At 48.9% G+C, this 128,188-nt stretch overlaps 2 protein-coding genes and 1 long non-coding RNA gene across 7 annotated transcripts; 2 read left to right on the top strand and 1 right to left on the bottom strand.

The window, feature by feature from the left end:
- The first annotated feature begins 6,550 nt into the window (after window positions 1–6,550).
- On the top strand, window positions 6,551–61,644 carry NUTF2 (nuclear transport factor 2). 4 transcript variants are annotated; one of them, XM_054048764.1, is made up of 5 exons: window positions 6,654–6,721; window positions 37,135–37,259; window positions 44,933–45,004; window positions 51,210–51,308; window positions 61,108–61,644. In XM_054048764.1, the coding sequence occupies exons 2-5, from the start codon at window positions 37,161–37,163 to the stop codon at window positions 61,219–61,221; spliced, it is 384 nt and encodes a 127-aa protein (XP_053904739.1). In that variant the 5' UTR covers window positions 6,654–6,721; window positions 37,135–37,160; the 3' UTR covers window positions 61,222–61,644. The 4 variants fall into 4 exon arrangements, with proteins under 4 accessions (XP_053904738.1, XP_053904739.1, XP_053904740.1 ...); XM_054048765.1 differs by lacking the exon at window positions 6,654–6,721 and adding an exon at window positions 6,795–7,028; XM_054048766.1 differs by lacking the exon at window positions 6,654–6,721 and adding an exon at window positions 10,108–10,194.
- A 104-nt stretch (window positions 61,645–61,748) lies between these two features.
- LOC128848692 (uncharacterized) lies at window positions 61,749–70,273 on the bottom strand. Of its 2 annotated transcripts, none has more exons than XR_008447099.1 (3): window positions 70,198–70,273; window positions 67,715–68,816; window positions 61,749–66,758 (listed from the first exon to the last, which is right to left on the bottom strand). It is a non-coding gene; the product is annotated as an uncharacterized LOC128848692 (long non-coding RNA). The 2 variants fall into 2 exon arrangements; XR_008447100.1 differs by having other exon boundaries at window positions 70,182–70,248.
- A 101-nt stretch (window positions 70,274–70,374) lies between these two features.
- EDC4 (enhancer of mRNA decapping 4) lies at window positions 70,375–125,475 on the top strand. The gene is made up of 29 exons (XM_054049088.1): window positions 70,375–70,477; window positions 76,031–76,187; window positions 77,395–77,506; window positions 78,351–78,450; window positions 79,587–79,776; window positions 81,093–81,240; window positions 86,543–86,647; window positions 94,885–94,994; window positions 95,641–95,724; window positions 96,277–96,372; window positions 97,338–97,440; window positions 99,485–99,665; window positions 100,155–100,227; window positions 100,848–100,939; window positions 101,580–101,776; window positions 104,509–104,597; window positions 105,940–106,087; window positions 107,150–107,613; window positions 109,246–109,347; window positions 110,177–110,329; window positions 111,855–111,891; window positions 113,265–113,445; window positions 116,687–116,842; window positions 118,020–118,135; window positions 119,756–119,921; window positions 120,898–121,084; window positions 121,956–122,175; window positions 122,902–123,065; window positions 124,520–125,475. The coding sequence occupies exons 1-29, from the start codon at window positions 70,402–70,404 to the stop codon at window positions 124,710–124,712; spliced, it is 4,200 nt and encodes a 1,399-aa protein (XP_053905063.1). The 5' UTR covers window positions 70,375–70,401; the 3' UTR covers window positions 124,713–125,475.
- Window positions 125,476–128,188: the final 2,713 nt, after the last annotated feature.

Genomic DNA, 128,188 nt, shown 5'->3' with positions numbered 1-128,188 from the left:
GCGGTTGCAGGAACAAACCATCCCGATGTGTAGAAAGAATAATAAATATGGCAGGCGACCAGCTTGGCTTAACAGTGAAATCCTTGCTGATCTTAAACACAAAAAAGAAGCTTACAAGAAATGGAAGATTGGACAAATGACCAGGGAGGAGTACAAAAATATTGCTCAGGCATGCATGAGTTAAATCAGGAAGGCCAAATCACACTTGGAGTTGCAGCTAGCAAGGGAAGTTAAGAGTAACAAGAAGGGTTTCTTCAGGTATGTTAGCAACAAGAGGAAGCTCAAGGAAAGTGTGGGCCCCTTACTGAATGAGGGAGGCAACCTAGTGACAGAGGATGTGGAAAAAGCTAATGTACTCAGTGCTTTTTTTCCCTCTGTCTTCACAAACAAGGTCAGCTCCCAGACTACTGCACTGGGCAGCACAGCATGGGGAGGAGGTGACAAGCCCTCTGTGGAGAAAGAAGTGGTTCAGGACTATTTAGAAAAGCTGGACGAACACAAGTCCATGGGGTCGGATGCGCTGCATCCAAGGGTGCTAAAGGAGTTGGCGGATGTGATTGCAAAGCCATTGGCCATTATCTTTGAAAACTCATGGCGATCGGGCAAGCTCCTGGATGACTGGAAAAAGGCTAATGTAGTGCCTGTCTTTAAAAAAGGGAAGAAGGAGGATCCGGGGAACTACAGGCCAGTCAGCCTCACCTCAGTCCCTGGAAAAATCATGCAGCAGGTCCTCAAGGAATCAATTATGAAGCACTTAGAGGAGAGGAAAGTGATCAGGAACAGTCAGCATGGATTCAACCAAGGGGAAGTCATGCCTGACTAATCTAATTGCCTTCTATGACGAGATAACTGGCTCTGTGGATGAGGGGAAAGCAGTGGTCGTGTTATTCCTTGACTTTAGCAAAGCTTTTGATACGGTCTCTGTCAGGGTTCCTTCCCCACTCTGTACTCTAGGGTACAGATGTGGGGACCCGCATGAAAGCCCCCTAAGCTTATTTCTACCAGCTTAGGTTAAAACCTGGTACGCTGCCACCACCAAGTGATTTAACAAGAAACAGGGAAAGGACCACTTGGAGTTCCTCTTCCCCCAAAATATCCCCCCAAGCCCTTACACCCCCTTTCCTGGGGAGGCTTGAGAATAATATCCTAACCAATTGGTTACAAAGTGATCAAAGACCCAAACCTCTGGGTCTTTGGACAATGGAAAAAATCAGGTTCTTAAAAGAAGGATTTTATTAAAAAGAAAATGTAAAAATTATCTCTGTAAAATCAGGATGGAAAATAACTTTACAGGGTAATCAGATTCAAAGAGCCCAGAGGAACCCCTCTAGCCTAAGTTTCAAAGTTACAACAAAACAGGGATAAACTTCCCTCTAGCAAAGGTAAAATTCACAAATTGAGAAAACAAAGATAAACTAATACGCCTTGCCTGGCTGTTACTTACAAGTTTGAAATATAAGAGACTTGTTCAGAAAGATTTGGGGAGAGCATGGGTTGATGTCCGGTCCCTCTTAGTCCCAAGAGCAAACACCACCAAAACAAAGAGCACAAACAAAAGCCTTTCTCCCCCACCAAGATTTGGAAGTATCTTGTCCCCTTATTGATCCTTTGGGTCAGGTGTCAGCCAGGTTACCTGAGCTTCTTAACCCTTTACAGGTAAAAGGATTTTGGTGCCTCTGGCCAGGAGGGATTTTATAGTAGTGTACACAGGAGGATTGTTATCCTTCCCTTTATATTCTTGCGGCAAGTTAAAGAAGTATGGGCTGGATAAATGGACTATAAACTGGCTAGATCGTCGGGCTCAAGAGGTAGTGATCAATGGCTCCATGTCTAGTTGGCAGCTGGTATCAAGCCGAGTGCCCCAAGGGTCGGTCCCGGGGCCAGTTTTGTTCAATATCTTCATTAATGATCTGGAGGATGGCGTGGACTGCACCCTCAGCAAGTTTGCAGATGACACTAAACTGGGAGGAGTGGTAGATACGCTGGAGGGTAGGGATAGGATATAGAGGGACCTAGACAGATTAGAGGAATTGGGCCAAAAGAAATCTGATGAGCTTCAACAAGGACAAATGCAGAGTCCTTCACTTAGGATGGAAGAATTGCATGCACTGCTACAGAATAGGGACTGAGTGGCTAGGCAGAAGTTCTGCAGAAAAGGACCTGGGGTTACAGTGGACGAGAAGCTGGATATGAATTGACAGTGTGCCCTTGTTGCCAAGAAGGCTAATGGCATTTGGGGCTGTATAAGTAAGAGAATTGCCAGCAGATCAAGGGATGTGATCATTCCCCTCTATTTGACATTGGTGAGGCCTCATCTGGAGTAATGTGTCCAGTTTTGGGCCCCATACTACAAGAAGGATGTGGAAAAATTGGAGAGAGTCCAGCAGAAGGCAACAAAAATGATTAGGGGGCTGGAGCACATGATTTATGAGGAGAGGCTGAGGGAACTGGGATTGTTTAGTCTGCAGAAGAGAAGAGTGAGGGGGGATTTGATAGCTGCTTTCAACTGCCTGAAGGGGGGTTCCAAAGAGGATGGAGCTCAGCTGTTCTCAGTGGTGGCAGATGACAGAACAAGGACTAATGGTCTCAAGCTGCAGTGGGGGAGCTTTAGGTTGGATATTAGGAAAAAAATTTTCACTAGGAGGGTGGTGAAGCACTGGAATGGGTTCCCTAGGGAGGTGGTGGAATCGCCTTCCTTAGAGATTTTTAAGGTCAGGCTTGACAAAGCCCTGGCTGGGATGATTTAGTTGGGGATTGGTTCTGCTTTGAGCAGGGGGTGGGACTAGATGACCTCCTGAGGTCCCTTCCAACCCTGATATTCTATTATTCTATGTAAGTGCTCATTGCCATCTCCCTCCTACCTATCAGTGACCCTTCCCCATCTCATTCCCACTCAATGGGCTGAACCAAACTCTTTGGTCTATCCCTACCATTGGGAGACAATGTCTGAATAGTCTCACCAGAAGCAAAACATCCCCACAATGCAACTCTCTCCTCTCTCCACAAACCACCCAGCATCCACCCCCTCACATAATCATTACTCTTCCCTTCCCCACAAAATCTTCACACAAAACAGCTCCTGGAGCGCCGCTCCTCTCCTCTCCACAGCAGCCTGGTCTGTCTTTCCCCCTGAAAGCTCTGCCCTCCGTGGAGTGGAAGGCAGCTGTGGCTTCTGCCCAGTCAGTCCTAGGGAGAGAGAGCCCTAGCCCTGATATACAGCCTCTGCAGTTAGAGCTGGTAGAGAAAAGATTCTCTTGCTTGCTGTTGATAGTTGTGCTTCCTTCCTTCCCTGCAGCAGTAGGTGCAAGGCACAGAACACAGCTCAGTTGGGCAGCCAGAAAGCTAGACGTGGCAGGAGAGCTGGAGAGGGAACATTAGAATGGCCAGATCAATGGTCCATCTAGCCTAGGATTCTGTACTCCAAGAGTGGCCAATGCCAGGTGCTACAGAGGTAATGAACAGAACAGGCAATCATTAAGTGATCCATCACCTGTCATCCAGTCCCAGCATATGGCATTCAGAGATTTAGGGACACCCAGAGCATGGGGTTGTGTCTGTGACTATCTTGGTTAACAGCCATTGATAGACCTATTCTCCGTGAACTTATCTAATTTTTTTCAACCCCGTTATAGTTTTGTCTTCACAACATCCCTTGAAAACAAGTTCCACAGGTTGACTGTGAAGAAGAAAGATTGACTCCATCTAAAAACCAGTGACTTGGCAGATCTGTGGGGAAAGCCCAGGGAGAGAGAGCACAGAGCCCCCTTTCATCCGAAGAATGGGCCTGTGGCCCAGCCAGAGGGAGAGAAACAAGAAACAATTGGCTGCCCAAGTCACTGCTCATCTAGGCTCCCAGCCCAAGGATGGCATCAGCCACCTGCAGTCACCAGCTCTAAGCTGTGAGAAGTCAAGGGATTGTCAGGGGATGCAATTACATTTTCAGGGGGAAAGAGCCCCACTAATAAGCCAGGGAATTTACTGAGGGAAGGTCCCTGCTGCATTCAATACTGCACTGTGGCTCCATTCCTTTCCTCTCTCCCACCCCAGCAGTGCCCTAGCTTCCTCAGCAGTCCTGCCTCTGCCCAGCCAACTGCTTTGGGAGGCAGAACTCATGAGCCTGAAAGAAAATAAAAAGTCTCATCCCAGTTGCTGCCACTGTGACCGGAGTCAGGTAGAAGCCTCCTGGGACTACCTGTGAAGAGCTGGGAATCTTCAGGGCTTAAACGATGGTTTCATAGCCCTAATGCTGCCTGGAGGTTGGGAGAGCTCTGACCACTCCTTGCGTGAGATGATCAACTGTCCAAGATAGTGCCTGGATTATTTCTCAAAACCCTGAACCTCACAGCTCTAAATACCTGTTTCTGCATTTCTAGATCATTATAAACCCTGCTTATAAATCCTCTCTGTTCTGTGTCATTAGTGGTTGTCCGCCATTTTACTGAATTGTGCACATGCTTCCAGTGGAGTTGTGTAGGTTCATACTTCCCCTGCCCCCCTTTAGGATTCTTCTCCTTTGGGGCTTGATTATTTGCAAGAGGCCTGCCTCGCCTCTTCCAGTCTCATTGTTTCTTCACTTGCCATTCCCAGGGAGTATTTCTTTTTCAGATTTTTCAATATAACTCTTGTTTTGAAAGTTAGGCGAGCTTTATGGGGAAACCACATCTGTTCATTTTTCAGATGGATTTAATAACTTTACCCAGTTCCTTCATTTGACTCACTCATGGCCGAGAAGTCTAGAAACATCAGACTATGTTCTTGTATGGAAATTTGTATTCTCTCACCTTTTTCATGATTACCCCTTTCTGTTGAAATAGCATCACTGCACTATTATGTCTCCAGGACAGCTTCCCACTGCAGGAGGGGAGAAAAGGGGTCAGTAGGCCACTGCAGCTTTTGCTAAGTTTAAATTTAGCAAGTCCTTAAGAATACACTGGAGCAATAAAACAAGTCTTCTCCTTTCCACACTTTCTGAGGATCCCTTTGATTTTAATATTCTTCATCTGCACCCTGTTTCCCACTTTTCTAACCTCTTGCTTCACTCACAACTGCAGATGGACCATTGTCTCCACTTTCTCATGACTCCCACATCAGAAGTCCTTCTCATCAAAATCAGCTACCTCTTCTTTTTCTTAATAGCCAGGCATTTAGTAAGAAAGTCAGTTCCCATTGCTTTGAATTCTTGAAAAAGTCCCTTTGTTTAACAGATTGGTTGGCATATCCTTTTCTTTTTCTGCCTTTCTAAGATTAGGCACCATTAGGTCTTCCCCTGCTGGTTGGGGTGAATTTTCTTGGCAAAATAGCTATCCAGTCTTTAAAAAGCAACAGAGGGTCCTGTGGCACCTTTAAGACTAACAGAAGTATTGGGAGCATAAGCTTTCGTGGATAAGAACCTCACTTCTTCAGATGCAAGGAAGAAGTGAGGTTCTTACCCACGAAAGCTTATGCTCCCAATACTTCTGTTAGTCTTAAAGGTGCCACAGGACCCTCTGTTGCTTTTTACAGATTCAGACTAACACGGCTACCCCTCTGATACTATCCAGTCTTTGCCTCCATTTAGGGGTGGCCATTAGGTAACCAATTGACTAGTTTCTTTGGGGTGCATGGCTTTTAGGAGGCACAGAACACCTATATCACCAGCCCCCCTGTAGTAGCTGATGTCACTTCCCCCTGGAAAAACAACAAGGAGTCTGGTGGCACCTTAAAGACTAACAGATTTATTTAGGCATCAGCTTTCGTGGGTAAAAATCTCACTTCTTCCGATGCATAGAGTGAAAGTTACAGAGGCAGGCATGGAGAGCAGGGAGTTACTTCACAAGTGGCGAACCAGTGTTGACAAGGCCAATTCAATCAGGGTGGATGTAGTCCACTCCCAATAATAGATGAGGAGGTGTCAATTCCAGGAGAGGAAAAGCTGCTTCTGTAATGAGCCAGCCACTCCCAGTCCCTATTCAAGCCCAGATTAATGGTGTTGAATTGGCAAATGAAGTTTAGTTCGGCTGTTCCCCCTGGAAGAAGATGGGGTTTAAGGGGAGAGCTGAGGACCCATTCGAGGCTGCGTGGTCCAAAGGAAAGGCAGCACGAGGGAAGGGGTGACGCCAAGAATAAAGAGACACAATAAGAGCGCGGGCGGGCAGGGGCAGGGAGACCTCGCTGAGGAGGGGGCGTTTACACGGGTTTCGAAGCAGAGGCTGAGCTTGGTGCCGGTGCCGGTGCCGGGTGCACACGCCCCGGGGGCTGAGGGACCGGGATCGGAGCTGCGGTGCGGAGAACAGCCCCGGGACGAGACGCTAACCCCGCGCTGTCCCCAGGCGGCTGCCAGGGCCGGGCCCCGCCACACGCCACCCGCGGGAAAACCGCCGCTGCCGGGCTACGCCAAGTCCCGCCAAGCGCCGAGGGCGGAGCTTTGAGGGAAAGGAAACCAACACCGCCGCGCTCCGCCGCTATCCCACAATGCTCTGCGGCTAAAGGGCGCCGACCGCAGACTGCTGTTTCGTTGCTTTTCATTCAAGCTGGGAGTCAGTGGGCGGCAGCGGCGCGTGGCACGCCGGGCATGGTAGTCCGCGCGCTCCCCGCCGGCGCTGTTTGTTGGCTGTGGCAGGACTCGCTTTCCCGGCGTGCCGCGGGGTGGTGGGCGTGTCCGGGAGGGGCGGGGATCGCGGGGGAAGGCGGCTCAGTGGGTTCAGGCCGCGCTCGGTGCCGCCGCCATCGTGGGAGCCGCGCGGTGAGTAGGCGGGCTGGGCTGGGCAGGGGGTGCGGAGCCGGCCCGGGCAGCATCGCGATGCGGCGAGGGGGCTGCTGCGCGGGCCTTGGCGCGGCCCGCTGGTGGGAGCGGGAGCGGGAGCCGGCGGTTCTCTGCCGCCCGCCCGCTGCGCCCTGACAGGAGGGGCGGGGGCTCCCGGGCAGCGCGGTGCTGCCCTGCTCGGGCCGGGCCCCCGTAGCGCGGCGGGAGGCTGCCTGGGCGCTGCCAGCCGCCCCGTAGCCACTTGGGGGGCGAGCCCGGGTGTGGAGCGGCAGAGCTGCTAAGTGCGGTATGTAACCTGCGGCCGAAATCCGCCTCTGCACGGGGCGGGAGGGCAGCTGATGGACGCCCACTTTTAAAAAGGGTCCATAGGCGATCCTGGCAATTACAGGCCGGTAAGGCTGCGGGACCAGGCAATCAGCTACATACAGGAACAGGATTTCTTTGGGAGGAGTCAAGATGGCTTTTGTGAAGGGAAATTGTGCTTCGCCAATCTATTGCAATTCTTTGCGGGGTCAACACATGTGGACAAGGGGGATCCAGTGGATATAGCCTAGTTGGCATTTTATAAAGCCTTTGATGAGGTCCCTCACCAAAGATTCTTCAGCAATGTAAGCAGTCCTGGGATAAGAGAGACGGTCCTCTCAGGAATCAGTAACTCCTAAAAAGACAAGGGGGGAAAAAAGTTAAGAATAGATGGTCAGTTTTCACAGTGGAGAGAAGTAAATAGCGGGGTATCCCAAGGCTGTGTACTGGTAGCAGTGCTGTTCAACATATTTATAAATGCTTTGGAAAAAGGAGTAAATAGTGAAGTTTGTGGACAATGCAAAATTAGGTCCAAAGCGGACTGTGAAGAGTTACAAAGGGAACTCACAAAACTGGGTCACTGGGCAAGAAAACAGGAGATGAAATTCAGTGTTGATAAATGCAAAGTAATGCACATTGGGAAACATAAACCCAACTATACATATAAAATGATATAAAGTTAGCTTTTATCACTCAAGAAAGACATCCTGGAATCATCGTGGATAGTTTTCTGAAAACATCTGTTCAATGTGCAGCAGCAGTCAAAAAAACAAAAACCTAACAATATTAAGAACTATTAGGCTAGGGATCAATAAGAAGACAGAAAATATCATAATGCCACTAGCTAAACCCATGATATGACCACACCTTGAATACTGTGTGCAGTTCTGGTCACCCCATCTCAAAAAGATATATTAGAATTGGAAATAGTAAGAGCAAATGATTAGGGGTATGGAACAGCTTCGACATGAAGAGTCTGTTCAGCTTGGAAGAGAGATGACTGAGGGGGTTTGATAAAGGACTATACAATCATGACTACTGTGGAGAAAGTGAATATAGAAGTATTATTTACCTTTTCATATCATACAAGATCCAGGGGTCATCCAATTAAATGAATAGACATCATGTTCAAAACAAACATAAGGAAGTACTTTTTCACACAATGCATAGTCAACCTGTGAAACTTGTTGCCAGGGGATGTTGTGAACACCAAAAATAACTGGGTTCAGAAAAGAATTAACTAAGCTCATGGGGGATAGGTCTGTCAATGGCTATTAGCCAAGATGCTCTGGATATCCCTAAAGCTCTGACTGGTAGAAGCTGGGGTTGGGTAACGGGTTGTCACTTGATAAACTGCCCTGTTCTGTTCATTCCCTCTGAAGCATCAGGTACTGGCCACGGTCCGAAGATGGGCTACTAGGCTAGATGGACCATTGGTTTGCCCCATTATGGTTATTTTTATGTTCTTAAAATAATAACCCCTTTTGCTAGTGTCTGAACAGATACCACATCCCGACCTTCGCTGTCTGTCTCTGAAGGACTTGTTGGTGAAATTTGTCTGACTACTTTTTAAAAAGCAATGTTTGTTCTGATAGGCTGTCATAATCTTTTAAAAAACCTGTCACCTTAAAGCCCCTTACCTAGTTTTCTCACTAGCTCTTCCACACAATTCAGCTCTAGCCACTAGCCTTCCAGGTAACTAGGAAAATGTATCTCAAAAATAATCATACGAAACGGGGCCGTTTCAGAATTTAAAAACTTTACGTGACTTTAAAATCTTATTTCAAAACATAAATCAAATTCTGTTACAGCTATTGTTATTTGTACAGTCTTCCTATTGGAAAGCATTATATTGAGATCTCTGGAATCCTTTCCATCTAGAGATGCTTGCTGCTTTAACTGTAGTCTGTCCTGTCCTTGTAATCACTAAGCTGTACGTATAGTTCTTCAGAGAGCTGCTGTTTGGAACCACAATAATTCATTATCCCTCTTGAACTGCCTTTATAATAATTGTCTCCAGTATTCCCAGTGTATTGCATTCCATTTTTGTCTGTATCTGAAAGGTGGTGCATAGTGTTGGAAGTGAGGAAATCCTGAGTTTAATTCCATCAGTGTCACTGACTTGTAAGATCTTGGGCAAGTAACTTTCTGTATTTCTTTTTTTCCCATGTGTAAGATGGGAACAATGTTTGCATTACATTAGGGGAGGGCAAACTACAGCCAGCGGGCTGAATCTGGCCCATCAGGGCTTTCAATCTGGCCCGTGGGATTGCCAGCCCCGTGGCACAGTGGGGCTAAGGCAGGCTCCCTGCCTGCCCACGCCGCTCCCGGAAGTGGCCGGCACCACGTCCCTTTGGCCACGGGGGGCAGGGCGGGGCGGCAGTGGGCTCTGTGCCCTGGCCTCGCCTGCAGCTATTGCCCCCCGCAGCTCCCATTGGCTGGGAACCGCAGCCAATGGGAGCTTCAGGGGTGGTACCCACAGGCAAGAGCAGCGTGCGGCAGTGCTGCCTACCCCATTCCGCCCCCTGGCACCCCTGCTGGACATGCTGGCCACTTCTGGGAGCGGCGTGTGGCCAGGGCAGGCAGGGAGCCTGCCTTAGCCCTGCTGTGTGCCGCTGCCACCCCGGAGCTGCTCGAAGTAAGTGGCACCGGGCTAGAGCCTGAATCCTTGCCCTGAGCCCCCTCCTGCACCCCAACACCCTGCCCCAGCCCTACATTCATGGCCCTGCATACAATTTCCCCACCCAGATGTGGCCCTCGGGCCAAAAAGTTTGCCCACTCCTGCACTACATCTATGTTGTGAGGATATGGGTATAGTGTTTTGCAAATGTCAAGTACTAAGTGCTATCAGAACTGTAAATTGAATGTACACACTTTTTTGAATAGTCTCTACTTGGATGCTTATCTCAAGTTACCCATATTATGTGATCAGAAGCCATCTATTGTTTGTTCTGTTGAAAAACAAAATAAGAACCTGAAATTCAGAACGCCTCACCTACAGCTTGTCAGAAGGCCACTAACACTTAATAAAAGGGGCAAACTTCAAGACTAGTATAAGAGCAAGTGCTGGTGGACAAGAGGACTCTACAGATTCTAGCTCGGAGAGCACTCAGCACTCAATGTGAATACCAACTCCCCAAACCAAGGAGGTAAATGCTGGTTCCTTGTTTTATTCTCTTTCATAGCCATATTCTCCTCTGTTTCACAGATGAATGATTCAAATGTTATCATGGCAGATGGCTATTCATATCTTACGATGTAAGTGTGCATTAAGCTGAGAGCTGTCTCTGGACTGGAGATGAAACAAACACTTTAGGAGGAGATTGTAACTGTAACCTCGTTCATGAATGCAAGGCTACCTCCCAGCTGCCCATAGCAACAGAACCTTTTGTCTTTTTAGGATTAGATGAGAGCCAGCATCCATGGCCTAGAAAGTGAGTTGTTGGGCTTTCTACTTTACTGTATCCCTGACTGGGACCATTCCTGTCTGACAGGTTATGATACAAAGACCAACAAATTTTCGAGTTGACTGAGTTTATTTATAAATTGTCAGGAGAAACATTTTCAGAAGTAGCTTACCAGCTCTTGGTAGAACTGCCTTTTTTAAAACAAGTTTTTCCTTGCACTCTTTTGGAAGTTTAATCTGGATTGGTGTCTTATGCAATGGTAAGAACTGAATTGTGAAAAGATATTTAATATTTTCAAACATATTGGTAATATCCAAATATTGCATCAGTGTATCAGATCCACTGTACCTAACCAGATTTAACTGAGTCAGTTTTCCCTATTTGTATACAGATTGCTTTATGGATTACTAGATTCAATAGTAATAAAATTCAATAGAAATAAAATATTAATTGGACCACCACATGTTAGTGCACCACACCAGGGTTTCTCAAACAGGGGTCGCAGCTTGTGTAGGGAAAGCCCCTGGCGGGCCGGGCCGGTTTGTTTACCTGCCCCATCCACAGGTCCGGCTGATCGCGGCTCCCACTGGCCGCGGATCGCTGCTCTGGGCCAACGGGAGCTGCTGCAAGCGGTGCGAGGGACTTACTGGCTGCCGCTTGCAGTAGCCTCCATTGGCGCGGAGCAGCGATCCGCGGCTAGTGGGAGCCGCGATCGGCCGGACCTGCGGATGGGGCAGGTAAACAAACCGGCCCGGCCCGCCAGGGGCTTTCCCTACACAAGCGGCGACCCCTGTTTGAGAAACCCTGCACTACATGTTTGTGTTTCAGAGCAGAAACTGATACTTTAATCACACAGAGATCTCTATCTCCTCTTAAAAAGAGAAACTGCTGAAAAAAGCCCATATAAAGGTCCATAAGTGGTAAAAGTCTAAACTATTTCTTGCTCGTTGGTAGTCTGAGAGAACTGTCATCCATTGCCAGAAGCTTGGAGTAGACGACGGGATGGATCATTCGATTGCCTGTTCTGTTCGTTCCCTCTGAAGCACTTGGCATTGGCCGCTGTCAGCAGACAAGATACGGGGCTAGATGGACCATTGGTCTGAGCCAGTGTGGCTGTTCTTTTGTTCTTAGTAAATCAAGGTTTCTTACCATTTTCCATAATGGTTGGATTACTGGAGCAGATTAAAATATGTAGTCTAGCTAGAGCATGAAGAAAAATCTGCAGGTTACTTGCAGAAAAATACAAGAAAGTAAAGTTATAAACTGTACTTAAGGTTGTGGCTTTCATCCATATACAGGATGCTTTCTCAAACCAATACACATGCTGAAAACAAAATACAGGCACATGTGGGAGCGATTTCAGTGCACTTACAACTCTTCTCTATGAATATATAATTAGTGTTTGTTTTTTAAATGATTAAATCCAGTAGGTCCTATTTGATGTTTATTTCTAATGAGACAAACCATGCTTCATCAGACTAATTTTGATATTTGAAGTGTGATAAATTTTACTTTATACTGTTTTTTCTATAGTGTATTGTTCTCACTTCAAGACTGCATACAATTTTATCAGTTACACGTGAACCCTGCTTATTTGTCGTTTAGTTAACTCAGTGGTCCCCAAAGTGTGGGACGTTCCCCTCCCAGGGGGCACGGGGGAATGTTCGGAGGGGGCACGGTGGAGCCTGACTGGCTCTAGTCCCAGCTTCTCCGGCATTCCCAGTTCTGCCCTCAGCTCCGCCTTCAACCCGAGCTCCTCTGCTGAACCAACTGCTGTAATGGAGGGGGGTGCGGACAGATTCCATTACTGGTAAGGGGGGCACAACAGGAAAAGTTTGGGCAGCACTGGTCTAACTGCTTATCACTTTAATTTCTCTCCCAGTTCTACTTTCTTTTCAGTTACTTATGAATTTGATATTGTTTTCCTTCTGCGCTACTCAGCAATGCTACCTTCTGCTCCCTCCCTATCTCCCCCCCCCCCCCCCCCCCATATGATCATATGATCTGGTAGGTCTGGTCTAAACTTAAAAAAAATTTACTGGCATAACTTTTAGTAAGCTGTGAGTTGTGTTTTTTGTTGTTGAGATAGTTATGCCAGTAAATGCCCTAATGTAGACGCAGTTATACCGGTATAGCTTATTTTGTTTTGCCAAACTAGAATAAGCTATATTGGTATAACTATATCCACCCTGGGGACTACACTAGCCCAGTTAAAGCGGCAAATCTTAAGTGTAGATAAGACCTAAGGTTCCTGTTACTTTACGTGTGTGCATCATGGAGCCCTGTGCCTCTCATTGGCTATCTGGTTTGTGTCACAGGAAAAAGGCAAAAGGAGCTGAGCATTGGGAGCCAGGGGAGTGGAGAATAAGAGAATTGGGGACAAAAATGGCAAGAGCCTCATATTTGGGGAGTTCAGAGCAAGGCAAAATTTGGCATTTTTAGACTTCAGGTATTGTTGCAATATTTGCGTAGTCCAGTTACTGCTACCCTGTTTTACCAGAGGTCCTGTACCCATGGAGATTGGAGTAATTTAGCTGAGGCTGGATGAATGGCTGTATCATGGACAGAAATAACCGCTTCAGGTCTTCTTGAACTAGGGCCAAATGTGTATTTTCTGACTGACAGATCGTGCGCACACACTTGCGTTTGCTTCGTTTCTAGTGTGATCTGAGAAGGAAGCTGCTTGCCCTGATACAAGTAGCGAACTTCAATATCTGTTGCTATCTTTTGTAAACAATTGCAAAAAAATGTAGGGTAAGAGCAATGTATTTGCATGTTCTCAAATGGAGCAGAAATTCTCTTAACCTATTCTGATGATCTGGTCTGACCTCCTGCATAACTTTGGCTGTAGTATTTTACCCAGTCACTCCTGCATCAAACCCATAATGTATAGCTGAATTCTCTGCGATATCCGTGTGGATTTGTGGGATATAGATCATATTAGATTGGAATATCCCGTTGGAACAAAACAATTACATATATGGTAAGAAATAGAGAGAGTGGTTGCAGAACTGCTACTTGAAAGTTAAATATATCACTACAACAACCTGCTCCTTCTGGGATAGTATGTACCTTGGATTCCTCCAGTTCTGGGACGAGTTACTTTCCAGCAGCAATTCCTTGTGTTCTTTTTGTATAGACTTACTTAGTCTTATAAATTAGGAGCATAAAAGGAATTTGACGTATTGGAGTTAAGGGGGTGGAGGTGAGGAAAGGCGATGATTCTCCGTATCATTGATGGAAGTAAACTTGGTATAGTTAAGATGGTTAGTCTTGGGATGTGGAATTCATTTCTCACCTGACTCCCAGTTAATATTCCTTAGTATACACTCCTAAAAGGATGAACACTTTGAATGTTCTATTAAATCTGTTCACTTCCTTGGAAAAACACAAGTGATAAAAATAAGGTTAACATTTGCAGTCCTCTGCTGGAATGTGTTGTGTTTTCTGTGATTCTGCTAGTAGGTTCCTTTGGTAGTGTAATGGTTTGTAGTGCAGGCTTTTACTAGGACTTGGCAGTATGTATTACCACATTTGACATGTTTGCTAAACGACTTTGCTAAGAGCATTGTGAGTGTGATTTTTGTTTTCAGCTGTTTTAAGCCCTCAAATACTGCAGTTGAACAGGCAGTTGAAGTAACTGCATGCAAATTGGGCAAACGAAAAAAATTGCATACTTCTGCACTTAAATTTCTGAAATGTGGGACTGTTGTGTGTAAAATAAAAATTGTGCAATTTTATAAGCAAAGGATAGTGGAAGAGAGAGCGTTAGTTAGGTGCCATGAGGAAGGCTTCAGTGATGGCAAAGCATGTATACCGTTAAGCTTGCGATCTCTGGAGAAAGTACTGTGGTGCTGGTGTGAAAGTGATGGGTTTATAACACAATATATGTATATTATGGTAATACCCAGAGGTCTGAATTATTATCCGGGTCCTGTTGTACTAGGTATTGCACAAAAACATATGAAGACAGGATTCAATGGCTGCAAACCAAAATGAAGTTACTAAGTCAATTTCTCCGCCTAGTAGCTTTGACAGTGTTCAGTTAAATAGTAGTATCTCCACAACTAGATAATAGGATAAGTTTACATGTGACTTTTTTTTTAATAATGCTAAACTTGAGCTGCAGTTCCCAGTGTCGAGAATTTGGTGTTTAGGCAGTTTTCCTTTTTAACATCTTTTGTAGTAGCCATCAAGACTGTACAACTATGAAGAAAATTCTTGTTTTTAGGAAAATTTAAATGAATAGTGACTGATTTTATTTACACATTGCTGAGCCTCGAAAGGATAAAAGTAATCCTCACCCGATAATAAGCCTAGCTGGCTGTTTAGTAATGATTTTTTTTTTTGCGGGGGGGGGGGGGGGGAAGCTAGGAGAAGGACATGAAGACCGAGGGCGGGACCTGATAAATCTTCAAATATGTTAAGGGCTTTTCTCCATGTCCACTGAAGAAAAGTCTCTACATGTACTCAGTTTACACCTTTAAGTATAAGAATTAATTACATATCCATCTTAGCTTCCATAGTTACAGATGTTAATAACTAGTTTTCCAATCATCTTTTTGACTATCATACTACTTGTCTTGACAACCTTCTGCAAGAGTGAATTGCACAGACTGATTACAAATACCTAGGCTTTGCAGAATTCAATCTTTATATTTTTAGAATTTTGACAGCTAAGATCAATGCTCATTTTTAAGCGTTTTTTGTATTTATCGAGTTACATTTTCACATTGTGGGAAATGGGGATGTCAGACAATAATAATGTGACAAACATTGAGGTTCAAAAAGTTAAAGCTTTATAATTGTTAAAACACAAATTGCCAACATTCCAGGTAAATATCTTTAAATCAAACTCTTAAGTTCTCAAGCAACACTTTTCTTATTCCGCCCATCTGAAAATTTCTAGTAGTAGTGATGGAAATATTTTTGTCGGTTTGTGTGTGAAATTGATATTTACTTGCTTTACCAATATAAATCTAATCCTTCCAAGCCTACATACACCATATTAAGTATCTTTTGGGGATCTAAACGTGTTATCTCTTAGTTTGTCTGTGCTGGATGTGGCCCGCGGGCCGTAGTTTGCCCACCCCTGATCTCAGAAGACTTCCTCTATGCCGGTATCAAGACTGCAGTTAGCAGCTCCTATCTATATTGTCTTCTAATGCATGTGGCTTACTGGCAGCCACGTATCTGCCAGTAGTCTGTAAGCAAAAAATGTCACCTACTGATTTCTGTATCAAGCCCACTAACGTGTGGTTGACCTTGAGCGTATTTTTTTCGAAAGAGACATCAGTCTCTGTTTAAAGACTACAAGTGAGAGAGAATCCACCATGTCCATAGGTCAGTTATTTCAGTGGTTCCTTACCCTCCCTATTAAAATATTCATCCAATTTTTATTCTGTATTTGTCTAGCTTCAGCTTTCAGCCACTGCATTTCATTGTCTTTGCTGGAGTAAAGAACCCTAAAGTATCAGAAATCTTCTCCCTGTGTACTTTTAGACTATGATCAAATCGTCTCTTAACCTTCTCCTGGACAAACTAAATAGATGGCACATCTAAAGTTTCTTGCTATAAGGTAGGTTTTCTGGACCTCAGATAATTCTTGTACCTCTCTTCTGAACCCTTTCTAATTTTTCATTCAATTCGTTTTTTGGCTTCCCCTAACCAAGTGCTTAATTCTCTTTCCTCCCAATGCTGCCATTTTACATCCTGCCCCCAACTGAGCATTTCATTCTCACTGCTCCCATACAACAGATCTCAGCATTTAATTTTCTACATCTTAACTTTCAGAAGGCTTTTCCCACTTACTCCTGCAGCAGTGTGTGTGTGTGTGGATAGATAGATAAGATATAGGATAGGGGGTATGTATTGGTGGGTTTTTGTTCCTGCACCTTGCTCTTCAGGCCAAGGGTTGGGGTTGGAACCTGTGGGAACTGCCTTTTTTCTTTCCTCCCCACCACAGGCTTGGGAATCAGAGCAGGATCACCCTGCATTCCTGCCAGCTACAGCACACCTAAACAATCCTGTTCAGCAACTGTGATTGGTCGCCCTTCTTGAGGAGACAGGGGAATGGGGAAAAAGGAACCAATCAAAGGGGGTTTCCTTCTAGAATATGGGTTTTCCCAGGCCCATAGAAAGGCCTGAAACGGCAGAGGTGGTATACCTGCAGCTAACCCTTAGAACTTCCAGGACGTTATTTTTGTTGGAATGCTGTGCTGCTAAGGTTGAAGTTAGTATTATTTTTATTTAAGTAATTTTGTTAATAAGTATGTGTGCATAATGGAAAGTTCCTCCGTTCTTAAAGAATGTTTGCTTTGGGGCAAGATATAGAAAACCTAAAATAGTCCTTTCCTAGTTGCAGTGTTTTCATCTGCGGTTACTCTGGCTTGTCTTAAATCAGTTCAGTGAATAGAACTCTGTGTAGCTTGCTGAGGAAAATGGTGCTGCCTAATTTTCTAGGAATTACCTCTCTCAATTCTTCACTTGCTGTTACTCCTAATAAGCAGGTTTGTAGTAGTGACTTAGGCCTGGTCCACACTAAGCCCCCAGTTCGAACTAAGATACGCAACTTCAGCTATGTGAATAACGTAGCTGAAGTCGAAATACCTTAGTTCGAACTTAAAAGTACTTACCGCGGGTCCACACGCGGCAGGCAGGCTCCCCCGTCGACTCCGCCTACTCCTCTCGCAGAGCAGGATTACCGGCGTCGACGGCGAGCGCTTCCGGGATCAATTTATCACGTCTAGACAAGACGCGATAAATCGATCCCAGAAGATCGATTGCTGGCCGCCGAACCAGCGGGTAAGAATAGACGTACCCTTAGAATGCAGTGGCCAGAGTATCCCATTTTAGGCTGTCTATTTCCTCTTCACTGGCCTCCTCAATCAAAGGATTGACTAAAATTTTGCTCTGACATGTATGACTTCATGTGGCTTTGGTGACTGAATTTGATGATTCTGCACTGGGCAAGTTTTGCAGTTGACTATCCCTGGATTCCATCTGAATGGTCAACTCTAAAGCTCTTTCAGGGTCTGGTATTCATTACCAATTGAAGTTCAGTACTTCCACGTTGTTTATATTTAAATGCTAGCTTTGCTTAGCATTTCAGACAATACTGTAGGGTTTTTATTGCTGAAGAGCTACTCTCGCATACTCTAAAAAGCTAAAAATAACCGTTAAATATTCTGAGGTTCTCTACATTTCCTGCAGGAAAGAGACTGTAGAGCAGAGGTTCCCAAAGTGGGCGATACCGCCCCCTGGGGGGCGCTGGAACGATCCAGGGGGGCAGTAGTAGCCTCGGGTGCAATTGGGGGGCGTTGAATAAAAATAAGGGGGCGGTGGAAGCATAAAGAAAGAATATAAGAAAATTTTGAAAAACCGTTCGTACGTGTTTCATCTGTTGTGTAACATAGAGTTAAAGTTGTAGTGATTACTTTATTTTCCAAATAAATTCACAAATTATAACCGATCAGGTGTCAAGTCCGCCAACAACTCTTAACAAGCAAGTGTTGGCAGGCGAGCGTGTCGCGCATTGTCGGGAAGTCCAGCATGCATCGGCAGGAATATGTGCGTGTAATGACTTGTTTACAATACGATACTATAAATAGGCGACATGTATGAAATCTAATTTAGATTGTTTCTTAATTGTGTAAAAAGCAGTTAACAATAGTGCAATAAGTATTTAAAATTTTTTATTCATATTCAATACCTTCGATCTTTACGGATTACGGATCACATACAAAGCAAATTGTATTATTGTTGTTTCAATAAAACAGCAATTTACATGTGAGTATTTTTATACATTTTCTTACATATCTACCGTACGTTTCTGTGTCTCTAGTGCTTACTAATAATAAAATCGTAGCAGGCTTGTGTCAGTACAGTACTATTTGAAGTGTACAGTCAATATATGTGTCATATTTTTTATTACAATATTAACGAAAACGGGAATGAAATCGTAAAAAAACTTAACTATTAACATTTATTTATATCTATCGAATCATCTGTGTTGGTAAATAAGGCGTGTGTTAATAAGGAACAATTATTTAAATAAGGGCAAACTAAATTAAAACTATTAACTGATTTTTAATTGCATATTGATTATTTTTTAATTAATTATTTCTTGATAAATTTAGTTTGATATTTGACAATTTAATATCAAATACATATATCTAATGCTGAGCAAAGAACAAAACCCAGTTTATTAGTTTCATTAGTATTTTAGTTTGGTTGTCTTTTGCCATCTTACGCAAAAACCACTGTATACCTGATGTCGTGGGCGATATTCTAATAACACATCTTTCTTTACTATATTGTAGGACGTAGGTAGAAATATAGATACATAAAAGAACACAAATTTGTCACTGCATCTTTCTGTTTGTTCGCTTAAAGAAGGTAGATTTCCAGGGGGGCGCTGAGTAATTTTTTTTCTGAAAAGGGGGCGGTAGGCCAAATAAGTTTGGGAACCTCTGCTGTAGAGTCTGGATTTGGGTGTGCTTCAGTATGCAGGTGAAACAGTGTTACTGGTCAGAATGTAAAAACTAGTCTCTCCCCAAACCCCAAAGATTCCCCCTTATGCTAACTCTTAAACTCTTGCAGGCTCTGGAATTACCCATATGTAAGAGAATGTTTATCTGTTTCTTCCCCAAACCCGAAGAAGAGCTCTGTGTAGCTTGAAAGCTTGTACCTTCCACCATCAGAAGTTTAGTCCAATAAAAGATATTACCTCACACGCTTTGTCTTTTTCCCAAGTGACAAGTCTGAGTACAATGTTAGTCACACTGCATGAGCAGAAAGAAGGGCTCCGTGTATATAATGTAACATGCTGGTTGCTAGGACCAATGTATGGTACATGAGACTAGCTGTGTCACTCAAGTCTGGGGGATTTACCAGAGGAGAGACTGCTGCATGATTCTTTGTTTGTTACAAGAGGCAGTGTGACTGAAAAGCTGTTCCTTGGGCCCTCTATCTGAAACCTTCTAGAATAGGAGCTACTGCTCTCTTAAGAGCTCAGGGTAATGTCTTTATTCGTACTGACCCTTTCTTTGCTGTAAGCTACCACTTAGCTTCAGGAAGAGAACCTACCACAGCTAGCCTGACATCCTAGAAATGTAATTTCTAGGTTCTGTCCAGCAGGAGAACAGTTAACACCCCGCCTGCCTGTGCTGTTGTAAGCAGAGACTTGTAGAGCTGGCATGTCCTTCTCAAAGAATGCTCTGCTGGCAGCTGCTGCTTTCATACATGGCTGGGGCTCCAGCTAGCGCACTGCAGACTGCTTTGTGGCCGTTTGAAATGGAGAAGGCGGGCTCTCAGGCAGGGAGTCCCCAAGCCAGGTAGACTTCTATAGGTTATATCCAAAACCTCTAACTTCACTCAGAAGCTAAACGGATAACTGGTCCCAGAGCACTGCTGCTTTGCTCCCAGTGAGAGACGGTTTACAAGTGGGCTGCTGTATTTTTCACTGCCTGCAGTTTCTGGCTAGAGTAAAGGGGTAGCCCTGTGCAGATGACACTATCGCAGGGGTAGGCAACCTATGGCACACGTGCTGAAGGCGGGGCATGAGCTGATTTTCAGTGGCGCTCACACTGCCCGGGTCAGCCACCGGTCCGGGGGGCTCTGCATTTTAACTTAATTTGAAATGAAGTTTCTTAAACATTTAAAAAACCTTATTTACTTTACATACAACAATAGTTTAGTTCTATATTATAGACTTATAGAAGGAGACCTTCTAAAAACGTTAAAACGTATTACTGGCGCGTGAAACCGTAAATCAGAGTGGATAAATGAAGACTCGGCACAACACGTCTGAAAGGTTTCCGACCCCTGCACTATCGTCTGGTTTTGAGGGTATAAAAGTTTGGATTACGTTAGCAAGGTCTACATCTGAAAGAAATGAACTCTGGGCTGAACAGCAGTGGGGGTGGGGAGCTGTACCCAACAGCAGCCATAGGTCAAATAGTACCCCTAGATTGCAGATAAAGGCTGAGACCCTCAAAAGGACAGGTTTCAGAGCAGTAGCCGTGTTAGTCTGTATCAGCAAAAAGAACGAGGAGTACTTGTGGCACCTTCATTGGATGCATGCAGTGGAAAATACAGTAGAAAATGGATGCAGTGGAAAATATATTTTTTCATGTTCTCTGTGTATATACATCTTCCTACTGTATTTTCCACTGCATGAATCCGATGAAGTGGGTGTTAGCTCATGAAAGCTTATGCCCAAATAAATGTTAGTCTCTAAGGTGCCACAAGTACTCCTCGTTCAAAAGGACAGATAATCCTTGCCACTTCTTGTGTTTTTCTTCCAACCTTCTGCTGTTTGCTCTCTGTTCTCCAGACTGAGTATTAGCCACCTACCCCTCAGCCATGCCCCAATCTACTAAATGTTAGGTGGGCTGTTCGACAGCAGGAAAGAGGGAGCTGGGTGTCATTGGCATTTTGAAAACACTACTGCTCATGCTTCTTCTCTAGCCCTTCTAGTGTTTCCATATGCTTGTTAACCTGCAGAGCACTACAAAAGAGAATCCTCAGGTCAGAACAAATAATCCCCAAACCAGCCTTGGGGTGTTTGAAAATCTCTGCCAGCTGGGAGTGCTTTTCTCACTGTATTTGGCCTTCACCACCCGAGATAGACATGCATCTAAAGCATAGGCTCTGGCCAATGGGAGCTGGGTAGCCCCCCCACACACACTCCCCAACCCCCTGCACTAGCCGCCGCCTCACACACCCAAACTGCTGCTGCTGGCCCAGGGGCTGCCTGGCTCGGGCAGCCCCTGAGCCAGCACCAGCCGCTGCAAAAGTCACGGAGATCATGGAAAGTCACGGAATCCATGACCTCCGTGACAGACTCGCAGCCTTCATTATAAGGAATAGCTGGTATCGATTTTTCAAGAAGTCATGCCAAACCAACCTAATTTCCTTCTTTAGCAGGTTTAGTGGCCTAATGCAGGGGTTCTCAAACTGGGGGTCGTGAGCTTATTACATGGGGGGTCGCAAGCCATCAACCTCCACCCTAAACCCCGCTTTGCCTCCAGCATTTATAATGGTGTTAAATTATAAACACTTTTTAATATATTTATAAGGGGGGGTCGCACTCAAAGGCTTGCTATGTGAAAGGGGTCACCAGTAAAAAAGTTTGAGCCACTGGCCTAGTGGATGGGGGGGAGGGGTGACGGGTTGGATCACAGAGACCCCCTTGGGACTGCCATCTGATGTGCTGAGACTACCTCTGAGCCCATTTTCCCTGGCAGCTAGAGACTTCAGTACCCTGTCTTGTTGAGCCAGACATGCTAGCCTGCTGCAAACACAGACCCAGGTCTGAACCACATCCCCCAAAAGCTGCAGACTTAATTGAAGACCGCTTAGAAAGTGCTCCTGTCTCTAGCACCCAGACATTCAGCTCCCAATGGGATCCAAAGCCCAGATAAATCCATTTTACTCTGTATAAAGCTTATACAAGGTAAACTCATAAATTGTCCACCCTTTATAACACTGAGAGAGAAAGAGATGCACAGCTGTTTGCTCCCCCAGGAATTAATTACTGACTCTGGGTCAATTAATAAGTAAAAAGTGATTTTATTAAGTATAAAAAGTAGGATTTAAGTGGTTCCAAGTAAAAACAGACAGAACAAGGTCAATTATCAAGCAAAATAAAACAAAAATATGCAAGTCTAAGCCTAATACAGTAGAAAACTAATTACAGATAAAATCTTACCCTCAGAGATGTTCCAATGAGCTTCTTTCACAGTCTGGGCCCAATCCTTTCCCCGGTACAGTTCTTGTTAGCTCAGGTGGTAGCTAGGGGATTTCTCATGACTGTAGCTCCCTTTGTACTGTTCCACCTCTTTATATACCTTTGGCACAAGGTAGGAATCTTTTGTCTCTTTGGGTCCCCTCCTTCTAAATCAGGGATCTCAAACGCAAATAACCACGGGGGCCACATGAGGACTAGTACATTGGCCCGAGGGCAGCATCACTGACGCCCCCACTCCACTCCTTCCATGAGGCCCTGCCTCTTCCCACCCCTTCCCTACTCCCATTCCAGCCCCTTCCCCCAAGTCCCCAACCTAGCTCTGCCCCCTCCCTGTCCCAACCCCTTCCCCAAATCCCTGCCCCGCCTCTTCTCCGCCTCCTCCCCTGAGCGCACGTCTCCCCGCTCCTCTCCTCCCTCCTAAAAAGCGCAGCGAAACAGCTGTTTGGCGGTGGGAAGCACCTGGAGGTAGGCAGAGGAGCAGGGATGCGGCGCACTGGGGGGAGGGGAGCTTGGCAGCTGTAGGAAATAACTTGGGGGGGGGGGGCACAGCCTGCGGGCCACGTGTTTGAGATCCCTGTTCTAAATGGAAAGGCATCATTTTAAGATGGATTCCAGTACCAGGTGACATGGTCACATGTCCTGTGAGACCCCAAGCATGGATTTTTTTCAAGAAGTAGTCATGCCAAACCAACCTAATTTCCTCCTTTGGCAGGTTTACTGGCCTAGTGGATGTGGGGGAAGCAATAGATGTGGTATATTTTGATTTTAGTAAGGCTTTTGATGCAGTTCCGCATGACATTTTCATAAGCAAATTAGGGAAATGTGGTCTAGATTAAAATACTATAAGGTGGGTGCACAACTGGTTGAAAGACTAATCAAAGAGATGGTTTGCTGTCAGACTGGGAGGGTATATCTAGTAGGGTTTCACAGGGGTCTGTCCTGGGTCCAATACTAGTCAATATTTTCATTATAATTTGGATAATGAAGTGGAGAGTATGATTATAAAATTTGCAGTTGACACCAAATGGATTGGGGTTGCAAGCACTTTGGAGGACAGGATTAGACTTCAGAATGACCTGACAAATTGGAGAATTGGTCTGAAATCAACAAAAATAAATTTAAAGACAAGCGCAAAGTACTACACTGAGACTTTTCTTACACTAGCACTTTTGTTGGCAAAATTTTTGTCAGTCAGGGTTTTGAAAAAACACGCTCCTGACCGACATAAGTTTCACCGACCAAAAATGCTGGTGTGGACAGCACAATTTTGGTGGGAGATGCTCTCTCGCCGACATAGCTACTGCTTCTTGTTGGGGTGGTTTATTTATGCTGGCGGGAGAGCTCTCTCCCTCCGACATAGAGGAGCTATACAGGAGACCTTACAGCGGTGTAGCTGCAGTGGTACAGCTGTAAGATCCGTAGTGTAGACACCGCTTTAGCAAGGAAAAATCCTTCCACAGCTACAAAATGGGGAATAAGTGGCTAGGCAGTGGAACCGCTGAAAAGGGTCTGGGTTAGGGCGGTCAATTAATCACGTGAGTTAACTGCGATTAAGGCAAAAAATTTAATCATGATTACAAAAATTAATCGCAATTAATCGCACTGTTAAACAATAGAATACCCATTGAAATTCATTAAATATTTTCGGATGTTTTTCTACCTATTCAAATATATTAATTTCTATTATAACACAGAACACAGTGTACAGTGCTCACTTTATATTATTATTTTCGATTACAAATTTGCACTGTAAAAATGAACAAAAGAAATAGTTTTTTTCAGTTCACCTCATACAAGTACTGTAGTGCAATCTCTTTATCATGAAAGTGAAACTTTTATAAATGTAGATTTTTTTTAAACATAACTGCTCTCAAAACCAAAACAATGTAAAACTTTAGAGCCTACAAGTCCACTCAGTCCTACTTCTTATTGAGCCAATCGCTAAGACAGACGAGTTTTACATTTACAGGAGATAATGCTGCCTGTTTCTTGTTTACAATGTCACCTGAAAGTGAGAACAGGTGTTCACATGACACTTTTGTAGCCGGCGTAGCAAGGTATTTACGTGCCAGATATGCTAAACATTTGGATGCCCCTTCATGCTTCGGCCACCATTCCAGAGGACATGCTTCCATGCTGATGATGCTTGTTAAAAAATAATGAGTTAATTAAATTTGTGACTGAACTCCTTGGGGGAGAACTGTATGTCTTTGTCTCTGTTTTACCTGCATTCTGCCATATATTTCATGTTATAGCAGTCTCGGATGATGACCTAGCACATGTTTGTTTTAAGAACACTTTCACAGCAGATTTGACAAAATGCAAAGAAGATACCAATGTATCTAAAAATAGATACAGCACTCGACTCAAGGTTTAAGAATCAGAAGTGCCTTCAAAAATTTGAGAGGGAGGAGGTGTGGAGCATGCTTTCAGCCGACTTAAAAGAGGAACACTCAGATGCGGAAATTACAGAACCCAAACCATCAAAAAAGAAAATCAACCTTCTGCTGGTGGCATCTGACTAATACTTAGATTTACAAAGCCAACATAAAATAGCTTCTTTCATACCTTACTGGTTACTCAGAAGTCCAAACACCACAGTTCCCTTAAAGCAGTAGTTCTCAAACTTTTGTACTAGTGACCCCTTTCACATAGCAAGCCTCTGAGTGCGACCCCTCTCCCCTTAAATATATAAAAAAGTGTTTTTAATTTATAACACCATTATAAATGCTGAATACAAAGCAGGGTTTGGGGTGGAGGCTGACAGCTTGTGACCCCCCATGTAATAACCTCACAACCCCCTGAGGTGTCCTGACCCCCAGTTTGAGAACCCCTGCCTTAAAGTGATCCAGCCTCACGCCTCCATCCAGATACCCACGTCAGATATGATGAAAATTTCTGTAAATCTTATTTCATCCTATACAAGAAAAGGTTCTACCAATCCCAAAGGATCGGACACATTACCTCCCAGGTTAATGCACGTTTCAGATCTTACCCAAATACACACTACAGCCAATTCTTATTAACTAAACTAAAATTTATTAAAAAACAAAAGAGAGAGAGTATAGTTAAAAGTTCAATATACATACAGACATGAGATCAATTAGTTGAGGTTCAGATTCACAGCAGAGATGGTGAGCTTTGTAGTTGCAAAGAGTTCCTGTAGAGTTCAGGTCATAGGTCATAGTCCAATGTCCAAATCTCACATTCAGGGCATACCAGCATATTCAGGGCGTACTAAGTCTTGCGACTTAAAGTTCCCCTGATGAAGTCTAAGCAGATCTGAGATGACAGAATCAGGACCCAAGATCTTTTATACAATTTCATGTCCTCTTTGACAAGTTGGGAGTTCCTCTGGGAACAAAAGGTCATTAGGATGACTTTGAAGGAGGTCCATCACCGGTACTTAGCTATATGAATTAACATAAGGCCATTTGCTTGTTCCTCCACCATTCACAGTACATTTCAAAGAGAGATGAATACGAGATATCCCATATTTACAATTCATTTAAATGATAGGATGTTCTTTTGACGTCTGAATTATCAGAATATATCATAGACAGGAACTGTTGACTACTTTGTTGACCCGACTCATACATATGTAAATACACAAAAACACAAACATTATCTTCCCATGTGTCTTTTGAGGGTTTTTTATTTTGCAGGATGTTTAACCCTTTCTAGCCATCCGTCACACAAGCAGAACCCATCATCAGAATGGACGCATATCCTATGGAATGGTGGTTGAAGATGAAGGGACATATGAATCTTTAACACATCTGGCATGTAAATATCTTGCGACGCTGGCTACAAAAGTGTCATGCAAACGCCTGTTCTCACTTTCAGGTGACATTGAAACAAGAAGCGGGCTGGATTATCTCCTGCAAATTGTAAACAGGTTTGTGTGTCTGAGTGATTGGCTGAAAGTAGGACTGAGTGGACTTGTAGGCTCTAAAGTTTTACTTTGTTTTATTTTTCAATGCAGTTATTTTTTGTACATAATTCTACATTGGTAAGTTGCACTTTCATGATAGCGATTGCACCACAGTACTTGTATGAGATGAATTAAAATACGATTTCTTTTGTTTTTTACAGTGCAACTATTCGTAATCAAAAATAAATATAAAGTGGGCACTGTACACTTTGCATTCTGTTGTAATTGAAATCAATATATTTGAAGATGTAGAAAACATTGAAAATATTAAAAAATGATATTCCATTATTGTTTAACTACACAATCGCACGATTAATTTTCTTAATTGCTTGACAGCCCTAATCTAGGTGTTATAGTGGATTGACACACATTCAGTCTGCAATGTGATGCAGTTGTGGAAAGGACTAATATTGTTCTGGGATGTACTAACAGGAATGTAGTATGTAAGACACAGGAGGAAATTGTCCTCTGCTCTGCTGTGGTGAGGCTACAGCAGGAGTACTGTGTCCAGTTAAGGCACCACATGTTAGGAAAGATGTGGACAGATTGGAGAGAGTTTGGAGGAGAGCAACACAAGTATTAAAAGGTTTAGAAAACCTGAGCTATGAGGAAAGGTTTGTGTAGGGTTTTTTTGTTTGTTTGTTTGTTTGTTTGTTTTAAGGGTATATTTAGTCTTGAGAAAAGAGTCTGAGGGGAGACTTGATAAGTCTTTAAATATGTTAAAGGCTGTGAGAGAGGTCTGTGATCAATTGTTCTCCATGTCCATTCTAGGTAGGACAGGAAGGGATGGGTTTAATCTTCAGCAAGGGAGATTTAGGTTAGATACTAGGAAAACATTTTCTAACTACATAGTTAAGTTCTGGGATAGGCATTCAAGGGAGATTATGGAATCACCATCATTGGAGGTTTTAAAGAACCGGTTGGATAAACACCTGTCAGGGATGAACTAGGTTTACTTGATCGTGCCTCAGCTCAGGGACTGGATTTGATTACCTCTTAAGATCCCTTTCAGTGTTACATTCCTATGATTTTATGACATATTCACCAATTTCACCTTTTTTGTGTGTATATTTTTGTGCATCTGTAGTTGGTCAAATATTAGTACAAATAATGTCAGTACTTGAGCAACTCAAATTGTCAATATTTAAGTTTCAAAAAGAATGTAACAAAACAATATACCACACTGTTCCGTTTCAGGTATGTATCGTGCGTATAGGCGTAAAGTCCAGTCCCCACCATAGGCCTGGTCTTCACTAAGCCCCCACTTCGGACTAAGGTACTCAAATTCAGCTATGTTAATAACGTAGCTGAATTCGAAGTACCTTAGTCCGAACTTACCGTGGGTCCAGACGCGGCAGGGAGGCTCCCCCGTCGATGCCGCGTACTCCTCTCGCCGAGCTGGAGTACCGGCGTCGACGACGAGCACTTCCGGGATCGATCCGGGATTGATTTATCGCGTCTTAACCAGACACAATAAATCGATCCCAGAACATCGATTGCCTGCCGCCGGACCCTCCGGTAAGTGAAGACATACCCATAGTCACAGTAGCTTCTCCATAATAAAGGTTGCAGGGACTGTCCCATTTTAAGTCTAGATTAAAAACAAACCATTTCATTTCTTTTTGGGGCGGGACTTTCCAGCCAAGATTTGTAAAACTTCCAGAGCAATGGCGTCCATCTGGAGCTGTTGGAAGAGGCAGCACGGGGAGAGTGGGGATTGCAAGTTTCTTAGCTAAGAGCAAAAAGAGGTTACGGCAGTGTTTGCAAATGGCTTGCCCTTAAATTGATACTGCTGGTGCAATGGATTCTTGAAGCGAAATGCATGTGACGTATGAGAGAAGATTTAATTTAGAAATAGCCAATGTTCAGATTAGCTAACCTTTTTAGCTGCAGCAGAATGTGCTAGTGGATATGTGCCAGGTGCCAATGCATCTCTTAATGTTAATACCTGCTACTAGCTTTACACTGCAGTGATTTTAAACAGGCAGCTGTGGGCTTATTTGGGAATCATACAAATTCATATGCCAACTGAAAGCTTAGCCCTCTAGTTATGGTTCATGTGGCAGGTCCCACTCCTCTCTCTGTCCCTTGCTTCTGGGCCCCGCTCCCCGGGGCTGTGTGCGCAGACACACCTGGGCAGCAGCCTGCACTGTCAGGGCAGCCCCCAAACTTCCCCACAGCCTCCTGGGGATCCCTTATTCCTGCCTGCTGGGTGCAGTGTGGGATGGGATCAGCGATCCCCGGGGAGTGCTGGGGATGCACTTCACCACTTGGCAGCAGCCAGGCAGAGGTGTGCCTGTTCTTCCTCTGAAACCTACATTTTATGTCAAATATCAAAACAAACAGACAAAAATAAATAAAAAAAACAACCAAACAAACAAAAACGTCTTCACTGAACATCCCATTCGAAATATTAAGACTTGCAAAGTTTCATTTTAATAGCTTGACAGCCCTGGTGACTGATGTCCTATTTCTTCTCGGAACAGGTGCACATGGGCATTTTCCTGCCAATGTGCCTCAGTCTAAAAGTGGAGAGCCCAATTCTCAGAGGGTAGTTCGGTATAAAGCTTCTCACACGGCAATCATTCTACTGGGATAGCCACCAAAGGAGCTAATTATGCAGTTTATGTACTCATCTGTTCTTTATGGGCACCTGAGTCCTATCAGTAGCACCCTCACAATTAGGAAATGGTGGGCAGTAGAGTTTTCCCAAAGTGCAACACATTTGTAGGGCTAGAGCAGGGGTCGACAAGCTTTGGGAGGTGGTGTGCCATTAATTTAAGGTTTCGCTCTCATCCCACTGCTGGTTGGTCTGGGTTCCGTAATCCAGGCCGGCAGCGGGCTGAGCAGGGCTGGCAGCCAGGACCCCAGCGGGCAGCAGCGTGCCACTAAAAATCAGCCTGCGTGCTGCAGGTTGCTGACCCCTGGGCTAGAGTGTCAACCGGGGACAGACGGACATGCACTAAGCACTCGGGGATAGGGTTACTTTGACTTGGGTCTGTGCATTGCAGTGTGGATACTAGAGTCCTGGGTTCGAGCATGGATCAGAAAATCCTTAACCTAGGGTTAAAATGCAGTGTAGACATTCAAGCCCAGAGTTCCTGGACACAGGTCAGCTGACTCAAATTCCACTAACCCTGGGCTTACATTACTGTGTAGATATTCCCTAAAGCTCATTCTCAATTTAGGAAAAAGAAAATGTAGCTTTTCCTTCTTGTGAGGGATTCTCAGAGGTTTTGTTCCTCAGCTCTCTCTAAGGGCTGGTCTACCGGGGGGGGGGATATTGATCCAAGATACGCGAATAGCGTAGCTGAAGTCGAAGTATCTTGGATCGAATTACCTGGGGTCCACACGGCGCGGGATCGATGGCTGAGGCTCCCCCGTCGACTGCGCTACTGCCGCTCGCTCTGGTGGAGTTCCGGAGTCAATGGTGAGCGCGTTCGGGGATTGATATATCGTGTCTTAACGAGACGTGATATATTGATCCCAGATAAATCGATCGCTACTCGCCGATACGGTGGGTAGTGAAGACCTACCCTAAGAGAGAAATAGGTCACTTGAATTTTAGAATTACTATTCAGTTTGCAGATTTTTCTACTATTCATGCATTTAACGTCGTCTTTTGTTTGTCACTCTGGTTCTCCTCTTTCAAACCCAGTTACTGATGTACATTTTGGCCTCCAGCTTAAATAGCACTGAAGATAAATTTTCCAGATGCTGCAGTAAATGAGCCAAATTGTCTCTAGAGCATAACCGAGTTCTAGCGTAATTTTAGACTGTCATTAGAATAAGAAATGAGAATCTGCTTGCATCAAAAAGGTTGGCTTAAAGTTTGATCATAGCTTTAATGGTATCAATTCTAACTCCATGGATGGATGGATGTTAAGCTTTATGCACATCGCAACCTCCTGGGCCTGTTTCTGAAAATGCTCCTTCACTTTTCCTAAACCATGTGAACTGGGGCTGTGTTGTGGATGCTGCCAAAGAACTAGGCTGAACAAGACACTGTTAACTTGTTTTTTTTTTTGTTTGGGTACCTAGAGTGAGGCAAGGCAGGAGCAGGGCTACATCCACCCTGATTGAATGGGCCCTGTCAACACTGGTTCTCCACTTGCGAAGTAACTCCCTGCTCTCCGTGAGTCAGTATATAATGCCTGCATCTGTAACTTTCACTCTATGCATCTGAAGAAGTGAGCTTTTTACCCACGAAAGCTTATGCCCAAATGAATCTGTTAGTCTTTAAGGTGCCACCAGACTCCTTGTTGTTTTTGTAGATACAGACTAACATGGCTACCCCCTGATATTTGGAGAATTATGGCATTCTATGGAATACCAGCAAAATAATTAGAATAGTCAAGGATCTACATGATAATGCCATATGTGCAGTCAGATGGTGACATCAGCCAATGGTTTTCAGTGACAGTACATCCTTGCCTTACTCCAGCTATGTCCCCACTATTGTTTGCACCGGTCATTGACTATGTCATGAGGAAGGTAACCACAAAGGGCAACTGACAAATTTTATGGACAAATTATAAAGCACAATTGGATGACCTTGTTTTTGCTAATGACATTGTCTTGCTTAAACATATTGCTTAATGGAAGAACAAGACACAGCTTTTGGCAGATACAGCAAAATAAATTGGTTTGTTCATCAACAAGGGGAAGACAAAATATATGGCTATCAATGTTCCAAAAGTAACCATGAGACTGGACGAACTAATGCTAAATAAGTAAATCATGTTACCTATCTGGGAAGAGAGAGATACAATAGTGACGCCATGCTAGATGTCTAGTTATGAATATCAAAAGCAGCAAACAACTTTCATAAATTTGAAAAGATTTGGAAAAGTAGCATGATTGGCACTGACACACATGGGCACACACACGTGCACACACACACAAAACAACAATTAACAATAGCCTCCTGCCTGTCCTCCTTTGTGGAGCAGAGTCCTGGAAATCGATTGATAAGGAGATCAACTCATTCCAAAGTAATTGCCTTCCGAGAGAGAACTTCTTGCAACATCAGAAATTGTAAGTAGAGCAAACAAATCTAAAGCATCAAATAGAGTAAGAAGATAACAATGGACACTTCTTCTGCTCCTTGTAAACCAAAACTGCAAACTGTTCTGGGAATGTGCTTCACTTCAGACTTGTGCTGCGTGCACATCTACATTGAATGCTATTTTGATGCTGACTAACACACTAACTTGATTTAGTTTAACCATTGTGTGGACACCCTTAAATCCATTTTAAAATGGCTTGCATTGATGTAGTGTCACTCAGTAAGGAATCAATTTAATTTAAGAGAGACAGGGTGGTTGAGGTAATATCTTTTATTGGACCAACTTCTGTTGGTGAGAGAGACAAGCTTTTGAGCTACACGGCGCTCATTGGGTCTGGGAAAGGTACTCTTGAGTGTTACAGCTAAATACAAAGTCAAACAGATACTTTAGCATAAGCAGTGAGCACATATTCTAAGGCAGTGTTTCTCAACCTTTTTGATATCAGAGACCAGCTTGCTGCCTTCCTAATCTGTATCAGAGAGATCTCTGGGACCGGTGCGGGTCCACAGACTAGTCATTGAGAAATACTGTTGTAAAGGACATTCAAGGAGAAGTGGCCTGTCAATACCCCTGCAGTCATATGACAGAAAGAGGGGGTTAATAGATTACAGATTGTTGTAATAAACCATAAATCCAGTGTCTTTACTAAGACCATGATTTTTAGTGTTTAGTGAAGTTATGAATTTAAGCTCCCAGGCTCATCTTTTGAAAGTGTTGTGGAGGTTGCCTTTGAGGCTGAGGACCGAGCAGTCGAGCCCCGCAAATCTGCAGCTATCCGCATCCACAGATGCACATATCCGTTGACCATGTTTGTGGCTCGGATGCGGATACAAATTTTGTATCCCCGCAGGGCTTTACTGATAGGTCAGATATAGAGTGATCACTTTGTGAAAAGTTTACACCCAAGAATGATAGGGTGTGTTCCTTTTATCATTTTCCTTTGTGAGTTCATTGAAAAACATAGTGATTGTCTATCTGGTTTCATCTGCATAGTTGTTGTTGGGGCATTTAATGCACTGGGTAAGATATACCCCACGTTGTGATGGGCACGTTTAGGACCCATGGATCTTGAAAGGTGTGTTGGGGTGTTGATCATTGTAGCAGTAGAGATATGTCTGCAGGTTTTGCATCTGTTGTTCTGGCAGGGTCTGGTGCTGCTTTGAGTTGGTCTGTCCAGGTCTGTGAGAAGCTTGCTTCTGATGATGATCTTGGAGAGATTGGGGGGTTGTTTGAAAGCCAGAAGAGGGGTTTCAGGAAACACTTCTTTCCGGATGGGGTCCCCATCAAGCATGGGTTGTAGTTTGCTGATACCCCGATGGGTTCTAGTGTGGAGTGATAGGTGACAACTAGGGGTATATTGTCAGAGGGAGCTTTATTTCTGTACTGAAGCAGATGCTTTCAGGGTATTTGGGTGGCCCGTTCCATGATGCAATCTACTTCTCTGGTGGAGTGTCCTTGTTTGGTGAAGGAGATTTTAAGTGTGTTAAGGTGTATATCCTGGACTTTCTCCTTGGAGCACATTCTGTGGCATCTGAGTGCCTGGCCCCTAGATAACAGAATTCTCTCTGGAACATTCCCACACTGGCATCAACTTCCTGGACGCCACAATCAGCTTTGACAATGGAACTCTATAGACAACTATATACAAGAAACCCACAGATCACTGCACCTACCTTCTTAGATCCAGTAACCACCCCAACACACCAAGACAGCTGTTATCTACAGCGAGATACTCTGAACCCACAGTATGTGCTCTGAGGAGGAAGCCTGGGATATACACCTTATCATACTTTAAAACTGCCTTCACCAAACAGCTACTTACACTAAACTTGTATGCTAAACTATCTGTTTGATCTTGTACTACTCAGAGTACTTTTCCCGAACCTAAGGAGGAGCTCTGTGTATCTCAAAAGCTTGTGTCTCAACCAACAGAAGTTGGTCCAATAAAAGATATTACCTCACCCACCTTGTCTCTCTAATGTCCTGGGACAGACACAGCTACAGTACACTGCATACAATAATTTAATTTAAATCATTCTGTGCCAGGTTTAGTTTAGTATAGGTATCCGTGCAAGATTTCTGCATGAACTTAGCTAAATTGTTTTTTAAACCTGTTCTAGTTAAACTGATGCAACTGTGTGTAGACAAGACCTTACTGGACTAAAGACAGATGAAAAATACATCTAGATTTTCCTAATGTGACTCTTGTATGCAAGCAATGGGTGTAGTTCCCACAAGGATGCGGTATGATTGCAAATGGAAGGATAGTTGGCTTTGAGACCATCTCTAGGATGTGGTTCACTCTGCAAAAAAAAGTTGGATTTGAAACACTGTTTAGATCTAAGGATATATATTGAAAACAGCCTTCGCTTGGCAAATGAAAAGCAGCATTTGTTTCTGAAGACTAGGTGGAAAGTGTGAACACTGAACAGTGGCTAACTAGATACTGGAATTTGCCTACTACGTCTGAGCCTGCTGCCCTTAATATACACCCAGAGCTACCTTCCCTGTCAAGATGTCTGCTTCCTGTTTTATTGTATCGAATACCTCCATTTTTAGAGGCATACACATCTCTGCAATTGGATTCTCCCTCCCCTGCAGTTTCTTAAACGCTTTAGTTGCTAAACTAGGGGCTCTCTCTAGTTGTCAGCAGTGTCCATCAGGGTATTAATGATCAATAGTGATGCGCTGGCTCAGAATTAAACGGCAGCGTTAGTGGGGGATTTCTGGCTGCCCGTGGGGGGAAGAAGCTTTAAAGAAGATGAGGGTCATTAATGTGAATGAGTTCTTTGTGTTTGACAGAGGTCCTGTTACATCTGACTCTTGCTGGCACTAATGTGAGGAAGCAGACAGCTACTGAGCAAACTTCCTGCATAGGGTTCGTAGTTCACCTTAATGCTGCCCTGCAGTGACTCCTGCTCTTCCAGGTCTGGACCTCTGGGCAGACTTTGGTAGCCACACTGAATTGTGTAGGAGTCTCATGATGTGGGTGAATGTTCACTGAGTATTCAGGAAAACCCAAGACTGGACATCTGGGTGCAGATTTGAACAGGATTGTAGACGTGAAAGGTTCTCATGCTGTGCCACTGAGACCGCTAAAACTCACACCTGGGGAATATTCAGAACTCTTGCTTGAGTGAGTTTAGCCGGTAGCTTGTTGACATAAGAGTTCATTAGGCGCTCCAGCTGGGCAGCATTTCTATATCTGGGCCCAGATGTTGAGTTCAGGTTTGAACCCAGGCCTGGAGTTCAGACTGTGCCGTGTATATTTGTAAAGCACCATCCACAATGGAGCCACAGTGTGATCGGCTTCTAGGTGCTACCACAATAGAACTGTTCAAGTATTGATATTGGGCAGTTAGGTTGTACAGTGATTCGAGCTCCTCCTTGCCTATATCTGGTGCTGTCCAAGTAGAGTTAAGACCCACTGGCAAGTAGGAAAAGAGTTGTATTATTTCAGAGATTTTTGTACCACAAAAGTTACTGTCTTGAAGATAAAAATTTCAAGGTAATCTATGTTGATCCTTTGAGGTAGGCAAAATTAACAAGGAACTCCCCCCTGCTCCCCGTGAGGAACAAGGAGGTGCTAGAAAAGAGAAGATCAGAGAGAACTCTTCACTTTTAGTGTGCAGTGATTTGTCATTATATCAGATGAGGAAGTTGCATTCTCCTCTTTTCAGATGACTTATTGGAACAACACATTCATAGAGTATGGAACATGTGCCTGTTCCTAAGCCCTAATAAAGCAACTTAATACATTTTCAGAAAGTCTTATTTTTTTTTCTTTTGGGTACTAATGATGAATGAGACTTGTAGGAAGGATAGAAGGCTCATCTGGTCTTTTACATACAGACAAACATAAAATCCTACTACTACACCCTTGCAATATTTAAGAATAATCCTCCATGCATTGACCCACAAACTTTTCATTCTTTTAGACTGAGAAAGTACACCGCTACCCCAATATAACGCTACCCGATAGAATGCGGTAAAGCAGTGCTCTGGGGTGGGGTGGGGCTGCGCACTCCAGTGGATCAAAGCAAGTTTGATATAACTACACCGCTACCTCGATATAATGCGACCCAATAGAACATGAATTTGGATATAACGCGGTAAAGCAGCGCTCGGGGGGGGGGGGGGGTGGCTGCGCATTCCAGTGGATCAAAGCAAGTTCGATATAACACGGTTTCACCTATAACGCGGTAAAATTTTTTGGCTCTCGAGGACAGCGTTATATTGAGGTAGAGGTGTATCTACATTTGCCTTAATTCATAATTAAAATGAATGTTTTACCCCTCAGCTCATTGCCAGAAAACGTCAGCTAGATCCGTCCTGAGCATTCTAGATCCGGGACTACTCTCTCATGTAAGGTCAGATGGGTTATCTATCCCTTAGTGCCCTGCAACGTTTTCTTAAGTTTACCTCCATTAGAACAGCCAAAGAACATTCTGCCAATACTTTCACAGGCGATTATCTGAGCCCACCTCTCCCTGTTGAGATCTTAAACATAGTGGTGCTGCTTTTGTGGATTCTAGTTTTTCTTATACTTGCTAACGCATGGAGAACCCAGGATCGGTGATCAAGGCTAGGTATGCGGGCACCACAAGAAGCTGCTCCAGGGGCTAGCCTTTGTCATTCTAGTCACAGATCTGGAAGGTACACTTGAGCTTAATACTCAGTTTGTAACTTGCCAAAACAAGATGGCAGGCTCATTGATTCTGTAACTGGCCAAAAAAAAAAGTTTCTGCTCTCACCTTTGACTAATAAGTCTCCATACTGTATGCCAGGGAATACCAGCCCTAATCCATCCTGGGAGACTGCACCGGATGGGGTAATTTCTGGGGAAAATAGAGTTCCCCTGTTATACTAACTATAAGGCAGTGACTACCACCTGCTGGTATCCTTACCAGTACTTCTAGGTCATGGATGTAACTTCAGGTTTCTCCTCCCTATTTTTTAATAGTGAGCTTTGGTGCTGGGCCCCAGTGCATAATTGCTGCCCTCCTTCCTCTCATTCAGTTGTGCGTGCTCTAACAGAGTTTAGATTGGTCCAAATCTGGTACTGCAAGAGCAGACCAGACTCCACTGAGGGCTAGTTTGCCTAGTTGAATGGGAAGTGGTGGGTACTGACTGGTCCAAAGGGGAGATTTCATGTAGAAAACAGCTGCCCTGAAATACTGGGGATCACCGCCTTGTGGTTATTGGTAGAGGTGTAGCTACAGAGAGGGTGACTGTAGGTTTGCTCTTTGGGACACCAGAGGAAGCAATTTATTCCCCAGTGGCCATCACCGAGTGGCACAATCAAAGGCTCCATTCTCCATTGCCACTGTGCCAGAGAAGTGCAGAAACTCCCTAAATGCAGCTGTGTGTGACATCTGCAGTCATGCTGTAGACGGCTGCTATATTGCAGTAGCATAGATCTGGTAGTCTAAAAGCCCCGTGCGAGTTATGTTCTTGGCTGGCTGTTCACTGTAAGGCTGTAGTCTGACTCATTTAATTCTGTTATTTACATATTAACACAGCGTTTGGCTGCTCTTTCGTGTCAGAAGGGGCGACTTGACTACAGTATCTACATGGGTAACAAATATTTAATAATGGGTACTTCAGTGTAGGAGAGAAAGCTATAACAAACATACATGACCCAATGGCTGGAAGTTGAAGCTAGACAAATGCAGACTGGAAATAAGGTGTACCTTTTTAATGGTGCGAAGAATTAACCATTGACACAGTTTACCAAGGGTCGTGGTGGATTCTCCAGCACGGATCACTTTTAAATCAAGATGGGATGTTTTCTAAAAGATCTGCTGAAGGAATTACTTTGGGTCAGGTCTCTGGCTTGTGCTCTACAGGAGGTCAGACTAGATGATCGCAGTGGTCCCTGCTGGCCTTGGAATCTATGAACTGTTCTTTCTGACTTTCTTTTACAGTCACTGGCTCTGGCGGAGGATTCAGAATGGGAGACAAGCCTATTTGGGAGCAGATTGGATCCAGTTTTGTACAACATTACTACCATATATTTGATACAGACAGGACCCAGTTAGGATCCCTGTATGTAAGTACCTAATGAAGGGGGGTGAGGGCCCTCTACCACTTCTTAAATCTGTCTCTCTCCTGTGGGAGGAGGGTTCTCATAACCCTTATCAGATTTCATTGATGTTTATCTTAAACTCTTGCACTGGAAAAGCTGATGTTTTTTCTCCCCCAAATCCAAAATGTTAGTCATCTCAGTCACACTTCCTGGGTTATTTATTCCCTGCCCCTCTCGCGTCTAGCTCTTCTTCTTAGCATTGCCTGCCTGCTTCGTGCAGCTGCGCTCATAATGGCACCAACTGGTGGTAGGTTGTGACGGCACCATAGGTTGTCCCATGATGAAACCTCTGTGTAAAAGCCACATGCTTGTTTTGTTTTGCTAGTTAGTGGGGTAAACTGAATTAGGTAAATTTGGGAACTCAAAGATGGAACTGAACTGGGGATATCAGGGTCAGCATCTATAAACCCGAGAATATGCTGGGAGCAGGACAGCAGGTGTTTTTGTTATGGGAAAGGTAAATGTGCACTCCATGATCTCAAGACTGTACCACAGCCAGCATTATGCCCAGGGCCCTACCGAATTCACAGTCCATTTTGGTCAATTTCATGGTCATATGATTTTAAAAATTGTAAATGTCATGATTTCAGCTATTTAAATCTAAAATTTCACGGTGTTGTAATCGCAGGGGACCCAAAAAGGAATTGTGGGGGGATTGCAAGGTTATGGTGTGGATGGAGTTTGTAGTACGGCTGCCCTTACTTCTGTGCTGCTGCTGGTGGCAGCGCTGCCTTGAGAGCTGGGCAGCTGGAGAGCCGTAGCTACTAGCTGGGAGCCCAGCTCTGAAGGCAGAGCCGTCTCCAGTAGTAACGCAGAAGTAAGGATGGCCTGGGATGGTATTGCCACCCTTACTTCTGTGCTTCTGCTGGTGGGGCGTTGCTGAGCTGGGCCCTCAGTCAGCAGCCACCACTCTCTGGCCACCCAGCTCTGAAGGCAGCAGCGCAGAAGTAATGGAAGCAGTACTGCAACCCCCCCCCAAAATAACCTTGCAACCTCCCTGCAACTCCCTTTTGGGTCAGGACCCCCAATTTGAGAAACGCTGGTCTCCCCTTTGAAATCTCTATAGTAGAGATAAAAGCACACGAGACCAGATTTCACAGTCCGTGATTCAATTTTCATGGCCGTGAATTTGGTAGGGCCCTAATTATGCCTGAACAGCCTATCCGTGTTCATTTTCCATTCAAGCACAGAGTGGAGCCATGTCTGAGGTCTAGCTACTCTCTACTCTGTTTTGCCTTCTGTGACTCTCTTTGCCTATAGGCTGGTGCCAGGGAAGCTCCCTGTACACCAGGTGGTGAACAGTGGCATAGGGAAACTGTTGTACCTCACATCCAGGCTTTCCATTCCCACTGTGGGCTTTCCTTTTGCTGGGTGCATAGGAAGCAGGCTTAGACCTCGCAATCAGATGGAGCTTGGTAAGTCCCAGCTGTGCCTGGTAGCTGCAGCATGTGGTTCTCAGGCTTCATAGAATCATAGACTATTAGGGTTGGAAGGGACCTCAGGAGGTCATCTAGTCCAACCCCCTGCTCAAAGCCGGACCAATTCCCAACTAAATCATCCCATGCTGTATTTCGCTTCCGAGCACAAGAATTGAAAATTTTACTCCTGACTTGCTCCAAATTATTTTGTGGGGGTCCCCAGATTAAATCCCTCTGGAACTGTTCAGCTCCCATCTCCACCATAGCCACTCCTCAGCCAAAACGTTAGTGGGGTGGAGAAAACTACTGAAGTAACAAAGGCGCCGAGACTAGGACGTGTATGCTCTGGTGCTCCCCCTTCAACCGTGCATTGGTGGAAGCCCCTTCACCCAGCAACAGGACCCAGGTTGCAACTTCCTCCTGCAAGCAGGCCAGAGTGGCTATTTCAGAGCAGGCCCAATGGAGGTGGCACTGGTAGGGCTTTGAGGGCACCACTTCCACCATGAGCAGTGCCTGCCCCATGCCCTTCCCAATGAAGGTATCAGCACGCATGGTGGATGCCCCAGCTCCTGCGTCCTCTGTATAGCAGTTCCACAGAAGATGCATCTATTTTTCCAGAGGATGCACGAGAATTCAGCAGTCTGTCCCAGCTACCACTGCTTCTTGCTCTGCTCCTCTGGCCTCTACTTCAGCTACCATATCCACTGTCTGCAGGGACCCCCTTACCACAGTTTTTCCTGTAGTGATATGTTCACAGGCAGTGTCCACAAGGGACCTTTAGGCAGAGCTTTTTCAGCAGTTACATCTTCCTTCTGGATCCTTACAGAACATGGGCCCTTAATCACCGAACACTTACGCTTGGTCCTTTTTCCACAAGCAAGGACAGCGAGAATCTTCAGTAGCCAATAGTTTGTCTTCCTGAGATCTCCTGAACTGGGCTCAGCACTTAGAGGATTGCTCAATAGCTCCTCCACCAGCTCTGCACAGCCAGGGCATGCATTGCTATGACAAGTCCTTCTCACGTGTCCTCTGACAAAAGAAGAACCAAGCCCAGATACCCATTTCTCAGGAAATACTCAGAGCCCTCAGACCATGCCAAAAAAGCCAGACTCTTTTTCCTTTCTCCAGAAATGAAGCAAAGACCAGAAAGGCATCTGAGTCAGTCTGCCCTGTGACCACTTAAAGCAACAGGCATTTAAAAAAAGTAGACTGAGGCTTTGGTCAGACAGGAACCAACATGAAAGAGATGGTATTCTGAATCGTCTGAGCTCTATGCTGACTCTCAAAGGGCATCAGGAATCTGCGGCTAGAAACGGATTTCATTTTGCTTCTAAGTCTGCTTGAGGTCTGGTTCACACACAACAGAGCCACTCGGCTCATTGTGTGTGTGTGTGTGTGTGTGTGTGTGTGTGTGTGCGCGCACATTTAAAAAAATTCTTCACTGAACTTTTGATTTTGACTTCTATAGACTTTAAGGCCAGAAGGGACCATTATGATCATCTAATCTGACCTGCACATTGCAGGCCACAGAACCTTGCCCTCCCACTCCTGTAATAGACCCATAACCTCTGCCTGAGTTACTGATGTCCTCACATCGTGATTTACGGACTTCCAAGTTACAGAGAATCTGCCATTTACAGTAGTTTAAACCTGCAAGTGACCTGTGACCCATGCTGTAGAGGAAGGTGAAAACCCCCCAGGCTCTCAGCCAATCTGACCCGAGGGAAAATTCCTTCCTGACCCTAAATATGGTGATCAGTTAAACTCTGAGCATTTGGACAAGACCCAGCAGCCAGACACCTGGGAAAGAATTCTCTGTAGTAACTCAGAGCCCTTCCCATCTAGTGTCCCGTTACCAGCCATTGGAGATATTTGTTGCTAGCAGTCACAGATCGGCCACATGCCATTGTAGGCAGTTTTATCATACCATCCCCTCCGTCAAGCTCCATCTTGAAGCCAGTTAGGTTTTTTGCCCCCACTGTTTCCCTTGGCAGGCTGTTCCAGAACTTTACTCCTTTGATTATTAGAAACCTTTGTCTAATTTCAAGCCTAAACTATAGTAACTTGATGGGGGCATGGGACAATGGATGTACAGGTCATCCCCTGAAGCACTTAACAGGCGATCACTTCATTACCCGGACAATTGGGTGGCTAGTGTGGTGTTGGCCATATTTTGAAAGAACAATAAAAAATAGTCTTGTTTGAGCATAAGCCCTCTGAGGCCAGTGTGAGCTGCTTGGTCCTGACTGAATTAGTCCTAAGCGGCAGCTCAACAAGGTACAGGACACGTTTTAAGTACCAATGAATATTGCCGATCTTAGTTATATGAAAGCAGTTTGTTATAGTGATTATGACACTGAAGGGAAAGGACAAGTGTTTCACCAACTTAAATATGAACCACTAGAATAAACAGCTTGGAAGCAACAAGGTGATGTAGTATACTGTGCAGAGTACAGCAGGTCAGATAAAATCATTATCTTCAAAAAAAAAAAAAAAAAAAAAAAAACTGTTTTTTAGTTACATTTACTTAAGTTACTTTCTTCTCATTTTCGTCTTAAACAACTGAAGTGGCTATTCTGTACTCAGTTCTGTAGAATTTGACTTTACACAGAGTTTTCTGTTAGGTTTCACACTTAATGTTCATCAGCACCAAAAAAGACCACCCGCAGGTCATCTTTCTCATCTTTTGTGTTGAGAACACCCCAAACTAGAACACAAAATTGACAAGGTAATAGCTGGTGCTGTGCTTGTAAGCAGTACCATCTTCTGATGTACTGAACAGTCACAAGTCTGAAAGGTTGAAATGCTGCTCCACCAGGGTTTGCAGTGACTGGATGTCTTGTGGATGAAGTGTTTGAAGAGAAGACTGAGGTTTTAGAAACTGAGTATGTGAGTGTCCAAATAGAATCATAGAAATGTGATGCTGAAAGGGACATTGAGAGAACATCAAGTCCAGCTCCCTGCAGAACCAAGTAAACATAGACTATCTCTGACAGGTGTTTGTCCAACCTGTTCTTAAAAACCTCCAGGGATGGGGATTCCAAAACCTTCCTTGGAAGTCTGTTCCAGAGCTCAGCTACCCTTTCAGGTAGAAATCTTTTCCTCATATCTAACCTAAATCTCCCTTGCTGCAAATTAAACCCATTACTTCTTATCCTACCTTCAGTGAAGATGGAGAACAATTGATCAGTCCTGTTTATAACAGCTCTTAACATATGTGAAGACTGTTATCAGGTCCCCCCTCAGTCTTCTTTTTTCAAGATTAAACAGGCCCAGTTGTTTTAACTTTTCCTCATAGGTCAGGTCATTTTTGTCATTTTTGTTGCTCTCCTCTGGACTCTGTCCAGTTTATCCACAACTTTTCTGAAGTGTGGTACTCAGAATTGGACACACTATTCCAGTTAAGGCCCCACCAGTGCTGAGTAGAGTAGGGCAATTACCTCCCATGTCTTACATATGACATTCCTAGTAATACACCCCAGAATATTAGCCTTTTTTGCAATTGCATCACATTGTTGACTATATTCAATTTGTTCTCCACTATCATCCCCAGATCCTTTTCAGATGGAGTCGTATAAAGTTTACAAGGAACCAATTGTGTATTATGATTATTGATGAGGCACAAGTTGTTTACTTGTATGACAAGCATTGATATCTCGGCTCATTTACATTCGCATGAGTATTTGACTTCAGCCACTAGTGATAGTCAAAAGGTCTGCATGGATATAAGTGCCACCTGACTAGTCTTACGACAGCCAATATGGCTAAGATGAGGAAATCTCTGCCAATAACATGGTTGATCTGCACATATGCTAAATTTACTGTCAAGAGACTTTGAAGGAGAGAATATCAGATCATATTGACTGTGCACTTTCTTTGTCATGCCGCCTGAAGTAAGGTGGCGTACTTCTTCAAAGTGGCCAGTTAATGAAAATCTGCTAACAGTATAGACAGGATGTTGAGTTTTTGCCAGAAGGTGACAAATACTGGTGTGAAGAGGGGTGCTGAGGCCTGGCTTTAGATGTGGATGTCAATAACAGTAGCCCTCAGTTCTGTAGCGAGGAATTCATGTTCAATTGCTGAAACTGTTGAAGTCCTGAAGACTGAATAAATTTACTGACTACAATTGTGGTGCATGTTCTGAAAGCATTATGATGGTGCATTAATGCCATGTCACTTTGTAAAATATGATTGATACCTGCATGTGCCAGTTTCCACTCACAACAGGGCAATTGGCACTTAATGGGTTTCTGCTGACAGTATCTGCTGTAGCAGGCTACTGTTGTCTTTATTTCAGAAAGTTACTTTCTCCAGTGAAATACTGAAAAATGTAACAGCTGTTCAGAGATGGAAATCTCAAGTAAAGAGCCTGGCTGAAAACAAAGAAAGACGACATTGAAAGAAGAGTTGCAACTGTTAACAGCTCCAGTTTCTTCTACTGGTGTTGAATTACCTGTTTTCATCACTCAGCTTAGTGCAATCAGATATTTGCTGGAGAACAGATAGGTCTTCAGAGCTGACTTTCCTTATTTCCTTATTGAGCATTTAAATTCTGAAAGCCTTAAAAGCACCTTCAGTCAGTTTGAATAATGGGACTCTAAGGTAACTAAATAACCATTTTGGATCCTGGATTGTAATTTTAAAATGTTGCATTATGAAATTAATAATGATAAAACCGTGTGTGTGTGTGTGTGTGTGTGTGTGTTCACAGAAAGCTTTCACAAATTTGAACTTTGTTTTGAAATGCTAAACAATTTTTCTGTGTTAAAATTGCAAGCTTTTTGTAGACACACTGATATTGTACTATTATGGATTTATAAGAAGTTTTGAATAAATACAGTTTTAATGTTCCAGTTTCTTGTGGGCTTCAGATAAGAAATCCTACCATTAATGACACTGAAAACTGCTTTAAAAAACTGCACTTATAATTCAGTTGATTATAAACATAAAAATTCCAATAGTGCAAATTTTTCAATTAGGTTTTGGCTTCGTAAAGCTCAGTTAAATCATGATTTATTTATTTACTTTAAAAAGGAAGATTGTGTGATTTTTAATGCTCATGCTTCAGAGAATCCAGCTTATTGGGCCATGTCTACACTACTACTTATGTTGGTATAACTTATGTCACTCAGGGGTGTGAATAAGCCACCCTCTGAGCGATGTAAATTACACTGACCTAAGTGCCGGTGTGGACAGTGCCATGCCAGGGGAAGAGCTTCTCCCGCCGACATAGCTATCGTCGCTCATTGGGGGTGGATTAATTAAGTCAACGGGAGAGCTCTCTCCTGTTGGCTTAGAGTGGCTACACTAGAGAGCTTACAGCAGCTCAGCTGCGCCGCTGTAAGCTCCTAGTGTAGCCATAGCCTTGGTCTGACAGGAGATTGTTCTGACTGCATCCTCTGAAACTAACTTCTAGTGGTCGTTTGTTCTGGTGCTCATAGTAAGCAGCTTTAGTGGACCACTGAGAGGGCAGGCTTCTTGCCTCTTACAGCCTAGAAGGGCTCAGAAATGGAAGCTGTCTGAATCACTTGAAAACCACACTGGATGAAGTTTTAGAATGGTTCTCTAGAAAGTTTTCTGCCTTTCCTGAAATGATCTGGGGGCCCTGATAGGACATGTCTATTTCTAATCTCTAAATTTCTGTGATTTGTTAGCATAAATTCTTCATGCTCTCCATCTGTTCTGGGTGTGTCTGATGTCCTTTACTTCTCTTCCTGTCCTCCTTTAGTTTCCAGAAAAAAACACCACCTGCTCTGACACAATTGAAGCAGCTTTTTTGACCGATATATTCTGATTATGAAGTGTCGTCATTACCCAATCCCACAGACCACCAGGAAAAACCAATTACTACTTGTATTGCTCCGTCTGCATTTGTTTTTTCCCCTCTCCCTTTAGGTAACTAATTTCCTTACCTTGTACCCTTGGCAGCAAGTAGTGACTCCTACCCTTATTAACAGTACTGGCAATCCATTGAGTTAGCTACAGGAGGCAGTGCAAGTGTGTAATTGACATAACATAATTAATTGCTCTGTAGAGAACCATGCAAACAGTTACATGCCTCACTTTTCCTAGGGAAGCTGAGTGTAGCCAGTTTGAACTCTGATAAAACTGTGTGCATGCATAGCATTGGTAAGTCTTCCCTTGCTGGCGTTATTGAAGAGAATTAGTTTATTTACTTTCCCAAGCAGACTGTGACCAAATTTGTTTTGACTGTTTCAGATTGATGCATCATGCCTTACCTGGGAAGGGCAGCAATGCCAGGGCAAAACAGCTATAGTTGAAAAACTCTCCGTAAGTCTATGCAATGTTTTTTTTTCTAAACAAAATGTTTTGGGAAACTGCTCTAAAGATCTAAATTGTTTTGCTTCTCACAGGGAAGGTAACATTTTCAAAAGTGTCTAAATCACATGTTCAGAAGTGACTGAGAACCTAAACTTTGAAAATGGGTCTTAGGCTCCCGAGTCACTTAGGAACTTTAGAACATATTCCCTAGCACTCTGTGTAGGGAAACCTTTCCACTTCTGAGCTATTGCGCAAGACAGGTTCAAATTTCATTTCTGTCACAGGATTCTCTCTCATTGGGCTGTATGGGGTATTCACCTCACTGAGTGTATTCTTTCCTTGGCTCGTCCTCTGATGCACGTTATTAGAAAACACAGTGCAGTCCACTAGTTGAGACTCGCAGCATTGAGAGATTCGCTTCTTGGGCTGGCTGGGACATTATTAATGGGACAAGATTCTGCTGGTTCTGTAGCTGTTGCTTACTCAGAGGTGACGACTCAGTGTTCAAATATTGCTTTTATGGGACTTGGATTTCCGGGGTCCTTTGCAACTCACAACTCTAGAGACACTCTGCTGTCCCTTGGGGACACTGCTTGCTTCTAGTGAATCAAGGGCCTGCAGGGATGCAGAATCAATGCTAAACATCCATGTTTGGCATGAAAGTACACCTCTACCCCGATATAACGCGACCCACTAGAACATGAATTCGGATATAACGCGGTAAAGCAGTACTCTGAGGGGGCGGGGCTGCGCACTCCAGCGGATCAAAGCAAGTTCGATATAATGCGGTTTAACCTATAACGCGGTAAGATTTTTTGGCTCCCGAGGACAGCGTAGAGGTGTACCTGCTGCTGTTAACAGATAACATGCAATTCTCTTGTCACTAGAAAACCAAGTTCCCTAGTACATCTCTAAAGTCTGCAGTCTCCCAGTTTTGTCAGTTTCTGGAGTTCATTTACTCCAGAAAATAGTGCTTTTGAAATCCTAAAAATCCCAGTTTCTTACTGCAGAGAGTGGGCTGTTAATTCTCCCTGTAAGGGTGCGGACTCACCCCTGTGGTTCCTCCTGCTGGTCTCTTCCTGGAATTAGCTAGATTTCCAGCCCGGAGCGCCCTCTGCAGGCTGGTGATCCACTACCGCTTGGACCCCGTGTCCCTCCCTGGACCCCGGTGCCCCTTTCTCTGGGTGCTACCCTCTGGCAGTATCCACGCACTCTGGGTCTCCCCTCCCAGGGGAACCCCCACCCACTAACCCCACCTCACCTCAGTGTAAGGCTACTGCCAGTCCCCATCTAGACCCACTCCCTGGGGCAGACTGCAGTATAGGCCAACTCATCACAGGCAAGGTTGGGTTTGGACCTGCTGCCTTTGCCTACCCCTGGGCTGCCCTCTGCAACCCCCAGTACCTGTTGGCCCAATGCTAGGCCGCAGCCTGGGGCTTTCCAGGCTGGAGCTCCCCAGCTCCTCTGCCTTTCCCCAGCCCTGCTCCACTTAGGTACCCTGTCTCTAGCTCCCTGCAGCCAGGCCCTTCTCTCTCTGAATGTGGAGCGAGAGTGTTGCCTTGCTCCTGGCTCAAGCCTTTATAGGGCCAGCTGGGCTCTGATTGGGGCATGGCCCAGCTGCAGCTGCTTCTCCCAATCAGCCCAGGTCTTTCCTTCCCCAGCCCTCTGCCGGGCTGGCTTTAACCCTTCCCAGGCAGGAGCGGGTGACCACCCCACTACACTCCCCATAAGATCTTAATTTCTGTTTTGCAAGGTGGCTCATGCAGTTAATTTAGCACATACAAGGCCTATAAGTGCACAAACTCCTGTTCCTCTAGAGATTGTGCTGCACAGTCCTGCTATTGTGGGACTCTCTTTACTCCACAACTCTCCAGAAGACTCTGCAACCTGATCCTCTAGAAAGGAAGTCGTTTCTTCAAGAAATAGTCTTTGGTTGTTGACCTCCTATGATGGAGTTGGAAGCACATAGGAAGGATATTTGTACTTGAATGTACAGGAAATAGAGATGGGGAAGGCAGCCCAGTTTCAAGTTTTAGGAGTTCCTGGATTAAAAATCCCTTCTCCCAAAGAGCTTCTCTGAACAGGACCTAGCATTTGTCTGCATCCCTGGGAATCCAGGCTTGGTAGACTGATTCTGTTCTGAGCAGCAGAAGCTTGAAGAGGTTTTCCAATGGCTGGGATTTGGGTGGGGTTTTATTGCTGTGGGTTGCTCTAGAAAAGAGCTACTCTCTTGAAAAACAAGGTGAACTTCAGCAGGTATCGGAACTGACCATTCCACCTCCAGCCCAAATCTCTCACCTTAGATGGCTTTGCTGTAGGATAGCTCAACAGACCCTGGTGGGCCTGCAGCAGGGCTTTTATAGACATGCCATTTTTCAAAGGGTGGCTTTGGAGTTCTCTCTTGGATTTGTGTTAAATTGAACGTGACCATGCTGATGAGTGTTGTTCAAACACTAAATCTCAATCTGGGAAGTATTCATGTCAGTTCTATCCTATACTATTTGGACTCTCCAATTCAAAACAAAACTGCCTCTGTTTACCTGGTGTTCCCTTGTTCCTGACTGGAAAGGAAAGGCAGGATGGCTTCCCAGGTAGGAGCAGGAAGACCAGTCTAGGAGGCATCCCCAGGCCAGACAAGTGACAGTGATCACCAGACACTCAGACAATTGGCATTTAAAACCTGGGCCCGTTGACTGACCTTTCTTGCATATGAAAATGTAGACACACCATTGCAGGGGAGTTTCCCTGGCTGATCCATGAGGGAGAGGGGGAAGTTGGGCTCTGGCTTCTCAAGGAAGAGCTCAGTGAATCAGAGGCTCGGTGATTTAACCTCTCCCCCGGCCCCCCTCAACACACCATTTAGCAGGCAAGTTACGGAAAGTGGTGCTGATCTGAGATTTCAACAGCTGTGAGCGCAGATCCTTCCTTGGCTGATTCCCCTGGACCCAGCCTAAAATGATATAGGCAGTGTCTGCCAACAGTCACTGGGCTGTGTCCCTGGAGAGTCTAATTCCCAGCACTGGAATGGTGGCACACCAGGATATGTGGAGTTAACGTTCCCTTTACGAGAAGGCTAGCAGTATGGGGAAAAACACGAGTGGGGGAGAGTCAGGAAATGTTGAATTAAGGTGACATGTCCCACACAGAACTGAAAAGCTTGTTTGTGCAGGAGATGGAGCTTTCTTGAGGGCCAGTGTAAGAATGTGAAACAAACTCCCACAGGAACTAAGCACATACAGTTCTCTCCCACTGCTGGAAGGCACTCAGATACTCCGGTGATGAGGGCAGGATAAGATTCTATATAGAGTAGAAACATATCCCCAAACAGCCTTAACTCTGTCCCATGCGGAGATGTCTCTAGGACCTGGGAACAGACCAGTACCCTATTTCTCCCTGCCACTTTCTTTTGGCCCTTCTCAGCTCCCATTCAGCCCTGCTATCCATACAGGCCAGCAGACTCTCACTGTACTTCAGGGAGCACTTGCTGCTGGTTGGCAGAGTCTGAGGGACATGCCAGATCCTGTGATTTCCCTAGAAGGACTCACTAGGGAAGGGGATGGTGAAGACTGTCTGTGTTCTGTGCCAAGTGTCACTGTAATTCCTTATCCTGGTTTTCCAGCATTTTGAGTTTTGGGAATTAAACGCCTGTGTTCTGAAAGGGCCTGCAGAGTGCAGATACTGCCGAGCATCTTCATTCTATGCTCCATTTCTTTTGTGAATGCTCCCGTTAGCCCTGCAGAGCCAACGCAGCTGAGAGGGACCTGGCCTGTCGTTCTTGTGCATCAACTGAATTGTTTACTTAGTTCCAATCCATTACACTGGTGCAAATCCACTAAAGGCAACAGGGTAGCACAGGTGTCATTAGGTCTGCAAAACCTTTATTATTAATTGTGACTCTTTTATCTGTAGCTCCTAGAGGCACCGCCCAGGATCAGGGCCCCAGTGGCAGACACACAGTGAGAGACAGTGCCTGCTACAAATAGTTTGCAATTTAAATAAAAACAAGGTGGTAGAAGAGAAGTAGTGTTGCCCCCATTTTACAGCTCAGGAGTGAAGGCTGTATCTTCATTGCAAAAAAGGAGTGGTTTTTTTACATGGAGATGGCTAACTCTAAATAAGACTGTGAAGCCATAGCCCCAGGCACAGAGATTAAGGGACTTGCCCAGGGTGTCACAGGAAGTCTGGCAGAGCTAAGAACTGAATGCAGATCTCCTGAATCCTTGTCTATTGCCTTAACTAACAGAATAATCTTATATGAATCTTCTCTTGCATTTCTGAAGAAGGTGTTTTTGGATTTAAAATCTTTATTTTTGTAAGTGAAAAGCACATAACCATACATAGGACCACTTGTGCTAAAAAGACAGCAGCACATATAAGGGGACCAGCAACCAAAATAAACTCAGATGGCATCTTACAGTGAAACCGCTTCAATCCACCTCCTGCAAATTTTCTTAGCAGCCACTAGGTCTGCTGGGCCAGGTGAGGAGCTATGGGACATCGCAAAGCAAGCAGGGTTCTGCTAAAATCTCAGCAATTCAGCCTGGGGAAATGTATCAGAAAGTGAGGCTCAGAGGAAAATGGGCAAGGGGATTTGAATGAATGTCCTGGCCTAACCGAACCATGGCACTTGGTGTCAGGTAGCCACATTATCACCAATACGGCAAACATCTGCTCTCTAGAGTCTCTGCCATGCATTGGGTGCACAAATTCACTGCCACCAACATGGGCGTTCGTTGACCTGCTACTAAATGCTGCTTTTTGTTGTGCCCTCAGAGATGTTCTGTGTATGATGCTGAACTTAATAAACCTGCTGTATTAGGTATAGATAGAGTATTCCCTTCTGCAGACCAACAGTATAATTGTCATGCCCAACTTTTCTCTCAAATCCAGTGCTCATCAGCTGTTCTCATGTGAGGTGCTTACTGAACCAGACTATATTAAAAGAAAGCACCAGTTTCCAAAGTATAAGGGAAGCATTTCCTCCCATGTAGAAACCAAGACGCTCTCCCTACAGGTACATTTGACTAAACTTGACATTTCTGAGCCCTCTGCTGGCAGCCACTGTACTGATGAGAAAGCAAAAGTTTGTGGTCTTTACTGGCAGAGCTATGGGTATTGGATCTCAAATTGCATGCCACCTGCCTCAGTGATACTAGCGCAGCTTTTGTTTCAACTACAGCTCTTAGGAGTATGAAAGTTCATATTGAACAGAGCTTCCCTTCATTTATAAAGCGAACATACAGCGCTGTCTAGTTAGATTAAGAAAAAAGGGGAGTGCTTTTTAAGCACTCCTTAGCAGCTGGTGGAGACCAGGTTCAACACCTTTAAAAATGGGTTAGCCGATTGCGGTCAATCTAGCTGAATTTAGCTTGGCAGTATTCAGTTGCCATCATATCCGTGTGTCTGAAATAACTGAGGGGAACAGATAAGAGGAGTGAAGATGCTAGAAAGTGGAATACAGAAAGGAAGAAGAGAATGGGGACTCTGAGGCTAGGTCTACACTATGGGGGGCAGGGGGTCGACCTAAGATCCACAACTTCAGCTACGTGAATAGCGTAGCTGAAGTTGCGTATTTTAGGTCGACTTACCTGGCTGTGAGGACGGTGGCGAGTCGACCGCAGCTGCACCACCGTCGACTCCGCTTCCGCCTCTTGCCACGGTGGATTTCCGGAGTCGACGGCAGAGCCATCGGGGATCGATTTTATCGCGTCTTCACTAGACGCAATAAGTCGATCCCCAATAGATCGATTGCTACCCGCCGATCCGGCGGGTAGTGAAGACGTGCCCTGAGATGAGAACCTACAATAACATAATTATAAGGGCCTCTCTGGTGAAGATTTTTTGCAGCATTTCACAGGGCTGGAAGGAACAAGTCCAGGTTGTCACGCCAGAGGGACAGTGTTTTTTGTTAAAAGGGTAGCTGCTAAATCTGACTTGCATTTTGAGATGGGGCTTATGGAGTATTTGTTTCTCTGCAAAATTAATTTTGTTCTTTAGTAGAAAGTCTTCAACTGAGTACCTGTGTTTTTCTGCTGACCACCTGCATCTTTCTGTGGCACTGAGAATGTAAACTTGTGTCTATTTCCAAACTAGTTCAGCTTCTTATGCCACTGCACTTAACTGATTTCCTACATGAAATGTGTATTGTATAATGTATTCTAAGGAGGGGAACACTTCCTATCTGCTCACCCTGTTCTTTTCCTTCTCATTGTAGAGCCTTCCTTTTCAAAAAATACAGCACAGCATCACGTCACAAGACCACCAGCCCACGCCTGACAGTTGTATACTCAGTATGGTTGTGGGACAACTTAAGGTAAACTCTCCTTTCCATTACAAGGAAACAAATGTTAATGTCCTCAAGTTTTCTTCAGGATACTTAATCATCTGATGTTTGTAAAACAGCTTATGTACCTTGGAGGCACTTGTTAATGCCTACATTGGGGTGTCATGCTTCTGGTGTAGAACATTTCCAAGAGAGACTGCTTGCCATGCTAGATTAAAAGCCCTTCGTAAAACCACTGCACCTCAGCAATGTCATGTGAAGCATCACTTCTTTGGTTTGGCCTTTTAGATGTACTGCTGTTCTTGTTCGCACTAAGGTCTTGGCTGCAGGAAAGGTCTTAACTCAGTGGTTCCCAACCTAGTTACCACTGTGGACCGCATATGCGTCCCACAATGTGTTGTGTGGGCCGCATCCAATACCGAGGGTTGAGAACCACTGTCTTAACTGATGCAGTTTCTGTTTAATTGCAGCTTGGTTCATAATTCTTCAGGAAGGTGTAAATTTGGTTACCTTGTTCATACAGTTTAGCAGTGCAGGCTGTGATGCCTCCATCTGCCCTCTGGTACAGCTGGTCCATGGAAGTGCAAGGACAGTCCAGTAGTCCTTCATATTAGTTGACAGTCCTTGTAATGGAGCCTGGCTATTTCATTTCTGTGCAGGCAGCTGGGTTAAGGTTAGTCAGCCGCAGTATGGGAAGAATAGGGCTGACTGATACGGCACTTGGGTCAAATCCCCAGGGATTGCATCTGAGTTATTGCAATCCTATTCTGCCTCTTTCTGGCCAAAACTGATTCAGGAATGGTAATATCGTCTGAGTGAGCTCATGCTATCTAGCATTGAAGAGGTCCCTTCTCTTGAAGCTACTCCAGATCTAAGTTCCCTCTAAGCTGCGTGGCTGCGCGGCAGGCGGTAAAGGGCCTTGCAGCAGGGGCCTGGAGAGGAGAGAGGTAGGGGGTGGGCGGGGACTGGGGAGGGGAGCAAGTTGGGGAGTGCAGGGCTGCTGCGGGCCTCTCCCCTGGCTCCGGGAGCTCGCTCACTGCTGCCGGCGGGGAGAGGGGGGCCCCTTCTCTGGAGCTCTGTGCTGCCGGCGGGGAAAGGGCTGGGGTGGGGGGAGTCCTCTCATGCCTCCCCCCCAATTAATTTTATTCTGTGCACCAATATGGAGGTGATTTGTCACACATCACCTCCATATTGGTGCACATAACAAAATTCATTCCGCACATGAGTGGGGAAAAATTAGAGGGAACGCTACTCCAGATTATTTTTACCCACATGGCTTCAGTTTGCCCTGAACACACAATGTATACGTTCTCTTCAAAGTTCTTTTCAACTTTCCCTTACGGTACTTGTTGACTATCGGTCTCGTGCCGGTATTTAGCCTTAGATGGAGTTTACCACCAGCTTTGGGCTGCATTCCCAAGCAACCCGACTCCAAGAAGACCCGGTCCCGGCGCGCCGGGGGCCGCTACCGGCCTCACACCGTCCACGGGCTGTGCCTCGATCAGAAGGACTTGGGCCCCCCTTGAACTCTCTCTTCAAAGTTCTTTTCAACTTTCCCTTACGGTACTTGTTGACTATCGGTCTCGTGCCGGTATTTAGCCTTAGATGGAGTTTACCACCAGCTTTGGGCTGCATTCCCAAGCAACCCGACTCCAAGAAGACCCGGTCCCGGCGCACGTTGTCACCTCTGCTGTGCTGGTGAACTAAATCAACCTCCTTTTGGCCCTCCACCTCTCTGGGGGAACAGCTGTGCTTCCAAAGGCCTGAAGACCATAGATTGAGAGGATTTGTTGGGTTTCTTGTTTAGAATAAGAGCTGTCTTGTCCTTGAGGCCATAAAGTTCCTTAAAGAAACTAGCCAAAGCCAGGACTTGCCCTTTACTGGGAAATCTTAAACTTGCCTTAACATTCAGTGAGGTGTGCCAGAAGCACGTTGGGTCCTGTGAAAGTGCATGCTGCCATAACAGAATCCCCAGTCCATCCAGTTTCTGGCTAGCATGCTCCAGTTTCCATCACAGAATACTGTCAACGTTTACTCCTTCAAATGGCTCTGGAAACAGTGTGTTCTTGTCATCAAACCTCCAGCAGAATCTGGGATGGACTAAAGAGTCGGGCTGGATCGGAGTTATTTAAATCCCCTGGAGCCCCCAAAGGAGCTGATCTGCCCCACCTGCTCATGTTGAGTAGTGGGGAAGAGCAGCTTTTGGCCTCACACCTCCTGCTTCTGGACATTATTGAAACCTAAAACTACAGGTCTTCCTCTTTTAGTGAAGACCAAGAATTACCCTATAATTGGAGCCCAGATAGTAAATGGCAGCAACAACTACATTGTACCATCACAAATTACCCTTTGCGTTTCCATCTATGTCCCCCTGTCCCTCCTGTTCCCACCATGCCCCCTCTTCTCCCTCCCCCCACGCTGTGGCTCGTCAGTGAAAATTCTCATTGATTGATTATTTTCAAGGGTGTGCTTTTCACTGCGTTCTCCAGGTAGCCTAGGCCTTTGCTTCTGCAACTGCCCAGGCAGTCCTATTCAGAACCGCTTCCCTCTCATGTGGGGCTGGGAATAGGGATGGGAGGCGAACATGGAGCTGACCTCAGAAGTTCATCTCTCTGGCTTCCCAAGCCTTGGCTGCTGCATGTTCTACAGGCAGCCCAGCTGGCCAACCTATCCTTCTGGGTCCCTAGCTGCAAGCTGGACTCCAGCTCTGGTCCACTAGCCTCTGCAGCTTGTTCCATGGAACAGTGCTGCGAACATGCAGTATAAACAATGAACTTAACCCCAGTGAGGAAACTGCAGAGCGAGATGTCAGGCACCTGGCTGCAGCAAATAACTATTCCATGGCAAAAATGCTGAATTCCAGGTCTCTCTGTTTGGGTGGGGGAGGTGGTGGTGAAGGAGGAATACTAAATTTGACAATCTGAGTCTTAGCATGGGGCCCTGGTTGAGGTGACTGGGGGCCGTTCATATCTGAGGCACTTTCAGGTTCTCTGCCATCTCGGGCAGATGGAGCTGCAGTAGTTACACTGCTCACGTTTTCAAGTTTATCTTCATCACCATAAAGGGTAGGATTGTCTTTTGAGCGGATCACAGTTCTGCAGCCAGGGATGTATTTGTGGGTAAATCCTGTGGTGTAGGATCCTGCCTGTAATCTTCTTAAGGAACAGGCTTTGTAAACTGTTAGGTTTCTAGTTCTGCAGTAGGATGGACCTCACCATGGACAATGCAGTCTAGGGACCTATCCCGTACACCACTTTTTGATGCTATAGATTGGGGTAAGCAATTATTGTTTGTCAAGGTCCATATTTCTTGGTCGAGGTATTTTCAAAATGCAGACTCCAGAGAAAATCCTACAAAAACAATAATGATAAGAAGTAAATAAAAAGATGTCACGGTCAGTTCAAAAGCATCTGGCTGTCCAGATTTGGCCCACGGGCTGCCTATTATCTACCCCTGCCATAGATCCAACTTATCTTTAACTTCTTTATCCTTCTATGAAAAGTACAACTTGGCAAGTCAAGGCAAAGTATTGCAGGGATCACGGGACAGTGCATGTGGATATTTAACAGATATACACTGCTTACGTATACAAAGCATTTGCCAGCTGTCTGTCACCATGTGGTGTAGCACTGAATCATCTTTTTTTCCCCCTTACCTGTGAAGTGAGTCAAACCATTAATGTAGCTTGTAGCAAAGGGTCTGCACCTTTCCTCCATTTCTGTTCATGTTGGGTACAGAAGCAGGAGGCAGACAGCTTAGTCTTCAGACTTGGGCTCCTGTGTTTAAACGTGCCTGGTTTAGCATTTTGGGGCTCATGTTGGCACGAGATGTTACAGTTGGACCCACGGTCTGAATGGACACAGTGACGGCTGGCCTTGGCTTCTTCCTTGTATGTGCTATGTGTCACTGGAATTCCATTTGCCTCTGCTTAGCGTGAAGGAAAATCCTCATCAGTGCTTGTTACGCTGAAGCTTAGCAAACTGACTCTCCTAGTAAAGCAGATGCATAAAATATCCATTGTCCTGTCCATCCGTCAGGTTAGCTGTCACATGTGGACAGAAGACTTATGAATACGCACACATTTGAAACTGATGCACTGTAATATCCTTGTTAGTCCTGAAAAATAGACACAGTCGACTGGAATCCGTCTGTGCATTTAATAGTGGCGTTATTGATACTCAGATCTTGCCAAAACAGCAGTAACAAAGCCAGAGGGCTGCAAGCATCCAGTTATTTAGATGTAATCTTTAACTTCTGAAAAAACATTTAGCTCCTAAACAGCACTGATCCGTAGATCTCAAAGCATGCTACAGCGAGGAAAAAATCACGCTTTCCACTTTACAGAGGGAGAAGCTGAAGCACAGAACGTAAGTGACTTTGCTAAAGTCATAGAACGGATCAGCGACAGAGCCAGCAAAAGAACCCAGTTCTCCTGGCTCCTAATCTAGTACATAGGACCATAATGCCAAATACTTACAAGCACCATGGAGACTAGTGCAAAAATTTCCAAACCCGTTATTCGATTTTAAACTCTCAATTTTAATTCGATTTTGTGCAGGCATTTGCTAGTAAACATTCCAAAACACGGACTGCACTGAAGTAACCTGAGTGAGGCACAAAGCATTTGAAATGTCAGGAAGGGCAGAAGGAAAGATGTTTGCTACATGCTGACTAAAAAAGCAGACACGCTTGCTGTGGGCTTTGGGTGGGCTCTTCAGATGTGTCCAGATGACCTAGGAACACAGGTTCCAAGTAATGTCAGTGGGACTTGTGCTCCTAACTACCTTAGGCATGCTTCAAAGTCTCATACTTCAGCCCCAAAACCTCCATTTTGTTGAATACATGTTATCCTCTGAGTGCTTTAGAAAAGTAATAAGATGTTCCACTTTCTGTCCATGTGCTTCTGAGGCTGTGTCCTTTAATGGACCTAGCCTCACATCCTTAGATCTCGTTGAATACGAGACAGAAGAGGATGGACCAGCAAAGTGGTCTGTAAGAATGCTTTTTACTTCCCATTCTCAAGGGACAGTGCGCTGGTGTGAGAAGGATTGTGTGATGGGTCTCTAGATTCTTACTGTACCTGAGCAGAAACAGTACATCAGTCACGCTTTCATTGGCAAACCTAAACAGATATTAAACTAGCCTCAAACTCATCTTGGGGGCAGGGGTGCTTTCTAATAATCACGATGGTCAGGATGAGCAAGCAGATTTTGTAGCTGGGCTAGTATTTTGTCATTAATTTACACATCTAGAATTAGTGTGAGAAGGATAAACTAAATTCTCCCATTATCCTAATTTTGTTCCCATCACTTCTTGCTGCTTCTCCCTTCCCTGATGAGCATTTGTTTGTTCAGACAGGAAGCAGAGACAGCGTTTGAGGCCCATAGTTTGTACCTGCTTCAGCCAAATCCAGCAATGACTATGGCACCCTGTGTTCTTGGAACTTGTTTCTGTCTAGTTACGTGTCTTTTTTTTCTCCTGCTCAGGCAGACGATGACCAAGTTCTAGGTTTCCACCAAACCTTTTTGTTGAAAAGTTTTCAAGGTGCTTGGGTGTGCACCAATGAAGTCTTCAGGCTAGCCCTCCACAACGTTTAACCTCTGCCCTCTCTCCATCTCTGGTGGTCTTCACCCTCCTTCCTGAGTAAGGCATGCTCTCTGCTTGCTCTTACACCTTGATTGATCTTGTAGTGTCTGAGTAGCATGGCTGTTGCTTGTGCATTTTCAAAGCAATATGGCAAATCTGTGGTTCTCCAAATGCTCCTTTATGGGGTGTGGTTTTAGAAATGATTACTACAGAATGAATTTAGAATAACTAATTCTGTATGTAAAGTGCCCAATTGAAAAAGGGAATATGCAGCTTGTATCACTTGGGAAACTTGGATGTTTGTGATGCATGGTAAACACTTAAAGCATTGTTTGAAACTTGCCAGATAAGACATGATGAAAAGCTGAAAGAACCTGTGACATTAAGGCTATGTCTACACTAGCATTTTTGTCGGTAGAACTTTTGTCAGTCAGGGGTGTGAAAAAACACCCCCCCGACCGATGTAAGTTTTACTGATGGTGCTGTCCACACCGGTGCTTTTATGTTGGTGGGAGAGCGTCTCCTGCCAACATAGCTACTGCCGCTCATTGGGGGTGGTTTAATTATGCCAGCGGCAGAGCTCCCTCCCCCTTGCATAGAGCAGCTACACAGGAGACCTTACAAAGGCGCAGCTGCAGCAGTACAGCTGTGCCACTGTAAGGTCAGTAGTGTAGACGTAGCTTAGTTCTTTGCCATGAGATCAGAGATCCATTCCAGAACAGTAATTGGGTGCCAGAGCTCAGCTGTAAAATAGGCATGGTGGCCAAAACCAAAGATAAATGTCTGTCTGTTTACAAGAAGCGTAAAAAGCAGACGGGATGAAGTGGAATGCCTGGCAGTGGAAGAGAAGCCTGACCTGAATGGTATTACAGAAACATGGTTGGTCTCCAAAAATCAGTGGGACACGGTGATACCTAGTAACCAGCTAAAAAGGAAGGGCAGATTAGTCTGCAGTGCTGCTGGGAGTAGTACTGTACCTTGAGAGTCCCTGGAACATATGCAGAGGTGGTGGGAGTAGAACTGTACCTAAGGAGAGTCCCTAAAACATGAGACAGAATTGGAGTGAAGAGGCCCAGTCAGTCAAGTCTGCAGAGATGCAAATGCCAAGTTACACAAATATGCCAGTAGAGTTGTGTACTAATGGCCTCTGGGTCAGGAAAAAATACTGTGTACAATGTGGAGGCAACAAAAATCAAATAAAGCAGTAATAATGGGTGACTTCATTCTATAAACTGGTCAAAAAGCTAATAGAATGTTAGGAACCATTAGGAAAGGGATAGATAATAAGACAGAAAATATCGTAATGCCACTATATAAATCAGTGGTACACTGACACCTGGAATGCTGCATGTAGTTCTGGTCGCCCCATCTCAAAAAAGATATATTAGAAATGGAAAAAGTACAGAGAAGGGCAACAAAAATGATTAAGGGAACAGCTTCCATATGAGGAGAGATTAAAAAGACTGGGACCATTCAGTTTGGAAAAGAGATTACTAAAACCATGAAAGGTGTGGAGAAAGTGAATAAAGAAGTGTTATTTACCCCTTCACATACCACACGAACCAGGGTCTCCCAATGAAATTAATAGGCAGCAGATTTCACACAACACACAGTCAGCCTGGGAATATTGTGAAGGCCAAAACTATGACTGGGTTCAAAAAAGAATTAGATAAGTTGCGGGACTGGACAACGGGATGGCTCACTTGATGATTTTCCTGTTCTTTCATTCCCTTTGAAGCATGTGACATTCACCACTGTTGGAAGAGGGGATACTGGGCTAGATGGACCATTGGTCTGACCCATATGGCCGTTCCTATGGTCAGTCTGGTCAGCAAAGGTTTAAAGAAGCAATTTACATTTTTTTGAAACAGCTAGTTCTGAAAGAGTTGATCAGAGCTCTAGTTGAATCATTAAATAATAGTGACTGCAGTGTAACTATGCTCAACATCCTCAAAGAGAAAAGGTACCAAAATCCAGCATAGTGACACTTCCCATTGGAAAGGGGAATCACAAAAAGAGAACCTAGTCCAACCCTGCAGTTAAAATCCATGGCTTAGCATGGAGGTAGCATGCAGCCAATAATAAAGGCACAACAGACTAAATTGTGGTAAGAAGTGATCCCAGCTCAACAGTATCCATCAGGAAATGGAAACCCAGCCCAAATTAAGCCAATAAACAAGCTCTTATCAGTGATGGAATTTACCGCTTACTGTGTAATCACTTAGCTTCATTCATAGCCCTTTGTGAGGTTCTCTCCCAAAGACATAGGGAATGGTCAAAGGACATTGGAAGGCATGCATTTTAAACTGTTAAAGAAATACTCCTCTATGTACTGAACACAACAGATCTGTGGAAGTCTTTGCCACAAAATATCAAGCACTAGCAAGAGTTTAGGATTCATAAAAGGTTTAGATATTTGTATGAATTATGAGAAAATCCATAGCTATATTTGATAGGTTAAATCTAGGAGTGATATAAATCCTCATGTTTCAGGGCATAAACCAATCTCTAAATGAGGTGAGATGCTTCCCATAAGGGCGGAATATTCCATTATTGTAGGCTTCTAGCATTTTCTTCTGCAACATCTGGTGCTGGCCATTGTCAGAGGCAGAATAATGGGACTAGCTGGACCATTGGTCTAATCTGGTTTGGCAGTTTCTGTGTTCACACTGTGCTGATGCCATGAAGTCTCTATTCAGAACTTCAGAGCTACTACAGTGCTATTCCCAGTGGAATTCCCTTTAGATTTACTTGCTTATTTATGCTCAAAAAGAAGAGAATAGAAAATACTTGATTTAATAGTGAGTTGCAGACCTGCCAAAGCAATTTTATCTGATGCTCTCGATCCATGGCTATTGGTTGGGGAAGATGCAGACTCTTATATCTTGAAGAATGGAGCAGTAGTGTCAACTTTTGTTTGTGGCAGCTCTAAAATATATCTATAAACCTTTGGAGAAGAGATGGAAATCACTCGTACGAGGCCACAGAATGTTCCATCTCTTGTGAGATGGGAATAGGTTCTTAGGGAACCATTGGCCTGTCTGGTTAAAGCTGTATTAAGTCACTTTCTGAAGAATACTTGCATGTTTCTGTTCCAAAGATATCTCATACTAACAAACACATAGTTCTTAAAGCATGTGGTATGGGCTTTGAGTTGGAGAGTCTAGTTTGGTTCTTCACTTGGCCCTGGGTTGGGTCTTGGGTCACCTTGAAGTGACCCATCAACCTGGTCAGGAGCAGTGCTGCTGAAGACAGGTATACGTGACTGCAAGACTTAGCCAAAGTTCTTGAGGTTGTGGTGGGCAGAGCATTATGTGTGTAGGCTGAGTGTAGTGCCTTCCAAACTAACAGTTTCAGTTACTGATTATTTATAACCTGGCATTAAATACCCCAAATCTGGGTTTTTGAAACATTTTAATGTAAACCACATCTTATAAAGATCCTCATGGATACTTAACACCTCATTCGTCATCCCAGGACATCCCATGGCAACTCCAGCAATTGCTTACATGGAAAAGTAACATTATGATGGTACTTCACGTATTTAGCTTTTCTTAATGTAGACTAGCAACTGGAAACAAAGAGAAGAGTTAGTAACTTGTAACCAGTCAGCTCCGTGTGGTCCACCCTCTGGAACCTTCTCCCTAAATCACCAGGGTGCTACATCTTTAGGCCATGTTACTGCTGCTGACTTCCAATGGAAACTCCCTTCTGAGGCCAGCCCCCAGCATGGCAGTTACATCACAAACTAACTTCTTACCAGATTGTGGTTTATTTTAACATAATGCATTACTTCATTGACTTTCATATGGCTTTTTTACACTTAACCAAATGACTATTTCAGTTTGTTGCTGGGCTATTCTTTTGGGGCCAGAATAAATAGAACTGCTGAAACCATCAGTTTGTGTGAGTGCAGTTGCATCTTTATCTGTAGGAGGCAAGTGCTGCTGTAACAATAATAAATCTGTGCTAAATCTCCAGTGGCTTTAGAGAAACTCTGGCTTTAGGTAAGCTGCACTGAGGAAATCCTACGTCACTGAATTGAAAATATGGTGTGAGCATCTAAGAGGAGAAATCCCTGGCTATCTTAAAGGTGAATGGTATTGTTGGGAGGTGTAAGGTACATTGTAGAGCATGACCTCACTGTTGGAATCAGCTGGTGAATCTTGTTTCCACGTGTGTTTGAATATATTTGACATAGTGAAGATGTTTTAAAAATCTTTTTTCCCCCCTCTCTCCATAGGCTGACGAAGATCCTATCATAGGATTCCACCAGATATTTATATTAAAGAACATCAATGACGCCTGGGTTTGCACCAATGACATGTTCAGGCTAGCACTGCACAACTACGGCTGAGCTGGTACCCCCAAGGCACCTGTGCTTTCTCTTTCTCCTCTCCTTTACTGATATATTCACACTCACGGAACATTCCAAATATCATACACAAACCTGCAACACTGCAGTGAGCGAGCAAGCAAGATCCATGACCTGCCCTTCTGCCAAGTTTACGTTGTGTCACTAGATGAGTTTCTTGTGCATGATGTTTGGAAGTTAGACTTAGCTGCATTTGACAAGAGAAATGTGTGTTGTACCAGCATGCCTTGGAAAGGATCCATAATGCAAAAGGTTGTGTCTTTATGTACTGACCAGTTGCTCTAGTAACCCAAAGAAACGAAAGGAAAGAACAGCAGCCTGTACAGCCCAGATACTGATTTGTTCAGATGTCTCAATGCTACATTATACAATAATAAAACCATGAGATTTTCTTAACAGTTTAAATTGTTTTAATGACTTGGCTGTTGAGTGCATAACCGTAGTCTGTCAGTTCTTTGGATTTCCTGTGTCTATCTGGCTGAGCAAACACTTACAAACCTGAAAACCCACCTAACCCTTTAGTTTAGCTGCACACTCCCATCACGTCTCTTGCAGCTGAACATCGGTCCAAATATGCCTTGGCCATAGATCTCTTCCTCTCTCCCTCCCCCTTCAGCAGCCAAAGGTGGAGCCTTGTGGCTCATATTTTCATGTGCTCTGTAAAAAGTCAGACTTCAGTTGTTTAAGCTTTTTCTTAGTCTTTATTTTATGGAGAACAGACAGAAGGTAATGCACAAAGTTGACAATCATGGCAATATGTATTAGTTACATGTCTGTCATAACACTTGCTATGGTGTCAGTCATCGCTAAGTCCTTCCAGCTAAATATGCCAATTGTATTTCCTCTGTGTTCTACTGCTCTGGGAAATGTAGCCTCCAGCTTTCTGAATTGTCTATAGAACTTTGTTTTTTTGCATGTCCCCCTCTTCTCAAAATTGCATTTAATTCCAATGTCCTAGCCAAATTCCCACTCTAGTAACTACATTCAGCCTCTGAACTTCCCCTGTGGTTTGAATTGGGTATGTATTCAAACTCTGTTCTAAACCAGTATGTAGTGTTCTTGTTGATATGCAGTCAGCTGCTGCGTGCCACCCCAGAGGGGGCCGCTTTTCATTGGGGAAGGGATTCCTATATTCAAGAATTTCTAGATTTTTCATAGTAAAAGATGCCACATTAAATAGATTGCATCATTCACGTCACTTACGGCTGACTAACCTGATGGGTCCAGATTTTCAAAAGTGCACAGAACTCAGCTGCTCCTATGGTGACACTTACGGCCAGGTTTCCAAGAGAGCTCAGTACCAGTGTGCTCAGCTCTCTTGAAGATCTGGTCACGTATTTTGGTCCCTAAATGGGAGTTGAGCTCTCCTGAAAACAGTCCTTGGGCTCTCTCATTGACGTGCTAACCGCACTGTCTTTGTTCCACTCTAACTTGCTGTTCACTTCAATTATAAATGGGCAACAAGGAATAAAAGTAAGACTGTTAATTTCCTATTACTGCTTCTCTGCTCTAGAAATAGCATCACAATGTTCTGTTAATCCTGGAATAGAAGGATCAGTCCTTAGCAGAAAGACCCTTGTATACAAAAGGGCCATTCTTCATGGTCAGGGGCTACTGCTATCAAGCAAAGCTGTTGCTTTTTGATCTCAGGATGGGAATCCCTCCCCTCTGCTATTAGACCTTAGACCCATCTTCTTCCAGTCCATTCTCAAATGAGAAAGAGAAAGGAGGCTGGCTCTAATCTAATCTGTTTTGTAGAAAGATCCTGCCCACTAAACCCACAGACCCCTCAGCATCCAACTCTATAACTTGCTCTTGCAAGTGAGCTACTTAATTACTAGGCTAAAGGAGTGATGCTTCCTATCAATGTTAGTCTGACCATTATTTCACAAACTCCCCTCTTACTCTTAACAACCTGAAATTCAGAGAAGGGAGCAATCGGCTGCCCGAGGAGGTTTCTTGCCTATAAGTTTCTTCCCCTTGGTCGTTCAGCCCTGGCTTCCTATCTAGAGAAGACACAAGTGCCAGTTCTACTTCCCATAGAAGCCAATGCTACATAAAATGCTTCTGAGAGGCTGCAGCTCATTCACTGTGCTCAGGATAAGGGGGAAGACACTTGCTGTCTCTTAGTTACTACTTTAGCTCAAGGACTGCTTTAAAGAAGCCATTTATTCCATCACTCCTGCACTGCTGCTCATATCTCACTGCAAGTGTTGGAGTGAATTCTGAAATAGCCCCGTACAAATGCAGGGCACTGCCTGGAGGGAGGAGGAGAGGGGATGTTGCTGACCCTCTTAACCACTCTAGGTGGGGAGAAGGATGCATTCTATAAACCCAAGATTCTCATTCCAAAAAGTCTGTCTTGCCCCACCCGCCCTGGGTGAGACTTTTGGGATCCTCTCATGGTACCATGCTTAGCTGGAATGTCATGTTGGCCTTAATATTAGCAGTGTTAATAGCCATATTAAAAAGATGCCTTAAGAAAATTCCCCAAATGTGATTCTTACAGACAACCCATCTTGTCCTTATGGAACATCACATGTTGACTAGAAGGTGGGAAAAGGAAAAGCATCTTCCTTGTCCTTAAGAAGGGAATGACTGGCTTCTGTTCGCACTGAATAACTTGTTTTGAACATCTGCCTCCAACCCTGGAATAACTGACTTTATAGTTTAAGAACCTTCCCCTTGGTGGCACCTATGTACTGCAATTGTAGCTGCCTTGGACGGCTATCTAGAATTGTCTTGGCTGAAAAAAATGGGTCCTAACCCTAACTCAAATTGGAGGGGAAGAATTTCTAAGCTAGTCTGCACCACAGACTTTAAACATCTTCAGTTGTGTGCAATAAGCAGTGTTGGGTGTTTGACCACCTAGCTCTGTATTCGCTATTAAGCCAGAGCTGCTCTCTTGTGAATGGACTGGAAGACCATTGCGCTGCTCACTACAGAAATACGGTGACCTCTTTATCTCTTGATGCTCTAACATTGCTCCAAATGGGACCCTCCTTGGAATACCTCTGGCTCGCGAGTTTTCTGTCCACTAGATGTAAACATGAAAATGTGCCACCAGCAGTTATCTGACTTATCAGAAGAAAATGGAAAAAACCTGCTCCAGTCATTGAATGATACAGAGCTTACAAAATGCTTCGTGACGGGAAATCTATGTGCTTACAGGGGAAAACGTCTTGAAAATTGTAGGGTGCAGCCTATGTAAAGCAATAGCCTTGTGGGTCAATTTAAGTCAGGTGAAGAGTTGTGTGGAGTAGGACTCTACATTCAGTAGACGCTCTACTGTATGATGATGGCTTGTTATGATTGTACCTGTGACCAATGTGTTAATCAATAAAGGTTTTCTTTAACAAATGTTGCTTGCTTGGGCTCAAGCCAAGAAACCAGAGCCTAGATTAGGGCTGGGTCCTAACACCGGAAAAACTAGACCAGGGAAGAGTTGAGAACAGCTCAGCTTTACTGGAACATTCCCGCCATTGGGTGTGAAATATCTCAACCTACCAACTCAGCTGCTAGAGGGGATGCAGGCCTCCTCGCCGCTCACACCAGTGCACTGCCGGCAAGCTGAGTTTATTGGGTTATGGTGCTTAGCCCACTCTTAAGGGAAGTTTAGACTCCTCACCACAATGACATCGTACGGGCTGAAGTTCTTGTTACCAAAGCTCTTGGATCTCCCTACCTGCGTTAGATGTGACTTCTCCCGAATCCTATTTGCAATGACCGGTAGCTGCTTTCAGACTGCATTGTCTGTGTGAGCTTCCTCCACAGGACACTCACATCTGCCAGCTTTCACATGTCACCTTAACAGCGATGGGTCTTATGATTTGGGGAGGGGGTCCTGTTAATCTGTGCTCATTTGACAGTTGTTCAGCCTCGGACTCACATTATCCAATCTCCAGTTGGTCCCAAAAGAGTGACTAGAATTGAGGCTGCCTTCAGTGTGACAGTGCAGCCAAAGTGCAATGCCATAACCTTGGGTGTAGCTATAACTGTACTTTAGGATGAAGGGTGCTGTCTGGTCCCGTCATGGACAGGGAGAGGGAGCTTACTTGGGAAAGCACTAAGCTGTGCTCTGCTTTGGTTGGCTGACAGGAGCCCCAAACTGACCTCATGTGAAGGATTTATTTGACTTTGACTCAAGGAAAGCTTTTCATTCCTTCGTCTAAAGATACTGTATTTGGGTGAAACACAGCGTCTCTGGCAATGGTCCTATCCAAGGAAAAGTTTGAAGTAACATGATACGCCACAGCATTTTTTCTTTTAAAAAAGCTCAAACCTCTCTCAACTTATGAAGCAGTCTGTCCCCCACTTACCTTTCACCTCACCATTTCTCCTTATTTGTACTGATCTGCACCACAGTACTTGTGTGGGGTTCTATATCCATCCTTCACCCCCAGACTGCAGCACGGTTGTTGTTGAACGCAGGCCCTGAAACGCTCAATCTAAATAGAATGCTTCCCCTCCTCCAAGAGCAAATCCGACCCCTCCAAGCCAGGCTGTTGTCATGAATTTCAGGCCCAGTGTCTTCCTTAGACCGATCTCCTGCAGAGCACTTACCCGGGTATCCTTGACCCAAACAGAAGCGGTAAGTGAAGACGCGCACCATTGTTGCCTCCCCTGTTCTCTCTAGCAGTTGCCCAGTTGGAAAGAGATTGGAGTAATGCATGTACCTGAGACCACCACATTCCCTGCTAGCCCAGTTCAAGGAAACCGGGGCCTGTTTGGGTCTGAAAGTAGCTTTTGTATGAGCGAGGGCCAGGCACCCAAGCTTTAGTGTGAGGGGGGGATAAATGTTTATGCTTGTGACTGGAAAGGATCTGAAAGTGGTGGAAGCTGTTAAAGGCCGAGGATTCACTGCTTCTGTTTAACTGGGAGGGGGCAGCCCATTAGAGCAAGAGGAAAAGATGGTTTAAGTGCCACTCATCCTGCTCCCTTTGCTTTTCTTTGAGAAAATAGCCCTGTTTCCTTCCATTCCTAGTGCCTTCCTGGCCCCCAAACAGAGCAGGCAGGGGAGAGCCCCGGGGCTCACACCTGCCACAGGAAGACAGGAGCTGCGACAGTGCTTGTCCTTGAAGCGGCATCCAGAGCTCTCCAACAGGATTCACCCTGTGCCCCCTTGGTGCATCTCTCTTGGTCCACAGCACACCTGCTCCTGTTCTCCAGGGATCATCAATCTGCCTGTCCTACTTCCACCCAGCAGCAAATTCACAGCTTTCCTACTGTGGCCCCTGCTGGAGTTACCCCAGTAATGTTCTCAAATGACAGAGAGGAGAGGGAGCTGCAGAGGTGACTGTAAATAGCTCTGAACTTTATCTGCCCCTCATCCTCCAGCAACGCAGCCAGGCTCACACAATAACTTACCACTCCGTGTTTCCACACCCTGCTTGCTTTCCATCTGCTGACAACTGAAGAGAGCCGAGTTAGGGGCTGTGGAGGTGCTATTTGGAAGAGGCAGTGGAATATGTCCAACCACAGGCAAAAGGCTTTTGTTTCAGAGCAGTGGCTTGGTTTGCCTAGATTAGGAAGAGAGAACAAAGTTAGGTTGGGGCTAACACACGTGTTAGGTTGCCTTTCCTTTTTCTTAGCGAAGCTGCAAATTAACACTTTTTACCTTGATTTAGCTAATCCCTTGACCGGCGAAATCAAGACAAAAGGTGTTAAGATGGGGCTGCAGCAGAGACTCTCATGGTTAGGTCAAGGTAGAAAACATGGTGGCTAACCCTGAGACCGCTCTCTTTAGTTCAGCCAAATCCTATAGGCATGTCTACACTGCAATAAGAGACCTGTAGCTGGCCCAGGTCAGCAGACTTAGGCTCACTTGGCTCGTCCTGCAGGGCTATAACATTGCAGTGTAGACATCTGGGCTTGGACTGAAGCTTGGGCTGTCAGTTCCCAGGGGTTGGAAGAGTGCCAGAGCGCAGGCTCCAACCTGCACCTGAGTGTCCACAATATATTTTTAGAATCTCAGAGTTGGAAGGGACCTCAGGAGATATCTAGTCCCACCCTCTGCTCAAAGCAGGACCAATCCCCAACTAAATCATCCCAGCCAGGGCTTTGTCAAGCCTGACTTTAAAAACCTCTAAAGAAGGAGTTTCTACCACCTCCCTAGGCAACCCATTCCAGTGCTTCACCACCCTCCTAGTGAAAGTGTTTCCTAATATCCATCCTAAACCTCCCCCACTGCAACTTGAGACCATTACTCCTTGTTCTGTCATCTGATACCACTGAGAACAGTCTAGATCCATCCTCTTTGGAAACCCTTGCAGGTAGTTGAAAGCAGTTTATCAAATCCCCCCTCATTCTTCTGCAGATTAAATAATCCCAGTTCCTTCAACCTCTCCTCATAAATCATGTGCTCCAGCCCCCTAATCATTTTTGTTGCCCTCTGCTGGACTCTTTCCAATATGTCCACATCCTCCTTGTAGTGTGGGGCCCAAAACTGGACACAGTATTCCAGATGAGGCCTCACCAATGCTGAATAGAGGGGAATGATCACGTCCCTCGATCTGCTGGCAATGCCCCTACTTATACAGCCCAAAATGCCGTTAGTCTTCTTGGCAACAAGGGCACACGGTTGACTCATATCCAGCTTCTCGTCCACCGTAACCCCAAGGTCCTTTTCTGTACAACTGCTGCCTAGCCACTTGGTCCCTAGTCTGTAGCAGTGCATAGGATTCTTCCGTCCTAAGTGCAGGACTCTGCACTTGTCCTTGTTGAACCTCATCAGATTTCTTTTGGTCCAATCCTCTAATTTGGCTAGGTCCATCTGTATCCTATCCCTACCCTCCAGCGTATCAACCACTCCTCCCAGTTTAGTGTCATCTGCAAACTTGCTGAGGGTGCAAACCACGCCATCCTCCAGATCATTAATGAAGATACTGAACAAAATCGGCCCCAGGACCGACCCTTGGGGCACTCCGCTTGGAGCTTTTGATCACTACCTGTTAAGGCCGATGATCTAGCCAGCTTTCTATCCACCTTATAGTCCATTCATCCAGCCCATACTTCTTTAACTTGCTGGCAAGAATACTGTGGGAGACCGTATCAAAAGCTTTGCTAAAGTCAAGGAATAACACATCCACTGCTTTCCCCTCATCCACAGAGCCAGTTATCTCGTCATAGAAGGCAATTAGGTTAGTCAGGCATGACTTGCCCTTGGTGAATCCATGCTGACTGTTCCTGATCACTTTCCTCCCCTCTAAGTGCTTCAAAATTGATTCCTTGAGGACCTGCTCCATGATTTTCCAGGGACTGAGGTGAGACTGACTGGCCTATAGTTCTCCAGATCCTCCTCCTTCCCTTTTCTAAAGAGGGGCACTACATTAGCCTTTTTCCAGTCATCCAGGAGCTTGCCCGATCACCATGAGTTTTCAAAGATAATAGCTAATGGCTCTGCATTCACATCCGCCAACTCCTTTAGCACCCTCGGATGCAGCGCATCTGGCCCCATGGACTTGTGCTCGTCCAGCTTTTCTAAATAGTCCTGAACCACTTCTTTCTCCAGAGAGGGCTGGTCACCTCCTCCCCATACTGTGCTGTCCAATGCAGTAGTCTGGGAGTTGACCTTGTTCCTGAAGACAGAGGCAAAAAAAAGCATTGAGTACATTAGCTTTTTCCACATCCTCTGTCACTAGGTTGCCTCCCTCATTCAGTAAGGGGCCCACACTTTCCCTGACGATCTTCTTGTTGCTAACATACCCAAAGAAAGCCTTCTTGTTACTCTTAACATCCCTTGCTAACTTCAACGCCAAGTGTGATTTGGCCTTCCTGATTTCACTCCTGCATGCCTGAGCAATATTTTTATACTCCTCCCTGGTCATTTATCTAATCTTCCACTTCTTGTAAGCTTCTTTTTTGTGTTTAAGATCAGCAAGGATTTCACCATTAAGCCAAGCTGGTCACCTGCCATATTTACTATTCTTTCTACACATGGCGATGGTTTGTTCCTGCAACCTCAATAAGGATTCTTTAAAACACCACCAGCTCTCCTGGACCCCTTTCCCCCTCATGTTATTCTCCCAGGGGATCCTGCCCATCAGTTCCCTGAGAGAGTCAAAGTCTGCTTTTCTGAAGTCCAGGGTCCGTATTCTGCTGCTCTCCTTTCTTCCTTGTGTCAGGATCCTGAACTCGACTATCTCATGGTCACTGCCTCCCAGGTTCCCATCCACTCTTGTTTCCCCTACTAATTCTTTCCTGTTTGTGAGCAGCAGGTCAGGAAGAGCTCTCCTGCTTCCTCCCTGTATCCTACTTCCCCACTTCCCTCAGGGCTTTGGTTTCTTCCCCATAAACCTAATTTAAAGCCCTGCAGCCTGAGTCAGCTGCCCTAGGTCCCTCTGTGACTTAGATGCACGGGTGACCCTTCAGAAGCAAGGAAATTATGCCAACTTTCTCTTTGAGGTGATAGCAGAATCTCCAGCAGGGCCTCAGGTGCTGCCTCTGCTGGGCCCTAGGACCCTCGGCCTTGATGGGGCAGAGGCGATTCAGGAAATCCCCCCCTGCCCCATAACAGTAGCCCCCCCCGGCTAACAATCCCCCCCCGCCCCATAACGGTAGCCCCGACCCCCCCCCGGCCAACAATCCCCCCCCGCCCCATAACAGTAGCCCCGACCCCCCCCCCGGCTAACAGTCCCCCCCGCCCCATAACAGTAGCCCCGACCCCCCCCCCCGCTAACAATCCCCCCCCGCCCCATAACAGTAGCCCCGACCCCCCCCCCGCTAACAATCCCCCCCCGCCCCATAACAGTAGCCCCGACCCTCCCCGGCTAACAGTCCCCCCCGCCCCATAACAGTAGCCCCGACCCTCCCCGGCCAACAATCCCCCCCGCCCCATAACAGTAGCCCCGACCCCCCCCCCCCGCTAACAATCCCCCCCCGCCCCATAACAGTAGCCCCGACCCCCCCCCGGCTAACAATCCCCCCCCGCCCCATAACACTACCTACTGACAGACGCACCCCAGGCTCCGAGGCCGCCCGAGGGGGGGCTCCGGCCAGTGGGGGCGCGGCCAGGGCAGGGGAGGGGGAATCTCGCCCACGGCCTCTGGTTCGGTCGGAACGTGGCCGGCGCTGGATTCCGGGGGCCGCCGTGGCGGACGGACCGGAAGCGGAAGTGGAGTCGGCGGGCGGACCGGACTTGGGAGCGGAGCGGGAAGCGGGCCCATGGCCTCTGCCAGCATCGACATCGAGGACGCGACCCAGCACCTGAGGGACATCCTCAAGCTGGACCGGCCGGCAGGTGAGGGCCCCGTGAATGGTCCGCCCGGCCGCTCCCACCTCCCGCCCGTGTCCCCGCTGGGGCGCGCCCCGGCCCCGCCCGTGTCCCCGCTGGGGCGCGCCCCCCCTGTGCGCCCCCCCCCGCCCGTGTCCCGCTGGGGCGCGCCCCGGCCCCGCCCGTGTCCCCGCTGGGGCGCGCCCCCCCTGTGCGCCCCCCCCGCCCGTGTCCCGCTCGGGGCGCGCCCCGGCCCCGCCCGTGTCCCCGCTGGGGCGCGCCCCCCTGTGCGCCCCCCCCGCCCGTGTCCCCGCTGGGGCGCCCCCCCCTGTGCGCCCCCCCCGCCCGTGTCCCGCTGGGGCGCGCCCCGGCCCCGCCCGTGTCCCCGCTGGGCCCCCTCCCCCCCCCGGCGGTGTCCCCGCTATGAATCCCTCCTTTCTGCTCTTCTTCCTCCAGCCCCCTGAGCTGTGCCCGTGGCACTCGGCTCTGCTCCTCCAGCAGTGTCGCTGTTGTGTGGGAGTCACTCTGCGGCTATCCCGGGCCAGAAGCCGACGGGTGGCAGGGTGGAGCCGGGCTGCTGCAGGGAGCAGGCGAGGTGGCGGAGCTCTCCCCTCTTGGGGAAACGACAGCGCTGGTGGTAGAGGAGCCAGGTGGAAATTTAGCTTCTCCCCAATGCAGTTTTCTTGTTGCCTCCGCTCCCCTCATCTCACATGCTTGTTCCTAGTGTGTGGGGGGGAAGACGTTAGATCTTTTTCTTCCTGTGTCAGTTTGGCCATGTCACCCTCTTTCTGAGTTGCTCCACTGGCTTCCCCTTCTTCATTACATCAAACATAAGCTGCTAGTTTTCACTCTCGAGGCCGTTCGCAGTCAGTCCCCACCCTACCTGTCATCTCTCAGTCAGTATCAAGCTGTGGGTGCTCACCTCGGACACCTGTAATGCCAGCCTCCATCGTGCAGGTATTACATTTTCAAACACCTTCATGCTTTTTCCCACGGAGCCCCTCATCCTTAAGTGGTGCTTCCTGTAAACATCCATAGAGCTACCTCGTTATCCTCCTTAACTCTTCTTAGCCACGAGGGCTACAGAGAACTTGGCAACGGCTAGACTGCTGATGTGCTGAAAACATTGCTTCTCATGCTGACCAATATTGTCTCATGTATTGTATCATCTGTTGTCTCTCATCTTATACTGCATTTGTAAGCTCCTCGGGGAAGGGGCTGTCTTATTGTTCTGTGCATTGCACGGTTGGGTCCTGGTGGATGATGAAGGCTTCTAGATGCTACAGTAATACGATAATAAGATCCTAGTAATTAATAGGATCTTAAATGTAACGCTGCGACTGCCGGAGCAGCAAAACCCAAACGATTTCTAGCAGCACAGCTAAACTGTGCCAAAAAGTTCTCTCGCCATGTCGGAGCAGCCACACTGTACTCTGGGAAATGGCTGTGATGTACCTTGGGTCTTACCTGGTGTCATGGCATAGAGGACGTGAGCACCCTTGGATTCCTGACCTGCACTGCTCCACTCCTGGGGTGGTCAAAGCATGCAATGTGCCATCTTGATCCATGCAGAAGCCAGGGTTTCTGTGGGCCTTGGCTCCATACTAACAAGGAGGTGGCCTTCAGTCTGCCTGCCTATGGCCCCGGACTCCTGCTCCGTTGCCAACGTGGGTCTTGGCTGGGTAAAGTGTGGGCGTGTGTTGACGCACTTGCTGTGTGTTGTGGAGCTGCCTTTGCAACAATGGATGTGCTCGCAGCAGAGCCCTGCTGGAGCTGAGCTCCTCGTGGGTCTCCGTGCGGCTCTTTGACAGCTGTGAAAAGGGCTTTGCGTTGTGGAAGTGCAGCTGCTGCCACCCATGGTAGTGACTCTGCATCCTGCTGGGTTTCTTAACAGTTTGAAAGTTAAAATCTATGAGTGAAGCTGAGGAGCTGGTTCAGCTTAATCCCACCAACTCCTCAGCCTCTCCAGCTTCATTTGCTCCTCATTCTTCTGTTGGGTAGGTAAGTGAAGAGGGATGATTTGGTAAATGGTTGGTAGCAGCTTCTGTTTTCAAATAGTCAGCTATCAGACAGGACTTTCCTGTGACTGTGAGACCCAACTGCCTGAGAGAGGACTTATGGGATAGATTCTAACCTCCACATCTAATTCCAGTGCGGACAGTTGTATGAAGGTTGTAGTAGACACACAACCGTGCTCTGAATGGACAGACAACCCTGCTGGACTCGCTTGCTGTACAACACTTCCATTTAATGGTATAGACCTGACCGTTAGTGTCCCTGAAACTATTGCCCTCCTGATTTGTGCAGAGATGCTTCCTATTTCAGCTAGCCTGGTATGATCCAGAGTTTGCTTCTTAACCTCCACCCCTGGGCTGTAGAAGCCTCTGCTGCTTCATTCTCCTACTGTCCTCTCTAGTGATACGGGTGCTGGAGCTCCATCTCTTTGCTGTAGTGAGCGGGCAATTGGGGGTTGTCTGGATGTGGAAGGGTGAGCAAGAGACTATAGAGGTCAGATTTAAGCTTGGTTTGAGCTTCTTAACTGAGGCCTTGTCTACACTAAAGGGAAAAGTCAATCTAAGCTACGCAATTTGAGTACGTGAATAGCGTAACTCAAATCAACATAGCTTAGATCTACTTACGGTGGGGTCCACATTATGCGATGTCAATGGGAGACACTCTCCCCTTGATGCCCCTTACTCTTCTCAATTAGGTGGAGTACAGGAGTTGATGGGTGAGCGATTAGCAGTCGATTTTAGTGGGTCTTCGCTAGACCCGCTAAATTGACCACTGGTGCATCGGTCGCCGCAGCATCAAGTGTTGACAAGCCTGAGAACTTCCTGGCTTATTTGTTTTTCCTTTTCACCCTTAAAGGTTTTGCTATTACAATTGTTTGAGAGTTTTTCTTACCAGTGTGATAATTTGGTTGGATTAGTAACTTAAAGAAACTCTGCAATAGAGCTACCTTTAGAATGAATAACCTCCCATGTTCTGGAATGGGAAGTGTTATCCCTTCTGATCCAAAAGTAATCCTGCAGCTGTCTCCACAGACTGTTTGCTGTGAGGTATCAGCGACTTTCAGTAGGCCAACACTGCTCCATCAGCGACTCAGATGTCACTCATTTCTGTACCTTCCCAGCTCAGCCACAGATGGTTGGGTCACTCTCGTAGCTGCTGCCTTGTCTTTGGGAGTGTACCCCAAGAAAGCAGTGCTGTCTCTTCTCACCATCTCCTAGCCTAACTTGGTAGTGCCTGATGTGTGCCCACTGCTGCTAATGGTGCCAATGTGTTAATTAGTAGAGCTTTTGCTAGAGAGCTGGGCAGCATTCCTCGAAATCCTCATCCAAACCACTGCTGGCAGGAGGCGGCACGCCAGCCCCATCACCCTGTTCAGATGACTGACTTAGTGTGACCCTCTATTTCATACAAACCAGTGTTCCCTTGCGTGGGGCAGCAGGAACTGTCCTGTGCGAGGAGGGGAGTCTAACCCCTCAGCTGCTTTCCTTTCTCTGCAGGATGATGGTGAATGTGCCTGTCTCGTGCTTTCTGCTTGAAGCCATGGGGAAGGACAGTGGTCGTTCAGGATGACTCCTGTTCCTGTTGATGTGGTTGCTAGAGTGACCCTGTTCCCCCCACATATGTCTGAGTTACTGCCCCTGCAATGCAGTTGGCTCGGGCTAGGGAATGAGGTGCAAGGGACTAAATGTGCTCCTGAACTCCGATGTGCTGCAGTAGCTCATTGTGCCAGCCAGCCATGCCCCCATTGCTATATGATGCTCTTTCTCTCTTCCCCCAGGATTGCATTTTTCTGGCACCAGCAGCAAAGGTGCATGTGAACCTCAACTATCTCTGGGCATAGAGAGAGCAGAGAATTTACCTCCTTTATAGCATCGCTTGCCACAGCAGATCACAGCTGTGCTGCACAGAGCACTTTCCTGCAGGGGCAACAAGGAAGGGCAGAGTGAAACCCGCTAGGACTGCATCAGTTTCATGGTGCTGCTGGGCAAGCTACAATAGATGCAGTCCTCACCCTGTGGTAGGGAGTGCAGTGCATTCTGTGGCCTGGAGTCTCTGTGTAGAGGATGAATGCAGCTGCCATCTGCTCCATGTAATGCCAATTAGCATGGCCCCTGGGCTTCTCCTGAGGGGCCCAGACATCCCCACGCTGTGATAATGCAGCCCTGCATGCCTATTTCTGGGACGTTGAATGTGCAGTCTCTGATTTAGCTCCTCTTGTTACATGAAAGCATTCTTTTAAATAAACCTGGAGAATTAATTCTATTCACAATTACTTCTGCTGGCAGCAGCATTAGCTGCATTCCCTGATAGATTAAAGCAATTAACCGTCCTGTTTGGTAACTGGAAAGTTTGTCTTGCTTTCTGAGGAAGTGCTGCTTGTGGATGGAGTCATATTTGAGTTCATTACTTTTGCCAATAACAAAGGAGCATTAACCTGTGGTTGTAGGAGCAGCCATTTCACAACAAGACCATTGCAGCAGTTGTTGCCAGGGCAACAATAAACCAGGTTTCAGTTTTCTGGTCCAGTGAAAATTTCACACAGCTGTAATAAAAGAGAGTTTGCTGAGGCAAGTGACTGTCAAGTGGCAAGGCACAGTGCCAGGTGGTTTCGGTGCTCGTTCATTTCTGCTTGGGATTGTTAACCCTTAGCCCTTCCTACTTGAGTAACTTTGACATGGAAATGTGTCCCTGACATTGCTGGCCTTCTGAAGGCCTCCAGCAGGCCTGGTGACTGGTCGTTACAAACTGGGACGGAGTTCTTCTGGTTGAAAGGCAACATGTTCCAGGCCAGGCGTACAAAGTTAGGGCCATATACATGCCTTGATTCAGAGCAGAGCTCTCGCTCATAACAGAGGGTGGTTTGCACACAGGGTCAGGGTGCAGTACGATCCGTCTGCGCCTGGTAAACTCGGGAAATATCATAGGTACTTGGAGGCCAGCTGTTATTTCTGCTGTTTGTGTTGGCAGTTGCACATGGGATTAGCTGATGTGGATGCAACAGCTGCAGAAGTTATCGGCACATACTAGGTGCACGGTTGCAAACCCACATTATTTGATGATCTCTCTTTTAGTTTCATTAGGCTTCGGTCCCTAGCCAGTTGAGATGAATGTGGTAGCTCACATCTGTTGCGTCAGGCTGTCTGCAGACTCAGGAATTTACCCCCACATCAGTTACTTGGGTCATTTTTGGAAGGCTTCCTCTGCAGCCGTAACGACTAGAAACCTGTCTTTCAGTGTGACACTGGATGAATGGCTTGAGCTGGCTGCATTTGGCCCAAAGGGCAGGCATTCGACACCACTGCTGTGTTGGGCATTCGGTAACTTGAGTTTGATGGATTTCTTGATTGTGTCCATTGACTTCTCCTTTTTGTTTACTGAGAAGACTTATCCTGATGGGAGAAGAGCTAAAGGACCCCTACACAGGTGTGGCACACGTTCTCTCGGAACTTGGCCTTCCTTCTGCTGTGTCAGCATACCCCAGCTGGTAGGGCAGTGGCACCTGAGGTAGGGTATTTCACACTGTTACTCCTGTGATTAAACATTGTGCGTGTTGTTTTCATTTAGGTTCAGTGAACGAAAACCAGAGGTCACCCAACTCGTTCAACGGGGACTTGAATGGGCTGCTGGTGCCGGACCCCGTTGCAGCTGGAGATGGAGCTCCCTTGGCTAAGCCAATGCTCCGAACTGTTCCCCTGGGAACCCTGCAGGAGAAGCAAGTCATGTAAGTGTTCCCCAGGGAGGGTGGAGGCTGAGCACAGGGCATCGGTAAGGGGAAGCTCAATCTGAACTTGGTTCTGATGAGAGTGGACAAACCCGGTTCTTAGCTGTGAAAATGAGGTTGAGGTTGTGAGCAATTCAGCAGCCAACCCTGTCTCTTCGGACGACCCGTGTCCGTGTTTTTACTGGTCAGTGGGGAAAGGCGGAGTTCTGATGCTGAGTAATTCTGACGATAGGCCTTGAGCAGTAGGGCCTGCTGCATAGCAGGAATGAGGAGCATTGGTGGAGCTGTGTGGGGGAAGGAGGAGCAGGGTGTGCCGCATGTCAGGATTAAGGAGCATCAGCAGAGCGCTGTGACGAGTTCAGGACTTGTGTAGTGGGGGTGCCGGGGATCAGCGGTCTGCATTGGCAAAGGTATAGCTGGAAACTTGCCCATATATGGAGACTTCAGCTACCCCATGCCCTCTGTCACTTGCATTATTAACTCTGAATTTTTCAGACTCTGTCTTCAGGTATCATGCAGCAGAAGAACAGGTCAAGTGACTACCTGACCCTCCACTAAATAGGAGAAATAATTAGGTGTATCTGTGAACATACACAGATGTGGGTTAATTAGACAGAAGGGCGTGTCCGTGCATAGTGGATCCAAGGCTACGTGAGTGACACAAGAAGCGCTCCTAGGAGCAGCCCATTGGTCTACACGCTCTAGTACCTGCCTCCTGCATTGACTCCTCAGCGTTAGGCTTTCTCGCCTGACGAGCTTATCGTTTGGCTTTTTTGAAGACTAGTTGTTGCCAAGTTCCTTGTTGCTGAGGGAATTGCCTAGCAGCGTGTTTCACTGCCAGGGTTAGTTGCTTGGTTGGCATTGGGCCAGCTGCATCTTGGAGGTATTTGGACTGTGGCCCAAAGTAGCTCAGAGTAAATCTGTCATTTGGAACAGGAGAATGGATAACTTGGCTATGAGAGAGCTCTTTGGGAGACTTGAGGAGGAGCAAGCCAGGCCTCTGTGCTTGATTCTGCCAAAGAGCGGTCTTTTAGATGAATGAATGGCCCTCTTTGGTACTGATCTTCAGCATGCACCCTGGAAGCTGCCCAGAAGTCTTTCTGAGTTATGGATTAAAATGGCTACCAGCAATACCTGTGCTGGGTTCCCCTCTCATGGTCCCAGAGAGGCCTGGTGTGTGACCTGAGCTCTTTATTTCTCTTAAAAGCTGCCTTTCTGGAGATGACAGCTCCACCTGCGTGGTGATCTCGGCAAAAGACGTGGAGATTGTGGCCAGCAGTGACTCTAGCATCACCAGTAAAGCCAGAGGGAGCAACAAGGTAAAGGGGAGGGTGTATCTAACCTATGTGCCGCATCCCCGCAGTATCTGTGCACCCCCCATGGAGCGACAGACAAAAATATCTCTCTTTCTGCCTGGCTTGGAGGAGGGTAACAGCTTGCTTGGTTATGGGGTGATAGAAGAATGTATTCGTGGCCACCCGAGTTGCTCAGCAGAAGCTCTGCTACGCTTTGCATCACTCAGAGCTTTTCCAGAGCCTGTGGCTTCATGCCTAGCTATGAGGTGCAGTGATGGACCATGTGAGTCCCCTTGGCCACTTCCGGTGTGAGAGGATGGGATGGAATCTGCCAGGCAATCTCACATGGAAGTGTGTGTGTTTACTGCTGTGACTCTCCTAGTCCCTCTTAGTTCCTTACTTTGCACCTCCTGCTGGGGTGGCACTTACCAAGTTGGGCCAGGCCCCTGTGTGAGCCCATCCCGGATCCCCAAGAAGGGAATCCTGAAGCCAGGGTGAAGCTGCCCTCACCCCAGGGACTGAATGGTGCCTTTATCCCAAACACCCTTTCCGCTGACTTTTAAGTGGGATCCCAGACTTGGCCTCAATCCCTTTGCTAGCATCGTTCCACAAGAGAGAATCGTATGGCAGTTGCTCCAGTGTAAACAGCATTCCCCCCTGCAGGAGCAGGGACGCTTCAGCAGCTTCACTAGAAGTCTCTTCCTATACGCAGGGCTGTAGTGCACCTGCTGCGCTCTGAAATCTCACTGTGGAATGGCCAACTGCCAGCCAGAGCATTACCCTTCTCCGTTGTTTGGTGGCTTTGTTGCAGATATATCTGTTTCTTTCACTTTGCCTTAGCTGCTCTTTATTTCTTTCCTCCATCTAGGTAAAAATACAGCCAGTAGCCAGGTATGACTGGGAGCAGAAATACTACTATGGCAACCTGATAGCTGTATCAAACTCCTACCTGGCATATGCCATTAGAGGTGAGGACCAGTTCCTGCTGCTTTGTGTGTGTGATCTGTATTGGGTTCCTCCTTCAGTTGTTACCAGTGCAGGCTAACGCTAGGTGTGGAGCTCACCGTTTCTGGTTCCCATGTTGGGGGGGTGTTATTGTGGGTCAGGTGGACTTGGGAGTAGGGATGGGACTGGAGCAACAGGAATGGGTGGATTGAAACACTAAAAGTTGGGTACAGCCCCTGGGGCAGGAGTCGTCATTGGAGTTAGAAATGTGAGACTGGGAAAAGCCCAGGTGGAGGCAGGGAGCAGTAGGGTGAAGCTGAGAGATTGTCCTGGCATTAGCTGTGTCCCTAAGAGCGGACACTTTCCCAGGAAAAGGGGAGGAGGTGGGATGCGCCCTGTGGGAGGGGTGCATTGAAGCCACAAGATTCAGTAAGGCTTAGGAATAGTGTCGGGAGTTGCACACTTCCAGGCTAGCATGAAGGGAAACTAGGACGTGTTTATGTGAGTTAGTCGCTGCAGATGCTGCTCCTGTCACTCTGTTCCCCCGGGTTAAGATCTGGGTCCTGTTTGCTCTGGAGGTGGGGCTGTGTGAAAATGAACGGAGTTAATAAGCCATGCCAGAGCTGGGAGTCCATAGAAACCTGATTCTGTCCCACTGGAAGTTGGTCACTCCTCCAGGGTAGCCCTTCTGCTGTGAACAAACCTTTCTCCCTGGCTAAGAACAGGTACTTCCTGAGGACAGAGAGCAGCACAGACACATAGGATGAATTGATTTGCTTAAATTAAGAACAGTCGTGTCATTTAGGATAAACTTTAGAAGAAACAAGCTCACAAAAAAGCAGGCACAGTGCGGGGGTGTGGTACTGGTGCAGTTTACAAGGGAAGATCAGCTTCTGTAGGACATGTGGAACAGGCTTCTGATCATAGCTGATCATCTGCAAGAGTGACCTCTCGTTGGGCCTGTTCTGTGGCCTTTTTCTCTGCCCTCACCCATCACTTGTTGGGATGGGCGTGCTGATGGGGCTTGTCAGTGCCTCGATACAGACTGACGGACAGCCGGGATGCTGAAAACTGGAGGGTAGCTGCTGAGGCAAGAGGCGATCCTGTGAAGAAAGAGCTGACAAGCGTTGACTTCTCTCCTTTGTGTTCTCCTTGGTAGGTGCCAGCAATGGCTCGGCTATGGTGCGGGTGCTGAGCATCAGCACTGCCGAGCGGACCTTGCTGAAGGGCTTCACGGGCGGCGTGGCAGACCTGGCTTTCGCCCATCTCAACTCCAACCAGCTGGCCTGCCTGGACGAGGCTGGCAACCTCTTTGTCTGGGGCCTGGCCATGGACAATGGGAAAATCCAGTATCTTATCGGAATAAACTCTGTGGCAGTAGTTGTGTAGCAGCAACACATGGATGCAGCAGCAAAGCCAGGCTCAATTTTAGGGCCTTTACAAAGGCACATTTTATCTGGTTTCCCTTGTGTTTATCTCCTGTTTCCCTTAGAGCTTGGCAGGCAAGGAGCCTGGGTAGTCTTGCTCCTCCCATTAAGGATCACATGACAGTGGCCAGCCAGTGAATGAGAGATAGGGCCCCAAAGGGCCTTGAAAGTGAAGAGCAACTTATGTTTGAGACAATGAAGAGGGGGCCAGTGGAGAGATGCAAAGAGGGGGTGATATGTTTGTGGCAGCATTCTGAATGGGTCCGAGCAGGGCAGGTTTGCATTTGTCAAGGCCAGAGGAAAGGATGCTGCAATAATCAAGATACAAGATGATGAGAGACTAGACAAGTGTTTGAGCTGGGCGTTCAGACAGGAGTAACTGGCAAGGAGGGGTTTCACCCAGGAGCTCCATGGACTCCTTGCTCGCCCAGGCCTACTGCTCTGTGTTGCCATCTAGATCATGTTACAAGTACACTGGCCTACATCTGTCTGACTCTATCTATATTTTCCATGGCTCTGGGAAAGAGGGCTGGGATGCAAAGCCCATTACCCCAAAGCCCATCTTTACTGCTTTTTTTGGTCTGCTTGAAGTGAGTCACTGGATTTTAGTGTTGTGAACCTCTTCCTTTCCTGACGGAGTTACTTTTCCAGTGTTCCTGGGAAGCCCGTTACTTCAGGGTCACAATTTCCCAGCCTTATCGTTGATGTGTATAACTACTTCAAAATGAGGAGGGAGGGTGACCCGTGGCATATTGTGATTATTTAAAGTTCTGTGTGTGGATATATGAATTGGATCACTCTGTGTGATTGGGATAGCCTTCATGCATCTCTTTCCATTGTTTTTTTCAAGTAATACTGCCGTGCTGGCTGAAATAAGAAAACCAGAGCCAACTCAGATTCCAGCCCTACAAAACCAAAAAAGCTTAGAATTTTTCTGATAACATGCAAATGTGACCCTAATCTGTTTCTCTGCTGTGTCCGTCTGTTCATTCTTGTATGCAGACAATAAGTGAAATTTACAAGGATCTAAGTGTCACTTGTAAATGTCACTTTCTTGCCAGTGGAGGTAAGGCGACCTGCCTCCCTCACCAAGGTCCTTGTAACTGGTTTCTGTGGATAGTAATTCAGAGCTAAAAAGCACTAATTGTTTTAGACATCACAAGGATCCATCTTGAGAGGATTATATCTGAACTCTAGTAACAGCCAGAACTGTGTGTTTTCCTTAACGTGGTGATTAGAGAGGAGATCTTGGTGAACATAAAACGACCTGAGGGCACCCCGCTGAACAGCTTCCGGAGAATCATATGGTGCCCCTTCATCCCAGATGAGAATGAGGAGAGCGGTGAAGAGGGCAGCCAAACATTGGCATTGCTGCACGAGGACAGGGTAAGGAGGCTTGTGGGTCTTACTTGAAACGTTATCCCCTATTGTAATCCCAAGAGAGACTGTAATCCTCCTCTGGGTACCTGGATTGAAATGCGGGTATGGTCACATGATGGGCCTGTAATGCTTACGGACTACGCTGAATAGCAGAACCCTCCCACGTTAATGAACCATGTGTTCAGGAGAGGCCTGAGGCTGGATTAGCAATGAGGGTGCCGCAGGTATGCGGTAAAGTATATTGGTAACACCATATGCCTCTTCCTGATTTCTAGCCAGTGTTGTTAAACATTCACTGTTGTGAACACAAAACAGAACTCAGACTGTGGTGCCTTTGTAAAATAAAAGGGGCCTTCTGCTGGATTCTGCCTTTCCTGTCACTTGGATTGCAGTAAGCAGATGCTCTTGCTGACACAGCCTGCATAGTGCATATGGTATTGTTCATAATAATAAAAATGTTGGAAACCGCAATTATATTGAGCACCTAAAGTGTGCTCTGAGGTGTGCAGGCATAGAAGCCCCCGTCCCCTTCCCCCAGGAGCAGAGTCAGAGGGGGCAGAAGTGACTTTAGTCGGACATGCCTGACTCATGTGAGGTCCTTGTGTTCCAGGTTTGTTGTTGAACCTAAGTGAGTATGCTTGGTAGACAAACCAGACTGCTCCTGTTTAGGATCATGCTGGTTTCTAAATTAACTGTGGCCTCTGAGGGTATTGCTGTGGACAGTTCTGTGAAAACCTTTGCTCGGCATGCAGTGACAATCAAAAGGCAAATGGGTTTAAGCTGTGTCAAGGAAAGGCTAGAGAATAGTACAGAAAATATTATGTCGCTCTGCAGATCAGGGTAAAGCTTCTCCTTAAATAGGAAAGGTTCAATTCTCAACACTTCTCTGTTTCTGATATTTCCTTTTTGATGAAATATTTCCACATGAGGGAGACTGAATTCCAAACCATTTAGTTTAGAAAGCTGAATAAGTGAGCCAAAGACCACGTTCAAAGAGCCTTAAAACCGCAAAGCGAAGCGTTCAAAAGTCAGGAAATGCCTAGACTAACTTTCCTCTGTGAATATGGATTAGCATGGAACATTACATTGCATGATTTCATTTCTCTGCCTGCTGAGTCCCCAGATCAGACAGTGAAAGAGGTATGACTGTGCAGTGAATGAGGCTGAAGCCCTCAGCGCCCCTTGTGCTCAGCAGAAAGTGAACAGTGTGTGGTGAATGAGGAAGGATGATGTTGTGGATGAGGCCCTGCACTGAGTCTCAGAAGATGTGGCTTCAGTTCACACCTCTCAGATCTGGGCCAGATGCTTAATCTCTCTGGACAAGAGTTTCAAAAGTACCCAGTCGTTTGGGGCGACTACGTTCTTAAGTGCTTTAAGACACCCTGAAAGGACTTGATTTTCAGAAAGTCCTGTGCATCAGACCCTTTTAAAGTGTGTCAAGTTAGACACCCAAAACTTGAGGTTTCCACAATCGCAGCAGGTCACTTCTGAAAATCTTGGCCTCTGGGCCTCAGTTTCCCATCTGTAAATAGGGATAACACTTTCCTGCCTCACAGAAACATTGAGAATAAATTCACTATGTGCTTGTTGAGAGGCTCTCAAACATTGCAGTGACGAGGTTCGTCGGACTTTCATTTAGGGAGGTGCTTGAATGGTGTGAAGCGTGAAAATAAACATGGACTACTTGTGCGGCGCACTGCCTTTTCTGTGCACTGAACCAGGTGGGGGCTTAGTTAGAACAATACGTGATCTGTCTTGTAGTGCATGTGCATAAGGGGGCAGGAGTAAGTTTGCATGAGCAACCTCAATTCAGACATTTCTTACCTATTGTTCACTTTTCAGCCTTTGTGTTTTTTCTAATGGAGTTTTTTAAATGGAACTTGATTGAGGGTTGTTGTTTTTTTTAAGGAAAAGCAAATGCTCAAGCACATCTGCTGGACAGCACTAGAATGCTGTGTGCTGCACAGTCTCTGCCGGTGACATGGAAGGAGACAGGACTCCCTTGGAGCCTTTCCTTCTTCCATATGAATGCTCGTCTGCTACAGGGAACATAAGAACGGCCATATTAGGTCAGACTAGAGATCCATCTAGCCCAGTATCCCATCTTCCAACAGTGGCTCATGTCCGATGCTTCAGAGGGAATGAACAGAACAGGGCAATTATTGAGTGATCCATCACCTGTCATCCAATCCCAGCATCTGGCAGCCAGAGGCTTAGGGACATCTGGAGCATGAGGTTGTGTCCCTGGCCATCTTGACTAATAGCCATTGCTGGACCTATCCTACATGAACTTAATCTGTTTTTTTTTTTTTTAACCCAGTTATACTTTTGGCCTTCACAACGCCCCCTGGCAATGAGTTCCACAGGTTGACTATGTTGCGTGAAGAAGTACTTCCTTTTGTTCGTTTTAAACCTGCTGCCTGCTAATTTCATTGCATGACCTCTAGTTCTTGTGTTATGTGAAGGAGTAAATAACACTTCCCTATTCACTTTCTCCACACCCAGGTCTATAGAATCATGACTGATCATATCCCCTCTTAGTCATCTCTTTTCCAAGATGAACAATCACAATTTTTTTAATCTCTCCTCATATGGAAGCTGTTCCTTACCCCTAATCATTTTTGTTGTTCATCTCTGTTCCTTTTCCAATTCTTGAGTAATTTTGTATCATCTGCGAACTTTGCCACCTCACTGTTTACCCCTTTTCCAGATCAGTTAAGAATATGTTGAACAGTACTGGTCCCAATATAGATCCCTGGGGGACGCCACTATTGACCTCTCTCCATTGCGACCATTTATTTCTCCCCTTTTTCTGTCTTTTAACCAGTTACTGATCTATGAGAGGACCTTCCCTCTTATCCCATGACAGCTTACTTTGCTTAAGAGCCTTTAGGTGAGGGACCTTGTCAAAGGCTTTCTGAAAGTCCAGGTACACTATATCCACTGGATCCCCCTTGTCCACATGTTTGTTTGAAGAAGGCTTGACTGAACCATCTGGTACAGGGGTTCAAACTTCATAGTGGATCACAATTTAAGAGAGTCAGTTTTGTATGACTCCCTCCAGTCCATCACAGGGTCATCCAGCCACTTCTCCCTCCCGCTGGGGATGGAACTACAGCAATTGCTTATATGGGAAACAAATATCAGGAAATACTAGTGTATTTTAGAGAGATTTAGTGAATGGAAATGGGAGAGCTAGGGCCATGTGACCAGAAAGCTCTCTATGGCCCACAGTTTGGGAACAGTTTAAGCAGGTATTACCATCAAAACTGGTGAACAGAGCACCTGGGAGGAGTTGTTCAGTAGACGGTTGTTACCGAGGTTTGGATGAAATACACGTTTACTGTGCAAAGTTCCACTGTTCCAGATCTGACCTGGGCATTTCTCATGCTCCCGTCACCATGGTACCTAGATGCCAACGGGAAATGTTTAAAAGGCGATGCTTGCTTAGTAACTCCAGTGGGACTCTCAGAATAATGTTCATCAGCGTTGCATCATCGTTTCTAGAATGCTCTGAATGGCACGTGTAACACAGTTCTGTGCTGCTCCACGGGATCCTGCTGTCAGCTTAAGGTTCGTAGTCTCACTTTCGAGAGAGACAAATGGAATGCTGTGTGAAAAACAAGATTCTGGGTCTGAGGGATACTCACCAAAGCAGACATTAAAGGCTTGTCTGTACGAACACTTAGTTCCTAGCGAGCTGGGGGGTGAATCTATCCTGCACTAGTCTGGTGCGGACTAACTGTCCGTGTGTACCCTGCTGATGTATATTAACAGTTTGTTGCTGCGCTTTGGTCTAGGTCTCTTTGAAACAGGACTAGATCGAAGCACATTCACCAACTGTTTGTGTACGTCAGCAGGGCCCACATGGCCCGTTAGTCTGTGGCAGACTAGTGCATGTTACATTCGCACCCCCGCTTACTGCAAACTAAATGTTCATGTAGAGACGCCCTCAGAGTGGATTCCTTGGATAGGAGTCTCATCTCCAGTCTGCTGCTAGGTAGGGTCTTACGGGCCATGCTCAGCATTGATCTAATAGAGGGAGTAACCCGCACATCAGTGACATGTGCAGATGGCTCAGAATGAGAAGAAGCTGTGAACAAGAAGTATGGCAGAGAACTAATCTAGGGCTAGAGAGACTAGAAACATAGGCAGAAATTAATGTGAGACACAGGCAGGTGGGGGAATGCAGCTAATACATCAAGGGACAAATAACATTCCTCCTCTCTGGAGGAATTCCTCTGGAAAGCAGCAACACCAAATGGCCCTTAGGATGGCAGAGGGCAGCAAGCAAAGCACGGATCTGCAGTGTGGTAGGGCAACAGAAAAGTGAATGTGGCTTTGGGCTGTATGTGCAGAGGCATCGTGACACTGTCCCTTTAAAACAGCTAAATCCATAGAGCTTGGCAGCGAAGGGAATATAATAGTTGAGGGGTGGGAATGCCAAGGAAGGCGAATGAGTGACCCCTGGAGTGTAATAAAAACAGCGGGATTAAGTTAAGGGGACAATAAAGGCTTCGTATCTGGAGAAATATTTCACTAGCAGGAAGTGATCAGGCTACAAAGGAAAGTGGTGGGAATCCACCACTTGGGACACTACGAGTGCTGTCTAACTATCAAATGTACAGTAGGGAATAATCCTGGTGGGCTGGATGGAATGGACTGGGCCAGTCTTTCTCTGATTCCTGTGCTTTGGGCTCTGCTTTTCCCACTTAGCATGATGGTTAACTCCTCGTTGCGAAAAGAACCCTTCTGAAGCACTCAAGTTGGTTACGCTGCAAACCTGACTGATTTCCAGAGTCGTACCTAGTTTAGCTGATCTCCAGGGTCTTCAGTCACTGCAGTCATGAGAAATCAGAAAAGGAACTGAATGCTTGGCCACTGGGACGTCACTGCATCCAAATCTGCCTCCAGGCGCCATGCTGAGGAGTGTCCCCTTACCCTGCCCCTCTTCAGAGCCCCTGCACTAGGCTGACAGGTTCTTCTGACTGACGCTCCCCAGGCATTGAGCACAGCACAGGGCTACGAGCCCAAACTTGGATTTCCTGACGTGACAAGGCTTTTGTTGCCCCTAGGCCTCTGAGGCAGCTGCATGAGGCTGGATGCATCATTGCTGTGCCCAAAAGCTGTTTTGTGTTTGTGTAGCTCTGATGGAATATATTGCATGCGGCCCAGTGCTGCACGGGCCAGAGGTGGCAGCTGGACGAGAGGGTTCGTGGCAGCTGTGACTGTTAGAAGGAGCCGGGGAGGTCTCAGGCACTGGCCTGCAGGCATGCACGTGTACTCATTTCTCCTTGTTCTCCTCCAGGCAGAGGTTTGGGATCTGGATATTATCCGAGCCAACAACAGTTCCTGGCCGGTGGAGGTGACTAACATCAAAGAGGGCTTCATTGTGGTGAAAGGCCACAGCACGGTAAGAGCGCTGCTGCCTGTTGTTATCTAGAGGCCTCTGGTGGATGATCTTCTCAGAAAAGCAGTGTGGGGACAGGCGAGTCACTGGCACACCAAAGCCAATCGCTGGGGCACTCTCCACGTCATTTTCGGCATATCTTGAACCCTGAGCTCCCTCGACTTTCTGTTCTAAAGCGTTGGACTGTTACCCACCTTAAGTAAAGATGGTGCAGCCCTGAGCTGCTGTCGGTGGCTTAATGTTGAATGAATGTCTCTGCCATTGCCAAGCTGCTGAGTCATCTGTCTGGCATTCCTGAACATTGCAGCATAAATACCTACGTTCAGATCGCTTGATGAAATCAAAGGCAAGCAGGGCTGTGATCATGTCCTTAGCTCCTTATGCCCTTGGGTCCCCGTATGCATTGCCTGCGGGGCTGGTAAGAGCAGGTACTTCCAGGAGATAGACGCCTGCCGTGCCCCTCAGAATGGAGAGGCCAGGCTGTCACTTCTACAGTCTGTCTTGCAGGATAAGCTCATTTGAACCTTGAGGCTGCGAGTCACTAAGCAATATGGTGGGGACGCCATCGTTCCTTGAAACTCAACAGTGTTTAGTGGCTCAGCCATTTTCAGGAGAATCAGATTGTCCTGCAGTTTCTGCTTACGGGCTTAGTGGGCAGTTCTGCAAACATCAGAGTGAGTGGCAGGTGAGCCTGCATCTCAAAGCACCCCTAATTTTTGTTACAGCCAAAAGCCACCTCTGGAGAAATGCTGTGTTGGCCCATAAATGCTTTGGCTGTTGGAGATAATCAAAGGCCAAATTACTTACCCAACCCAATGGCTCTTGTGGAGCATGGTACTCAGTCCTTTTGTGTGGATCTCTGTCATTACCTTAGAAGTGTGCGACTTACCAGGTAGACCCTCAAAGCTCAGCTGCCCTGGGGGTGTAAAAAGACATTCAGGCTCTTTGGCTTTTGCCTTCTCCACAGCGGCATCTCTTCTGATGCTCTCACACCTACCTTTCACCTTCTCAGACAGAATGGGGGAACTATGACAACAGGAAGGATAAGAATGTACATGTAGGAAAAGTTATGAACTCAGTTTGGCAGACTTCATTGTATGTGGTCTCTGGGGACCCTCGGCCTACCCTTACAAGGAGCTGAATGGGATCGAAGGGTCTCTTTCATCTCTGACTTCTGTATCACATAGGGCTTAGTTCCCATTAAACTACAGTCAATTTCTGAAATTATAGGAATGCAGAGAACTAATTACACTATAAGGGGATGCTGTCAATGTGTATAAGGTGCATCATTTGTAACTGTGCATATATAAGATTTTCAGAGGTGCCAGAATGATTTGGGAGCCATTCCCATTGAAAGTCACTTAGGTGCTTTCGAAAAGCCCATCTGTAGACAATGACTGTAATTTAAGATTTACAGATCCTATTTGTGATATTTCTAAAGGCTTCTAAGCACCAGGTACAGCTTTAGCTATACGGGAGTAGTTCTGCTGGTACAACTGCTAGTGTGGGTGCAGTTATACTGGGAAAGCTTATTCCTGAGAAGCGAAGAAGACACCTTTATGCTGGTATAATTGTGTCTACACTAGAGGTTGTAGCAGTAGAACTACATTTGTACAAAATCACACCTCTGTCCAATATTTGTACTGGTACAAAACCGGTGTGTAAATTAGGCCTAAATATCAGTGAAAACATTTCAGGTGTCGAACAGGTGATGGTGTGAACCTTGGATGCATTAGAACCTGGAAAGGAGTAACAATGAATGAGTTTGGTTTCGCTCTCCATACTGAGTGAAAAGTAAATAAAACTGCATCACTGGTGGAAAGTAAATGAGAATTGTACAATTTCTTCTTCGAGGGATGGTCCCCATGTGTATTCCACACGTAGGTACACATGCGCACCACATGCCTGAGATCTTTAGAAAGCCGTGTCCATTGGTCTGCACATGCGCAGTTCTCCTTGTGCTCTGAACCGAGGGCATAAGGGGTGGTGCGGACCGGTGCCTCTCCAGTTCCTTCTGACCACCGCATGGCCTGAGTCAGAACCTTCTGCGTCCACAGCTGCTTATTTTGACTGCTTCAGTCTGTGAATATTGCTGCTCATTCCCTTCCGGAACTCATGAGGGTTGAGAGTGAAGACTTACTAAACATCTGGAGAAGGCCATGAGACCCCACTCAGATCCCAGCTGGGGAGACAACCCCCCCGTCCCGTCCCCCCCCCCACACACACACATCAACTTCAATCAGCAGGCAGTACCCTTCAAAGCGCAAGCTCAGGAGTTGAGGACAAGACTTCCAAGCCTAAGGAGAAGGCTTCTCATGAGAGTAAGGGGCACTCTCACAAGCATAGAGACAAGCCCTCTGCTTCTAGAGCTGACCTGAAGAAATGAGATCCCTCCTCGACTCCTCAGAGTCAGGGGAGTCCTCACGCACGGGTCCTAAAGATTTAGTCCTGAGTAAATCTCCTCAGCAGGAGAAAGTTGCGCGAAGGAGCACACGTCCGTCAGTTCTGGGTCCGATGAGCAAACTAAAGATAGACATCCACCGCTGGTCCCTTCAACATCCAGATCAAACTGTGCCAATATCATCATGGCCCCAGAGGGATCCGACTTCCACCGTGACCAGAGAAGCACAGGATCCGATGGCTCTAGCAATTGACTCACCCTGTACCTTGGGGCAGTCTGAGATCTACTTTTCCCCAGAGGACGTTTGTCCTCACTCCCATTTCCTCTCCGCTCCTCTTTATTCAGACACACTGTTACGCCCATGGAAGAAGCTATTCTGAGGACACAGACCTGCTCTCCTTTCCCACCCGCGAGCCTGAGTACCCAGCCATTGGCATTGTCAGTTTCGCCGGTAGCTTAGGATTCAGCTTTTTCATCTGATGAGTTGGAGGTTGCAGAAGAGCCCCTACCCTGCCATAGAGAAACGGGGCTGGACAGAAGCCTACGAGATGAGGGTTCTGTTCGCTGATCAGATGACTTCGCAAGAGACAGGTGGTACCCAGTGCCATGGGATCCTTCGCGCTGGCATTATTGGCTCCCATAGGATCTCTACTCTAGGCAGCTGGGATCAGTACATGAGCCTTACTTGCCAACTGGCCCCATCGGAGTATGCGGAAGACAAAGTTGAACCAGATCCGACTAGTCCAGCTGTTCTGGGAGCAACTTCATCAACTTCCCCAGATGAGGCAGTTACCCCATCTCCATCTGACGCCTACAGGCAATACCAGGAGCTCCTACAAAGGGTGGAGTCTGAGCTCCAAATGCAGCTCGAAGAAGTTGAGGAGCTCCTACGTAGATTGCTGGACATCTTGCAACCCGTGGGTCCCAGTCAAGCAGCCCTCCTGGTTAACGAGGCCGTCATGGATCCAGCTAGAACAGTGTGGCACACTTCTGTTTCCTGTGCTCCCACCCCGAAGAGGGTTGAGAAGCTGTATTTTGTTCCATCTAAGCGGAGGCAGAGTTTCTATTCTCAAATTCTCTGGTGGCACAGGCAGTCACCGAAAGATCCAGGCTGCAACACCCCAAAACTGCACCCTTGGACAAGGTGCCATACAGCTCGATCTCCTAGAGAGAATGGTCTTCTCTGCCTTTCTCCAATTTAGAATTTCAAATGATCAGCCCCTTTTAGCTACATACGACTTCACTAATTATGCGACGTTGTTGGATTTTAAGGAAACACTCCCTCAGGAAGATAGAGCTCAGTTCCAGTCCTTGCTTGATGAAGGAAAATTAGTGGCCAAAACACTCTACAGGCTGCAGTAGATGCTGTGGATACAGCATCCAGAGAGATGGTTACAGCCATTGTCCCGAGGAAAGATTCCTGGTTACAATGTTCAGGTTTCCCTAGAAAGATACAGAGTACCGTTCGAGATCTGCCCGTTGATACAGTTAACCTGTTCAGTGATAAGATGGATGATTCCTTCCACTCTCCAAAGGACTTGAGGACAATGTTTTGTTCTGTGGATATCTATACCTGCTCAGAAGAGGCAGCATCACAGAGCAAGACACTTCATCAATTTTACTACCAATGCTCCCAGGAATCGTCAACCAAACAATAGAGGGTTCAAAGGCTCCTGCAACATCTACTGCCACAGCTCACTCTAACCCACAGCCAAGGGATTAATTTTGATGGGACTGTTGAGACCCACATCCCTTTATTGATGCCACAGCATCCTGTCCCTCCGTTTTTTGGAGGCTTCCTTATCCAATTTGCCCACACTGGAGGGCTTTAACAACAGACAAATGTGTGCTAGAAATTATTCACTACCAGGCATCTGAGTTTGTCAACCCCTTCATGGTCCATTTTCAGGGACCAATCTCACAAGGAAATTCCATGTCAAGAAGTGGACTCCCTTCTCCACCAGGGAGCCATAGGAGTTCCATCTCCACTTGAAGGGAAAAGGTGCTACTCCCCATACTACTTAGTCCCCAAAAAGAATGGGGGATGAAGACCAATTCTTGACTCATAGACTCTAAGGCCAGAAGGGACCATCATGATCATCTAGTCCAACTTCCTGCACTTTGCAGGCCACAGAACCTCATCCACCCACTGCTGAAATAGACTCCTAACCTCTATGCCAACTAACTATAATTGTCCAAATATCTAAAATTTCACATGGTCACATTGGCATCAATAATCCCCTCTCTGGAAGATGGCACCAGGATTGTGGCTCTTGACATGGAAGATGCATAATTTCACATAGACATTCACCCATCCCTCAGAAGGGTCCTCAAGTTCTTTCTTTGTCGAAACCATTATTAAGTCAGAGTCCTTCCATTTGGGCTAGCTATGACACCCAGAGTCTTTACAAAAGTCTTTTCACTGGTGGCAGCTTGGATGAGGAGAAACCGGTTTACCCTCATCCAAGATTGTACAAGGAAATCCAGTTTATCAACCGATTCCTGCTCCAACTACAAACTTCCAAGGAATTTGTGTCAACCATGAAAAGTCCCCTTTGACCTCACAAGGTCCATAAACTTCATAGGAGCCATAGGACTCAACTACAAGTGCCTGTCTACCTACTGAGAGATTCTCTGCCATGGGCGATCTCGTACAAGAGGTCGCTCTCCGACTCCAGTCAGAACTTGCCTTTTCTCTCCTCAGTCACATACCAGACACCATTTGCCCAGCTCCATTTCCATTGCCTGCAAACCTGGCTTCAGTTCACCTACTCACCAGAAAAAGTCATCAATAATGCCAAAGGAACAATTCTGGCCTCTCTCATCTGGCAGACAATGCCGGAGAAAGTTTGAGGAGGGGCTCCTCTCCTCACACCAACACCCAGGTGACTGTCATTACTAATACCTCCCTCCTAGGTTGTGGAGCTCATGTGGATGACCATGCTGCACGTGGCATGTGGACCTCTCGGGAGTCCAGGATCCATATCCGTTTACTGGAACTCAAAGTGGTTCATCGAGCCTCCAACTTCCCTCCAACTCTTCCGATCTCGGCACATCCAGACAATGTCGGACAATATGACGACTGTTTTCTGTATAAACAAGCAAGGAGAGGGGACAGTTAACCTCTGGAATTGTGGTATCAGATATCTCCTAGCCCTTTCTGAAGCATGCTTACCAGGGCTGCAGAACTCCCTAACAGACATTTTTCCACAGACCATGAATAGGAGAGTCACAATTCAGTCCTGAATAAGGCCTTCACCTGCTGGGAAATGCCACCTTGGGGCCTCGCAGGTGAACAAAAAACTTCCCCCGTACTGCTCCAGGGCAGCGCTAGGCAGAGGCTCAAAGGGAGATGCCCTTTTGCTACAATGGAGGGATCACTCCAGATCTGCTTTTCCTCTTATCCCATTAATACCACAGGGCCTCTGGAAAATCCGTTACAACAGGGCTCAAGTCGTCCTTATTGCACCCAACTGGCCGAGAGAGTTCTGATTCATGGACTTACTGAGAATTTCAGCCTGTTCGCCCATCAACATTCAACCACTTCTGGGGCTGCTAATGCAAAACAATGGCACCTTTCCGGGATGCCATTCTGGGACCACTGCAACTCAAGGCCTGGTATTTGGATGGGCATCAGATGTAGAATGTTCATTTTCCAAGGCAGTTTAATCCATCCTCAACCAAAGCTGGAAGGGACCTACCAGGAGATGCTATTCAGCTAAGTGGAAACTATTCTCTTGGGCACAATGCTAGTTATCTCTAGAGTCCACTGGGATCCCTGCTATTCTGGAATATCTACTTACCCTTAAGACAGTTGTTCTCAACTTACAGGCCACTTGTGGCCCAGTCAGCACACAACTGTGGCCTATGTGACATCCTCAGGGCCATACAGATAGTGTCTATATTGTGTGGATGTGGCCCACATAACACACAGAGAGCTGCATATGCAGTCTATCATGGTAAATAGGTTGAGAGCCACTGCCTTAAGACATTGGGTCTCTCCGTTAGTTCTCTGCAGATTCATTTAGGAGTAGTCTGTGCTTTACATCCCCCTATCAACAGCCACACTATCTTCACTCCTCCCACAATGACTAGATTCCTGAAGCGACTTCTGAGATCCTTCCCACCATTGGTGAAGCCCAACACCTGAATGGGACGGCAATCTCATTCTTTCGTCTCTCACCAAACATCCCTTCAGTCACATGTGCTGTGGCCTACTTCTTGATGAAAGTTGCCTTCCTAGTTGCCATCACATCAGCCAGAAGAGTCAATGAGCTGGAGCAGGCCCACCATACACCACCTTCCATAAAGAGGAGGTCTCTCTTTGTCTCCCCACCCCCTGCTCTCCAATTCACCCTAAAGCAATTTCAGAGTTTCACATGCGTCAAACCATCCACTTATCGATATTTTTTCTGAAACTGTATACTTCTGATGAGGAGAGGACACTTCAGTCTCGGAGCATCTGAAGAGCACTGGTCTTTTATCTGCAAAGAACAAAAGCACTTAGACACCTAGACTTTTTGTTACCATAACAGAGATCAGGGGTTCAAGCTGTATCTGCGCAGACTTTCTAAATGGATCTCTGGCTACATTATCCTTTGCTACCAACTAGCTCACGTTCCCTGTCCCCCAGAGGGGGTGAGGGACCATGCCACCTGAACACAAGCAATCTCTGCAAGTCGTACCTCTACTGAAGAGATGTAGGGCAGCTAGCTGGAGCTGCTTGCACATCTTCACAGGCCATTATACTTTGGTCCAGTCTTCTGCTACAGATATAGCTGTGGGGACAGCAGTGTTAGTCAGCTATCACTTCTGCCTCCTTTCACCTACCTCCTGTATGACTTCCCTTGCTAATCTCCCACACGTGGAATACACATAGGGACCATCATTCCAAGAAGAAATGGAGGTTAGTGACTTGTAACTGGAGGTTCTTCAAGCTGTGTGGTCACTGTCTGTATTCCACTACCTGCCTTCTGTCCCTCTGCTGCAGATCATAACTGGATTTGCGGTGGGAGAAAGAACTGGAGAGGCATTAGTCCGCACTGCCCTTTATATCCTTGGTTCAGAGCATGAGGAGAACTGCACATGTGCAGACCAACGGACACTGCTTACTAAAAATCTCTGGACTTAGGCATATGGTGCCCATGCATACCCATGTGTGGAATACAGATAGGGACCACACATCTCCGCAAACCTCCAGTTACAGGTAAGTGATGCATTTTCAGTGTCAGTAACACAGGGAAGTTTTTGTAATGAGTGTTTGAACATTTCCTTTTGACTGGGTGTGTTCTCATTATGTGGAAGCCGCTTATCGTGTTTTCGTTGGCAGTTTCCATCAAGCTAAGCGGCGAGTACACTCTTTGGTGTAAAGCTTTAGGTTGGATCAGAATTACAGGCTTGGGTTGAGACAATTTAATATTTTGGCTGTTTAGTTCCAAAAACTTGTATATTTCTCTCCACTTAACTCTTGGCAGAAGCAGGAAATGCAAAGTTGATGCTGTTGTGTATAAGTTAATGATCGTAGAAGTAGAGAGCAAAAAGATTTGGAAATAAAATTAAATGTGCTCTTAATAAGAATTTCTTAAGAAAGGAGTGACATCAGATGAGGGCCTCAGTTGCCTACCAGCACAACGCAGAATATTTAAGTCACTGTCTGGAAAAGGTGATTATTACCTGGGGTGGAAACAAGTCGATTCTTTGGTGGGGGCATAAACCCCTGGTTACGTTCACTCACAGGCTTACCTTTAGGACCCTGCCCCATCACACTTTCCCTATGGTTAAATTCTGATTTCCTGAGGAGACATGGAATGACTGGTATGCTTTCCTCTTCCCTCTTTAGTGCCTGAGCGAGGGAGCGCTCTCTCCAGATGGGACCGTCTTGGCCACAGCAAGCCACGATGGCTATGTCAAATTCTGGCAGATCTACATAGAGGGGCAAGATGAGCCCAGGTAACTTAAGAAGCAGAAAAGAAGGGATGGGTCGTGGAACAGAGGACAACTGGAGCTTCCCCTGGCTGAGAGGGAGAAGTTCAGCTCTTGAGGATTCCTTGTCTGATTCCTTCTGAGACCATGAGGAGGACCTGTAGGGCTAATGTGTATACAGCACCCTAGCGTTGCAGAGCATTTTAGAATTGCTGAGTATTGTAGGATGTGCTCAGCACTTCTAAAAATGGGGGAGGGGAGGGAATCCGTTTACTGCTGGGGAAAGGTTCACTTGCTCTTGCTGGAAACAGAAGTCCTGTCCATAGAACAGGAACGGCCCGGGCAATGGCAGAGCCAACGTCCTTCTACTGAACTGCTGCCACAGAAATCCGAGAGGGGGAGCTCAATCTCCATTATCCATTCTGGTTCTAGATGCTCCATGCAGACGCCCATCATTGTGGTATTTTTTGTGGCATAGTCCCTTGTCCACTGCCAACTGGACTTGTTTGACGCAGGCCAGCAAACCGCCATTGGGCGATAACTCTTGATCACAGCTGCCTTGGGCTCAGTTCAAACTGGTGACTGAGTAATGAAGGCTGTGAATTGTTCAGAGCCCTTCTATTTCTGCTAGTTTTGATGTACTTGTCCCCTCTTCTCTCTGGTTCTCTCCTAGGTGCCTGCATGAATGGAAGCCCCATGACGGCAGGCCGCTCTCCTGCCTGCTCTTCTGTGATAATCACAAAAAACAAGACCCAGAGTAAGTCTTGGTCCTGGACTGTGAGCCGCAGGGTGTAGCAAACCCTCAGCTTCATAGGTTTAAGACAAGATCCTTGTACTTGCATTTACACACACAGGACCGTGTCCTGTACGGAATGAGTTGCCCTCTCCAACCGGGGAGTAGTTGGGGCTCAGTGAGGCAGTGCAAAATTGTCCTATTCCTAGAGTCAGTTCTTGGGTGTGGAGAACTCGCCAGTGAAAGTGCGTCTAGGCAGAATGATACATTTAGGCTAGTGCTGTTGGTCAGCCCAGCCTGGCTTACTCTGTCTCAAGCTTCTATCGTAGTTCCTGCTTCTGACCCTTTCTGACATTTGGCTGGGGTCTTACTGATTCCCTAGAGAGCAGGGCCTCAGAAGGTGTGCCAGGTTCTAACCTGCCCATGGTGCAGAAACTGCCCTGGGAGTGTGGGACATTGCTGGCCAAGTTTAGCCATAGGCAGCCTCTGAGCAGTGTTCCTGCAGGAGGTGCTTGCAGGGAGGGGCTACGCCTTCTTACAGCATTCCTTCCCAAGACTTCTCTGTTGTGCCTTCAGGGTTCCTTTCTGGAGGTTTCTCATCACTGGAGCAGATCAGAACCGAGAGCTGAAGATGTGGTGCACCGTTTCTTGGACCTGTCTGCAAACTGTCCGGTGAGTGGTGATACACCTAGACCTGCAAGTTAGGTCTCTGGGAGGTGGGGTTTAGTCTGAAGATTCCACAGGTTCGAGCAGAACTCAGAGACCTGTTAGGATCCTGGCAATATAATTACTCTGCAGAGGAAGAGGCTGTCAGTGATCTACAATGTAGTCTGTTCTAGTCCCACCTGGAGCCTCTTCCTATGTCAAATGAGCATAATGTGACAGCCTCTGCTAATGTCAGAACTGTGGTGAGCTCTGTGCCAAATGGATCTGGGTGTCCCATGGCTGATAGGCGGGCTTGCGGGGTTTGACCTTGAACAGCTTTACTTGGTCATCTTTGCTCAGGTCTGTAGTGTACAAATGTACCCAGGGTCCCAGGAAAGCATTCTGGAGCTGACACATTGTTTGTGTAAATAGCGACTGCTAACTTCGTCCGGTGTGGCGAGAGTTCCAGCATCTCTTCTCTGTCGCTTTGTGTGCTTAGTGTTGTGTTACTGGGGTAGCACAAGACTGCTCTGGGGAGCCAGCCAGCACTGAGAACGGCTGCCCAATCCTGTGTGCTCAATCCCCCCCAAAGCTGCTGTCTGCTGGGGGATCATGGGCCCTGGAAGCAGCTCCAGTGGATGCAGACGTGAGAATCACCCTCCTTTGGACTCTCCCTCCCACAACCCACTGAGTAGAACACAGCTGAGTGCTGAATGGTTACCCTGTACTCCAGTGGTGGTGTGCTTTGCCCAGCTGGTCTCTCAGCTGCTGTTTAAACACTTTAGGCCCATAGTCAGGGGAGATTTTGTTCTGCCAGTTCCCCTCCCGTGTTTGCATGGGGTTCCATCACTTCGGTTACCGGAGGCAGCGGAAAATCTGACCGGCACTGTGTTAAGTTGCTCTTAGTCGAACTGGAATGCTGTGCCATAGAGGCCTTCACTTGTGCTAATGGCTCTCGCCTTCTGTGTGTTCTCTCCCGTTGCGGAACCCAGCTTTTCCCCTGACATCTTCAGTTCCAAGAGTGTTCCCCCCAGTCTGAAAGCCTGCCTGGACCTCTCTGCCGAATTCCTGATCCTGAGCGACGTGCAGAGAAAAGTAGGTGGCTCCCATTTACTGGCTGCTTCAGCCACGCTGGGTGGAGGGAGATCGGGATCCTGTGCAGTCACTGCGACTACAGCAGGGCTGGCTGCACTTGCTGCTGAAAAGAGGCAAAGTCGGCCTGCACCATTTCACTGTAAGGTGGAGAATGGTTCTGCTGGTGCTGCCTGGGCCCAAAGGGGCCTTGAGCGAGGCACAGGATTAATGCTGGTGTTAAAGTAAAAATTCTCATTTGAGAAGGAAACTGACCCCCAGTGCTATAATGATTCGACTGAGCTCCTCAAAGCCGGGTGACTCCGAGATATGCTCTTGCTCTGTCATTAACCCCCTGCCCCAGGGTGCCTGTCTAGTGGCAGGGCTCTCAGCGTGGGGCATCAGATGTACTCTGCTGTGACGGGGTGACGGGAAAGACACTGGCTTTCCTTCATGTTTAAGCTCCTTGCTTTTAGGAGGACAGAGAGAGCAATGCCAAGTAACCACTGCTTGGCAGCAGCACAGCTATCTCAGAGCAGAGACACTGCTTTGCTTTGAGAGGTCTGTTGGTTCTCGCTGGACCCGGCCTGTTACGCTGGTGGTTGGGACGGCCTTGATATCTAGTGGGAAAGCCCAGCTGGTGCTGTAGCCCAGTACAGGGGCTCTCTTCTTCCCCTCTATGTGTCCAGTTTGGGGCCCTGTGACAATCATGGACTTTTAAAAAACACTTCCAGCAGCTTTGCAGGTGAATGTTCGAGTTTCATAGGATATTGTGGTGGCCAAGTGCCCCCCAGACTGCTGCGATTTTTCCAACAGCCACCAGGTGGAAGCAGACATCCCTGCTAAGACTGCTGCCAGTGGGCGGTCAGTGGGCTGGTCCCATTCTGGAGGACAGTGGGGAGGTGGCAGGTCAGTTGTCTCATCACATGGTGCCAGCCACTCCAAGCTGGGTCAGGGATCAGGGCCAGGCTAGCTCCGTGCCCAGGCTGCCACTGCTGCTTCCTGTCCGGCTGGCAGGGAGAAAAGGGTGGCACTGACAATGTGGCATCTAGGAGCCCCCTCCTACTCCCCAGCACAACCCGGAGGAGACAGCACAGGCTGGTGAGGAGCTGAGACCAGGATCCCTCCCCCCAGCCCGATCCCTCTGCCAGGGCAGGGCTCCCACACACAGCTGCTTGTGTGCAAGCAGCAGCAGGGGTGGCCACAGTGGGGGGATTGATCTGGTCTTGCTCCCGAGGTGTCTTCTCGGGGGCTGCTGTGGGGCGGGACGGGCTGGGGCTCCTAATCGCCACATTGTCAGTGCTGTCCCCTCCCCCCGCCAGCTGGACAGGAAGCCTTAGGTGTGGCCTGGGCCAGAGCTCAGTGCAGAGTGCCCTCAACTGGGGTGGCCCATGCCATGTGGTGAGACATGCTTCCTCCTCCCCCCCGGGATAGCACCATGCCGCCCCCCTGACCCACCTGCCTGCTTCCACATCCACGCTGCTGGAAAAATCACAGTATTGGGCTAATTTGGTGATTTCTGTGCCGTTCGTGAAATTGGAACTTACACAGGACTTGAACCCTGATGTCCTGGGCTGGGGTAGCAAGCCTGGATGTGCTCTGATCGTTTTGTTGAAGGCAGCTGGGGTGGGAGGGAGGAGGCAGAATTTAGACGGTGGAACTTAAGGTTTTGTTAAGCTAATTAAAACTTAATACTTTGTCACTAACGATAGGCGTCAGTGGGGATGCTGCATTGGCAATTGGCAAAAATGGGACATACTGTAGCCAGATCTAGATCCCATGATGATGGGTGACAAACACCTAGACGGGTACCTCTCTAATAGAGAGGGGCAGCTCGTGGGGACTACACTTCCCAGCATACATTGCGCCACCTGGATCCAAAGAGCTTTGCCTGGCTCTGGTAAGCTGTGTGTGACATTCTGGGAGGTCGTGTGGGAGCTACTCTTGGGTACAAGGGGAAGGCTGATGGTGCATTCGTTGTAGAACTCTCTGATCACACCTGGCAGTCTGCTGCCAAAGCCCTAGCGATTTGGGTTGTTGCAGGGTGTTTCTGGTGCTCTGCTTCCAGGTCCTGTATGTGATGGAGCTTTTGCAGAACCAGGAGGAGGGCAGAGCTTACTTCAGCTCCATCTCGGAGTTCCTCCTCACCCACCCGGTCCTGAGCTTTGGCATCCAGGTGGTGAGCCGCTGCCGGCTGCGGCACACGGAGGTCCTCCCAGCTGAAGAGGAAAGCGACAGCCTGAGCACAGGTGAGCCGCGAGGGGCAACCAGCCCTTGTTTCTGAGGAGGCTCTGGGGGCTGCTTCCTGGCGACACAGCTGGAATATATTAGTGAGAAACTCCCTTGATGAGCTGGCAGTGCTGGAGAACAATACTGACCTGCCTAGAGCGGCCCAGATTTGAGGGGAGGAGGATGGGCTCGTGGCTAGGGCACAGGGCTTAGGATCACTGGGTGACTGCTACTGGGATCCCTCTAGATGCCTCCTTTTCGCCCTCTGGCATGGCGCTCGGAGCAGCGGAGGGGGCATTCCCACGGATCTGTGTGGTGTGAGCGCCCAGGCAGGAGGGGGCAGAGTCTGAAAGAGCGTGAGGGGATTTTATGAGCCGTTTCTCTGAGATCTGAATGAGCACAAGGGAGCGCTCCGCCTCAGGGCCTGTGCTACCCGAGAGCTTGAGGCCTAAGGACATGTGCAGCACCCCATGCTGCAGCCCACTTCCTCGTTCTTGTCTCTCTTCCAGAAGGGGCTCAGGGGGCTGGGGCTGTCGAATCGGCGGCGGGTGTGCTGATCAAGCTCTTCTGCGTCCACACCAAGTGAGTATGCATAGGGCGTGGTTCGGACAGCTGGCCTGCTTGTCTCAGTGCTGCCCAGTGCGCATCTTCCTTCCTAAAACCCCCTTGGCCATCAGGGTCACTAGCTGTTCTCTGCTTGTGGGGGGGATGTCATCACCCACTGTTCCCGCACACATCCTCCAGTCCTGTCCCTCAGTATGAAACCCACCAGAGCAGTCAACATGGAGAGTATCCTTGGCCTGGGAGGCCTCAGGCCTGACTGAGTAGTGGGTCCTCGGTCTCTTCCTAGCTCCGTTTAAAATGATTCCCGTGTCTTTTCCTGTGGACTCTCGAGCTCTGAGCCTTTGCACAATGTGTCAGCAGCTGAACGTTTCTGCTGACTTGGGGGCCAGGACTGGTTGGGTTAGTGCTGACCCGCCATGTGGCTGCCTAGGGCTTGAGTCTGGACAGCTTTCAGGTGTGGTCAGCACAGGAAAGGCTGAGCTGAGGCGGGGCACCACTGACTGGGGACTCCCACTTTGTCCTTAATAGGCAGAAAATACTAAAGCGCTTTCCAGGACCAGCTCCAGGAAGGGGAATCGCTGTGATTTATGGCTCTGTGGCTGATGTGTGAACTAACCCAGCATTTTGGAACATTACAGGGCCCTGCAGGATGTGCAGATCCGATTCCAACCTCTTCATAGTCCAGATATGGCTGCACCGATCCCTCCCCACGGCTCCCATGAAGATTTCGGTAAGGCCCTTCAGTCGGGGGTTCTGGCCAGAACCATCTGGTGCTTTGAGCTTCCCGGCATCGTGTCTCCATCATTGCTGGCAGCCTCAGCGAGGTTGGAAGGGATGTTTGGTGGGCTCCTGACTTTGTTACCCCGAGGGCATCCTAACTGCTGAGCTGGGCGTGGGAGGCCTGGCAGTTTAAAGAGCTGAGGCCGAGCACAGAGCATGTTCAGCGATGAAGGTGCTTGGTGTGCTCTGTGGTGCCCCCTCTGGCTGGTCTGGGACTTCCTCCTGGGAAAGCTGCGCTCAGGCAGGACAGGTCTCAGTGAGGAGGGCAGAGGACGGATTGAAGGCTGGCCCCAGGTGGGTGTATTGCCCTGTATTGCTGCTGTGCCACTCAAACCCATTTGCAGGGAAGCTTACGTGTGGATCACATGCCCTCCTTGGCATGCACCCTCTTCTCTGGCAAAGGCCATGAGTCTGTTCCTCCTCCATCAGGCTGCTTCCATGCCCTGACTGTGACAGCCGTGGGCTGCCAGTTCAGTTCTTTGGCGCCTGGACTGGTGGAAGTGGTATAACTCGTGCTTTGTAGGAATAAAACCCTCCCTGCCTGGCTCCTTTGGAAGCTCTAAGGTTAATTTGTACGTATCTCTCTAAAGCGTTTCCAGACCATCTGGCTGACCTGGGCGCAGAAGGGCTGGGATCGGAGAAGAGGTCCGTCCATGGCTCCCAACCAGACTTACGGCGCATTGCAGACCTGCCTGTGCCAGCGGATTTTCTTGCCCTCTCCAACGATGCCAAACCCAAGCTGATGACCCCAGATGCGTTCATGACCCCAAGCACATCTCTTCAGCAGGTAGCCGGATGTGATGGGTGGAGCCAGTGGGGAATGTAGGGGACGGTCTGGGATTTTGCGCGCTGAGGATCCCACCTGGACTGTGATAACTCGGATAGTCCAGATAATCTAGTGTACAAACCATAGGAAGCGCTCAGAGCTCTTAGCCTTTTCTTACCCTTTGCAGTTGGCTTATGGAAAGTCCACCAGGAAATCTTGGCTCCTAGGACCAAACAACCTGAATCCCAGAGGTTTCCTGCAAGGCTTCTTTTGGGGGAGGAAACTGCAGTACTCCTGCTTCTCGCGGGGTTGGGATGCAAATACAGTAATGCGGAAGGGAGCCCAGAGCTTAGCAGCGTGGGCTGAGGCACCTTAAAATGCCAGGCTGACCCAAGCTCATGCTGAGAGACCTGCAATGAGCAGCAGGAAGATGGGACCTGAGCATCTTTGGTGCAAGACCCGTCCGCAAACCAGTGAGCTGGTGGTGTGGCAGCATGTTCCGGCTTTGTGGGGTTTAGCTTCTGGGGTGGAGATCTCCTCCCAAGGGGCTGTGTGCAATGGCTGCCCCTCTCTGAAGTGGCCTGGGTGTGCTCCCCAGAGCTTGTCTTTATTGCTGCTGGCTGCTCAGAGAGGACTCTCGGTCTGCAGAGCTGGCTTGCTTTAGAGGTGCCGGGGAATCTGCACCATTGCCCAGCAGGCTTTAGTGTGTGTTGAAGAAACAAGCCCATTTTTAGGACTCTCTTCTCTGGCCAAGTAGCAGGGAAAAGCCCCATGTCGCTAAATGGCTGAGAGCGCCCCAGTTGGCACAGCGTCACTCCCCCAACTCTTGGCAGTGCCCGCAAGGCCAACCTCATTAGGGAGCATGCCAGAGGGCATGTGTGCAGCCTGGGAAGCCACTGGAGAGCGCACAGTTCAGCTGAATCATTTCTGTGCCTTTTCTTCTGGGTGAGACGACTCGGGTTTTGCTTTCGCTTCTGCGACGTCTCTCGTACCAGGGAATGAGCACTCCCCAGGACCGTGCTCCAGCGTGATAGGCCTTTCCGCTCTCTCATCCCTAGCGTGGGGAGTCATCCCAGTGGTGGTTCGGTTTGCGAAGGTGGGGCTGTTGCGCTCAGCCTTTTGTCTTTAGCGATCCAAAACCGTTTGTTTCCTCCATGCCTGTGTATCAGAGCTTTGCTGGGGCAGCAGGAGGAAACAGACTGTATCTGATGCTTCCCCTCAATGCTCCCTCCCGTGTAGAACCAGTGGCTCTGCAGCAGGGGTCTGTGAGGTGTCTCTGGAACATGCCCCACTGACACTTTGGGGTGCTGCTCTGTCTTGGTACCAGATGTACTGCCTCATGCTGATGCAAAACGCTGGCTGTGAGGAGTGAGCTATAACATTCTCCCCTGTCTTCCTGCACAAGCTCTGGAGATGTTCCCAGGTCGCTGTGCATGTCACTGGGTGACCTGGCTGGTGCGTGTTGTCCCCAGTGCTCAGACTGCAGCGAGGGCTGGCTGGTGTGATGCCAGTGTGACAATGGCTACATGGCGCCGCTTGCCACATTGAGCAGCTCGACCACGGTGTTCTGGTTTTAGAAGTGTGGATTCTAACCTGTCTCTTATGGAAGGTTTGTAGCTGTCTGTCTACACCTGGGCAGACCCTTGAAATGGTTCTGAAACCAAGGCCTGAAGCCACTCGTGGCCATTCTCCTGGTTAGAGTTTCAGAAGTTCGTTGTACTACCCCTAAACAGGGTAACTCCTGCTGGTTACCTCTTCCTCTTAATTTCTTGTCTGGAAGATTCCACGGTCCTTCATTAGCATTTGGTTCAGACTTATGAGTGAACTTACATCCAATACTTAATCTACGTGGAAATAGATGGAGAAACAGCTCTTCTCTGGAGGAAAACCTGTTTTTCACCTTTGCTGATCACCAGTCCCTAGGCACAGACTTGAAGAACTTAATTTTCAGTGTACATACGTTACTCCTCTCACACCATCCACACACGTTTTGCATAATATTGATGCCCAGGGTGAGACAGGTTTTTATGAGAGACCTCACATGACCCACTTTGAACTTGAATGAAAATACGAGACCCAGGGGATTCCCTATGCACCTCTTTTGCCCTCTGCCCCTTGGACTCAAGATGTCCCTTGGTCACACTGAAACTGTAACAGCAATGGTCAGACATACCCATCCCATAGAAGGTGACCAGCAGTCCCCCATTAGTTCATTTAGATGCTTCTCTCTACCTGTTGGCAGCACTTATCTAAGTCAAGGCCAAGCCACTTGGCTTCCATCCAGGTCTGTTCCTGTAGCAGGTGCGGAGAGAGCCCAGGGACCACGCTATCCAGGATGGACGAGGGGATGTAGATCTGAGTGTTGGGCACCTCCTAGTGGAACAGCTTAGCTCCTTCTTCTCTAGCAGCTGCGTGTGTGTGAACAGGAGGGGTGACAGGGCTGAGCCCTGCCGAACTCCACCTGTGAGTGCCCTCCAGCAGGGAAAGCAAGTAGAGAGGAAAGGAGCAAACTCCCAGAAGGGCCTTTCCGTCCGATCCGCAGTTGGGTCTCCAAAACCGCATGCCCAGTTCTATCAAAGACCACGAAGAGGCCCAGTCCTTGACTGGTGCCCTAGGCACATCTGGAATCTTGGGAGAGTCTCTGTCACCTTCTGCACACTCTGTAGTGGGACTGTGGAAGGAGCCAGGAGTTGCTCAGGGAGAGGCCTAGCGGCAGAGCCTCCTCTCAAAGCATGGATCTGTGTTTGTGCTAGATTGCCATGTCGCCGGGAAGCAGCGTCAGTTCCCTGACTGCAGTCACAGCCATGAGCAGCGCTTCCGTCACTGACCCCGCTGTGCCCAGGTAAGTGGAGCCAGAGTGCGTGTCCTTCCCAGCCGAGTCGGGCCCCATCTGCAGAGCAGGCTGGCGCTCCAGGGGTTACACACTCTATGGCAGCGCTGAGTGAACCTGCCTCCTTCCCTGTGGCACAGAGGCGGCCTGCTCTGTTTCCTGCCTCGGAGAGGTACTCCCATTGCACCGCTGCTTGGTTGCTTTCCCTGCTCCTCCGGAGGGAGTGTTGCGCTTTGCGAGCAGTGAAGGCTGCAGACCCCAAGGACAGAGAGGCATTACTGGGAGTCTGAGGCTTGGTCTACACTACCCCCCCCAATTCGAACTAAGGTACGCAACTTCAGCTACGTGAATAACGTAGCTGAAGTCGAAGTACCTTAGTTCGAACTTACCTTGGTCCACACGCGGCAGGCAGGCTCCCCCGTCGACTCCGCGGTACTCCTCTCGCCGAGCTGGAGTACCGCAGTCGACGGCGAGCACTTCCGGGTTCGACTTATCGCGTCTAGTCTGGACGCGATAAGTCGAACCCAGAACTTCGATTTCCAACCGTCGAACTACCTGGTAAGTGTAGCCAAGGCCTGAGGGACACTTAGACTGAACATCAGGCACAGCTTCCCGGTGGTGAAGAGTATAATAGGGTAGAAGCCTCAGTGCTTGGGCGAGGAGGGCAAGGACAAATCCTGCTGTGTCCTGTTCTCCTCCCCCAGAGATGGCCTAGACTAGAGGATCATAGAAGAATCATAGAAGATTAGGGTTGGAAGAGACCTCAGGAGGTCATCTAGTCCAACCCCCTGCTCAAAGCAGGACCAACACCAACTAAATCATCCCAGCCAGGGCTTTGTCAAGTCTGACCTTAAAAACCTCTAAGGAAGGAGATTCCACCACCTCCCTAGGTAACCCATTCCAGTGCTTCACCACCCTCCTAGTGAAATAGTGTTTCCTAATATCCAACCTAGACCTCCCCCACTGCAACTTGAGACCATTGCTCCTTGTTCTGTCATCTGGTACCACTGAGAACAACTGAGCTCCATCCTCTTTGGAACCCTCCTTCAGGTAGTTGAAGGCTGCTATCAAATCCCTTCTTAGGATCTGACCCCCTGAGTTCTAACAGAGTCACTCGAGCAAGGTTGTGAAGCTCTTCTGTTCAGTCCCTAGTCTAGGAAGAGTGGTCACGCCAAGGGAAGGTCTCCCGTTGGGTGGGAGGAACCACAGAGCTTGGGGGACGCTGGGTAAACTGGGGCCAGGCGCTCCTGCATTGACCAAGTGCAGCAGGAATCGCAGTTCCTGAGCTCAGGGGGCTCTGCCTGAACCAACCCTACGAAATCTGGTGCTCAGCTCTCTCCATCTCCCTGTATAGGCCATCTGAGGACCTGACTTTGAGCCCAAAGATGCAGTTGGACACCAGCCTGACGCTAAGCAGCAGTAGCAGCAGTCTCCAGACGAGTCCTAGGAACCATTCAGTCCTTATCCCTGGACTCCCTGACAAGCTGACCCCAAAGGCCCCTGTTCCGGTAAGGCTGCCAGCACTGTTGGCACATGGTAACTCTCCCTTTCTTTCCATGACCCTCTGCCAGCTGGAACGCACCAGGGTGCCCAGGCTGGCCCATCCGAGTGGCTGGAAGGTGCTGCTGTGTCAGCACGTGTCGTCGCAGATTGCCTGTCCGTAAAAGCCACGGCTTTAAAAATGGGGGCCGCTCTAGCACAGGGTCACTTTTCTTATTCCATCATCAGCAACGTTAGGAGCAGTCACTCCACATGCTAGGAGACTGGAAGGGAGTCAAGGAAGCACCCCAGGGAAAGCTACCAGACACTCGGAGGAAACACAGATTGCTCTGATGTTGTCCGTTTCCTGAGCAGGGTTACATGGAAATCCGAGCGGAGTCTGCTGCTGCCTGTGCTTTGGGCCTGCAACAAGAAGTTCCTCTTTTAAAATGTTTCTGCCCCTGCTTCTGCAGGAAAGACCCCGTGAAGTTGATTGTAGCCAGTAAAACAAAGGGAAAGAGGAACAGCTCCTCAAATCTCTTTCAGTTCTGGAGACTTTAGATGTCACTTGTGTCTGACATCTTCAACTGGAAACAGGTGTTTTAAGCTGATGCCCCTTTAGCTAGTGCGTCTTGCCTCTTTGGTGAGAGAAACGTGAACTCTTAGACCCGGTCCTGCGGGCACTTACGTACGGGATTCACCTGTGCAGTCCCCTGGACCTCTGGGGCTGGCGGTGTTATGTGCTGAAGCATTTGCAAACCCTGACTCAGTGCAGCGTAACCCGGTTAGTGACTGCTGCTCCCAACGGAGTTAACAGCACACAGGAAGGACAGAGTTGTCCTGCTGCACAGCTGGGTCTGTGCTGGCAGGTAGGAGGGGTGCTGGAGCGGCAAGGATCAGAATGCAATCAGGCCCAGATGTCTGGAGCCCTGTCCTGGGGGCACAGCAGTAGTAAGGCCAGGAGGGGGTCTCGCCGCTCTCTGCCCTGAAGGGTGGCTGCCATGGGGTGCTGAGGGTCCTTGAGACGGCTTGTGTGGTTTGGGCGTCTGCATTACAGTGAACGTTGGCTTGTTTATATTGGTCAGGTCACTCCAGCAAACCCCCCTCTGGCTCTGGAGCTGCAGGAAGTGGAGCCCCTTGTGGTAGCCCAGGCCTCACCCACCCGTGAGCGCTCCCCGGACGTCATTTCCTCGGCCTCCACGGCCATGTCCCAGGACATCCCAGAGATCGCCTCTGAGACGCTGCAGCGCGGCTTTGCCACAGCCCCGGCCGGGCTCCCTGCAGAGGTGCTGGAGCCCAACCACCACGCGGACAGCATGGCCTCGGCCGCCTCGGCCTTGCACTTGCTGTCCCCGAGGAACCGGCACAGCTCCGAGCACAGCCAGCACTCCCTCGACATGGCCCCCGTGGAGGTGGACAGGCTGACCACACCCTCGTTACTGGAGACTGCTTTAACTCAGGAAAATGCATCTTCCAACAGCGTCGTGAGCCAGCCGTGGCCAGCGGCCCCCGACATCACCAGGGAAACCAGGAACAGCATAGCAGACAGGTAACCGGCTGGGCGAGCTTTGCTCTGCTTTACTTGGGGGCACGTTCTTAGCCATGTCCAGTTGGCACGTTGGTGGAAAACTGGTGTTTCAGGGCCTTGGCCATCCCTCCTTTCAGAGCCCCAATACGCTGCTTCTCTCTGCACCCGACTTTGTAGGCTCAGCATCACTGTCCCCCACCTCCAGGGCAGTTTTAACATGCACCCCTGCTCTGCAACAGGGACTCCAGGATAACAGGGGGGCGTCTGTTTTTCGCCCGTCCGGCTCAAAGGAGCTCAGCGCCTTAACCCTTTTTCTAGCTGCCAGCCCCACACACTTACCCTGGGTTCTCAAAGTCAAGCTGGGGGCTTTCCATCTTGTGCATGACCAGCAGAATGAAGGTTATGCAGGCCAAATTCTGCTCCTGGCAAAATCTGTGCAGCCCTGTTGGGGGGACCTGATGGGCACTCGGGAGCCAGTTCTGCTGCCAGTGCACGAGATTGACGAGTCTCTCACCTGTGACGGGCTGGCTCTGCAGAGACCCCAGACAAACTTAGTCCCTGAAGCGAGTAGCTGTGATTGATGCACGTGGCGAAGCAGGTCTGAGGGCGCGTCTGCCTGAGCTGGGAAGCACAGAGATGTAGCCCGAGAGAAGGGTTATGTGTAGCCATGTCTTGGAGACAAACTCTTCCAGCCCAAGCAGCTGGGGGTGTTCCGTGCAGGTCTGGAATGTCTGGGCTGGCCAGATCCTACCTCCTCTGGCGGGAGTGGAGCAGAATGTCCTGATTTGTCCCCAGGCCTCTCATAGATTGGGAGGCAGCACCTCCCAGGGCCAGCCCTGCAGCCTCCATCCTTCTGAACGAGGCCAGCAGCCTGCCAACACCGCTCCTTAATAGACCAGAGACGTCCCCCGAGTTACAGGAGACACAGACGTCCTTCCACCCTGGAGCTCCACGCTGCTCTCATGTCCGACATGTCGGCTGTCTGGATCCAGGGTGCGAGTTTAGAAAAGTCTTGCCAGGGTGGCTGGTTCTCCTGGTCCCCGACTCCAGGCCTTGTAACTTGCTGCACTCTGCAGGCACGCCAGTGTCTAGGCAATGGCCTCTTGCTGTTACCACTGATGCACAGACTCTGGGCATCTGAAATACTCCCCTGGACAGGTGAAAATGCAACGGCTGGGGGATGCTCTCTACCGTAGTGCACCACCTGCATCTGGGGGAGAGCAGTGTGGTGTTCCTGCCAGCTGCTTCCTGTTCACTGGTGGTTATAAAATGTGCCCGTCCTCCAGGTTGTGAGTTCAATCCTTGAGGGGGCCATTTAGGGATTTGGGGCAAAAAAATTGGTCCTGCTAGTGAAGGCAGGGGACTGGACTTGATGACCGTTCAAGGTCCCTTCCAGTTCTATGAGATAGGTATATCTCCATATATTATTTTATTATTTATCTACAGACCCACCCGTGCTTTGAAGGGTGTGTGTGATCGCACCCAAGCATCTGACCCCCAGACACCCACTATGCCCGGGCCCGGCTGTCAGACCCCACTGGCTCTGTGAACCCCCCAGCCTGCTATCAGCAGGCCCACTCCTGTGCAGGCAGTGGAATGAGCAGATAACCAGGCCGGGAGACGTTTTCATGATGGCATTTCCCTTTCCCCCAGCCCAAGGGATGACATTGCAGAGAAGCACAAGAGCTCTTCCTATCACAGGCACAGCTACCACCTGCTGCAGCACGACAGCCAGGATGCCAGTGCAGAGCAAAGGTACCAGCACGCGCGTCCCTCTCGCGTCCCCAGCACGGACTCTGTGTCCCTGTCCTTGGCAAGTCTTCATCTGCTTTGCCTCCTGCCCCCCAGCCCTGGCACGAGGGAGGCCGTGAAACCAGTCCTATCCTGATAGCATCTTGCGAGCCAGCCCAGCTATCACCTGGGTTATGCTCTTCAGGGTCAGAGTGCTTGCTGGGCTGCACAGGGGAACATGGACAGAGCGTGGCTCGTGTCGCTTGGTCCAGTCATCAGTGCAAACCAACTAATGGGCACTGTTTGGTGGAGCCCAGCCCTTGAATTTAAAGCAAGGTAGATCAAGGTACCCTAGGGCACTGCTGTGCTCGCCAAGATCCTGCCCAGTCACGACCCGCCCTTCACCCCCAGGGGCTGATCCTACATGCCAAATTCTCACTGCCTTCAATGGGAGAGCTGCAGCCAGAGGCCTGGCAGTGTCAGCCCCCAGTCAGTGCGGAGTTCGGTTACTGCCTGGACTCCCTCGGTCTCTCCACATCGTGGTTCTCAATGGGTTACGGCACCTTCAGCCTCTCAGCTTGAGAGGTGTGGTGTGCTTGGTCCCCTCCTGAGTCAGCAAATTCCACACTAGGGAGCACTCAGAGACCTCTGCAGCCGGGCCTAATGCAGAGACTACAGGTCCCATCATGCCATACTTCATCTTGATCTGAGCAGCCTGGTTCCTTGGGTCTAGGTGGAGCGCTTCATGCCGGGCCCTGCGGACTCGTCTGGATTGACGACCTGGGCGGCTGTAGGGCAGGGTGGCTCTCCCCACTACTGCTAGCAACCTCCTCTCCCTGGTCTTCTTTTGCAGTGACCATGATGATGAAGTTGCAAGTTTGGCTTCTACATCAGGCGGGTTTGGTGCCAAAGCATCTGCACAGAGGCTGCCTGTGAAGGACTGGAAAGCCAAGGTGTCCCCTCGGGCTTCCCCCAAGCTCAAACGGAAGGGCAAGAAAGATGACGGGTACGCTGGACTTCCAGGGCAGACAGCTGCGGGATTGGCAGCACAGGGTCACAATCTGAGAACCCCGCTAGCCGCTAAGCTAGCCAGCAGTGCCCTAGAGCTGCTGCTGTCTGCTTATGGGGATCTGAGCTTTGTAAGCAGTAACCTCCCAGCCCTGGTGAAAGCGCTGCGTTGCCCAGTCAGAGCGGCCATCACAGAGGGGCATGGGAGCAGGCTCTGTCCTGCCCTTCTGGTGGGGCTGCAGGGCCAGCACAGGCTTCAGAAGAACTTGTGGGAGGCAGGCTCATGACGATGAGACAGGAGGGGTACACAGCCTTGTTTCTACTCCTGTGCTGCCCCATGGCAGAGCCATCTGCCCCACTTTGGGGAAGGCTCCTTCAGGAGGGTCATTCTCTAAATGTTTTCCAGCACCCAGCATGACAGAGCTCTGATCTGGGTGGCTTCTAGGCCCAACCACAGTGGCCACATGCAGTAACGTCTGGCACCTGCCTGCTGTGTCTGTGTTTGAAACTTGAGAGTAAGATGTGCTCTGGCTGAAACTTGACCAGCTGAAGGGTCAGCCCATGAGGAGGTGATTGGGTAGCGCAGTCCAATGTGTTACGTCCTGTGTACAGGAAAATCGGTGCAACCTCTGCAAATGGCTTTCTACTCCTGTGCTTTTCATATGGCTATGGTGTGGTTTGGAGCTGTCCTTGTGTATGTCGTGACTGCAGACCACAGGCTGGGGCTTTAGATTGCTGGTTGCAGGAAAAGGAGGCAGCGAAAAAGGAATCTCTGCTGATAAATGCCATTTTCCTCCCATGCCCCAGTCCTCTTCAGACAGCTGTAGGTAGTGCTTGTGGGCCATCCAGGCTGTGAGCTGCCAGCACACGCCTCCCTCCTGCCAGGTTTGGCTCAAAACGGAGTCATGGATTTGCAGGAGCCAAACTGGTCTCTCCTGCTTAACAAACCAAGTCCGTGTTCTCTTTGTTCAGTCCATATTGCAGCGTATGGCTCCAGACAGTCATTCCAGGCACTCTTTGAGAACTTCAAAATGTGCATCCCATTTTTTTCTATAAGAAACAGAGAAAACGGCCCTCTTGGTGTTTGGGCAGATAACGTCAGGGGAATGACTTCTCTGCCCCCAAATTCAGTCAAGGCTAAACAGCCTAGGCTGTGCTCGTGCTGTGTGAACATCAGGGGAGCCAGTGACCTTCAGGCCAAAGGGCCAGGCCCAGGAGGTGCCCTGTGTCAAACCAGCCCATCTAGAGGGGCAGTGTAGGGGGTCCCTTGAGTCTTACTCACTAGGGGTGGTAATTCTTGGCTTTGATACAGTTCTGTACCAATATGAACTCTGTACCCTCCTGGTGCTTCCTGTGTTGGTGGTGGAACGAGACAAAGGGGGACAGATGCTGGATGGTGGGGGGGGTGAGAGTTATAGGAGTAATCAAAAGCTCCCACCCAGCTCAGTCAGTGTTGGTGAAAGACTCTGACCCCGGGCTGGGTGCAATTCACATGGTTATGGTAACTCTTCTTTTCATTCCAGGGATGTGACCCAGTCCCCGAGGTCAAGTGATCGCCAGGTTAGTCCCAGTGGGGATCCGACGCTCCATCACCTGCTTGCTTGTTAGTCAGCTCACTGATGACTTAAAGGAAAGCCCGTCCCAATTCCCTCCGCGTCTGTTGCGGAGCCGGGGGCCTGTGCTGCGTGAGCAGGCAGGGCATGCTGGCTGTGCTTCGCTGCTCACTAAGGCCCTGCAGAACTTGCTTAGCTCTGTGGCTTGCAGAGGGTCTGAGAGGGGTGCCCAGACTTGGTGAAACCAGTGGCTTCCTTTGCAGCTTACCACATCTGATTCGCATCTACATGGTCCTCCTTTTTCCAATCCAACCGGCTCAGCCACAGCTCTGGTATTTGCTCCTGCATGAGATGAATAGAAATCACATTGAGTGCACCAGCAATGGGAAAACAAGGCATTCCTAGCCCCATTAGGACAGAGCAGCTCTGGCCTGTTAGAGCTCCTTATCTCTGCTGGTAGCACCTCCGTGTCCAATGGAGAGCGTGCTGGGACCACGTTTTAAGACTCATTGGGATGCTCTTGGAACACTATGAGGGCTCGGCCAGCCTCTCAAGTGGGGTCTGCTGTCTGTAGCCCCGGGTTGGCCTTTCAGATGGCTTCCCTCTAGGTTAAAGCCTGGCTCCCGCTGATGGGTATGAAGCACCTCCGTAGATTCCAAGGTCAGAAGGGACCAATGTGATCATCCAATCTGACCATCTGGATAATATGGGCCAGAGAACGTCTCCAAAATAATTTCCCCTTCCTCCAGGCATGGAGCTGGCCAGAGCCACTTCCCCTCCTGAGCTAGAGGAAGTGCCATGGTGCTGGCCCTGTGAATGGCGGTGCACCCCCCCAAACAATGCATTGCCCCATCTTAAGTGCCTGAGGTCAGCTGTTTAAATCCCGGGGCTTTCCTCTTCTCTGACAGCGGAGACCTGCATCCTCGAAGTCTTGTAGGCAGCTGCAGGGATCCAGCGAGGGGCCTAGGCTCTGGTTTGCACATCACCTTTGGGGAGCAAAAGCTTTGGCGTTAGCCAGCCTGCGAAGGTCTGGGCGGGGTTCGCTCCCAACCAGCGCAGTCTCTTAGGTCAGGGAGTCGCCTGGAGGGACCCTGGGGCCTGGTGTGTTTTGCTGTCTCGTCAGTGTGCTCCTGTAAAGGCAAACTGCGGATCCTATTGGAGACGGGGGGAATTTTGCCCCTTGGCTTCCTTGAGGCCTGGGCCTGGCCCTGAATCATATCCTGGTTGTGTTGAGCTTTGCTCCTGGGCTTAAGTGGTGGGTGAACTGGTCCTGGGTTTCCCTAGCAGGGGCTCAAGCTCTCTGCTGACCTCTGACCTCAGTACCGATGCGGTGGCCAGTGGGCACAGAGCGTATCATTTGGCTGCCTTGTCTGCGAACAGGTGACCGCCGAGTGCCAGGATGAGCTGATGTCTCTGCTGCGGAGCCAACAGAGGGAGCTCACGGAGCTGAGACAGAACCAGATGGAACTAATGCAGAGACTCACTGACCACCTGGATGCTGTGCAAAGCTCCCTCATGGGTCACATGGAACGAGTGATTGATTCTCAGCAAGAACAAGAGCGTATCCTTCCGGGCAAGCCCCTCCTGGGGCCAGCGTGCCACGGAGCCGGCCCTTCAGGGGTGAGCGGTGCTGCGGGAGAGACATCGGTCCCAGCCGCCATACGTCTACCCCATAAAACCACCTCGGAGTTCAGCAGCCACTGCTCAAGGGTGCAAGGGCTGGGATGGGGGGATGCTGTGCAGGGTTGGGGGGCACTAGAAGAGCTGTGTGGGGTCCCAGGGCTGGGATGGGGGGATGCTGCAGGCCGGGGTTGGGGGCACTAGAAGAGCTGTGTGGGGTCCCAGGGCTGGGACGGGGGGATGCTGTGCAGGGTTGGGGGCACTAGAAGAGCTGTGTGGGGTCCCAGGGCTGGGATGGGGGGATGCTGTGCAGGGTTGGGGGCACTAGAAGAGCTGTGTGGGGTCCCAGGGCTGGGATGGGGGGATGCTGCAGGCCGGGGTTGGGGGCACTAGAAGAGCTGTGTGGGATCCCAGGGCTGGGATGGGGGGATGCTGTGCAGGGTTGGGGGGCACTAGAAGAGCTGTGTGGGGTCCCAGGGCTGGGACGGGGGGATGCTGTGCAGGGTTGGGGGGCACTAGAAGAGCTGTGTGGGGTCCCAGGGCTGGGACGGGGGGATGCTGCGGGCCGGGGTTGGGGGCACTAGAAGAGCTGTGTGGGGTCCCAGGGCTGGGATGGGGGGATGCTGCGGTGTAGGTTTGGGGGCACCAGAAGAGCTGTGTGGGGTCCCAGGGCTGGGATGGGGGGATGCTGTGCAGGGTTAGGGGGCACTAGAAGAGCTGTGTGGGGTCCCAGGGCAGGGATGGGGGGATGCTGTGCAGGGTTGGGGGCACTAGAAGAGCTGTGTGGGGTCCCAGGGCAGGGATGGGGGGATGCTGTGCAGGGTTGGGGGGCACTAGAAGAGCTGTGTGGGGTCCCAGGGCTGGGATGGGGGGATGCTGCGGGGTGGGGTTGGGGGCACCAGAAGAGCTGTGTGGGGTCCCAGGGCTGGGATGGGGGGATGCTGTGCAGGGTTGGGGGCACTAGAAGAGCTGTGTGGGGTCCCAGGGCAGGGATGGGGGGATGCTGTGCAGGGTTGGGGGCACTAGAAGAGCTGTGTGGGGTCCCAGGGCTGGGATGGGGGGATGCTGCGGGGTGGGGTTGGGGGCACCAGAAGAGCTGTGTGGGGTCCCAGGGCTGGGATGGGGGGATGCTGTGCAGGGTTGGGGGCACTAGAAGAGCTGTGTGGGGTCCCAGGGCAGGGATGGGGGGATGCTGTGCAGGGTTGGGGGCACTAGAAGAGCTGTGTGGGGTCCCAGGGCTGGGATGGGGGGATGCTGCGGGGTGGGGTTGGGGGCACCAGAAGAGCTGTGTGTGGTCCCAGGGCTGGGATGGGGGGATGCTGTGCAGTGTTGGGGGGCACTAGAAGAGCTGTGTGGGGTCCCAGGGCTGGGATGGGGGGATGCTGTGCAGGCTTGGGGGGCACTAGAAGAGCTGTGTGGGGTCCCAGGGCTGGGATGGGGGGATGCTGTGCAGGGTTGGGGGCACTAGAAGAGCTGTGTGGGGTCCCAGGGCTGGGATGGGGGGATGCTGTGCAGGGTTGGGGGCACTAGAAGAGCTGTGTGGGGTCCCAGGGTTGGGATGGGGGGATGCTGCGGGCCGGGGTTGGGGACACTAGAAGAGCTGTGTGGGGTCCCAGGGCAGGGATGGGGGGATGCTGTGCAGGGTTGGGGGCACTAGAAGAGCTGTGTGGGGTCCCAGGGCTGGGATGGGGGGATGCTGTGCAGGGTTGGGGGGCACTAGAAGAGCTGTGTGGGGTCCCAGGGCTGGGACGGGGGGATGCTGTGCAGGGTTGGGGGGCACTAGAAGAGCTGTGTGGGGTCCCAGGGCTGGGACGGGGGGATGCTGCAGGCCGGGGTTGGGGGCACTAGAAGAGCTGTGTGGGGTCCCAGGGCTGGGATGGGGGGGATGCTGCAGGCCGGGGTTGGGGGCACTAGAAGAGCTGTGTGGGGTCCCAGGGCTGGGATGGGGGGGGATGCTGCAGGCCGGGGTTGGGGGCACCAGAAGAGCTGTGTGGGGTCCCAGGGCTGGGATGGGGGGATGCTGCGGGCTGGGGTTGGGGGCACCAGAAGAGCTGTGTGGGGTCCCAGGGCTGGGATGGGGGGGATGCTGCAGGCCGGGGTTGGGGGCACTAGAAGAGCTGTGTGGGGTCCCAGGGCTGGGACAGGGGGATGCTGTGCAGGGTTAGGGGGCACTAGAAGAGCTGTGTGGGGTCCCAGGGCTGGGATGGGGGGGGATGCTGCAGGCCGGGGTTGGGGGCACCAGAAGAGCTGTGTGGGGTCCCAGGGCTGGGATGGGGGGATGCTGCGGGCTGGGGTTGGGGGCACCAGAAGAGCTGTGTGGGGTCCCAGGGCTAGGATGGGGGGATGCTGTGCAGGGTTGGGGGGCACTAGAAGAGCTGTGTGGGGTCCCAGGGCTGGGATGGGGGGATGCTGCGGGCCGGGGTTGGGGGCACTAGAAGAGCTGTGTGGGGTCCCAGGGCTGGGATGGGGGGATGCTGTGCAGGGTTGGGGGCACTAGAAGAGCTGTGTGGGGTCCCAGGGCTGGGATGGGGGGATGCTGCAGGCCGGGGTTGGGGGCACTAGAAGAGCTGTGTGGGGTCCCAGGGCTGGGGCAGGGGGATGCTGTGCAGGGTTAGGGGGCACTAGAAGAGCTGTGGGGGATCCCAGGACTGGGATGGGGGGATGCTGCGGGCCGGGGTTGGGGACACTAGAAGAGCTGTGTGGGGTCCCAGGGCAGGGATGGGGGGATGCTGTGCAGGGTTGGGGGCACTAGAAGAGCTGTGTGGGGTCCCAGGGCTGGGATGGGGGGATGCTGCGGTGTACGTTTGGGGGCACCAGAAGAGCTGTGTGGGGTCCCAGCACTCGAATAGCAGGGATGCTGTGCAGGGTTGCTGACCAGCCTGCGCTGTGCCTGGTTCAAGTTACTGTTCTTGATCCCTTCTGGAGAGCAAGAGGGAAAAGTTGTTGCTTTCTCCATTTCCCTGAGCCCGCCAGTGACCTGTTTGCTGGCAGGTGGGTTATAGGATCTAACGCAGCTGTATCCTGGAGTCCCTCGTTTCCGAAGGCCCAGGCTAGCTCTTCTGGAAGCCGCAGTGGTGCAGGAGATAGTGTGTCTGGCCAGTGCCCATCACCAGAGGATAGGAGTGCCGGGATCAGAGAGGGCATCTCCTGGAGGCTGTTGCTCCTTAACGTGTGACCTCCAGAGCGGAGGCTGGACCGAGCTCTGACAGAGGGGCAGCAGCGGAACGGGCAGCTCCAGGAGCACCTGTCCCAGCAGCTCTCGCAGTCCCTCTCCACTGCTGCCTGCAATCGCCTGGAGAGGACCATCCGCGAGGAGATGAAGAAGACGGTGCCCCAGTGTAAGTGCCGATGCAGGATAGTTTGTACAGGATGGGCCCAGCAGGTAGCTGTGAAGCCGCATGCCGCGGGGCGGCGATAGGGGGTGCAGGACATGCTTAGCCCTGCCAATCTCCTGGCATCACACACCTCTCTGGAGACGGGGAGCTGTGACGGGCTCGCAGGAGCTCCTGGGGGAGGGATGTGCTGCTCTGGAAGGGGTCTTGATCCCCATCTACATGCCGGGCATAAAGTAGAGCGAGGAAGGGACTCTGTCTCCCCAAGAGATGATAGCTAGGCTGACAGAAGCATTCGTCCATTGACATAGCCCAGTGGTGGACAAACTACGGCCCAGGGGCCACAACCAGCCCTCCAGACATTTTAACCCGGCCCTCGAGCTCCCCACCAGGAAGTGGGGTCCGGGGCTTGCCCCGCTCTGGTGCTCCAGCCAGGGAGTGGGGTTGTGGTCTTGCCCCACTCCGCACAGCTCCCGGAAGCAGGGATATGTTCCCCCTCCGGCTCCTACGCGTAGGGACAGACAGAGGGCTCCGCACGCTGCCCCCACCCCAAGCACTGCCCACGCAGCTCCCATTGGCCGGAAACTGCAGCCAATGGGAGTTGCAGGGGCGGCGCCTGCAGACAGGGCAGCGCACAGAACTGCCTGGCTGCGCCTCCCTCCGTGTAGGAGCTGGATGGGGGACATGCCGCTGTTTCTGGGAGCTGCTTGAGGTAAATGCTGTCTGGAGCCTGACCCCCTGAACTCCTCCCCACGCGCCAACCCCCTGCCCTGATCCCCCTCCTGCCCTCTGAACCCCTCAGTCCCAGCTTAGAGCACCCACCTGCACCTCCAACCCCTCATCCCCAGTCCCACTCCAGAGCCTGCACCCCCAGCCGGAGCCCTCCCACCCTCCAACCCCTAATTTTGTGAGCATTCATGGCGCGCCATACAATTTCCATACCCAGATGTGGCCCTCGGGCCAAAATGTTTGTCCTCCCCTGACCTAGCCACCTAGACAGCAGGCGGTAGTTCGGCAGAGCTGCGGTGCTCGAGGGTGGATTTTTCACACCCCTGAGGACGATGAGGTTTTATGTGTAGACCAGGCCTGAGGTGATACTGGGTGCCATGGCCCCCTCCCAGCAAGGGAAAAGCCAAAGCACTCGGGCGAACCCGGGTCACTTTTTCCTTTGTGTCCTGCCCAGGCATTTCCAAGAGCCTGGACCCTGTCACTGGCCAGCTGAGCAATACGATTGCCGCCAAGCTCACGGCTGTCGAGGGGACATTGAAGGAAAACGTCACCAAGCTAGTGAAATCAAAGGTAAGGCTCAGACCAACAACCGCCTGGCCATCCTGCGTTCTCCTTCTGGGGTGAGCCACCCACAGCTGACACGTTACCTGCCCTCAGCGGGGGCTGAACACAGTTTAGCTGCAAGCATAGGCAGATGAGACCCCTTGTCAGGATCGTTGTGGAGCCAGGCACCAGCTCCCCCCAGTCTCTGCTCCCCCATCCGCTCCGCTCCTTAGGCCTTGCTCTGCCTAGTTTCCTTGTCCAGGAGGGCACTGCGTGTTTGAACCCATGGCCAGCGATCATTCCCGAAAGTGCCTTCGCCTCCCCCGGGAGCTGAAAACAGGCTCAGGCCCAGAAGCTGTGCCCCAGTGTCAGGAACAGCCCCAGTGCAGCCAGCCTGGGTCGGCAGGTCTGCTCCTGCACTTCACCCCAAGGCCAGTGGGAGCCATTGGCATGTGCAAGTGACGGGCACCAGGGCTGCCTCTCAGCGTGAGCAGGGCAACAGGCAGCCGGATGGGAGAACGGTGTTTGACACTTTGCGTTGTCTCTCCGTCCCATCGCTCAGATCTAGCCGGGTGGCGAGTGGTGGTGATCCGGGGCCAGGGGCAGCTGCTCTGTCCCTTGTCACATGAGTGTCTGGGGGTGTTTTTCCCAGTGCGGTTTAGCTGCATTTACCCAAGTGGAATCTCCTGTTGTTTCCTGCCCGTGTGTTGAATCAGAGCCCTGTCCGTGTAATTCCTCTCTGCTCACGAGCGTTTGCAGCCGCCTCCAGAGTGTCTGACAAGCTCGCGACGCCCCTTCAGACTAATCACTAATGAAGATGTTAAATTGGGAACTAACCCCACCTCCCGGGGTCCCCCAAGACTTGGCACAGTGCCATTTTATTAATTAACCTCCCCCCCCCCGCCCCACCAAAGTTCACATACTGCCATGATCTTTGATTTATGGCCATCCAGCTGCTTTCTCTCAGACTGTGTTGGTCTGAGCCAGCTGTGGGTCGGGCCAGGGCCAGTATTAGACTTGCTGAGACCTGGGGCTTGGCCTCCGGCCCCCTCTGCCCCAGGGTCATGTAGTAATTCTGTTGTCGGAAGGGGTCACGGTGCAATGGCAGGGCAGGGCAGGCGCGTGGGAACCCCTGGTCTAAGCTAACCAGAGGGAATTCGCAGAGTCCGAGTTCCTGCTGCTCGGTGCTCGCGCTCCCGTTGCTCTCCAGATGGGCAGTGATTTCCCTCCCTCGGCGTTGCTCAGAGCGGGGTTGCCGTGTCCAGGCTCGCGCTGCTTTGGGTGGAAGATCACTGCTGTGATTGCTCCTTCAGCTGTTCTCACAGCTGCTCCCCAGCTCTCTACAGCTTCCTGCCTCAGCGGGAGCTAGCGGGTTAAGGGGGAAGAGCCCCGCCTTGCCACCCCGTGGGGCTAAAGTACCAGGAAACCTGGATGTTCCTTCGGGCGCACTCGTTCAGGTCCCCCAGCCATCAGCTCGTAGTGTTAACGCTTAGGCTTGGTGGTCTCGTGTCCCAGGGCAAATGGAAGGGGGGTTAACTGCTTCTGACTTGCCCGGGGCTTGCAGATGGGCAGGGGGAGACAAAGTGCCTCCATCCGAGGCGTGCAGCAGGAAAGTGCTAAACTCGGGGTCTCGTGTGTTCTTGCAAGAACCTGACAGATGCCATTGCGAGGGCAGCGGCGGATGCGCTGCAGGGGCCCATCCAGTCGGCGTACAGGGAGGCGTTCCAGAGCGTTGTGTTGCCGGCGTTTGAGAAGAGCTGCCAGTCTATGTTCCAGCAAATCAACGACACCTTCAAGCAGGGGACGCAAGAATGTGAGTCCTGTTGGAAACCGAGATCTGCCCTCATGTAGCGCGGTTCCTCGTCAGAGAGCTTCACGGAGAATCGCTGCTCCTCACGAGGAAGGGAAGTGTAATCCCACTTCTACAGATGGGGAAACAGGAAGGGGTGAGGGGAGCTTGGAGAGGACATTAAGAGCTCAGATTAGATCTGGGGTGCGCCTGGCTCCCAGTCCCGTTCTCAGACTGCTGGGCCGTGTCTCTAGTTCTGCTGGCAAGATAGCCCCACTGTACCAGTCATTTCTCTTGCTCAGCTGCAGGGCAGGACCGTGTCCACGCTGGACCCTGTCTGTCAGTGGCCAACCTGGGATGCTGCCGGAGGAAGTGAGCTCCCCTGGGCACCCCAGGGTGGCTGGGGGGACTGGGCAGTGGTGCACAAGGGGCTCTCGTCCCTGCTTGTCTGCACCCCCGAGTGACCCGAGCCCTGAGCTTGCTCCCGAGCGTGCTGTCGGGCAACCTGCTCCTCCGACCCCAGCCCACAGGCACTGCTTGACTCCAGCCATTCGCCCAGCGACACGTTCCCCAGGCCGGCAGGGCCCCTCCCTTCCCTTGCGAGCTCTCAAAGGCTGCTGCTCCTTTGCAGAGCTTGCATCCCCATTGCCTTTGATCAGACCATCTTCTGAACCACAAAATCAGTCACAAAATAGCCCCTTTGATCTCTGCAGGCCTCCCCGCTCCTGGCTCCAGCCTAGGAAATGTCCCGAGTGCCTGTCCTGTGGCCTTATTGGGCTGTAGTATATGCCCTGCCCTGCCCCGCCCCGCCGGAACAGCCCAGCCTCTCGGAACCTGTCGGGTTCGCAGTTCTGCCAGGCACACGGCCCTTTGTGCCCGATGGGGAGGAGGCTGGCGTTCGCAGATCACACGCAGGGTTTGGTAGCCCCGCAGTGGCTGGGCTCTGCTGGGGGTGGCATGGTGATCGGCAGCCCTCTGAGGGACCGCCTGGCTGTTGCAGATATCCAGCAGCTCGAGACTCACATGAAGAACAAGAAGGCGCGAGAGCAGGAAGCCCGAGACTCCTTGCTGGGCCAGCTCCGGCAGCTGATCAGCACCTTCCAGAGCAGCACAGAGCAGCTGGCCTCCACCATCACCACCAGCGTGCACACCGAAGTGCAGCATCAGCTGCACGTCATTGTGGGCAAGTAAGTCGGGCATTGGGTCTGGGGCTTCCGCTGGACTGGAACGGGCAAGGGCAGCACGGGGGCTGCCAAAGACCCGGCTTGTGGCTCTCTCTAACATGCAGCTGCCTCTTCGTTCTAAATGGAGGCTTGGTCCCTGGCATGCACACGCTGCCCCGGGCACACCATGGGCACAGCCACTCCCTTCCATAAGGACTCTGATTTGACGCTGCTCTTCGCAGCGTCTCCCTGATGCGCCATGTCCTCAGCCAGCCTGGGGGAATTCCTCACTCCCCCCCTGTTCTGCAGCAGTGCATGCCTTGGCATCTAGGGGGACCCCAGCAGTGAAACAAACTTGCAGCTGGGGGAGCTGATCCTCGACTCTCGCTGTTGAAAGGCCTGGAGGGCAGCGTCCCTGCATGTTTCCAGCCAGCCGAGAGCGGATTCTCCTGTCCCACTGGGAAGTCTCCGCTGGTCTAACATGGCTGCAGCTGGCCAGAGTTTGGCCCTTTATGCCCATTATGAGCTGGGGCCCGTGTCCCGGCAGACAGGTGTCCACATCTCAGAGAGCACCCTCTGCATTGGCACTAACTCTTCCCTGGCACGGGCTTGAGTGGAGACTTGTGGATCTCTACAGCCTTTCACCAGCACCAGATGCATTCAGAAGTTCAAACATCTGATCGCTAACGAGTGCCTGTGCAGGGGCTCTGCCGAATTCCAGGTACCTAGTGTCTGTGCCTGGGCACCGAAGCACTTCATGTTAACCCTGGGGGCTCATGCGAACGTAAACCGTGAAAAGCGCCTATGCTAATAGCTGGAGCCCTGCTTGACCAGTGCGAGAGCAGCGAAATCCCTGGCAGCTCCGTCCTGTTCTCACGCCTCCCTCTGTTTCTAGCATGCAGGACTCTATTCTGACCCAGGTGCAGAGGGTCATCAAGGGAGAGGTGAGCCTGGCCATGAAGGAGCAGCAAGCGGCCGTCACCTCGAGCATCGTGCAGGCCATGCGCTCCGCCGCAGGCACGCCCATCCCCTCTGCTCACCTGGACTTCCAGTCTCAGCAGACTCACGTCCTGCAGCTGCTGCAGCAGGGCCGCCTCAACCAGGCTTTCCAGCAGGTACGCAGGCTGCCACGTAGGCCTGATCCTCCCAGAGGCACCAAGACGTGTCCCCTGGCTCTGCCCAAGGGAGGAGATGCCCCCTTGTTCTGCTGTAGCTCCTCGGGAGCCAGGCTTTGCCAAGGCTCCCCCGGGGTCGGCAGCTCTGGCCACTGCAGCATTGTGGAGCCGGTGCTTCCCATTCTGACGGCACTGGGGTGGGGCAGGTGAAGGGTTAACTGTGAAGCCCTTGACCATAGAAAGCCTTGTAGTGCTGTGTATTAAAGTAACAGATGTGCTTGACCCTTGTAGACCAACATCTGTAAGTGCCGGGCACTGTTACTCTGCCACTGAGCCAGCAGGGGGCGCAGAACTGTAGTGTATAGATTCCTCTCCTGGTCCCAGGTGGGATCTGAGCACCATCCAACCCTGGTTTCCCCCGCCCCGCGCTCTGAACGAATGCAGGCCATGCTCATGGTGTTCCCGGGAGCAAAGGGGTTACATGCATGGACGGTGGAGGCAGTGCACCGAGCAAGCTACCCACGCAGCTGTGCTGAGGCCTGCAGTCTCAATCCACTGCTCCAGTCCTGGGGCTCCTGAGTGGAGACAGCTGTCCTTGCCATGTGTGGTGTATCCCCCCCCAAGCACCTTTCAGCTGGTGCGTTGAGTGAGCTGAGACCTCGGGGCAGGAAGGCAGCAGGGCCTCCTCCCTCCACCCCAACATCTCTAAATACATGTCTCCCGTAGGCTCTCACGGCAGCTGATCTGAACCTGGTCCTATATGTCTGTGAGACGGTGGATCCTCAGCAGGTGTTTGGACAGCACCCATGTCCGCTCTCCCAGCCCGTCCTCCTGTCTCTCATTCAGCAGCTCTCCTCGGATCTGGGCACCCGCACCGAACTGAAACTGAAGTGAGTGTCGTTCCGGAGCTTCGCCCTGCCCCGCGCCTAGCGACAGGAATACCAGCGTGTGTCGGTTGTAGACACGTACCAGGCAATGCTCGTTCTGAGGAACAACTCGAACTCCTCAGGCGTATTCCTGGCTTCTCCGCTCAGGAGAAGACCAGAGCGTCGTTGTGGATGGCTCAGTGAGAGGCTCTGCTCAGAGCACGGATGCAGGGAAAAATAACGGCCACTCAACCATAGAGTTTGCTTTAGCTTCCATCACCACTGTCCTAAGTGCTGAGCTGGGCTGTTGGCTGAGTGTGGCTCTAAGCCAGTGATGCGCCTTCCCCTGGAGTCCTGTGCTCAGTTCTGGTCACCCCATGGGACAATGGGCTTAGCCCCGGCTTGGCAGTCTCCAGGCCAGGCTCCTGGATTCTGGGGCACTTCACTGGAGGTTCAGAGAGATGAAAATGTGGAGGTGTCTGTTGAACTGAATCCACTAATGAACAGGACAGCCACCGCAGTTCATCCGGGCTGATTGGATAGTTAATATAACTTGACGCTGCCCTGTGAGCTTTAATTTCCATGTGCGGATGGTGCCTGGCGGAAGTTGTTGGAGGGAGGGTTGGTAGATAGCAGTTTGGGACTGTGGGTGTTTTTACTAAAGTGCTCCGCAGTGAAGTCGTTAACACTTTCATGTAAAACTGACATCTTTAGGTTTCAGAGTCAACGTCCCACTTAGCCTGAAGCAGTGACTCTCAGGGGTGGGAACTGGCTCTAAGGCTGCACAGGGTGGAGGTTTCCCTCACAGCCATGAGGGCAGGACAGCAGAGATCCTGGAGCAGAGAGGAGCTGATTCCATGATTGCAGAGCAGCAGGGCACATGGCCTCTGAAATAAAAGAGCTTGAGAAGGGCAACAGAACTGTCTGGAAGCCTGGAAAGGCAAATTCGCCTAGGACTCGGTAGAGGGACTTTGAAAAGGGAGATCTAGCCTCTGATTCCCCCAACAGTCCTAAGTTGGCTCTAGGGGAGGACACATTAAATTGCTGTCTGGGTCAAGGTGATTTCCTGCCATATGCTCAGATTTGATAATCATCCTGCTGCCTATGTTTTGGGGCTTGAGAACTGGGTAGGTCACATGTTTCCCCAGTGCCAAATAAATCTCTCATTCTGCTTCACGCAGTGAAACCCACCACTGAAGAAACCCCTTGTGCTTTCTAGACCCGGCACCAAGTGCAGCCCAGGCAGTGTTCTAGCCCGCGAGTCCGAGCGACCATGCTGCACGTGGCACGCTGGGAGCTGTCTGCCGGCTGCCCCGTGTGCTGAAGTGGGGGGGTAGCCTCGGACTCCTTGCTAAGAGGCAAATCAGGAGCTAACTACCTGAGCTGGGGCAGGTGAGACAGGAGGCGCCTGCACGTTCCCTGCCTGGGGCTGCACACTAAGTGGAGAGGTAACCTTGGGCTTTCCTTTCTCCCCTCAGCTACCTGGAGGAGGCCGTGATGCACCTGGACCACAGCGACCCCATCACCCGAGACCACATGGGGTCGGTCATGAACCAGGTGCGGCAGAAGCTCTTCCAGTTCCTGCAGGCGGAGCCCCACAACACCCTGAGCAAGCCGGCCCGCCGCCTCATGATCATGCTTCAGGGCCTGGTCACCCCCAGCATGACCTAACGGCGCCCGGCTGCCCTGCGGGTTGCTGCACGGGAGCCCGCCCTGCAGAGCCAGTAGTTACTAACCCCGTGTGGCTTGTGTTAAGAGCTCTTGCCAGGTAAATGTGTGGTGTCGCTAAGGCTAACGCCAGCTGTGTATAGCCCCAAATAATCACTCCACGCTCACTTGGCTTCTTTTCTTAAACAGCCTCTTCTGGGAGCGCTGGGCCTCTCGGCACCCACCCCCATCCGTCCCTGAGTCACCACCACCTTTCACACAGCAGCGCGGCCATTCCATTGCTTCCCCCTTGAGTTGGGCGTTTGCTCCCAGGAGTGGAGGAGAGGGGAGCGGGGATGGGGCTGTGAGCTGGGCACACATTCCTCACTCCCGGGAGGGGGCCCCAGGCTGAAGTCCAGGAGCCCACAGAATCCTTCCCAGCCAGATAGGGGGGAAATGGTTTCTGTTAGCCCCTTGGTTCCCACAATGGCACTGGCCTAACAGCAAGAAGCCTGGCTAGTCCCCCATGCAGGGCGGGTCAGGCACCAGCAGGGGGCAGTGTGTGCACATCTCCTGCATCGGTTCTGAAGGGCGAGCCAAGCGGGGCAGGTTGGTCAGGGAGCATCATGTTGTGAGCCCCTCCTGTGTGCTGGCACGTGTCCATGGATCAGACCTTTTCTTCAGTTCTGATTTTACACATTTTTTTTCTTTTTATCTAAAATTTGAATCTTTCTTTTTTGGATAACATTAAGAAACGTTCAATAAACAATTTTTGGAAAAAAACCGAGCTGCTGGCCCTGCCTCTGTTCTCATCCCTTTGCACGGCGTCTCGGGACAGCTGCTCCCGTTGGGGGGAGGGACTCTTAAGGAGAGCTGCAGTTGGAGTCTTGGGAGGCAGTGGGATCTAGTGGCTGCAGTGTGGGAACGGGGGTCAGGACTCCTGGGTTCTCTTCCTGGCTCTGCCTCCAACTTGCTGTTCAACTAGCTTTGACCTGCCTGATCAAAGCCACTGGTGCAATGGGGACAAGACCTTGCTCCAAGGAGGCGGCCCATTGATTGCGGTCTGTGAAGTGCCTGATACCAGCTGCGTCACTGTCATTTAGAGTGTGGCTGCTCTGATGCTGCTCTGTGCTCAGGAGCGGTGGCTGGGTCCAGGAGCACCTCTGGGGCAGGGCTGTCTCCCCGTCAGGCCCCTACAGCCGCGGAAGAGCAGTTCATCAGCCTTGGGGCTCGTCTACACTTGAAGCAGCAGATCTGCAGCATTTCAGTGTAGACGCTCCCTGTGCCAGTGGGCGGGAGAGGAGGGCTGTCCCGTCAGTGTAGTTAATCCACCTCCCCGAGAGGCAGTAGCTAGGTCAGTGAGAATTCTTCCATCAATAGAGTGGCGTCTACACTAGGGATTAGGTCAGTTTAACTAAGCTGCTCCAGGGTGTGAATTTTTCACACCCCTGAGTGACATAGCTAGGTCGACCTAGTTTTTAGTGTAGACCAGGCCTGAGTAATAATTTCATGACCCACCTGAGGGTGAACATCTGTGTCCTGCACCCTGCTTCTGCCCGAACGCACCCCATAGCCAGTTGCAGGCGTGGGACGCCTCCTGGCTCGCTCTGGCCGGCCAGAACACTGCGATCTGACAGTGTTGCTCTGCAGCTCCATGAGCAGAATCCAGCCCGACTTGGCTGGCGTGTGGCAGCTAAACCCAGCCTCGATGCGGCCGCTCTTCCTGGGCAAGCTGATGGGAGCGTTGCTGCGTGGCAGAAACCTGCAGCACTTCGTAGGAACCGGAAGCAAGAGAAGTTCGTGCACAATGTGAACCCTGAAGCTGTGCCTGAAGACATGGAGCCAGCCCCAGTGCAGGCGAGCGCAGTGGCAGCTGCCCCATCCCCCCACGCAGTGAAAATCTCTGCCCTGTGGAAGACTCCTGCCGGCTGTGGGGAATGCGGGGGGCAGATCTTGCCCAACGGCCATCAGCTGGGGCAGGCCTGGCAACAGCCTTCCAGCTGCTCGAGGGCAGCCTAGATGGGGCTGCTGCTCGGGGGGTTCTTGCAGCTCGATAAATCAAAAAGGCTTTAAGGATTAAAATACTGTGCAGGAAACCTTGGGCTCCCAGCTGGCTGTACACAGAATGCATAAAGAGCTGCGGCCTAGTCACTCCAATCCCCAGAGCTAGAATGGGCTGGCCAGGGCACCTCGCCGCGCTGGAAAGAGCCAGCAGGATCAAAACCCAGAGCAGCCTTGAACAGCTGTGGTAATGGGACTCCAATGCCCCCTTCCAGCCAGGTCGCCTGCCTTGGCGTTAGTCTGTTACTACTGCTCAGGTCCCTACAATAACCGCCAGTCTGACTGGTCTGGTCTCTCCCCCCTCCCCTGCATGGTTTGCATAGTCTGTCCCCTTAATCTCTTCCTAGCTGATACCCTCTAATCCTTTTATCAGCTGTGCCCTCCTTTGTTGGAGTCTCTTAAATTTGTCAGTGTCCTTTTCTTTCTGAAGGGTGAGCGTTGCTGTGGGGGTATCCTCTTCCAGGCTGCAGAGAGGGCAGGACGGGCTCTGGGGACTCCTGTTAAAACCCCGTCCCATGCAGCCCCACAGAGAGTGGGCATTGTTAGCTGTTGGACTGAGCTCATCTCCAAGAGCTTTGTTGGCATTCCTGCTACTGGAGGTCCCTCACAGTACAGATATGAACTAACTTCTTTGCTGAGTTCCTCTTAACTTGTGCTTCATTTACAAATTTCATTCATCTAACAAGGAAGGGGAAAGAAGGGTGGGTTTGAACTTGTAATTCCCTGAGTTGTAACCAGAGGCCTGGACTAGACATGACCCACAGCCACCTTAGCGTAACCTGCAGCCATCTTCTACGTTTAGCCACCATAAATTGAAAACAAAAACTACACAGTCAGGAGAATTCGGCCTTGATGTGGGCAGACAGATAGCAATGTAGCAGCTGCAGCAGTGCTAACAAGGATAGATAGATATTCACGAAGTCATGAGAATGGGAGCCTTGAGTGGCTGCAGCTTCTTGATGATAATAAAAAGCAAAAGGTTTTGCTGTTGCAAGTGTATCCCGCTAATGAAGCGTAAAGATAAGTAGACCTTGAAAAGATTTTGCTAATTTTGAAATCAACAAAAGCTAATGAGTAGGTGGTCTTAGGCATGTGCATCTCTGTGTAGTGAAAATAATTGCTTAGTGTTTTGCATAGCTATGCTTTGAGTCAAATAATTGGTTATGACATAGATAAGCGAAATCCTAATTTTAACTATGTAATGAGGGTCAGGAAACAAGCTCATTGGACCTTTACACGGGGATACAGCTCAAGACCAAAGCTGCTAGGATATTTAACTCCTGCATGACTAGACTGTGTGGAAGCCGGAGTCCTGGCTGCCCATTGGGAGACATCAGTCTGCTTTAGTGGGAGAGGTGAGCATTAGATGTTTGGCATGTGTATTCTCAATTGCTAATAAATACACGTTTTAAGAATATTTACTGTGTGATAAAGGCTCC

The sequence above is a fragment of the Malaclemys terrapin genome, chromosome 14 (genome assembly GCF_027887155.1).
Source record: "Malaclemys terrapin pileata isolate rMalTer1 chromosome 14, rMalTer1.hap1, whole genome shotgun sequence".
Lineage (NCBI taxonomy): Eukaryota > Metazoa > Chordata > Testudines > Emydidae > Malaclemys > Malaclemys terrapin.
The sequence above is the reverse complement of the archived record's forward strand: the minus strand, read 5'-3'. Positions and strand labels throughout refer to the sequence as shown.

Excerpts from the sequence above, each read along its gene's own strand:
- EDC4 (XM_054049088.1), top strand. The coding sequence starts at position 70,402 with ATGGCCTCTGCCAGCATCGACATCGAGGACGCGACCCAGCACCTGAGG. Across the intron at positions 79,777-81,092 it reads ATGGACAATGGGAAAATCCA|AGAGGAGATCTTGGTGAACA; the intron begins GTATCTTATCGG and ends CGTGGTGATTAG. Across the intron at positions 113,446-116,686 it reads TTCTCAGCAAGAACAAGAGC|AGCGGAGGCTGGACCGAGCT; the intron begins GTATCCTTCCGG and ends TGTGACCTCCAG.
- NUTF2 (XM_054048763.1), top strand. The coding sequence starts at position 6,551 with ATGGTAGTCCGCGCGCTCCCCGCCGGCGCTGTTTGTTGGCTGTGGCAG. Across the intron at positions 6,722-44,932 it reads GCCATCGTGGGAGCCGCGCG|ATTGATGCATCATGCCTTAC; the intron begins GTGAGTAGGCGG and ends TGACTGTTTCAG. Across the intron at positions 45,005-51,209 it reads CTATAGTTGAAAAACTCTCC|AGCCTTCCTTTTCAAAAAAT; the intron begins GTAAGTCTATGC and ends TTCTCATTGTAG.